This window comes from Bubalus kerabau, chromosome 2 (genome assembly GCF_029407905.1).
Source record: "Bubalus kerabau isolate K-KA32 ecotype Philippines breed swamp buffalo chromosome 2, PCC_UOA_SB_1v2, whole genome shotgun sequence".
Classification (NCBI taxonomy): Eukaryota; Metazoa; Chordata; class Mammalia; order Artiodactyla; family Bovidae; genus Bubalus; species Bubalus kerabau.
The window spans coordinates 166,941,928-167,086,106 of record NC_073625.1 but is presented as its reverse complement, the minus strand read 5'-3'; the positions used below and the strand labels follow the sequence as shown (position 1 = coordinate 167,086,106).

The following is a 144,179-nucleotide window of genomic DNA, read 5'->3' as shown; positions in this document are numbered from 1 at the left end:
GTCTTTCGAAGGAAATCTCAGATTCCATATTATTTTATCCACAATTTTATGTCTTTTGAGTCAATATTAAATAAGTACCAACTCACCACTAAACACTTACATTTTAACCCATTATGTTTCAAATTGTTTTTATTTTCCCTAGTACCTTGAGTTCTTTGTAGCCTCTTTCTTTCCCCTCTGTCTGCCAAAGTCTGTCATTCTGTTCCTGAATCCTAGTGTTAAGAGTTAAATACTTCTTACTGCTGAGGGAGATATCCATTATTTGTGTCTAAAAACAAAGTATCATTAAATTTGTTATTAAATGTAAGATATAATATTTTAAATTTTGTTTTTTTAATGCAATTAGTCCATTAATTGCATCCATCTTTTCAAATGTTGATTTACCCATTAGTTTGCCCCTTGAATAATTTTTGGTGGATTTATGTCATTGCCTTGCCCTGCCAGATTGCAGTTCTCTGAAGACCTCTGTTGTCTATTGTGGACTAATCCTAGGGTCTAATTTCAAGGTTCATTTGATGTTTTGGTGGGAAATGTGTGACTATGTCCTTTGAAAAACTTTGTGAGTTGCTAATGATCAGAGAAGGCAATGGCAACCCACTCCAGGAAAATCCCATGGACAGAGGAGCCTGGTAGGCTGCAGTCCATGGGGTTGCTAAGAGTTGGACACGACTGAGCGACTTCACTCTCATTTTTCACTTTCATGCATTGGAGAAGGAAATGGCAACCCACTCCAGTGTTCTTGCCTGGAGAATCCCAGGGACGGGGGAGCCTGGTGGGCTGCCGTCTATGGGGTTGCACAGAGTCGGACACGACTGAAGCAACTTAGCAGCAGCAGCAATGATCAGAGAGAAGAGGCATGACTGTTAAACTTTGATAAATTTATTAAGGACTCAAGATACTTTATATGTTAGAATGTTCTTCATAGTTTAAATTTGTTAGATTAAACATATGAATGCACAGCATATAATATATATATATGTGTGTGTACACACACACACACACACACACACAATTTGGGGGCTTCCCAGGTGGCACTAGTGGTAAAAAACCCACTTGCCCACACAGGAGATGTAAGAGATATGGGTTCAAAACCTGGGTCAGGAGGATCCCCTGGAGTAGGGCATGGCGACCCATTCCAATATTCTTGCCTGGAGAATCTCATGGACAGAGGAGCCAGGTGGGCTACAGTCCATAGGGTCGCAAAGAGTTGGGCATGACTGAAGCAACTTAGCAGGTGGGCATATACAATTTGATTATAGAAGTAATTGATTCCTCAAATAAGTTAGTTTTATTAGTTTGCATTCTATCTGGGAAACTTGAATAGAATACAAAGTATTACATTTTTATGCTTTTCTTTTTTTTTAATTTCTTTGATTTTTTTTTCAATAACTTACATTCAGATTTTCTTTTTGAGTGTTACATTGTTTTATTCTTTTCTTCATATGTTGGTAATCCCTGTCTGCATTCTTTCCCATTATTTAATCTTCACATAGATCCAACTTCAATATTTTCAAAGTGCATATATTATGCATGGTTTAAAAATGAGAGCTGTGCTGTGCTTAGTTGCTCAGTTGTGTCTGACTCTCATGGACTGTAGCCTGCCAGGCTCCTCTGTCCATGGGATTCTCTGGGGAAGAATACTGGAGTGGCTTGTCATGCCCTCCTCCAGGGGAACTTCCTGACCCAGGGATTGAACCCAGGTCTTCCACATTGCAGGCAGATTCTTTACTATCTGAGTCACTCAGACTTTATTTATTTCAAACTCAACCAAATGATTAAATGTATTTTTATTTTTAATTTTTTGGCTGCACCATGCAGCACAGGGATCTTAGTTTCTAACCAGGGATCAAACCTGCGCCCCTGCAGTGGAAGCATGGCATCCTAACCACTGGATCACCAGAAAATTCCATAAATGTATTTTTAAGGAGCATATACCTTTCATGTGTGTGCTCAGTTGCTCAGTCATGTCCGACTCTCTGTGAATCCATGGACTATAGCCCACCAGGCTCCTCTGTCCCTGGAATTTTCTAGGCAAGAATACTGGAGTGGGTAGCCATTCCCTTCTGCAGGAAGCTGACCTAGGATTGAACCTGTGTCTCTTGTGTTTCCTGCATTGGCAGGATTCTTTACTACTGAGCCACCTGGGAAGCCCATATACCTTTCATACTACGTTGAAAGTGCCTGAAGACCAGAATCTCAATCTTTTATATGTGTATCAGTAAATCAACATAAAGTTGGAATATGGTAGACTCTGTTGACTTAAATTGTAGATAGGAAAAATCATATTTTATTTTGTTTCATATACTAGCTGATCATAATATAAATAAAGACATATGTAAGTGTTATGGTCTTATGCACTATAAATATTTAGAATATTAGCAAAATTAATGGAATTTTAATAAAGCATAAAAAACGTTTAGCCAGAGCTCCACTATTCAATAAATCAAACTTCTTTCATTAATCTATTTTCCTTCCAAATTGCTACTTATTTATAAGGGCAAATAGCTTTTTTAAAAGAAATATTTTTTAAAGTTGAAGATAATTGATTTACAATGTTGCATTAGTTTTTAGTATATAACAAAGTGATATATATATATATATATTTTCAGATTCTTTTCCATTAGAGTTTATTACAAGATATTGAATATAGTTCCTGCGCTATACAGTAGGACCTTGTTGTTTATCTTTTTTTATACAAAGTAGTTTGTATCTGCTAATCCCAAACTCTTAATTTACTCTTCCCCCTCCTTTCCCTTTTGATAACTGCAAGTTTATCTTCTATGTAGGTGAGTCTGTTTCTGTTTTGTAAATAAGTTCATTTGTATCACTTTTTAAATTCCACATATAAGTGATGTCATATGATATTTCTCTTTCTCTGTCTGACTTACTTCACTTAATATGATAATCTCTAGGTCCATCCATGTTGTTGCAAATGGCTCATTTCATTCTTTTTGATAACTGAGTACTGGTCCATTGTGTGTGTGTGTATATATATATGGCACAATTTTATTCCCTCATGTATAGATGGATACTTAAGTTGCTTCCATGTCTTGGCTGTTGTAAATAGTGCTGCTGTGAACATTGGAGAGGACTTATCTTTTTGAATTTGAGTTTTCTCCAGATATACGTGAGGACAAATTACTGTTACACAGCTATAATTATTGGCATGGATGCTGCTGCTGCTGCTAAGTTGCTTTAGTCGTGTCCGATTCTGTGCGACCCCATAGACGGCAGCCCACCAGGCTCCTCTGTCCGTGGGATTCTCCAGGCAAGAATACTGGAGTGGGTTGCCATTTCCTTCTCCAATGCGTGCATGCATGCTAAGTCGCTTCAGTTGTGTCTGACTCTGTGTGACCCAATGGACAGTAGCCATCCAGGCTCTTCTCTCCATAGGATTCTCCAGGCAAGAATACTGGAGTGGGTTGCCATATACTTTGTTTTGAAAATCAACTTTATTAAAGTATAGGTCACATATAATAAAATGTACCTATTTTTGGTGTACATTTTGAAAAAGTTTCAAAAAGTTTTGACAAAATTATATACCTATGTGGCCGTATCTACAATCAGCATATAAAAAACTTTTCATCACTCTATCCCAATCAATCTCTTTATGGTCCTGGATCCAGGCAAACCCTGACATACTTTGTGTCACTGGAGATTAGCTTTGCTTTTTCTAGAGTTTCATACTATTGCAAACATATATATTCTTTTATATATGGCTTCATTTACTCAGCATAATGTTGTTGCTTGTATCAGTAATTCCTTTTTAGTGCTGTTCAGTATTCAATTGTATGAATATACAACAACTTATTTCTACATATACTTGTTGATGGACATTTGGGTTGTTTCCAGTTTGGGAATATGAATAAAGCTGCTATGAACATTAAGGTACACATCTTTGTCAGACACATGATTTTATTTTCTTTAAATAAATAATTAAAGAGTGGAATTGTTGGTTGGTATGGTAAATATAGGTTTTATTTTGTATAACTTACAGGATATACCATTTTAGTTTCTCAGCAGAAATAGAATACCATTCCTGGTGAGAAACGGAGCTGCTCTACGTCCTCGCGTGGCACGTGCATGCATGCTGAGTTGCTTCAGTCGTGTCTGACTCTTTGTGACCCCATACTGTAGCCCCCCAGGCTCCTCTGTTCATGGGATTCTCTGGACAAGAATATTGCTGTGGATTGCCATGCCCTTCTCCAGGGGATCTTCCTGATCCAGGGATTGAAACCTCCTCTCTTACCTCTACTTGTATTGGCGAGTGGGTTCTTTACCACTAGTGCCACTGGGGAGGTCCCAATGTGACACATAGTTATTTTTATTTTCTCATTTAATGTAATTTTGCAATGCTTTTTGGTCTTCATAGTTAATCTTTATATTTTGATTATATGTACATATATTTAATTGAAAAAATTGTTAAAAGGTAAAAATGCTATTCATTTTCTAGTTACTGATACAAGTATCCACTGTCTTACTGTACCTACAAATTTTCTGGCCAAGACTGGCCCTGGGTAAGATTTGGAAACAAGCAAAGGTTTTGCTTTTTCTTCTCTTGGAGTCCATCTCTGCTTCCTGCACCTCTTCATTCCAAGGTGAGTTTTCACTACAAGTCACACCTCTCTCTCTGGTTTTCATCACATTGGGACAAAAGCTTTTATACTTTAGACTCCTGAGTTTGTATTTAATGTGCTAATATCTTTAGTGGTAGAGATTTTCAGTCAAATATGTGGTGGTTTAGTCGCTAAGTCATGTCCAATTCTTGTGACCCTGTTGTCTGTAGCCCGTCAGGCTCCTCCGTCCATGGGATTTTTCAGGCAAGGATACTGGAGTGGGTTGCCATTTCCTTCTCCAGGGTATCCTCCAGACCCAGGAATTGAACCTGAGCCTCCTGCCTTGCACGAGTATTCTTTACTGGCTGACCTATGAGAGAAGCCTAGTCAAATATATAAATGCTCCTTAATCATGTATTGTTTGAAGACTTACCTCTTCTTCTATAAAGTTAGTTCTGACAGTACATTTGGTCATTTCTAGATTTTTTTCTGATTGTTGCAGGTATCTAAGTCTTATCCTGCAAAGAGTGCATGAGGCATCATGAGTGTGTGCATGTGTATAAACCAACTTGTGTTTTATTGCCCTGGAAAAATGTATCCTTCTTCAATATCTTCATAATATTCTTGTGTAGGATGAGCTGGGGAGGAGTATTATACTTTTCAAACTTTTATCAATACTCTAGTCCTTACATATCCTGTTACTTGCCTAGCTGGGTGGATAAAGTGTACGATTGAAGAGCTATGCTGCCAGAATGAGCTTTCATTCTCCCAGGTGGCTTGAATCAGATACTGCAATCCACAAATACTCAATCACAATTCTTAGTCACAGACTAGGTCACAGCCAAGCAATCAGCCTCAGGGGATGGTCATGTTCAAGTTCAGCTCATTAGTACCAACCTGGGCTAATGTCTTGTTTTTGTTCTCATAATTCTGTTAGGAAAGTGCAGGATTTAGACTGCTTTGAAAAATTTAATCCTGTTTCTCCAAGTTTTTGACTATGGAACAACAGCTAGAGAGGGATGGGCTTTGGAGTCAAAATGACTCATGTGTATATACTCCTTCTCTCCCTTCTTTTCTTCTTTTCTTGTTTATTTTCTCATTTGTATATTTATTATTGAAAAAGAGGATAAAAGAGCATGATACAATTTCAAACAAATTTAAGAGTATGTGATGGAAAGTAAGCAGTCTCTCTGTCTCAAAGTCTCTAAACTCCTTTACTGAAGGCAGTCACACTTAGCATTTTCTAATGTGTCCCTCCATAAAATTCCTGTTTATAATCAAGCACATATTTGTATTTAGCCCTTTAATTTAGATTCTGTTAGAAAGCTCAGATGTATCTGGCTTATTTTCACTTGAAATGTGTCTTGAATATTGTTTGAAAACAGTACCTATAGATCAGCCTCATCTTTCTAGAGACCATGTTTGCTATCTAGTATTATATGGTTTTGTACATACATTGATTATTGGTTCAATTACCTATTCTCTATGGAGGGAACTTATTTCCAGTTAAAAAATTCTTTTTGGTTATTAAGGATAATAGCCAAATACTGCAGTGAGTATTCATAGAGATTTATGGGGATAATTATTGGAGACATCCCTGAAGTAGACAGCTATGTCTAACATATAAGTTTTCATAGTAATTGCCAAATTGTCCTTCAATGAAGTTGCTTCAACATATCTTCCCACTAACAACCTTTGAAAATGCTTGATTTCAGACTGTTCACTATCAAACTTTTCCAACTTTGCCTACAGGTTCATTTTTCTTCAATAAATCAGAAGTACTCTCTCTTTTTTCCATTCTCCTGCCACCTTTAATTTTCTTATTTTTAATCATGGAATAAGGTTATGTATGGATGTGAGAGCTGGACTGTGAAGAAAGCTGAGCACCGAAGAATTGATGCTTTTAAACTGTGGTGCTGGAGAAGACTCCTGAGAGTCCCTTGGACAGCAAGGAGATCCAACCAGTCCATTCTAAAGGAGATCAGTCCTGGGTGTTCTTTGGAAGTAATGATGCTAAAGCTGAAACTCCAGTACTTTGGCCACCTCAGTGGAAGAGTTGACTCATTGGAAAAGACTCTGATGCTGGGAGGGACTAGGGGCAGGAGGAGAAGGGGACGACAGAGCATGAGATGGCTGGATGGCATCACTGACTCAACGGACTTGAGTTTGAGTGAACTCCGGGAGTTGGTGATGGACAGGGAGGCCTGGCATGCTGCGATTCATGGGGTCTCAAAGAGTCGGACACGACTGAGTGACTGAACTGAACTGAAGATGTTGATGGTTATAACTTATTAGAATTAAGCATCAATTCCAGATGTTGACTGTGTAGTCACTCCTCATAAGGAGGAAAGGGGTGTTTCTCTGGGCCTAGATTCAATTTCCATGCTTCAGTCCCTCTTTGCTTTAACTCTGCCCACATGCTGGTATGTGGCAGTGTTAATTGGGACATTCTGCTTTTTGAATCTCAGGTAGAATGTACATCCAACTCATTTACCACAAAATTAAAAAAAAAATGAAGGGAGTGAACGCAGTCATTAGAGTTGTTGTGAATAATTTGAGTTAAATGTAAATGCAGAAAAAAAATAGGAAAACTACTATTAAGTACATTTTGCCCTTCTCAATGGAATACAATACAGATTTACAATGTTAATTATTTCCGCCCTCTATCTATTTAAAAGCTGTGAGATTGAAATATGAATATGTCAGGTAAATAAATACTAATTTACTTTTAAAAATCTGTACTTTATTAAAATATCTTTATGCATATTTTAAAGTTAAGACCCTGCTATGTAGATGTAGAGTTAAAATTCCCATTTATTGTCCACTGAATGTGAGGGAAATTGGATTTGTCAGGAAGCTGATTGATATCTTGAAGTGTTTTGTTTTCAGTGACTGGCACTGCCGAGTTACAACCATCTATCATCTAACAGGTAATTAGTCAGATTTCTCATCATGAGCCTTCAATCCTGCTGTTTTATTATTGAAATACCACAAACCAGTAGGCAATCTGAATGCAGATAAAGTTCTCTGTCATGGTCTTAAGGACAAAGATAACATTTTGTGATTCAGCAGTAGTGAGTTTGAAGAAAAGTCACTGAAATGTAAGTTTGGGTCTTATAAGAAAATAAGCATAATAAAAAATTTAATTTGGTACCTGGCTTGTCCTCCAAACTGACAACTGAGAAAGTAGCTATTTATAAAGCCACCTAATGTTCCAATATGAACTTATTTCATTATAGCATTTTATAAGGAGAATATTGATAGCATAAAAAGTGGAATTAGGTAAATAAAGGAGGTTCTGAATAGCTTTCATCCATTTTCTAAAATATTTTGAGATGGTAAATAAAAATAATCTGTAATTAATAGTAGCTAATCATATGAATAGTCAAAGCTATGGTTTTTCCAGTAGTCATGTATGGATGTGAGAATTGGACTATAAAGAAAGCTGAGTATGGAAGAATTGATGCTTTTGAACTGTGTTATTGGAGAAGGCTCTCGAGAGTCCCTTGGACAACAAGGAGAGTCAACCAGTCCATCCTAAAGGAGATCAGTCCTGAGTGTTCATTGGAAGGACTGATGTTGAGGCTGAAACTCCAATACTTTGGCCACCTGATGCGAAGAGCTGACTCATTTGAAAAGACCCTGATGCTGGGAAAGATTGAAGTTGGGAGGAGCAGGGGACAACAGAGGGTGAGATGGTTGGATGGTATCACCGACTGAATGGACATGAATTTGGGTAAGCTCTGGGAGTTGGGGATGGAGAGGGAAGCCTGGCGTGCTACAGTCCATGGGGCTGCAAAGAATTGGACATGACTGAGCGACTGAACTGAACTGAACTGAATCATATGAAAACTTTACTTCTTTTCAAATATTAAAAAAAAACCCTGGAAATCCTAAAGATGAATTACTTGATCACACTTACATGTGTTTTGTGCTAAAATGGCTTGCTCCTGAAAATTGGTGCTGATACTTTTGAGGTTTGTAAATTTCAGGCAATTGATTCACATTATTGGTATCCCAACAAGATTGGTAACTTCATAACAATAAATATTATTTTCTTGACTTCATTCAAAATTTTTTATTATCTTTCAGAAAAATGTATCTCAAAATACTTCAGCTTTCAAAAAGTCACGGACACCATAGCCATTGCTTCTTAATGAGATATACATATGTCTCTTCTTTCAAACATTTTATGTGGGAATGAATATATTTACATGCTTTCTTAAACCCTGGTTAAATGAAAACTTTACTCCACAAAGTAATGTATATGCAGCACATACACATTAAAATTCACTAGATGAGGAATATTTTAATTGAATTACATAGTTACGGTTTCTGGTAAATAATAGATTTTATCAGAGAAAATTTTTACATAATTGATTTTGATTTTAAAATACAAATTAAACTCTAGTTCTGTGTGCAGATTAAACACATACTTTACAAACAGTATATAATGTGGGCATTAAACAATTCTCATGCAGTATGTAAACGCTGGGCTGGCAGAATCACAAGCTGGAATCAAGACTGCCGGTAGAAATATCAATGACCTCAGATATGCAGATGACATCACCCTTGTGGCAGAAAGTGAAGAGGAACTACAAAGCCTCTTGATGAAGGTGAAAGAGGAGAGTGAAAAAGTTGGCTTAAAGCTCAACATTCAGAAAATAAAGATCATGGCATCTGGTCCCATCACTTCATGGCAAATAGATGGGGAAACAGTGGAAACAGTGTCAGACTTTATTTTTGGGGGCTCCAAAATCACTGCAGATGGTGACTGCAGCCATGAAATTAAAAGACACTTACTCCTTGGAAGGAAAGTTATGACCAACCTAGATAGCATATTCAAAAGCAGAGATATTACTTTGCCAACAAAGGTCCGTCTAGTCAAGGCCATGGTTTTTCCAGTGATCATGTATGGATATGAGAATTGGACTGTGAAGAAAGCTGAGTGCTGAAGAATTGATGCTTTTGAACTGTGGTGTTGGAGAAGATTCTTGAGAGTCCCTTGGACTGCAAGGAGATCCAACCAGTCCATTCTGAAGGAGATCAGCCCTGGGATTTCTTTGGAAGGAATGATGCTGAAGCTGAAACTCCAATACTTTGGCCACCTGATTGGAAGAGTTGACTCATTGGAAAAGACTCTGATGCTGGGAGGGATTGGGGGCAGGAGGGGAAAGGGACGACAGAGGATGAGATGGCTGGATGGCATCACTGACTCGATGGACATGAGTCTGAGTGAACTCCGGGAGTTGGTGATGGACAGGGAAGCCTGGCGTGCTGCAATGCATGGAGTCGCAAAGAGTCGGACACGACTGAACGACTGAACTGAACTGCACTGAATAGCACATATTATCAAGATGTTTAGACTTGTTTAAAATATGGCACTATAATTTTTCTTATATTATCTTTATTAAAATTATTGCAATGTACGCATATCTTTGTATTTCCTTAAATAGCATAAGCTTTGGTTCTACATGAATATTTCATAAAAATCTTTTTATATGAAAACAAATATGAATTTATCATAAACCATGATTTCTTTTAGTATCTTCAGTTCAGTTCAGTCGCTCAGTCGTTTCTGAGTCTTTGCAACCCCGTGAATTGCAGCACACTAGGCCTCCCTGTCCATCACCAACTCCTGGAGTTCATCCAGACTCATGTCCATCGAGTAGGTGATGCCATCCAGCAATCTTATCCTCTGTAATCCCCTTCTCCTCCTGCCCCCGATCCTTCCCAGCATCAGAGTCTTTTCCAGTGAGTCAACTCTTCCAATCAGATGGCCAAAGTATTGGAGTTTCAGCTTTAGCATCAGTCCTTCCAAAGAACACCCAGGACTGATCTCCTTTAGAATGGACTGGTTGGATCTCCTTGCAGTCCAAGGGACTCTCAAGAATCTTCTGCAACACCACAGTTCAAAAGCATCAATTCTTCGGCACTCAGCTTTCTTCACAGTCCAACTCTCATATCCATACATGACCACTGGAAAAACCATAACCTTGACTAGACGGACCTTTTTTGGCAAAGTAATATCTCTGCTTTTGAATATGCTATCTAGGTTGGTCATAACTTTCCTTCCAAGGAGTAAGAGTCTTTTAATTTCATGGCTGCAGTCACCATCTGCAGTGATTTTGGAGCCCCCAAAAATAAAGTCTGACACTGTTTCCACTGTTTCCCCATCTATTTGCCATGAAGTGATGGGACCAGATGCCATGATCTTTATTTTCTGAATGTTGAGCTTTAAGCCAACTTTTTCACTCTCCTCTTTCACTTTCATCAAGAGGCTTTTTAGTTCCTCTTCACTTTCTGCCATAAGGGTGATGTCATCTGCATATCTGAGGTTATTGATATTTCTCCTGGCAATCTCCAGAATTTGGAATAATGTTAAAAAATTAAGAAGTTTAAGGGAGAGACTATCATCTGGTAATACCAATAAGCTAACACATATAGAGTTTATGCTGGGTATCAAGCATTGCTCTAAAGGATTTACATTTAAACCTTACAAAATCCTAGGAGGGAGGTAATATTTATTATCCCCAACTCTCAAATAGAAACACTGAAGCAGGAAGGAGAGTAAGTAGCTTGTTTGAGGTCACACAGGTGATGAATTGGCTGAGTTGTGGTTTGACCCTAGGCTGTCTATTTTTAACCACAGACAGATGAAAATAAGTTGCAGAATAACGTGATTGGCATGGTATAAAGGCCTCAGACACGGTTATTTGTTTCTTCATATGAAGTACATGAAAATAATTGCAAGGAAAGATCTGGATGTATACATGTCACATAGGAAAGAAAGGTTAGGGGTAGCTCAAGGAGACTTTAAATTCATTAGTAGTAATAGTTACCTCCTTTGGGAAATGTGGAACCACTTGGGTTATGCCTCTCAGTTTCTTGGTACCAAAATAGTGTTTATTCCTACTTTCTTTTTCAGTCTTGAACCTGAGTACATTCTTACTTGAAAAGGCTTCTTGGACATAGTTAGAAAAATAATACTTAAGGATATTGATTTAGATCAGACACTTAGGTCAATATGTCCCACACTTGTAATACAATTTTAGTAAAGGAAAATTTCATTAAAACAGTTTGTTATGGATGGGCTTTATCCCATATAAGGTAATGTGGCATCACTTGCTACCTACTCACAAATTTGGATTCGTAATACCTGCCTAAGATATAAAGAATTTTCACAAATTGAGTTTTGGATTTTATTCCAATATGCTCTGTTATGCTAGTATTTTAAGTATCTTGTGGAGGGAAATACTAATTCAATCAAGGGATACTGCTTAAAAAACTTGCCCATGCAAATATCCTTGATTATTAATTCATTGAATTATAAATAAAATATAAGTTAAATTAATTTTGACTTTGCATGCAGTTTCATCTTAAGGCCACATTCTGCCCTTTTGCAAACCAGCTGATGTCCCTGAAAAAGGTTTGCAGCTGCTTCCATAGGCAGTGCTGTAATGACTCACCTGCCAGAACTGCGCTGTGCTCCTTGTGAAAAGCCCCGTGGCAGGATATTGATTTCTTTAAAGGCTATTAACATCCTCAATGATGGGGGTGTAAAGGATAAAGCAGAGGAAGACGGGAAGAAGAAACCTTAGAAATGTTCAGATAAGTCTTCAAAATGGCAGTGCATCGAGAAGTTAATCTGCTAGTTACCTGACCTCTGCATCTTTACAGACTACAAACCTGATCTGAAAAAATGTTTTGTGCAAAGTTTCTATGAAATTTGACATCTGCTTCGGACTAGGACTACTAGACACTGTTTCTCACTGCTGTTTTCCTTCTAGTGAGATTTTTGTAGTAAAATGTCTCATTAATGTCCTCATATTTGGAAAAGGATGTGGTTAGAGCTTGTTTCAGCACATAGACGTTATACTGTATGGTTATCATCCCTCATTTCTAAATCGATTAATTAGATAAATATTTATCTAACATGGGCGTACAGCACTATCTTGATGCTGGGTATGCAAAGGTGGGTAAGTCCAGAGCCTACCACGAAGGCAATCTGGGCTGAGAGGAGAGAAATATAACACTGTTGTTCTTTGGCTGCTAAGTCGTGTTTGACTCTTTGTGACCCCATGGACTGTAGCCCTCCAGGCTCCTCTGTCTATGGGATTTCTCAGGCAAGAAAACTGGAGTGGATTGCCATTTCCTTCTCCAGGGGATCTACCTGACTCACCCAGGGATTGAACTCACGTTTCCTGCATTGAAGGTGGATTCTTCACCACTGAGCCACCTGGGAAGCCTGAGACATAACATATACAACCACATATTAAAATGTGAGAAACACTATCCTAGCTTATGAACAAAAAGAAAGAAACTCTAAAGGTAGAGATGACGAATTCTCCTTTGAGTGGGGAGCACAGTCAGAAGTTTTCAAAAAGGAAATAACATTTGAGCTAAGCTTTGAGTCCATGAAAGTTTGAAGCATGGGGATGATCAGAGCTGTGTATGAAGTCTACAGACACAGCCATCTGTGTAGGGAACATGGCTGTGATTAGTGTGTTGAGGAGGGATGAAGTGGTTCAGAATTTGAAGCGTGTAGCAATTGTAATGTTATAGTTAAGAAACCACGTAGAGCTGGATTTGGGCAGTGTAGGGGAAGGAAGACATGAATGGAAGATTTTGGAAGTGCATTTCTTGGGACATGGTGAGGAGTTAATGGTGGTGGTTGAAGAAGGACAGAAGATGAAGAAGGAAGAATCAAGAGTCAGTCTCAGGAACCTAGTATAGATTACCAGCAGATATATTCAAGGGAGAGATTATAGGTTCAGTTTTGTGCATGTAGAGTTTGGGTTTTCAGCAGATTATTCAAATGGAAATGTCATGCAGGATGTTCAGAAGATGGCTCTGGAGCTCAGGAAGGAGCAGCCAGTTCTGGAATTGTTTATATTAGGACTCATCAGTGTACAGGCGATGTTCCCCAGAAAGTAGCTCTTTTTGAGTCCTTATCTAAGCCTTATTTCCTGAGGCTTCATTCAGTAAATATCTTCTCGTAAGTAGAAAAGGAATAATAATAGTACCTGTACTATGAGTTTTTGATGAGAAGAGTGATGGCACAGTGTATAACGCATCATGCCTGAAACTTAGTAAGTGCTTAATCCATGTTAGTGATTATTGTGGTGGTTAGTTTTATTTGCTTAGTAGCAGGGACAGTAGAAGGCTGGGGGTGCTGAATATAATGCAGTCCTACAAGACATGTAGAGAGGATGGGCATGGGGAAATGGGAACATACATAAGGGGGATAGTTTTTTTTGAGATGGGTAAAATGATATATCCATAAGTTAATGTAGACAAGAGGAGATATTAAACATACAAAAGAGAGTGGAGAAAATCTTGGAGCTAGAATCAGGCAGTTTAGTGGACATGATCCTAGACGCTCACCTGGGGTCTAGTATTTATGGTTGGGGCTTGAAGGTTTAGAAACAGTTTCAGTGGGAAATGCGTTTCCCAGGTGGTACTAGTGGTAAAGAACCTGCCTGCTAATGCAGGAGATGTAAGAGACATGGATTCCATCCCTGTGTTGGGAAGATCCCCTGGAGATGGAAATGGCAACTCATTCCAGTATTCTTATTTGAAAATCCCATGGACAGAGGAGCCTGGCAGGCTACAGTCCATGGGTCACAAAGAGTTGGACATGACGTAACAGCTAAACAAGAACAAAATTTCTAGTTTGAAGGAATACCTCCAACAGCTCAAAAGAAACCTAAGTGGTAATTTTTGAGGTTTCTCAGGTGGTGCTAGTGGTAAAGGACCCGCCTGCCAGTCCTGGGGACCTAAGAGAATTGGGTTTGAATCCTGGGTCAGGAAGATCCCGTGGAGGTGGAAGTGGCAACCCACTCCAGTATTCTTGCCTGGAGAATCCCATGGGCAGAGGAACCTGGTGGGCTACAGTCCATAGGATCACAAAGAGTTGGACAAGACTGAAGTCACATAGCACATCAGTGGGAAATGAGAATAAAGGCTGTCTTTTGTTGATTAGTCTTTAAGGACTTACTGATTTTGCAGAACCTAGGTTTTCTTCTCCATTAATTAATACCTTGGTTCCTCCAAATTCACTGCAGATGGTGACTTCAGCCATGAAATTAAAATATGCTTGTTCCTTGGAGGGAAAGTTATGACCAACCTAGACAGCATATTAAAAAGCAAAGATGTTGCTTTGCCAACAAAGGTCCTTCTAGTCAAGGCTATGGTTTTTCCAGTAGTCATATATGGATGTGAGAGTTGGTCTATAAAGAAAGCTGAGTGTTGAAGAATTGCTGCTTTTGAACTGTGGTGTTGGAGAAAATTCTTGAGAGTCCCTTGGACAGCAAGGAGATCCAACCAGTCCATCCTAAAGGAGATCAGTCCTGGGTGTTCATTGGAAGGATTGATGTTGAAGCTGAAACTCCAATACTTTGGCCACCTGATGTGAAGAGCTGACTCATTTGAAAAGACCCCAATGCTGGGAAAGATTGAGGGCAGGAGGAGAAGGGGACAACAGAGGATGAGATGGTTGGATGGCATCACTGACTCGATAGATATGGGTTTGGGTAAACTCCAGGAGTTAGTGATGGACAGGGAGGCCTGGAGTGCTGCAGTACATGGGGTCACAAAGAGTCGGGCACAACTGAGCAACTGAACTGAACTAAAAAATTGTGTCAGGACAACAGGTGAAAACTGGATCACAGTCAATAAACCCAGTTTTTCACATTTGTGTCTTATTTGTGTCTGTTGTCCATTTTGCTTGGATTACCCCCTCTGTCATTAATCCCATTCTCTTCCTGGTGAAATTCTACCCATCCTTCAAAACCCAATTCAGCTGCCAAGGGCCAGAAGTAATGAATTCTCTTTGATTTCCCCAGCTGGCTCAATTAACCATGTCCTTCTGTATGCTTTTATAGCACAGATTTTATGTACCCCTGCTTTAGCCCTTATATCATGTTGTTTTATAACTTGTTTGTATATCTGCCCTTTTCATTATACTGTGAGCTCCCCAAATCCCGAGTATTGGTGTGTATACTTGACACCTGCTGCTACAATGCCAAGCCCATAGAAGTCATTCCATCCTAAACTCACATATTCCTTGGAATTATCATGTATGTCAGTTTCCTTATTAGATTATAAATGCATAGAGTCTTTGATTGCTTCTAGTTTATCTTTCTATCTGCTTTAATACTAGCACATTTTCTTGTAAGTTGTAGGTCCTGAGCTATGTTTATTGAATGGAAGACTGAAAATTCAGACACTTAAAAATACACTTAAGCTTCAGGTTATTAGTACATAATGCTAAAAACCTGTCCTTGAAGGACTATAGTATCTTAGAGAATCCTCTCCTTTTAAATGATTTCCAACCTAAATTTTCAGCCTTGGGTTAATTTTCCAAAGAGATTATTTTGTGAGTAATGGCGATTTAAATCTCATAATATGTTTAATTCTCGGACAAGCAAATCCTTTTAACATCAGTTGAATTTAAATGTGCAATTTTTTTCTTATTTCACTCTCTGAATATGAAATAGGGCAACCTTTGTCCTAGGAGAGATCCAGATTTCTGAGCTGGGGTTTATTGGTTATAGTGAGTGATCATGGAGAACTTTGCATGAAACCATCGAGGAATTATGATATTCATATACGAGGAACAGATGATGTTTGTGAACAACAGACATTATTAGTTGCTTTCCGCAAACTGTTTTCCAGAGAGAAGCCAGAAAAGCCCTGGCCTTCTGATGGGAGGGACAAAGAGCCTGGGGATGTGCTTGAACATTTGAGAGCTTCCAAATGTTCTCTGATGGTCTTTTCAGGGTTAGCCTTTTAGCTAGTCTGTTCTCTACTAGTTGTATTATTAAGAGAAAATGAAAAAAACCTGAGGCAGGGTTTTATTTTGAAGTAGTTACTGCCGGAATCTTCAAACTATTTAAACTAGTTGTTAAGTGACACTATTATTTGAAGTAATTGAGGCTGTCAAAGGCTGCAGCTGTCCCTTCCATAAGCAGTTACCACTCTGAGGTGTCAGAGACCAAGGGAATGGAGATTTTTATTATTGGTTTTATTTTTAGCTTGTGTCAGTCAGTCATGCTGACTGAGGGCTGACACTAAAGCCAGCCTATAATGAGATGTCATGATTTGATACTTTTATGCATTCACCTTGGGGCAGTCATTATACCAAGTGAACAGCTCACAGCATCTCTTCCTGTGGCTCCTACTGCCATCTCTGGCTCCCGCTGACCCTGCAGTCATTTTTCGCCCTCTCCTGCCAGCATCGTCTCTAGCCAGGGCTTTCCTACCTCACTTTTCTCTGCTATTGCTGATGGCTCCTGGCTCCTGGTGACTCTAATGTCTGAAGCTAAAGGCTGTTCTTTCATTGAAGTGTCGTTTCCCAGAGTGTAGCAGAGAGCTGTGCACAGACTACTGTGAAAAGGCACACCTGCCTTCTGCTCCCGCCTCCACTGGCAGAAAACAGAGCTGCAGCCCACTGTAGCTGGTCAGATGGGCACTCAGTCAACTGCTGTGTCCAGCTGTACGGCAATCTTTTAAGCATCATGATACTTTCAAGATTTTTTCAACTGCTATTTATTATTTTTCTGTATGAGTTCTAATCGAAATGATTTCTAGTTTCTTATTTTGTGCTTCGAAGGTTGGCAATAGAATATTTCTTATGAAAATCATTACAGTAAGAAAATAAGTGTGATGGTGCCAAAGGGTGTTTCCTTGTCCATCAGTAGCAGAATGAATAAATAGCTTTTGGTGATTACAAATAAGGTTGCTCTGGAAATTATTACCCCTGTCTTTTAGTGAATACATATGTATACATTTTTGTTGGCCATGTACCTTGAAGTAGAATTGTTGGGTCATAGGTAAATGCATATTATTTAAATGGATGCTTAATTTTTCATTTAACTTCCTACCATATATATTTTATTGATTACTTATTACATGGTCTTTAAAACTAGTTTTTAATAGTTATACAATATTTCATTAAGTGGTTATGATGCAGTTTACTTAATCTTTTTCTTTCTGGTTCACTAATTTGCTGGCGTATAATTTCACAACTCCTTAAAGAGTTTATAAAATCTTTGTTAATTTTGGGTATAAATATATTTACTTTACTTGTGAAATGTCTAAATGACATCCTAGAGATGGTAGTCGCAGTATACATATGCACTTATTTACCATCTGATTTAAACCAGGTGCTATATTTATGAGGATAACATAACTGTCTTAAACACTCAGAAACTTATCACCTTGTGGCTGGGTCAGAATCAATTTCTCTTTCCGTCTTACTGTTTCTCTCATCTCCTTTAAAGCACAATTCATAGAATACGTTACACTGCATTGTACTTAGATATTTTGCACGTAGCAACACATTTGAAGATTTTTTTCCTATCAGTACATGCAGATTTGCCTCTTTTTAAGGGGCTCATACCATTTTAATTAGTTGACTTATCAATTAGCATATTACTCCATTAAATAAATATGCAACAGCTAAGGTTGAGTAATCAGTATTAAACAACCAAGACATAATCTATAGATTTTGGTAGGCTTTTTCACTGTGGAAGAGGTTTTTTAGGCTGTAAACCGTGACTTAAATATTTAGTTCATCCTCACAAAATGGCAAAAAATAACTCTCTAATTTATTCTATTTTTCAGTAACTGGCACCTTCACTGTTTATTTCTTTCAACAAATAGGGGAACTAAAATTCTGGTGTATTATTCAATTAAACCAAAGAAACACAGCAAGTGGTATCCAAGCTGGGATTACAGTTCAGGGGCTCTCCTGGTTTCATGGACTGCTTATTAAGTCATGTTTCAATTAGTGCATCATTTCATATTCCCTGGTGTCTCATGCAAATGCAAAATGTTTAAGTTAAGGAGATTATGTTTTTAAGAACTCCAAATTGCATTTTAGCATAAATTCCAGGAAGCAGACTCACCTTCAGAATAAAAAAGGATTTTACAAGAAGAGGATCAGGCAGTTAGGTATCTAAGGTCAGAATGATTGCATTTTGTCCCCTTTTCTGAGAGTATTTGGAAATGTCTCTGAGGCCCAGATGCAGAGCTCATGGTATGAAAAATTCAACCGTGGACTTGAGTATGCTCAGATTTAGAAGCAATACGTTTTCTCTTTTTCCATCATTCTCTTTTGTGCTGGTTAGATGAATCTTTATGCATCCACAGATCTAAGTCAATGCAGTGTGCATAGCAGGGACCTCGTAAATACTTTATCAAATTGACTTTTGGTTTGGCTTATTTCTGCTTACAAGTTCATATTTTTAAGATTTTATCTGCTCAACATCCATTGGTGTATTTGCTGAAAACATTATAAAAGCATAATATCTCAAGATAAGTAAGGTGCTTAATATTTAAATCTATAGAAATATGTTAAATGCTTCATGACGGACATGACAGTGCATAGAGAAATGTTAGTATGACCTTACTAGAATTTGCAGAGCTACTGTTTAAACAAGTGAAAACAGAGACAGGTGGTAGGAAAGATTTTTTTTACTGCATCTACAAGCAATATATGTACATTGATATAGGCTTGTAAATCTGAAATGTGCACAGTGCACTAATGTTCAGTTTTATAATTTCTTTTTTTTTTGACAGAGTATTTTATTTTATTTTTATTTTTTTCATTTGTTTCTTTTTATTTTATTTTTTAACTTTACAATATTGTATTGGTTTTGCCATATATCAAAATGAATCCGCCACAGGTATACATGTGTTCCCCATCCTGAACCCTCCTCCCTCCCCATACCATCCCTCTGGGTCATCCCAGTGCACCAGCCCCAAGCATCCAGTACCGTGCATTGAACCTGGACTGGCGACTCGTTCCATATATGATGTTATACATGTTTCAATGCCATTCTCCTAAATCATCCCACCCTCTCCCTCTCCCACAGAGTCCATAAGACTGTTCTATACATCAGTGTCTCTTTTGCTGTCTCATATACAGGGTTATTGTTACCATCTTTCTAAATTCCATATACATGCTTTAGTATACTGTATTGGTGTTTTTCTTTCTGGCTTCACTCTGTATAATAGGCTCCAGTTTCATCCACCTCATTAGAACTGATTCAAATGTATTCTTTTTAATGGCTGAGTCATACTCCATTGTGTATATGTACCACAGCTTTCTTATCCATTCATCTGCTGATGGACATCTAGGTTGCTTCCATGTCCTGGCTATTATAAACAGTGCTGCGATGAACATTGGGGTACACGTGTCTCTTTCCCTTCTGGTTTCCTCAGTGTGTATGCCCAGCAGTGGGATTGCTGGATCCTAAGGCAGTTCTATTTCCAGTTTTTAAGGAATCTCCACACTGTTCTCCATAGTGGCTGTACTAGTTTGCATTCCCACCAACAGTGTAGGAGGGTTCCCTTTTCTCCACACCCTCTCCAGCATTTATTGCTTGTAGACTTTTGGATCACAGCCATTCTGACTGGCGTGAAATGGTACCTCATTGTGGTTATAATTTCTTTTAAAAATAATTATACTCTGCTGCTAAGGGCAGAAGCAAGCTAAAATCAGTTTTTTTGCTTTCCTAGTCACAGGATGCAAACCACCATATACACATACCCAATATTTACCATATATTAGAGAATAAGCCAATAGCTTTCATATACTGGATAAAACACATACACACACACTCAGAATCTTTTTCTTTTTAAAAACAATGACAACAACCAAGTAGTGTTGTTATTTCAACTTGTCAACCACTCGAATGCTTTATTAAAAACAAATCACTGTTTCATCAAACAAATGTATTTTTGCTACTATGAGTAATCTAGCAATCTGTTTTACTTTTGTTATAGAAGAAAACAACTTTATTTAAATTCTTGAGTCAACTCTGCAAATAGGCTACATAACAAAAAAAAACCCCTCATCATATTAATAACATCATAGAATTTTCTTGGTGAAATTTATCATTGCAACAGTGAATTTTAGCATATATTAAAGAACATCTTGAATAAGACTGAGACTCACTTCTGCCAAACAAATATTTCCTGATCAGAATTAATCACCTTATACTTTTCTAATTTCGGAGAAGGCAATGGCACCCCACTCCAGTACTCTTGCCTGGAAAATCCCATGGACGGAGGAGCCTGGAAGGCTGCAGTCCATGGGGTCGCTGAGGGTTGGACACGACTAAGCGACTTCACTTTCACTTTTCACTTTCATGCATTGGAGAAGGAAATGGCAACCCACTCCAGTGTTCGTGCCTGGAGAATCCCGGGGATGGGGGAGCCTGGTGGGCTGCCGTCTATAGGGTCGCACAGAGTCGGACACAACTGAATCCACTTAGCAGCATACTTTTCTAATTAATCAAGAGAAATATTTTAGAAAAGTGAAACAAGATACATATGTGATACTTACTCTTTTAGCTCTGATACTCTGTGCTGAATAAAATTTAGGTAAAGATACCACTTTCATTAAGGGCACAGAGAGTCACTGAGTGTGATAATATTGTGAATTTTAATATTTCACAATTTTGAAAGAAAGAGGTAAGTTACTGTTTTTGTACCTAAACATGCTTTTCATTAACAAACTATTTACAACATGATACATCTTTTTCCCACACTGGTGCAGTTACAATAAACATTTGTTTTAGTTACCGAGAACAGAACCCAGTGAGCTAGTTTCATCAGAACAAGATTTATTACAGAGCGTAAAATGGCTTGCTGAATCTTGGGAAGGACTCAAGAAACAGACTTTAGATTGAGCTTCGAGGAACACCTATAACAGCCATATTCCTAAACTGGGCTGCCAAGGGAGTTGCTGACATTGCCATGACCTTATTTAATTGGGAAGCTGCAATGGAACCACCCAGCTCCATGCTGCCTCTGATCCAGTTTCCACTGACAAAGTGGAGGTCTCATATTACTTCTCCCCCATTTACTTCAGACCCAGATTCTAGTCTTGCATGAATACATCTGATGAGAGAACGCAGTATCTGGAAAACTAATGGCAAGGGAGTCCCAGAAGTTAATTTTTTAACTTCTTAGCACAAAAAGGCACATTAGAAGGAAAGCAATTTACATGATATGCCATAGAAAAGAACAGTAACATACAGAGAACAGTAACATAAAGGAATGTGTAAGTTAAATAGCTATTAAAAGCTTAAATAATGGCAGGTGTAGTTCTTTAGTTTTAAAATTTCATATTTAGGATGTTGATTCGTATTCACAATTTTCTTTGCTCTTGAATAGACGCTCAAGTCCCCAATCCTCTTTTTTTTAAATTTTATTGGCATATAGTTGCTTTACAATGTTGTGTTAGTTTCTACTAACACAAAGTAAATCAGCTATACGTATACATATGTCCCCTCTTTTTTGGATTTCCTTCCCAATTAGGTCACCACAGAGCATTGACCCCATCCTCTTTTTGATTTTCAAAATGTCCCAGAGCTGGTTTTTCCATAACCACTCAGCATACTCACCCTCATGACTCATTAACACCAACCTTTAGTTTAATTTCCCGACACCTGGTATGTACAGCTGTACTTCCACACTCATCTGGTAACACCCACTTTGAAATGTTCTCTTTCTTTCTGTTTCTGGATGCACTTAATTCTTGTCCAGATCTCAAAGGTCAACACAAATTTTATTTCCTCAGTGCACACCTTGTCAATATCCATTTCACAACATAGTCTTTGGTTTTCTAAAGCATAAAATGATTAGGGAATGGTATGTTTTTTGTTTTATAAATGAATTAATCGAACCATAATTGACTTAACCTGCACATATTTAAAATGTACATTTTGGTGTTTCGATATATATGGTTATACCTTTGAAACCAAGATTTCCTCCTGCCCCCCTTTTTCCATTTTTTCTTATTTTGGTAAAATACACATAATATAAAACTTACTGTCATAACTTTCTTGTGTGTACAATTCAATCTTATTAGATACATTCATATTGTTGAGAAACAGTGATATTTTCTTAACTGTCCTTGTAATAGCAATAGCTCTATATATGTCACAAGTTATCCTGCTTTCTGTATTGGTATGATAGACTTCTTGGTCATCAGCAATAGAAATTGACTCTGGCTGTCTGGATGAAAATCAGGGATTCATAGAATCACAGAAAGGCTGAAAAATAGGCTGGAAAGTGAACAAAAACAAGGATTAGGCAACTTGAAATGAAACTCTCTCAGTCCTGTCTGACTGTGAGCCCAGCTACAGCCTCTGTCCATGGAATTCTCCAGGCAAGAATACTGGAGTGGGTAGCCTTTCCCTTCTCCAGGTGATCTTCCTAACCCAGGGATCAAACCCAAGTCTTCTATGTTGCAGGCAGATTCTTTACTGTCTGAGTGAAAGTTGCTTAGCCATGCCTGACTCTTTGCGACCCCATGGGCTACACAGTCCATGGAGTTCTCCAGGCCAGAATACTGGAGTGGGTAACCTTTCCCTTCTCCAGGTGGTCTTCCCAACCCAGGGATTGAACCCAGGTCTCCGTCATGGCAGGCGGATTCTTTACCAGCTGAGCCACAAGGGAAGCCCTCTTTACCATCTGAAGTGAAGTGAAGTCGCTCAGTCGTGTTTGACTCTTTGTGACCCTGTGGACTGTAGCCTACCAGGCTCCTCCATCCATGGGATTTTCCAAGCAAGAGTACTGGAGTGGGTTTCCATTTCCTTCCCCAGGGGATCTTCCCGACCTAGGGATTGAACCTGGGTCTACTGCATTGTAGGCAGACACTTTACCATTTGAGCCACCAGCAAATATTAAAAGAAGAATAGTCCTACCCATGCTCTCCGTATGCTGCAAGGAAATTTGAACTCCAGTAATGTCTATATGGTTAAGTTGCTTGTACAGGACTTGAAGTTCCTCATGTGAAGCTGTATTTCTGATTGGGGAACCTAAGTCAAGCACATGATTACTAGCAGGACAGGGGCAGGGAGAGGTCTGTTCTGCTTCCTTGGACTTCCATGGTGGGAGAGGTCACTACCTTAAAGACTACACACAATAGGGGGTACACCAGATGGGGGTTTTATCAACTGTTCATGCATCTCTTAACTCTCTTTGATGATTATCATCAAGGCCTAGGGTATCTCTCATTTTCCAATCATTGGAAAATTTCTAAACATATTATAGTTGTCTGTATACATTTTTTGAATCAATTTAAACAGCAAGATATTCTTGAGTTTCTTAGAGGTTATGTTCAACTAATGTTCATTAGTTCATTTAGAATAAATAAATAGAGAGGGGCAGTGACCTAAGATTGCTGAATGTCTCCTTTGTTCAGTCCCATTTATGGGTATGCTGCTGCTGCTAAGTCACTTCAGTCGTGTCCGACTCTGTGTGACCCCATAGACGGCAGCCCACCAGGCTCCCCCGTCCCTGGAATTCTCCAGGCAAGAACACTGGAGTGGGTTGCGATTTCCTTCTCCAGTGCATGAAAGTGAAAAGTGAAAGTGAAGTCGCTTGGTCGTGTCCGACTCCCAGCGACCCCATGGACTGCAGCCTACCAGGCTCCTCCGCCCATGGGATTTATGGGTATATTTACTCATAAATATACTCATGGTTCATATGAGTTCATGCTCAGGTTGTGTTCATGGTTTGAACAGGACCAACCATCAAGGACCTTTTGAATCAAATACATCCATGGATGTTTTGGACAGAAACAAAATATCCTACAAATATAAGGTCCTTTTGGCTTAGACCAAAAGTCTTATGGACATTTTGGACAAAAGATGGAGAAGCTCTATAAAATCAGCAAAAACAAGACCAGGAGCTGACTGTGGCTCAGATCATGAACTCCTTATTGCCAAATTCAGACTTAAATTGAAGAAAGTAGGGAAAATAACTAGACCATTCAGGTATGACCTAAATCAAATCCCTTATGACTATACAGTGGAAGTGAGAAATAGATTTAAGGGACTAGATCTGATAGAGTGCTTGATGAACTATGGAATGAGGTTCGTGACATTGTAAGAGGAGACAGGGATCAAGACCATCCCCATGGAAAAGAAATGCAAAAAAGCAAAATGGCTGTCTGAGGAGGCCTTACAAATAGCTGTGAAAAGAAGAGAAGCAAAAAGCAAAGGAGAAAAGGAAAGATATAAGCATCTGAATGCAGAGTTCCAAAGAATAGCAAGGAGAGATAAGAAAGCCTTCCTCAGCGATCAATGCAAAGAAATAGAGGAAAACAACAGAATGGGAAAGACTAGAGATCTCTTCAAGAAAATTAGAGATACCAAGGGAACATTTCATTGAAAGATGGGTTCTATAAAGGATAGAAATGGTATGGACCTGAGAGAAGCAGGAGATATTAAGAAGAGGTGGCAAGAATACACAGAAGAATTGTACAAAAAATATCTTCATGACCCAGATAATCACGATGGTGTGATCACTCACCTAGAGCCAGACATCCTGGAATGTGACATCAAGTGGGCCTTAGAAAGCATCACTGTGAACAAAGCTAGTGGAGGGGATGGAATTCCCGTTGAGCTATTTCAAATCCTAAAAGACGATGCTATAAAAGTGCTGCACTCAATATGCCAGCAAATTTGGAAAACTCAGCAGTGGCCACAGGACTGGAAAAGGTCAGTTTTCATTCCATTCCCAAAGAATTAATGCCAAAGAATGCTCAAACTACCACACAATTGCACTCATTTCACACTCTAGTAAAGTAATGCTCAAAATTCTCCAAGCCAGGCTTCAGCAATACGTGAACCGTGAACTTCCAGATGTTCAAGCGGGTTTTAGAAAAGGCAGAGAAACCAGAGATCAAATTGCCAACATCTGCTGAATCATGGAAAAAGCAAGAGAGTTCCAGAAAAACATCTATTTCTGCTTTATTGACTATGCCAAAGCCTTTGACTGTGTGGATCACAATAAACTGTGGAAAATTCTGAAAGAGATGAGAATACCAGACCACCTGACCTGCCTCTTGAGAAACTTATATGCAGGTGAGGAAGCAACAGTTAGAACTGGACATGGAACAACAGACTAGTTCCAAATAGGAAAAAGAGTACATCAAGGCTGTATATTGTCACCCTGCTTATTTAACTTATATGCAGAGTACATCATGAGAAACGCTGGGCTGGAAGAAGCACAAGCTGGAATCAAGATTGCCAGGAGAAATATCAATAACCTCAGATATGCAGATGACACCACCCTTATGGCAGAAAGTGAAGAGGAACTAAAAAGCCTCTTGATGAAAGTGAAAGAGGAGAGTGAAAAAGTTGGCTTAAAGCTCAACATTCAGAAAACGAAGATCATGGCATCTGGTCCCATCACTTCATGGCAAATAGATGGAGAAACAGTGGAAACAGTGTCAGACTTTATTTTTTGGGCTTCAAAATCACTGCAGATGATGATTGCAGCCATGAAATTAAAAGACGCTTACTCCTTGGAAGGAAAGTTATGACCAACCTAGATAGCATATTCAAAAGCAGAGACATTACTTTGCCAACAAAGGTCCATCTAGTCAAGGCTATGGTTTTTCCTGTGGTCATGTATGGATGTGAGAGTTGGACTGTGAAGAAGGCTGAGCACCGAAGAATTGATGCTTTTGAACTGTGGTGTTGGAGAAGACTCTTGAGAGTCCTTTGGACTGCAAGGAAATCCAACCAGTCCATCCTAAAGGAGATCAGTCCTGGGTGTTCATTGGAAGGACTGATGCTAAAGCTGAAACTCCAATACTTTGGCCACCTCATGCGAAGAGTTGATTCATTGGAAAAGACTCTGATGCTGGGAAGGATTGGGGGCAGGAGGAAAAGGGGATGACAGTGGATGAGATAGCTGGATGGCATCACCGACTCGATGGACATGAATTTGAGTAAACTCCGGGAGTTGGTGATGGACAGGAACGCCTGGCGTGCTGCGATTCATGGGGTCACAAAGAGTCGGACACGACTGAGTGACTGAACTGAACTGAAATATCAAGGACCTTTTGACATGGACCAAATATTTTATGATGTTTTGGATAGGACCAAATGTTTGCTAACCAAGTGTGTGCTATCTGTGAATAGAAATACTTATATTTCTTCCTTTCCAATTTGAATGTTTTTTATTTTTTGTCTTCCGAATTGCTCTGCTAGAATTTCTAGGACCATGTTGAATAGAGATGGTGAAAGCAACCATCTTTGCCTGGTTCGTGATCTCAAGGAAACACTTTTAGTGTTTCACCATTGAGTGTGATGCTAGCTACACAGATTTTTTTATAGTTTAGAATGTTCCATCTACTTCTATCTCTCCTGCCACTTTTTGACTATTTTGGGAGGTTCTAGTTTCTGTGGTCACTTTTTAGAAACTCAGGCTAGTCACATGTTAGTTCTTTGTTTTGTGCTTTCCAAAACTATCATCTTCATTTCTATCATTTCCATCTTTGTGTTCATATCCTCTTTATTCTAGGGGAATTTCTTAATTTTGTTCTATACATTACTGATTCCATTTTTTTTAATTTTATTTTATTTTTAAACTTTAGAATATTGTATTAGTTTTGCCAAATATCGAAATGAATCCACCACAGGTATACCTAATTACTGGTTCAGTTCTGTTTTTCTCCAATATGAATTTTTATTTCATCATTGATCTTTAATTTCTTTGTATTAAGTCCATAGTGGTCTTTTTCTTGGCTTGTTCTCTTACTATGATCTTTTGTTTCTTTTCATAAAGGTGACATCTTTTTGCACTTCATTTTACATTTACACAGTGACATACATGAGAATGTCAAGCAATTTTTAAAAATTTTGTCTTGAGTACTGTAATACAGCTATTTCCCTCTGTATCTCTTTATATTTGCAGCTGCTTTTAAATATATTTGTATTTTTTTTTTTGCTAATAACTGTCTTGCCTATTGACTTTAAACTTAATGCAGAAAGCCCGTGTCTAATTTCTTTCCCCTTCTATGTCCAGTGCCTCACACAGTACTGATAACATAGAACAAATTCAAAAAATATTTGTTGAACAGATGAGTAAATAGTTTCAGAATTTTCTCTAGCTTTCCTTTATTCATTGTGTTTCTCAGAGACATCAAGTTAAACTTGTATATGTATTTATCAATATGACAAGATCTAGCTACACTCAAGATTTTAAACATGGTTAGTCCTGGACCTATTCTTATCTATATGAATAGTAGTTGAATTTTTTTCAGATCGGAAGTCAGAAGGAAAATTCACAGTCTATTACCTTTTCAGAGGTAAAGAATCTGCCTGCAATGCAAGGACAGAGGAGATGCATATTCGATCCCTGGGTCTGGAAGATGCCCTGGAGAAGGAAATGGCAACCCACCCCAAGTATTCTTGCCTGGGAAATCCCATAGACAGAGGAGCCTGGTGGAGTACAGTCCATGGAATTGCAGAATTGGACATGACTGAGTGACTCAGCACACATATTCCCATTTCTAGCAAAAATTTTCCCTGTATAATTCTGCCCTCAAGGTACCTTCTTATACCTCTTCCATTTGATCTTAGTTCCCTACACTAATGGAATATATTTCAAAACTGCAAATCCCAGCATGCACTGCTTCCTGGCTTTCACTTGCAAAAGCTTACACACATCCCAAGAGACAACTTGCCGCTCCCCATCCTTTCAGATGGTGTATAAGTGGTGTGAAGTATAAATCTGGGGAGTGGGGATGAGGAAGAGTGTCTCTGTGTGTGGTACATAAAATAGGTTTCTGAATAATTAAAAATGAAACATCTTAAGCCTGTAAAGAAATATATACTTGATATCCAGGTTGCTACAAATTGTGGGTGTCTAAATTAGAGAATAATCAATATGTACAAGTATGAAAGTGTTGGTTGCTCAGTAATGTCCAACTCTTTGTGATCCCATTGATTATAGTCCACCAGACTCTCTGTCCATGGGATTTTCCAAGCAAGAATACTAGAGTGGGCAGCCATTCCTTTCTCCAGGAGAGCTTCCCAACCCAGAGATTGAACCTGGGCCTCCAGCATTGCAGGCAGATTCTTTACTGTTTGAGCATCAGAGAAGCCCAATCATCAATATATCTTCCTTTAAAAGGTAGTCTGTATTTCCTGAGATGAAGTCTAGATTGTTAAAAAACATCAGGACAGTTATATTCCTTTAACAATTCATAGTTCATGGGGTTTCACCCTAATTTTGATATGAGGTGTTTTTTATTCAGTCTCAATCTTAGTTGTGGTGTGGGATTTGGTGTTTTTTTTTTTTTTTCCTATATATTTTAGTGGGAAATAGGGAAACCTGTGTGGGTGACTGTTTTCTAGATGTCATTATAAATCGAAGATACCTGAATTCTGTTTTCAAATTGATAGCTGGGGACTACCTGAAAAAAGAGTAAATTCAGAGTCCTCCAAACCTTATTTGTGAATGAAATGTGGCAGTATCACCAGATAATGATCAATGAGAAACCTGCAGGCTCTCAGGAAGTGAAATGTGGAACCATAGGCCAGAATATAAGTGAAAAATTGTAAACATTTTCTTCATTCTGAGTCTGGCTAACTGTTAACATGACATCATTTTAGTAAAAGGTCCTAAAGGGTTTCTGCTAATTACTAACCTATATATCTCACTCTCCCTCATGGAAAGCCAATAACATCTGTAATTAAAGCTAGGTTTTCTGAACAAATATCTTTGAAATTGGTTATCTTTTCTTCAGTGGCTTTATGACTTACAGCACAAGATATGGTTTACTAACTTAAATCAAGTATGGACAAGGTATTAAAAACTATTCCTCTGCCAGGGCTCCGTCATTCTGGTCTCTGCCATGGTCACAGTCTACCTTGCCCCCCAACCAGCACTGGATGACATACCTGATACCACAGGGTGGGCCTTGATTTCTATCCACTGCCATTATTTATAGATACTTATAGATGCAGAAAGCATCTATAGTTGCTCTATATGACTTTATTGGAACTTTAGATATTGATTTCTCAGTTATCAGAGTTTGAATTTTGGGAGAAATTTGTTGCTAATATGGTAAAATGCATTTATGAATTGCAACTTGGCGTGAGGTTGGAAGACATGATATAGCTTGTTGAATGATCCTAAAATTTTAATTTAAGATCCCTTAGCTTGGGCTATACTAATTTTTTTAATTTTCAAATAGAATTTTGTTAAACATGTTGTGGTAAGTAGTGATTGAATGTGTGAAATAAAAAGCACCTCACCTTTAAGACGGAATCTCATTTTCTTGGAGAAGGAGCTACTTTTCATTTTTCTCAAGTCTTAGCATGTTTAGGGGACAAGGAGATATGGTCAGTTAGTACTGTTAATGGAAATGTTCTTGAGGCTTATAACCACTGACAAATCCCCTTGGGATATAGAGAGTGACATGAAGATGAGCCAACCAATATTGAACTCTTTTCCAGTGAAAACTAAATGATGGTGTGATACTGATTAATTTGTTTATCAGTCTGAAAGAGTGACTGTTTGATAGTTGTTTGCATGTTTGCAAGCTGAGCTCTGAGTGGGAGAATGTGATCTTTACTAGGCATCACTGTGAGCAACCCATATGCTGCTGAATTGCATACACAATACTTGCTCAGAAACCAGGTAGGGTCAGGGTGAAGAGTTAAGTGTGAATGCCACCATTTTACAAACCAAGTAAGAGGGGTAGAAACTGGCTGTGAAATTCCCTAGGGTACATCACAAATTAGGGACAGAATTAGAATGAAATTCATAAGCACTGAGGTTCCAGTCTGTTAGTCACTGAATCCTTCCTCTATTCAACCTTCAGTCATGGTTCTCCCTTTAGATTGAAAGACAGATTTACTTATGAAAGTTGGTGCATATAGTGTGACGGGAAATGAGCAGGAGCTAGAATCCAAGTGACGTTTCTAAATGTAACCATTGTGGACATGGCCAAATTTAGGCAGTATATACTTTATTCATTCCTTGAGATTTATCTTTCATTTTAAAGAGGTTGCATACTTTCGAAGAATTGGCATTATAGTAAGGCAAGAAAGAACAATTAAAGAATAATTGCTGATTATAAAAAAATCATTTAACTGAATTTACTTCTTTGAACACATACATATAATTTTTATTAAATGTATTCTAATTTATCAATCTTTAAACAATGCTTTGAAATTTAAAAAATGTAATTGTAATAATTATTGTGAAGATTGGAATTTAATGGTTAGAATTCTAAAGGACTGGCTACTAATTTCAGAGTAGTAGTACTCTGAAACTGAATATACAAAATATGACAAAAATTCATGGCCTGCCGTGCAGTTCTATAGAAGTTTAATAAGTATTTGTTGAATAAATGAATGTATATACATGTACATTAATAATGCTCTATTTTATTTATATGTGTGAACAACCATAATTGGCTTAATTGGCTAGGAAGAGACTAGAAATAAATACCAAAATCTTCAATGGAATTTCTTCATCTCATAATACTATGTAATAATAGTAACCATTTATTATATACCTGCTGTTGTACACAATGCCATACAGATGTAAATTCTCTTTATAACACCAGCCAAGAAAGATGAACAATTTCTCAAATTTACAGATGAGGCCTAGAGAGTTGAAGTGATTTTCACAGGCTCATATAACTAGTAAGCTGTTGAATTTGAACCTATTTATTTAATTCCAAAGTTGTTCCACTTTCAATCAGGGCAGGGGAATAATAAACTTTGGTTTCTGAATCTCTGTAATTTCACAAAAGATTAGATGCTATTAAAAGACTAATGGATGAAGTTAGTCTCCTACTAGCCCAATTCAGTGACCTATTGTAGTTAATTCTATAAATTTATTACTCTATAGATACCTAGCATAAATATCTTTTATAGAAGGAAATTTCTTTTTTAAAATTAACAATAAAATAAGAGTGCATGTTGTAGGTTGGAAATTTACCCTCTGCTAAACTGTTCTGGTCTACCTATCACTTTAAAACAGTTTTGACATATACTTTAAATTGCATAATTTAAAAGTGTACAATTTGGTAAGCATATGCATGTGAAGCTATCACCACAGTGTCCATCACCTCACTATCTTCATGCTGTAATGCAAAGTCCCCTCTCATCTTTTCTTCTCTTCCTCTTAACCCCCAGAAAACTACTGATCCATTTGCTTTCACTACAGATGATTTTGTAGTTTCCAGAGTTTTATATAAATGGAATTGTATATTCTTTTTTTTTTGTTTGGACTCTTTTTGCATAATTATTTAAAATTCCTCCTTTGTTTTGCATGTATCAAAAGTCCATTTCTTTTTACTGTTGAGTAGTATTCCCTGGTGAGGCTTCCCTGGTGGCTCAGATGGTAAAGAAACTGCCTGCCAATGCAGGAGATGTGGACTCAGTCCCTGGGTCAGGAAGATCCCCTGGAGGAGGACATGACAACCCACCCCATTGTTCTTGCCTGGAGAATCCTACGGACAGAGGAGCCTAGAGGGCTACAGTCCATGGGGTCACAAAGAGTCAGACATGGCTTAGTGACTAAACAAAAATAGCCAAGTATTCCATGATATGTATTTACCACAATGTATTTATCCATCCTCCTGTTGATAGATATTTAGGTAGCTTATAATGTTTGGCTGTTACAAATAAAGCTGTGGTGAACATTGCTCTACAGTTTGCTATATGGACATACACTTCGTTTTCTCTTAGTAAAATACCTAGGAGTGGAATGGCTGGATCATTTAAATTTTTGAGAAATTACCAAGCTGTTTAACAAAGTTTTACCATTCTACAGTCCCACCAGTAGAGCATGAGAGTTCCAGTTATCCGTACTCTCCTCTACCCGTGGAAATGTCAGACTCTTAATTTAAGCCATTCTGGTCTACCTACCATTTTAAAATGATATTAACAAGTTAAAGAATCTTCTCTTTTTGGTGGTGTAAATCTTCAAACTAGGGTAGTATTAGGCTAAAAATGTCAAAAGGATGGGCTTCCCTGGTGGCTCAGTGGTAAAGAATCTGCTAGAAATACAGAAGCCTTGGAGATGTGGGTTCAATCCCTGGAAAGATCCCCTGGAGGAGGGCATGGCAGCCCACTCCAGTATTCTTGCCTGGAGGATCCCATGGACAGAGGAGCCTGGTGGTCTACAGTTCATGGGGCCCTGAACAGTAGGACAGGATTGAAGTGACTTAGTATGCACATAGGCACGTTAAAAGGCTTTAGCCTTTTTTGATTTTAACAAATGATGCTAAAGCTGAAACTCCAGTACTTTGGCCACCTCATGCGAAGAGTTGACTCATTGGAAAAGACTCTGATGCTGGGAGGGATTGAGGGCAGGAGGAGAAGGGGACAACAGAGGATGAGATGGCTGGATGGCATCACCGACTCGATGGACGTGAGTCTGAGTGAATTCCGGGAGTTGGTGATGGACAGGGAGGCCTGGCGTGCTGCGATTCATGGGGTCTTAAAGAGTTGGATACGACTGAGCTACTGAACTGAACTGTATAACATATTCAATTTTTAAAACATTTGATGATGTCATGAACATTTTTATTTCATGGTTTTCTAATTAAAATGACAATTCCTACGTTAGAAAAAATGTTATTTATAGGTCCTTTTTATGGCTTTCATGAAGTTTTATAATTTTCACATGCTGGTCTTGTATATTTTTGGTATTCTAGTTTTAGTTACTCTGAAAGTTTTTTATTAATATAAATATAATTTTTAAAATAATATTTTACATATAATTTATTATACGTTAAAAAATATAGTTGATTATTTTAGTTCATTCAATCTCTTTGAAAAACCCATTTCTTTCAATAGTTTATCTATAGATTCACTTACATTTTATACACAGGCAACCATTTTGGTTGTAAATGACATTTTTCCCCATCTTTTCCAATCCTATAACCTCTGATTTATGTGGAAAATTCTGAAAGAGATGGGAATACCAGATCACCTGACCTGCCTCTTGAGAAACCTGTATGCAGGTCAGAAAGCAACAGTTAGAACTGGACATGGAACAACAGACTGGTTCCAAATAGGAAAAGGAGTACGTCAAGGTATATTGTCACCCTGCTTATTTAACTTATCTGCAGAGTACATCATCCGAAACGCTGGGCTAGAAGAAGCACAAGCTGGAATCAAGATTGCCAGGAGAAATATCAATAACCTCAGATATGCAGATGACACCACCCTTATGGCAGAAAGTGAAGAGGAACTAAAAAGCCTCTTGATGAAAGTGAAAGAGGAGAGTGAAAAAGTTGGCTTAAAGCTCAACATTCAGAAAACGAAGATCATGGCATCTGATCCCATCACTTCATGGCAAATAGATGGGGAAACAGTGGAAACAGTGTCAGACTTTATTTTTGGGGGCTCCAAAATAACTGCGGATGGTGATTGCAGCCATGAAATTAAAAGACACTTACTCCTTGGAAGGAAAGTTATGAACAACCTAGATAGCATATTCAAAAGCAGAGACATTACTTTGCCAACAAAGGTCCGTCTAGTCAAGGCTATGGTTTTTCCTGTGGTCATGTATGGATGTGAGAGTTGGACTGTGAAGAAAGCTGAGTGCCGAAGAATTGATGCTTTTGAACTGTGGTGTTGGAGAAGATTCTTGAGAGTCCCTTGGACTGCAAGGAGATCCAACCAGTCCATCCTGAAGGAGATCAGTCCTGGGTGTTCATTGGAAGGACTGATGCTAAAGCTGAAACTCCAATACTTTGGCCACTTCATGCAAAGTGTTAACTCATTGGAAAAGACTCTGATGCTGGGAAGGATTGGGGGCAGGAGGAGAAAGGGATGACAGAGGATAAGATGGCTGGATGGCATCACTGACTCGATGGACGTGAGTTTGGGTGAACTCCAGGAGTTGGTGATGGACAGGGAGGCCTGGTGTGCTGCAGTTCATGGGGTCGCAAGGAGTCGGACATGACTAAGTGACTGAACTGAACTGAACCTCTTATTTCTCTGTTAATAGTATATTACACTGAAATTAAATGCATCTTTGAACGAACTGATCATTAAGGTTCTTTCCCTAGTGTTCATTTTGGATCAAACAGGCAGATGATGTGGTGCCCTTTGAAGACATGAATTCTAGTTTGTGCTACTTACTGTTTGTGTAAACTTGAGCAGGTAATTGTTCAACTGAGTCTCAGTTTCCTCATATGAGAATACGGATAATGAAAACATTTGCAGTTTACTGAGATGCTGTTAAGAACAAATGAAAGATAAAATGTGAAAGCAATTATTGTAAATTGATATGCAGAGATTAAAATATATGTCCATTATGGAGGAGTTATTGCATCTGTCTCTTTGGAATTGTTTTAAGGGAGCTATTTTATCCATAAATAACTGTCTAAATAGTCATATGCTTGTTAAGAACTTCTCTTTTTATTTAGTGATTGATTTGAAGCCAATTAGAAGAAAATTTAGCTTGACAAATTAAATAATGAGAAAAATCATGTCAATTTGATGTTTCAGCAAAAAGGTGAACATTTTTGAAAAAGCAAATCACATTAACAAAGGTATTGTATATGGGGATGCTTTTGAGAAAGACTGCCTTGTCTTTATTTAGAAATTAGATCATATAAAAACCTAAAGTATCAAGTCTGGTCATTATAAAAGATATAGCTTGAACACAATAATCATCATTACACTTACATTTTGGTAGTCTGTAGGAGGTCTACTCATGACTATGTATGGCATTTTAAAGTAATTTTTTTATAATGAAAAATGTATGTGAGAAATCTGAATGGTGACATACTCTAGCTAAATGAACCAGTTAACACTGAATTACTCATAAAACTGGCCATCATGAAATTGTTCTGATCTTTGAAGTAAAACTTGCATTCTGATCAATGAACATTCACTCTTGTTGATCAAAGGCAAACCAGTTATCAAAAGAAGAAGGGAAAACTAGATCAAAAGGTGAAAAACACATGGGAATAAACCAAAAGAAAATATCTCTCATTCCTAGATCATTAGTTAATCATGTGTTTTTTAAAAAAAAAACATTTAAATATTTTAGTCATTGTAAGATACCGTGAATTATACTAGTTTTCACCCATTTAGACCCATGAACAGAATCTCTGGTGATCTATATATTAGACAATAATTTATAAATGTGACAAATAGAAAGCATACTTTGCAATTGTGGAAAAGAGGTAATCTTGCCACTGTGAATCTACCCAGAATTTATAATTTAGAGTATTTTCCAATTGCTATTATATGATCGTGTAACGTGGATGAAATAGTTGAGCATTAACTTTAAAATTTTGTCCATGACTCTAATGCCACGGTAGATACTATTCAAGCAAGCAGCACAGAGTTCTTACTTTGAGGGTGAAAAATCCTAACTTTTTCCTGAATTTGAGCTACTTCTGACCTATTAAAAGTGGGTATGTAAAAGTGTGTTGTGGGAGTAGAAGAGGAGAGAGGGGAGATCTGGAAGATGTCCTGACCAGAAAGTCTGATCACAGAGAAGGGTATAGCCGCCAGCTGTGTTTCAGTAAGTCTAAGATATGGAGAATGTTGTGCTGTCATGGCTTGCATGTTGTCCTTCAAGACTTCTAGATTAATGGGTAGATTGGAGATAGTTGTTGAAGAATTTCATCTGGGGAGAACCTCAAACAGAGCATCTCTATAAGCAAACTATGGAATTTTGTACTGTTGTTGTTCAGTCACTCTTTGTGACCCCATGGATGGCAGCATACCAGGCTTCCCTGTCCTTCACTATCTCCCAGAGTTTGCTCACACTCATGTCCATTGAGTTGGTTATACCATCCAACCATCTCATCCTCTGTCACCCCCTTCTCCTCCTGCCCTCAAACTTTCTCAGCATCAGGGTCTTTTCCAGTGAATCAGCTCTTTTCCAGTGAGTTGGCTCTTCATGTTAGGTGGCCAAAATATTGGAGCTTCAGCCTGTATATCTTCAACCTTTTCTATCATTTCCCCCAATTTCTGTAACTCAACTTTTTTCAGTCTTTAATCTGCCTTATTTCTACCATTAATTGGCTTGCCATCTCTTTCTATAATGGCTTACCAATGCCAACTCTCATTACTTTGATGATGCCTGAACAGAGTTTGGTATTTTCTTTTCTACTCTGAATTCTCATCTCTGTCTCTGTGCCTGATTCATACAATCATGAATTCATAGTTCCTGAATCGTTTCAGTTTTGCTGAGTTAAATCCCCAGCTCATTTCAGTCATGGGTCAACAACCATCCTGTCTTAAATCATGCTAACATTTTGAAAATCTGATATCTTAAACTAACAAATCCCCTAGTTGTAATATCCTCGATTTCATATCTTTCACTCCTTCAACTTCTGCTACCATCCTACACCTCTGAAATTGTTCATCCCCTTCATTATGCCTTCTGATCGTTTGACTTCTTAGTTGTCTATATATGTTTCCTGCTCTATGTCTTCGTTTATGTCCATCTTTCTGTGCAAAATACTATCCACCTATTGAAATACTCTTCAGCATCCAAAGATCATTCTGAGTGTTGTCTGCCTGAAGCATTCTCTGGTCTCTTTGGTTGCAATTACAAACCTTTACATTTATAAAGTACCTTCTATAATATTTTATTTTATGATCTCAACAATCTTGTGAGTTCTGCAGTTATTGCATCCATTTTACAGGTGGCAGACCTGGATCTATAGGTGAGGTTTTACCCTTTTTTGTTAAGTGCTCTTTCTGCTAACCTAGCCTGCCAGAAGCAAATCCTCAGAATTTGTTTGGTATATCATTTGCACCATTCAATAACACTTAACATATAGTGGCTTATTGTGTAGTTATTTTTATACATGTAGGAGCTCTTGTTTCTATTTTTTAAGTTCCACATAATGTCTTAATTTCCTTTAGAGTCCCAAAGCGGCTGCCCCAGTGCCTTAAACATGGAAGATGCTCAATATATATTTGTTGAATAGATGAACAAATTAATTAAAGGACATTACAAAAGATAGAGTGTTGGAAGCCAGAGCCAAGATACAGGGCAGCATGCTTTTACAATAGTATTTTGTAAGTAAAACAATTGAGGCTTAAAGAGGGCAAAAGGTTTCTTGGGGTCACATCACAAATTAGGAACAGAATTAAAAAGAAAACGCAGAGGCCCTGAGGTTCCACTCTGCTGCTTAGTCACTGAATCTTTCTTCTTTTCAGCTTTCAGTCATGGCTCTCTCTCTAGACTGAAAGAAAGATTCACTTATGGAAAATGGTGCATATAGTGTGACGGGGAATGAGAGACTGGCCCCATGACATTTCCATACCCTTAACAAGATCAGCTGTGTTTAGCATCTTTCTTTATCAGTTTTGTCCACTTCATGATCTTTCAGGTTTAAATGTGCTCCTTACTTCCATTGATTCCCATAAATATGGGGATGTTATGAAGATTAGTGATGCAAGACACATAATATCCTGCAAGGTCTACAGAAGAAAGGTATTACATAAATACAAAAACATGATTATTTCTGTCACTCACGACAAGACTAAGCTCACCAACACGTAGTTCACAGGCTGCTGAGCCATCAGCACATGATATACATTTTTTTCTGTATGTGGATTAAAGTGGAAAAGATTTCCCTTGGGGGTATTTGGACCATTTATTCCAATTAAGTTTTATTTTTTCTGAGGGGGAACAGTTAGTGGTGGTGGTGGTAGAGGATTAGAAGTGAAATTAATTTCGGGTTCAAATATGAACAGAGTGCCAAGCAAGAAAACCAATATAAAGAAATAAACGCAAAATTAATACCAACTTGTAAAGAATGTGGACTTGTTTGTCCCTTGCTTGCATTTCACGTGATACTGGGTTTATTCTAAAACAAAATACTATCAAACGCATTGAATTCAGTTGAACTTAGAAGAAGAACGTGAGTCTTCTGGTAGAGCTCTTTATAATCAATAGAGGCATGAAAAAATTTAGGTTTTATTATAAGAAACATTATTTTATGGGAAATAGTTTTATATGAAATCAATGTTATTATTTGATTTGTTGTGATTCACACTTCTGAATCTGCAAGGAATGTAATTACATGACTTAGTGGTCAGATAATAGTATTAAGTGGTGGAAAACAGGGTTTATCATTTTCTAGTTTTGTTTCATGTACATATTAGTATTTTTTCTTATCCAAAGTGGAAAAGGTGACCTTCCATAGTCTGATGACCTGGTTTGATGGCTCCATCAGGCAAATGACCTTAGAATTTACTGCCAAGAAGATTGCCTCAACATTAACTAAGAAAAGTGAAACTCATTATCTGACAAAGACATGCTCCTAAAATTAGAACAGTGACCACTAAATGTCTGAATATATCTGGTCCACATGGCCAATGATCTGGGCATGTATTTGCAGCTAACTAACTCTGGCATGTTCATGGGAAAGCTAAGCGGCTCAGAATCATCTAAAGCATTGGAAGTTTTATGGAGGTTTTTCTGCAGCCAATATGGGCAATTGGAAGAGTCTGCTTTGCACAGTTCCCAGGATGATAGTAAACTAATTCTATGGTGTGGAAATCTGGGATCTCAGGTGAACCCTTGTCTAAGTACTGAAGGTGAAGCCCAGTTGTTCCTGGGGATAGGGGGTCCTGGCTTTGCCTCCTCTCCTTGAGTTGGTAGACAGTTCTTGCATAGAAGGAGAATCTTAGATAGGCTTTTCAGGCATCATAAAAATTGTTAACAGTTTTATCTGCTCATCTGGAATGCAATGCCCCTTCTTATTTTTCTCCAGCAACTAATATCTCCTTCAAAAAATGTGTCAGATTATTATTTTTTGTGTGTGCCCGATTATTTTTATATTCTGCCTCTATTTCTTAACCGCATATTTCCTCTAAGAACCTGAGGCACAGGGAAGTGAAATGAGCTGTCCAAGATGAAATAGACTGTCAAATCTGGATTTCCTGGATTCCAGAGACTGTGATCCTTTTCATGTGCTACCATTCATCCAAAGTCTGAGTGTGAGATGTGATTTTTTGGTTCAAGAACCTGAACTCCATCAACTTCTTTGAATACTCATATGTTTTATCACTGGATCCAATTTGAAGCTAGAATGGCAGCAATAGTCATCTATATTAGCTTAGACTTGGTGGAATTACTCTCCCTGCCTCTAACTTTTATCAAAAGAGATCACAAAAAGTAGCAACAATAGACTTTCTTTCTCTCCAGTCCCAGATTAAATTTCACAGGATAATTTCTCTTGGAATTTAGAAACTGTTTGAATTTTCTTCTGTGAGGAATTAATGTGCTTTCTACTTTCAATTAATAAAAATTATACACCTTTACAAGTTTTTTTCACTGACTAAAGCTCAGAGTTAAACTGGATATTTTTTCATATCTAAGTAATATTTTTGGTGAAAATATTTAGTTTTTCTCTTCTTTTTGATTCTGTTTTTCTAATAAGTGTACTTGCATGTTCTTTGCTTCAGCCATCTTAATTCATATCAATAACTAAGAGTAAACATAAAGAGAATAGAACTTAATCCTTTTTCTACCTTTTCTCTTCTTATGCTCTCTTCAAGAGAAATTATAAGCTGTACAATGTATCCTTTTATAGAAGAGAATCTGAATTCTAGGTAAATATTCTAGAGAGAATGACCATGTTGAAGATAAAGAATCCAATAAACTCATCCATTGCATTTTGAGTATAGACTATGTCTTAGGTACTGTGGGATACTAGGCATGGGTGCATGCTAAATTGTTTGACTTGTGTCTGACTCTTTGCCACACTGTGAACTGTAGCCCACCAGGCTCCTCTGTCCATGGGATTCTCTAGGCAATCATACTGGAATGGATTGCCATGATCTCCCTCAAGGAATCTTCCTGAACCAGGGATTGAACCCATCTCTCCATCACTGGCAGGCAGGTTCTTTACCATTAATGTTACCTGGGAAGCCTGTGGGGTACTATAAACTTTAATATAAATGAAAACATAGCCTTTGACTTTTCCAGTTTGCAAACTAGAATGCAAAAGAATTGCCACAGTGTATAATTAAATTTATAAAAAAAATTAAAAGGACTTAAAGAAAATTTAAAATCTCTAGAATGTATTATGATAGTGACATTTTAAAACTTGAAACCATCCAAGATAATAATTTAAAGCTTTTAATTTTTGAAACTAAATGAGAATATCTCAGCAACATATTCTAATATGTGATTAACCTTGCATTCTAGTGTTCAGTTCTTTATACTGAGCTTTTTATCCACTGAGAAATTCATCAGTGTTGTTCCATAAGCAACATATTATGAACAGGCATGGATATTGCATGGATATTGTAGCCTGCGGATTTTGTATATTTTTTTGGTTTATTAACCTTACTTCCTCTATTCAAAAAACATGTGGGAATGCAAGCAAGAGTGACATTATTTTAAAGGTAATTCTTGAATCTGCTCTCGTTTATATGAAAAGTGAATTGTTTATAAACCCCAACCTAATTTTGAGTACAGTATATCAAGCGAATTTCTATGCTGCTGCTGCTGCTGCTGCTAAGTCACTTCAGTCATGTCTGACTCTGTGTGACCCCATAGACAGCAGCCCAACAGGCTCCCCCATCCCTGGGATTCTCCAGGCAAGAACACTGGAGTGGGTTGCCATTTCCTTCTCCAATGCATGAAAGTGAAAAGTGAAAGTGAAGTCCCTCAGTCGTGTCTGACTCCTAGAGAGCCCATGGACTGCAGCCTACCAGGCTCCTCCGTCCATGGGATTTGCCAGGCAAGAGTACTGGAGTGGGTTGCCATTGCCTTCTCCCAATTTCTGTGCTACACAGGGTCAAAATTATTACATTTTAATTTTGCTCCAAATTCAAATTCTGAAGTAAAAATTCTTTATTACTATGAGAAATACTTGATCACTGTCTCTCTTATGGGGGCTTCCTTGGTGGCTCAGTGGTAAAGAATCTTCCTTTCAATACAGGAGATGTGGATTAGATCCCTGGGTTGGCAAGATCCCCTGGAAAAGGAAATGGCAACCTACTCCAGTATTCTTGCTTGAGAAGTCCCATACATAGAGGAACCTGTCGGGCTGCAGTCCATGGATTTGCCAAAGAGTTGGTTTGTGTGTGTATGTGTATGTGTCTGTGATAAGAGCACTTAAGATCTACTCTTAGGAAATTTCAAGTATAGCATATATTTTTTTAATATGTATGGTGTGTATATGTTATTCCCAAATACAATCTAATATTATTAAGCATAGTCACTATGCTGTACATTAGATCCCTAGAACTTATTCATTTTATAACTGACATTTTTGTATCTTTTGATCAGTATCTCCCTATTTTCCCCACCTTCCAAACCATTATACTCTCTGGTTTTATGAATTTGATTTTTTGTAATATTTCATATATGTGATACCATACAGTATTTGTTTTACTCTGGCTAACTAACTTTACTTGGCATAATGTTCTGTGGGTTCATCTATCTTGTCACAAATGGTAGAATTTCCTTCTTTTGAATGCTAAATAATATTCATTGTGTGTATGTCTACATATATCACATTTCTTTGTCTTTTTATCTGTTAATGGAAGGTTGTTTCCATATTTTGGCTATTGTGATAAACAATAGCCAAATAAAATTTTGGCTATTGTGAAAGATATTGATTTCATTTTCTTTGGAGATATATATATATATATATGTATATATCTACACACACATACACACACATATATACACACACACCTTTTTATCTCTCTCTCTCTCTCTCTCTCTCTCCAATAGTGGCAATGGTGGATCATAAAAATGGAATTAAGCTATTTTTTAATTTTTGAGGAACTACTATTTGTTTTCCACATGGCTTTACTAGTTAACATTCCCACCAACAGTGTACAAAGGTTCCCTTTGTCCCACACCCTCACCAACACTTAATCTCTTATCTTTTTGATAGTAGCCATTTTACCCAGGTAAGGTTTTTATAGTGTTCATCTAAGCCACTAGATCCAGGAATCTGTATTCTGATAAGCTCCTAGGATGATTCTTTGGAGGAGGAAGTGGCAACCCATTCCAATATTCTTGCCTAGAGAATTCCATGGAGAGAAGCCTGGACCCTCACTCCATGGGGTCTCAAAATGTCGGACACAACTTAAGCGACTAAACAAAAACAGGGTGATCCTTATGGATCAAGGATGCATGGGAAACACTGAAATCAATGAGTTAATGCATGTATAAATTATTCTCCTTTTAGCAGAAAATTGGCTCCTATAATATTAAAATTAATATATTATTTTAAATTATTTTAAATATGAATTCACGGTTAACTCTAAATTTAGTATTTTGGACTCCATATTTAGCATTTTATAATTCAGAAAAGTCCGGAACCCTTTGAAAAGTCATAAAAATTGAATCATTTTACTTACTTTCATTTAAAAAAAAATATATGTCAAAAGGTATAGTCCATGTCTTTTGTGAAAGTGGATATTTTTATGATTATGCAAGATTCAATTAAAAGAGTATATACTTTTTACACAATCTTGGGGTGAAATATATCATTAATATATCATTTATATACAATACCATTAATATGATAATATATATATATAATATCATAAATATATCATTGTTCATTGTCTTGATGTTGACATCTATATGTTCAGAGTTAGTTGTCTTGATGTTGACATCTATATGTTCAGAGTTAGTTGGCTGCAGGACCAGAATATTTGGTTTATATCCATGGATCATGCAGGGAGATTTCAACGCAGCTGCTGAAAAAAATAAATGCAAAACAAGGGAGAGACTACAATTGAGCTGGCTACTTAGAAAAGAAAAAGAAAAGAAAACCAGATTCAGTAATTTTCTCTGTCTTTAGCTTAAGGGTGCACAAAGTGTTTACAATTACTTGTTTGGCAAACTGGAGTTTTGCATATTTCTCATGGTTCAGGAGGCAAAACCATATGCTACTTATAATAATGGACTTTTTTAGGGCACAAAGTTATCATATTCATGTCACAGGAAATGTTTACATAGGAGCAAAATATTCTAGAATCAGAATAAATCAGTACATTTTGGAGTTCAAACTTCCATATGCTTCCTTGGCATAATAAAGAAGAATTCTGATGCTGTATAATACACTTTAATTAAAAACAAAACTTTTCTACAAATCATGGAAGTTCCCAAATAGTGCAGACAGATGTATCATTTTGCTGTATCATAAACATTTATCATTTTTAAGTGGAAAAAGGAATAGAAGCTATAATGAAGATGTTGTGTACTTTTTTCTCTCTGAAAATATCAATTTATTCTGATCAATTAAAATAGGATTTGCTGTGGATTTGATTTTAAGAGTTGTGCCATGTCAGGCTGCATCAGGAGAAATTGAGCTATGTTGTCTAGGTGAGGATGGGGAACACATGTATACCTGTGGCGGATTCATTTTGATATTTGGCAAAACTAATACAGTTATGTAAAGTTTAAAAATAAAATAAAATTAAAAAAAAACCAAAACACCACCAAACCAATGTTCCTGAAAAAAAAAAAATAAAGCATTTAATTCTTTCAAAAATTATGAATTGGGGTTTTAGTTCTTAAGAAGACATTGCTCATTTTTCACGTTGGCAAGCTTGTGTTCTTTAGGTTTCTTTTTACCATAAATATGATTTATACCAATAGCTGATGATTTTGCTATTATTTAAAAGCTTACTTCGCAGTTATTTTAATGCTGTTCAATGAAGAAGGTTCAGCAGTAGTGCATATAACAAGATATTTTCAAAATAGGGTCCTGATTATGATAGGAAATAGTCAATATGCTTGTGAACGAATTCCGTTTTATGTGATGAATGATTTAATGTACTTGCTGATTCTTTGTGGAAAAAACTCATTTGAATTACTCAGAGATACCCAGAATAATGGAGTTAGTTATAATCATTTTTGCAAAATATATTCTTGCACAAAAGTGAAAGAAATAATAAAATCAATGTTTCTTTTTAGAGGTTTCAGCCTTACGTTACTAAAGGGACTGTTAAATGATTATTGAAATACTTCTTTTTGCAAATAAAGCATGATTGAGTTAAATCATCTGAACCTAAGATTTAGATTATCATCAGTTTTCCCAGACTGTTTAGATTAAAAAAACTCTTGGATTTTTTTTTTTTTTCATTTTGAAAATGTAAGTAGTCGAGCTGCTAATTTTATTTAAAAAGGATAAGAATCTTTATTTAGATCCTTGTTTTTAATAATAATTGCAAATAAGGTAAAAAAAAATCAATATTTCATATACTACCGCTCCCCCTCAATGATATCGTGTTTTCAAATAGAAAATACAGGATTTCAAACTGTATCTCCAAACTGTAGATGGAGGAGAGCACACAGCTTCCAGCTTCCAGGGTCTTATATTTTGAACTCAGTAGCAGTAAAACCATTTTCATGGTTGAAGGAGTACATAGGCTTGAATCTGTTTTCAAGGTAGCTAAGACCAAACATAATATAAAGTTGTTGTTTTTTTTTTTTTTTTTTTGTACTACACTTTGCATTGCACCTGGAAGTAAATAGCTAACTAGAATAGACTAATGATGTGCTCACTGTCGCCAAGAGCTGTGGAGTAAGTACCTCTCCCTCTCTGGGTTCTCCAGTGAACTCTTAAACCCTTGGCTTTTAATTCAGCAACACACTCTGAGGAGCATGTCCCCTGCTCTTTATTACATTCCAGGGGCAGCTCCATCAAACGGCATCACCATCGCTTAGCACAGCATTTACTCTCTCTAATAAAAAAACACTCCAGGTGCTATATTGAATGCATTATTACCAACAGAGGATTCCGAAATTTGGTTTATGCCCTCCTCTTGCAAGATTCAGGGCAGCCTGAGGTCCCAGATGTGCTTTATGAATGCCAACATGACAACTGAAAAAGATGGAGCTGTATGTACAAAGATGGTCAGCAGAGAGCAACGTTCCATATTGTTGGCTTAGGAAGCCATTTCAGGAGAAACAAAGACGGTTACTAAGCCTCTTTGTGAAAAAGGGTATCAAAGGCAAGATGGTTGATAAAGGGAAAAAGAGAGACAGCAATAGCGAGGGTGAGAGAGAAAGCAAGCCAGTGAGTGACAGAATACCAATAGGACCTACAGGATTGAGATAATTCCTTACATGTAGCAGTGACCTTCGAAAAGGACTAAGTACCTGATTCCATCCTAGAAAGAAGACCAAGCACTTAATAAAATATATAAATGAGGGATTCACAGTCCCTTCCAAGATTATTTAAGAAAGTATTAAATATTTAAGAAAATATTTTAATATTAGCATAAAATAATCAAATCCTGGTAAAATGGACAGTATATAAATTTTCAATGATAAATATTTATCTCAAAAATAGAATTTTGTGCACAAAATGATTCTTTGAAGTCAAAGACTAAAATCTAACTTGGTGCACAGTGATCTCTCACTTGCTTCCTCTTTGCCTCCTTTGCCAGTCTCCTTTTTAACATTCTCCTGTCTTCACATTTTTATGTTTCATTGCTAGTAAATAGCCCTATTATTCTCCACACCTACTCATTTTTTCCCCATTTCTGTGGCTTTGCATGTCATCTCTTCTGCATTTGGAACTTCAGTTTCTTTTTTGTCTGTCTAACGCAGGCCTTATATTAAGGTTCAGATCAAAGGGTGCCTCCTCTGGGAAGCCTTCCTTTCTGTCCTCACTTCTACCATTAATACTCACTGCATTTCTCCATTGCATTATTATTGCATTTTTTTGGATGTTTTTTTTCTCAACCACTCTCTCACTTGTTTACTTACAGAGACTGGACTGGATGTATCATAAAATTCCATGTTCCCAGAACTGAGTGCCTGTTCAGTAAATAATTTTGAAAAGAATGAATGACTGAAGTGACTTCATTAACTTGTATACCTACTGTTAGGGAAAGTCAACTCAGATAATTTTATGAAAGGAAATGTTTTGAGTCCCAGGTTTGCAATACTTGTGGGCTTCAATTCAAAGCCTTTAACTGCTGGATAGGCAAAGCCAGAGTTAGAAATATACTCTTAGTAGGTAGGAAAATATTGAAATGACTATTCTAACAGAACCATAAATGTTTGTACATACTGCAATGAGTCATTCAGAAACTGTGAATTGCATTTCAATTGATATCTCTTTAGAAATAAAGTAGCTTCTGTCATTCCTTCACGTATTTATTTTTGAGAAATTACAATAAGCCAACCCCTAGGTTAGGCTCTGTGGAAACAAGGCTGGATACAACACATGTTTTGTCTCTGAGGGTTCACAGTCTGGTCAGAGATAATACTATGGCTAGCAGACAATTCTATGGGGATGAAAGATTTTGAGTGATGAGAATTTAGCCTAGTACATGAAGAAAAATCCTCAAAGAGAAACAGACAACTTAAATCAAATCTTCAGACTAAAGCAGGATGGGAGAAGATGGCAAGCCGAAAGTTCCCAGGAACCCTCAAGGTGGGCAAGAGTTCAGATTGGGTGATTTATTTTTCTGGGAAGGATTTTCATGGAAGAAAGAAAAGGAAAATGGTGAGAGAGACTGCTTGAGACAGATTATGGTAGTGGAGGTAGAAGGGTTACACCTTTGTTCCCTATAAGCTTCTGACACTGTCCTGAACTAAGCCTCAGTTTCCTCACCTGTAAAGTGGGTATGGAGGAAGGATGATATAAAATCTCTAGGCAAAGTAAGAATCAGACAATAATGCAGTATATAAATGAAAAGTGCAAGTATTAGTCGCCCAGTCATGTCCGACTTTTTGCGACCCCATGGACTCTAGCCTGCCAGGCTCCTTTGTGGGATTCTCTGGGCAAGAATACTGGAGTGGCTATCCACTCCAGTGGATAGCCACTCCAGTATTCTGCAGGGGATCTTCCCAATCCAGGGATCAAACCCAAGTCTCCTGTACTGCAGGCAGATTCTTGACTGTCTGAGTCACCAGTTTTTAACAAATTAAGACATTTTAGCTTACTTTTATGCAGAGACTATAAATACTTTGGAGGTTGTTGGCTCTGAATAAGGTGCCCCTGACAGAAGACCCTCTGAGGCCCCCACCCCAAGCAGTGCTGACTGAGCTCAAGAGCACAGCATGGCCTTCTCTTCTTGCATCTGTAGTTCGAGGCCTTAACCTCTTCTCATTATTTTAATGATGTTTTTATGTTGAATTTAACTGTAAATCACATTAACAGAGTTTTGACTGGTATGTCAGAGGGCTTAAAAACTGAGTCAAAGTCATTCTAAGAGCTAAAGAATTTGTCAGGTCTGACATGTTTAGTTGAGATAATCCATCCAAGTGTGGAGATGTCGGAGAGATGGGGCAGGATGGTGTCTAATTTGCTCAGGATTTGAGGAGTGTAAATGAACTCACAGTAGAGCTTCTGCTCCGTATTAGCAACAGTTCAAAGGATAACTCGTGGCTTTTGTCAAGGATATTAAGCAAGGCTAAAATACCCCTATAAAGCAACTAATTGCATATTATGTTCAAGTTATTTTCTGAAGAATATGGTCACACCATAACATGGCATAATTTAGGAAGCATTAGTGAAATTCTGTGTGTCCCTTAGATTTCATTGACCTATTGCGGTGATGAAAGACAGACATTCATTTTTCTGTATTTGGAAATCATACCTTTAGAGGTCAGAAAACCCATTTGTGAGGTTTTTATTGTAAAACAGGTGTTTAAGCAAGAACAATGTAAAATATAAAAAATTATCTATTACTACTGGTAATATTTTGATATGTATAGTATTTTCATTCTTTTGAATAAATGCTATTAGTCAGGATATCTCAACTGCTGAAACAGATATCCTCTAAAATATCAGTGGCTTAACATGAGAGTTTATTTCTTACTCCAGAGGACATTGCCAGCAGTGGGGGTAGCAGTGCCGGGGTGCTGTGCTCCATGCAGTTGTTCAGGGCAGTGCTCGCATAAAAGCCTGCTACTGGGGATTCCTACCCATTGACCTCCAGCCAGGGGAGAAAGGGAGAGGATAGCAAGAGACGTGTTTATAATTTCAGACCAAAAATGGTGACCCACATTTCTGCTTACACAGAACAGTGTGCCCAGCCTGGAGGGAAAGCAGGTTTGATGTATGTATTATCTCTTTGCCATAGCAAATATGTATGTAAACATGCTGCATTCAGTTTACTCTACATTCTATATGTACAATATTGTTGATTTATTTGGTCATTATGTCTTAACTTCTTTTTGTTATTTATATCATCGTTGTTTCATGGTACTGCAATTTATTTTTCTTATTAAACATTTTACTTATTACCAGTTTTCATGAGTGAGTGCAATATTCTATTAACATTCTTACACTTTTGCTTACTAGCCAAGTTGCTTTCTTAAAAAAATCTCCAGAAGTAAAATTGCTCTATCAAAAGGTATGTCATTAAAAAAAAAAAAGACTTTTGACACTTTACCAAATTTTCTCCAGAAATTTATATTCCTACCATCAGTGAGTGTGCCAGTTGCTGACATTTTTCTCTAGAGCAATGTGGCTTGTAGATGGAAACTGAAAATTGTACTTACAGTGTCCTTTTTATTTTGGTGTGAATTAAAGAATTAATTCTGGAGAAGGAAATGGCAACCTACTCCAGTATTCTTGCCTGGATAGTTGCATGGACAGAGGAGATTGGGGGGCTACAGTTTATGGTATCACAGAGAGTTGGACATGACTGAGTGACTAACACACTAAAGAATCAATTATCGTGTACTTATTGAGCATCTTGACTGGCTTGTGCTATTGGGATCTCAAGAAAATTAAGTAGGGTTGTTTTTATCGGGAAACAGTACTCTACTCTATATATTTAACACAAAAATGGAGTTTTGGTTTCCTGCTTCTCCCTAATTCAGTGATGGATGCTTTGGGTTTTATTGCAGTTATCAAAAGAGGCAGGGAGAGTAAGGGTGTTTCTTAAAATTATGAAAGATGAGGCACTTATGCTATTTGTTGTTGTTCAGTCATTAAGTCGTGTCTGACTCTGCGACCCTGTGGACTGCAGCATGCCAGGCTTCCCTGTCCTTCACTATCTCCTGGAATTTGCACAAGTTTATGTCCATTGAGTTAACCATGCTGTCTAACCATCTCATCTTCTGCCAGCCCCCTTTTCTTTCTCTTTCAATCTTTCCCAACATCAGGGTCTTTTCCAATAAGTCAGCTCTTCATATCAGATGGCCAAAGTATTGGAGCTTCAGCATTAACCCTTCTAATGAATATTCAGGGTTGATTTCCTTTAGGGTTGATGATTTTATCTCCTTGCAGTCCAAGGGACTCTCAGGAGTCTTCTTCAGAAATACAATTCGAAAGCACCACTTTTTCAGTGGTCAGCCTTCTTAATGGTCCAACTTTCACATCTGTACACAACTACTGAAAAAACCATAATTTTGACTATGCTATAATAAATTCAAATGAAAAAATAAGGTATTGAACTTTATTCTTATTGTGATAATGAGTTCAAAATGATTTCTGAGTACAGATGGCCACAAGTCACAAAATTAGGTCAAGGCAACCCTAATAATCTAAGGAATGTCTAGAGAGGACCTCAGAATCGTGCCTCAGATTTGGCTTTATATATTTCTTGAAAAAATAGAATATGTAATTACATTACTGTTGTAATTAAGTTATGAATCCCCATGGCTAGTAGTAGCTACAGTTAAGGAGTTGGTAAAGAATCCACCTGCAATGCAGGAGACCCTGGTTTGATACCTGGGTCAGGAAGATCCCCTGGAGAAGGGATAAGCTACCCATGCCAGTATTTTTGGGATTACCTGCTCCAGTCCATGAAGCTGCAAAGAGTCAGACAGCACTGAGTGACTTTCACTTTCTTTCACATAAGCTTTCTATTTTCTCATTATTCTGATGATAATTTTCTAAGTAGTTAATGATCATTATGTGCTAATTTTAAAATATAATGTTTGGATATACTCTGAAACCACATAGGTTGGTTTTATTTCAGTGATAACTCTATCTTTTCTTTCATTATTTAAAATTATATTGGATTTAACTTTTATTTTTTTATTTTTTTTTCTTTTGAGCTAGGTTTTTTTTAAATTTTATTTTATTTTTAAACTTTACATAATTGTATTAGTTTTGCCAAATATCAGAATGAATCCGCCACAGGTATACATGAAAAATATGGAACGCTTCACGAATTTGCATGTCATCCTTGTGCAGGGGCCATGCTAATCTTCTCTGCATCGTTCCAATTTTAGTATATGTGCTGCCGAAGCAAGCACTGGATTTAACTTTTAAAATTATGGATTTCTCAGATTTAGATTTGTTGCTATGTTTCTGTGTATATTAAATGGGAATAATTTATTATGAAATTCATTAATTATATTCTTGTTTGTTTTCCTATTACAAGATATATAAATTTTTAGTGAAAGTAAGACTGTGTCTCCCTGAGATGAAGTGTCTATAGAAATGCTACTTCCATGAAATGGAAATATGGGCCTTGTTATTAGATAGGCGAGTTGTAAGTATGTAGATATATACCTCTGTGATATATAAACATTTCTATGAACAGATAAATTGATACATGTTGCTAGAAATCTGAAAGTTTTCAAATAAATACTCTAGTTTCTAAATACTCAGAATGGTCCTAACAAGGTTAAAAGAATGATAGAGTAGTTTTCAAACTAATAGGCATGTGAATTGGAGCTGAGATACTAGTTACAACTGTCCCTCCATACCTGTGGGGGTTTGGTTCCAGGAACCAACCTCTCAATAGATACCAACATCCACAGATGCTTACGTCACTTACATAGAACAGTGTAGTATTTGCATGTCATCTGCACATATTCTTCCATGTTCTTTAGGTCATCTCTAAATAACTTGTAATATCTAATACAATGTGAATGCTGTGTAAATAACTGAGGGCACATGGCAGACTCAAATTTTGCTTTTTGGAACTTTCTGGAATTTGTTTCCTGAATATTTTCTATCCCGAGTTGGAGAACCTGTGGGTACACAGGGCTAACTCTATAAATAACAACAGACAAATAAATCACAGGAAAAAGACATCCCATTCTTTATAAAATACCTAAGCCAAAATTCTCAATGCCTAAACTTGTCTCTCAATTGCTTGATAGCTTCAAAAACTTTTTTTTTTAAACTTATACTCACCTGAGGGCATTGACTCAACTAATTTATGGAGCACACATTGTATGTGAGATACATAATCCGTTTTCTTAGCCCTTCATAATCCACTGGAGAAGACAAATAGAGAACCACAATTCAAAATGATATGTTCTCTCATAGAAGGAAGTCCTGGGTTCTCTGAGACTGAATCTAGAATAGCCAAAAGGACTTCCTAAAGAAGTTTGGGCTTCTCTTGTGGCTAGGTAGTAAAGAAAACGCTGGCCATTGCAAGAAATGCAAGAGATGTGGGTTTGACGCCTAGATCGAGAATATACCCTGGAGTAGGAAATGGCAACCCACTCCAGTATTCTTGCCTGGAGAATCTCATGGACAGAGGAGCCTGGCAGGCCACAGTCCATGGTTCGCAAAGAGATGTACATAATTTAGCGACTGAACAACAACAAAAGGCTCTTCTGACCATTTGAAGGCAAAGACCTCCAGCTACTCAAGTTTCTGATTAAGGACTTTAAAAAGTATCTGAAGGTAGTCTGTAATGAACCATAGTGGTCCGTGTAGCTTATCATCTTTTGGCTTCAATTATTATTGATGTTACTATTCCAGACAATCCTATTTGCAAATCTTATTAAAGTATATACATCCTAACTTAGGAAAACTGTATACTGTGTAAATATTAATGATTATGATGATGTGTGAGAATCATCAACATTTAATCATTTATAGTCAATCCTATAATTTTACAAGTGATCACAATTAGGTCCAAATAGACTTGAAACTGCTCAGGTCAAGGGGGATTTGAAGGACTTGAATTGGACTGAGAGAACATCAAAAAGGACCAGAGAATCTGCAATTTAGGGTTGGAGTTGCCTGAGGTCAGGAGGCGGGAGGGTCTCTATAAAGGGCTCCCAACAGCTGGGTTGTAAAAGGTACAGTTTGGAGCAGTTGGAAGGGAGACTGGGAAGGCCTGAAACTGCAGAAGAATGAGGGTGAAATGAGATGTGATTTGCTCAGGACAATAAAAGAAAGGCAGGAACAGCTGCAGGGTTTGGATCTGAGATGCACGGCAAACTCAGTTTGCAGGCAAGGCTTAAACAAACGGCAATGGGAAATGTGTATATATGTATATATATCTGAAGACACAGAAAACAAATGCTTAGGAAAAACTACCATACTTAGAAAGTTCTGAGCAATGCACTGGAGGAATGAGGATTAAAAGCCAGAGAGAATTGAATTGACAGTTTTTTTTTTTAATTTTAATTTTTTAACACCAAAAAATTTTGTATTGGTATGACAGGTATTTTGATTATGCCTTCATGTTAGTAATATTCTGTAAATACCATGCTAAGAAATACTTAGAACTCTACCCTGGCCACCAAAATGTTCTAAGTGAATTTGGTATATTGTAAGTTCTTAATTGGGGCATTTAAACATTCTCCAGTCTATTGATACTTGGACTAATAGGAAATCAATTTAACTTGCTCTACAGTAGTTTAAAAATATTAAAACATTTCCATAATTTTGAGATATTTTTCATCATAATTTTAATAGGTACAGTAGTCAATTAATTTTTTCCTTCATTATTAACAATGAGCTTTTATGAAATTGCTGCTTGGTGCGAGAATTGTTTTCTATCTTTGGGTCATTAGATTTGCTGATTTGAATTTAAAGGGAAAATAATATTAATCCTCCCAAATATCTTCAAATTATGTAGCATTGCCATATTTTTTCTCTTCTTTTTTTCACTTCATAATATAGTCTGGCAAAAAGTAAGTGTGATCTTAATTGTTAGACTTGTTTATTCCAGGGAGGAACCAATGGAGCACTTACAGTAATTAACATATTTTCTCTGGTCTTCTCATTTTGTTAATGATATCTTATTGAAGGATGTGCAGTAATTACTGCCCACTGAGGTACATACGCTGAAACAAATTAATGGCCAATGACCAATAATGATTACACTTGTAATTACCTATTGTGAAGTATAAGCAGAAAAAAAATGACATTAAAAACAATGTTCTCTGAAGCTAAAATTAAACTGTATTGTTAAACTGTCCTCAAAATCACATTAACAACTCAACAGAGAAATGATATTTCATGACTTTATCATTATCCCCACCAGTTTCATGTAAGTTACAAGAGACATTTTTTTTTTTTTTTTTGCTGTTTTATATCCTGAAGAATAGTACATGTGTTTATTTTTAGGTATGATTTTGGGGTATTTGTGGCACATTTATCTTAACATGGGCAGCATAATTTTCAGTGATTTCAAAAAGTTAAAATATTTTTTTTATGCCAGAAAGCAATATTTCCTTCTTCATTCTCAAGGAGATTTTCTTTTTCTTCCCAATGACTTCTTTATACCTACCTATGTTTAAGAAATTCTGGGTCACTTGGCACTTTTAGCAAGATCAATACTTTTAATGCTCAAACTTCATTTATCTCATTGGTTTATCAAAATAAACATTAATTTTCCTGTAATGCTGCCCACTATAACTTGGGATAGAGGGTGGTGATAAACGTTCACACAATTTCCATATGATACAATTTGATTTTGTAAAGTTGAGTGGTTTGAAACTCCTTTTTCTTTAGACTGCCAACAACTTCAGCAATCTACTTTATACATGTGGAAAAAATAATGAATTTTAGCTAAGGGTTAGCATAATACAGTATTGCGGTTCTTCAGACTGAAATAGAGGAGATCAAGGATCTGTGTCACTAATGAGCTGGCAAGTCACTCATTGTCTCTGGGCCTTGATTATTTGACTTGAGTAATGGGAGCTTTGTGTAAGATCCTCTGCAAGGTCACTCATAGGTGTTGATGTGCTGTGGTAAGCTTTGTGATAAGGATCATAGGAGACTGGGAATTCTCTCTCTTATCTCTGGTTACATAGTTGTGTGGAAACATTAAAATTTTTAGATCATTTTTATTATTTGTAGTTCAGTTAACAAGTCAGATTTGTTTTAACCTTTGATTCTCAGTCCTTATCAAATACTTGGACATTGAACAGAATAATAAATTCTTGTTCACCTGTGTAGGAAAAATGACACTAACATCTAAACCTGGATAACTTGAAATGTATACATTTTCAAATAAACTTTAAAAATAATATTTAGGATGATATAATTTTTAGTTAAAATACTTAGTAAAGTGTAATGATTTTATTTATTATAATATCTTGTTCCTAATGAGAATTTGAGTTCCTGCAGGATCAGAATTATGTTTTTATGTATTTTCATACCTGTTAGCACATGTTAGTGTTCAAAAGATATTTGTTGAAAGAAGAAAAAAACATGGCTGTCAATATATCTTTGTTTTGGGACATTCTGTCTGTTGCTGTGTCGTTTTAAACTGTTTTCAGGGTAAAATGTCTTTTCTCCCTCAAATAGGAAGTTGACTTTCTTTGTGGCAACTTAAATGTTCTACAGTGAAACAATTAGGCTTTGTTCTTTGAGTTCAGGTTTATTATTTGGATATGGATATTACAATAGAATTATGATCTCAGTGTTATGAGTTGAATATCACATCCAAATTACTTTTTTACATATGAGGAAATTGGGCATAATGAGGATGGAAATTGCTAGATTATTATCTAAAAGCTCTGCCCCAGAGACTTTAGTCTATGTATTAAAGCTTATTAATGTCTTCTTTAGGATCCACTTGCAAAAGATGAGAAAAGTTATCCAGCTGTAAGATTTTTCAGGACCTCGTACTGCTTTTAATTTTTCCTTTCAGTTCATGGGAACTGGTCCTATACGCCTGGTTGAACTTGGTTTAGAATTTTGACAGTTTTTTATTTGCGTCCCATTTGGATGTTTTTCAAAATGTCCAGACTATTCACATTACATCTGAATAAGCACTACCTAATGGCTTAATTCAAATTGTCTGACATATCTCTAATTAGTATTATTAATGCTTACAGATTATTCTTAATAAAATAAAGCTTTCTGGTTTAATTTTAAAACAAAAATTGTAACAGAAAAAATTTAAATAAATATAATGTGGAAATTATCATAAGTTTTACAGAAAACTTTGTTTAAAAAAACTAGCTTTGATAGAAAACTCTTTGGGGTAAAATGAGAAACGACAGAGTAGGAAAATAACTGTCTTATGATACAATGCCTACTCTTATCTATTAATATGTTTGGACTTAGCAACATTGGCAAACTGAAGGTTATAGAGATGTATATACAGAATCCTTAGCTAGTCTTACTATCTTAGTAATTACCAGTAAATTTTAATTATGTCCAAATACAGTATATGCCTCACATCTGTAAGTATTTTGGCAATTTAAAAAAAGGCAGTTTGCTAAAATATTTAGATTTTTTTCTAGTTCCAACTTAATGGTGAATGAAAAACAACAGTTTCTGAGAAAATTATTTAAAAGAGTGGAAAAATAAAATACTCATTGTATGGCTCTATGTTTCTAGCCACGAAATCATAATATGCTTATGTTTATTTTGCTCAGTGTCATTTAAAAAAGTTATTTAAAAAGTAAATAAGGCAAGAACCTGAAATTTATTTGATTTTACAAGGCATGACTTTAAAAACGGGAGGTTACAGGCTCTTGTACTATGGGCTTGTCTCTCCAGCTAAGCTGCTTCATGATCTTCGGCTAGCATATTTATCATTCAGAGGCTCTTTTTCCTCATCTGACATTCTAATCTTTCCTTGTCTTGAGCAGCACTAAAGTCCTTTCGGAAACCTTTTGCCATGTGTATATTGATACTTATGGTTTTAGTTTATATATAATTTAGTTTGCATTTAGTTTGTATATATATGATATATAGCATTACAAATCCTCTTAAATTTATATGACTATCATTTTTCAAATATATATGTATTCATACCTTGCATAATAAAAAAAAATAATGCAAAAAAACAAATTGTTTTCCTTATTTTGTTCATATATTTAAAATCATTCCTACCACATCATTTTTTTTCAGTGATGTGTGTGTTGGAATTATGGTCATCGGGATATCACATTCATTATTTTTTTTGGAAACATTTCAACATCTCTATTCAAGGACTGATGGGATCGTGTTTACAGAGGCTTTTCAAGGCATCTGTTCTTAGCCACAGCTGAGAATGGGGCCCACCATGCAGACGGGAAGGATCCACCTAGAATTTGTTGAATTAAGTCCTTGCACCTGGATATAATTGTTGTGCCGCTGTGCTGGGGTTTTCTTAAGCTACTGGTAAAACAAATTAGCTCAATTTAAACTGGCATCCAGTAGAGAAGCAACAACTCACCTCATATAATGTTTTTCAAATAATTATTTTTGTATTGCCAGTTTTATCTCATGAATATTTTCCTGGGGGCTGGGTGAGAAAAAAATGAAGCTAAATCAGAGTCGTGGTAAAAATTCTGCTAATGTTGTAGCCTTTGGTATCATGGCAGTATAATTAAGATATGGGTAAATATGAAATTGTAACTTCAGTTTAGCTGGATTTTTCCCTCACTACACAAAACATAAATTCAGATATTTAGTTGTGATGTAGAGTTTAAGAAATATTCTCACATCCATATGCAAGTTTCATAAACCATTGCCATATTTCCTGGGCCTTAAATGACAACAATTTTTTCTAGATAGAGAAGATGCATGTGAGAATCGTGATAAACAAGAGACAAGATTAATTTGTGTTTGTCAGTAGAAGTCATGAAACTCATTTGGTTATACATTCTTGAGTCATTTATACTTGGCAACCAATTTCACAAGTTTTCTACAAATTTAATAAATTCAATACTTAAATGGCTGATAAGAATGTGGTTTGTGTCAGTAGATCTATGAGACTGATACATGCATGTATTTCTGTGTGCAGTTCATGGGCACCAGTTAGGGGTCAGGCAGCATTCTCAGCACTGAGAACACAGCAGGGAAGTGTGAGAAGTGCTGCCTTCCTGAAGTTTACCTTCTAGTTTGGGAGATAGCTCCTTAATCCCCCTCCAAAAAAGAAAGAAAAAGAAGGAAGTTTAGAATATAATTTCATTTAGTATTATTAAGTTCTATGAAGAATGTAATGGGGGTTAATTACAGAGTACCAAAAATGCTCAGTTAGGTTGTCTGAGAAAGTTTTCTCAGAGAAAGATTTCTTTGAGAAAATGTTTGTGTTGCTATGTATCAATACATATATTGATTGAGGGCAGAAGGAGAGGAGGGCATTCAAGGATGAGATGGGTAGATGGCATCACTTATGCAGTGAACATGAACTTTGGTTAACTCTGGGAGATGGTGGGGGACAGGGAGGCCTGGCATGCTGCAGTCCATGGGGTCGCAAAGAGCTGGACATGACTGGTGACTGAACAACAACATATGTATCAGTAAGCACATAGACTAGCTAATTACTATACATATTTATTTCTTAATATCCCTTCCAGTGTCTTACACAATGTCTAGCATAAGATGGGAGAAAAATACTCCATTTGATTTGAGATGGAAGACATCTAGCATTTAAAAGTCTGTGTACATGTGTGGGCTTCCCAGGTAGCTCAGTGGTAAAGAATCTACCTGTCAATACAGTCCATGGGGTCCCAAAAGAGTCAGACCTGACTTAGCGACTAAACAGCAACAGCAGCAACAGCAATGCACAAGTGTAGCTACTTAGATACGTGTGTGCTAAGTTGCTTCAGTTGTGTCTCTGCAACCTTCTCTCTCCTTGGGACTCTCCAGGCAAGATTACTGGCATGGATTGCCATGCCCTCCTCCAGGACATCTTCCCAACCCAGGGATTGAACCTATATCTCTTACATCTCCTGCAATAGCAGGCAGGTTCTTTACCACTAGTGCCACCTGGGAAGCCCAGCTATATAGATATAGATATCTTCCAAGTGTAACATACAGAACACAAAAGATCAATGTTATATATGATTTATTTCAAAGGTTTGAATGTAAACCCTTACAGAGCCTTTCTTAACTTTTTTTCTTCAACACTGTCTCTTTTTCCCCATCACAATCAGTTCAGTTCAGTTGCTCAGTCATGTCCGACTCTTTGCGACCCCATGGACTAAAGCACGCCAGGCTTCCCTGTCTATCACCAACTCCTGGAGCTTGCTCAAACTCATGTCCATTGAGTCGGTGATGCCATCCAACCATCTCATCCTCTGTTTTCCTCTTCTCCTCCTGCCTTCAATTTTTCCAAGCATCAGGGTCGTTTTTCAGTGAGTCAGTTCTTCACATCAAGTGGCTAAAGTATTGGAATTTCAGCTTCAGCATCAGTCCTTCCAATGAATATTCAGGACTGATTTGCTTTAGGATTGACTGATTGGACCTCTTTGCAGTCCAAGAGACTCTCAAGAGTCTTCTCCAACACCACATTTCAAAAGCATCAATTCTTAGGCACTCTGCTTTCTTTATGGTCCAACTCTCACATCCATACATGACTACTGGAAAAACCATAGTTTTGACTAGATGGACATTTGTTGGCAAAGTAATGTCTCTTCTTTTTAATATGCTGTCTAGATTTTCTTCAAAGGAGCAAGTGTCTTTTAATTTCTTGGCTGCAGTCACCATTTGTAGTGATTTTGGGGCCCCCCAAAATAAAATATTTCACTGTTTCCATGGTTTCCCCTTCTAATTGCCATGAAGTGATGGGGTCAGATGCTATGCTCTTAGTTTTTTGAATGTTGAGTTTTAAGCCAGCTTTTTTCACTCTCCTCTTTGACTTTCATCAAGAGGCTCATAAGTTCTTCACTTCCTGCCATAAGGGTGGTGTCATCTGCATATCTGAGGTTATTGATAGTTCTCCTGGCAATCTTCATCCAGTGCAGCATTTCACATGATGTACTGTGCCATATAAGTTAAATAAACAGGGTGACAATATACAGCCTTGACCTTCTCCTTTCCTGATTTGGAACCAGTCTGCTGTTCCATTTCTGATTCTAACTGTTGCTTCTTGACCTGCATACAGATTTCTCAGGAGGCAGGTCAGGTGGTCTGGTAATCCCATCTCTTTAAGAATTTTCCACAGTTTGTTGTGATCCACATAGTCAAAGGCTTTAGCATAGTCAATAAAGCAGAAGTAGATGCTTTTCTGTAACTCTCTTGCTTTCTATGATCCAACTGATGTTGGCAATTTGGTCTCTGGTTCCTCTGACTTTTCTAGATCCATCTTGAACATCTGGAAATTCTCAGTTCATGTACTGTTGAAGACTGGTTTGGAGAATTTTGAGCATTACTTTACTAGTGTGTGAGATGAGTGCAGTTGTGAAGTAGGTTGAACATTCTTTGGCATTGCTTTCTTTGGGATTGGAATGAAAACTTTTTCTAGTCCTGTGGCCACTGCTGAGTTTTCCAAATTTGCTGGCATATTGAGTGCAGCACTTTCACAGCATCATCTTTTAAGATTTAAAATAGCTGAACTGGAATTTCATCACCTCCACTAGCTTTGTTCCCAGTGATGCTTCCTAAGACCCACTTGACTTTGCATTCCAGGATGTCTGGCTCTAGGTGAGTGATCGTACCATCATGATTATCTGGGTCATGAAGATCTATTTTGAATAGTTTTTCTGTGTATTCTTGCTACCTCTTCTTAATATCTTCTGCTGCTGTTAGGTCCATACCATTTCTGTCCTTTATCGAGCCCATCTTTGCATGAAATGTTCCCTTGGTATCCAGAATTCTCTTGAAGAGATCTCTAGTCATTCTGTTGTTTCCCTCTATTTCTTTGCATTTATCTCTGAGGAAGGTTTTCTTATCTCTCCTTGCTATTCTTTGGAACTCTACATTTAGATGGGTATATCTTTCCTTTTCTCCTTTGCCTTTAGCTTCTCTTTTCTCGGCTATTTGTAAGGCCTCCTCAGACAACCATTTTGCCTTTTTGCATTTCTTTTTCTTGGGAATGATCTTGATCCCTGCCTCCTGTACAATGTTATGAACCTCCATCCATAGTTCTTCAAGCACTCTGTCTGTTAGATCTAATCCCTTGAATCTGTCACTTCTACTGTATAGTTGTAAGGGATTAGATTTAGGTCATACCTAAATGGTCTAGTGGTTTTCCGTACTTTCTTCAATTTAAGTCTGAATTTTGCAATAAAGAGTTCATGATCTGAGCCACAGTCAGCTCCCGGTCTTGTTTTTGCTGACTGTATAGAGATTGTCTATCTTTGGCTGCAAAGAATACAATCAAGCTGATTTCAGTATTGACCAGCTGGTGATGTCCATGTGTAGAGCCATCTCTCGTGTTGTTGGAAGAGGGTGTTTGCTATGACCACTGCGTTCTCTTGGCAAAACTCTGTTAGCCTTTGCCCTGCTTCATTTTGTACTCCAAGGACAAATTTGCCTATTACTCCAGGTGTCTCTTGACTTCTTACTTTGGCATTTCTGTCCCTGGAATGGATATCTTTTTTTGGGTGTGAGCTCCGAGAGTTTGCGATGGACAGGGAAGCCTGGTGTGCTACAGTCCATGGGGTCACAAAGAGTCGGACACAACTGAGAGACTGAACTGAACTGACCTAGAAAGTCTTGTAGGTCTTCATAGAATCATTCAACTTCAACTTCTTTGGCATTAGTGGTTGGGGCATAGACTTGGATTACTGTCTACTTGGATTACATTATGTCTACTACCGTGGGTAAGAATCCCTTAGAAGAAATGGAGTAGCCCTCATAGTCAACAAGATTCTGAAATACAGTAAGTACTTGGGTGCAATTTCAAAAATGACACAATGATCTCTGTTCATTTACAAAGCAACCATTCAGTATCACAGTAATCCAAGTCTATGCCCCAACCACTAATGCTGAAGAAGCTAAGTTGAACAGTTCTGTGACAACCTGTCATAATAACTTCTATCTATTTCTTTTCTAGCACACTTAACCCCACAATGCTGTTAGTTGTATACCAATGTCTTTTCTTTCATAATTTTACTCCTTCGTACAGATTTTCCTTCATATACCTTTTTATTTCCAGGGCCTTACACCACATCTGAAAACAAGTGCAATGTGTTTTAATTTAAAAGCTTAATAAAGAGATTTCAGTTAACATGCTCAGAGCTGATTCCATAGGAAAATTTCACTGACTTATTGATGATCTGAATGTAAAATTTTGTAAGTGGCAGAGCTGAATTCCAAATTCTAGCAACCCAGCTAGTTGACCTGTGCTTATTATTGGCAACAGACTTTATAGCCGAGTTTGATTCATAGTGACAATACTACTGCTGCTGATGGAAATAGCTACCATTTATGTAGCCCTTTCTAATGTCAGATATTGGACACTCCATCCATACTTTGTCCTCTAAAATCCTGACTCTGAACCTATGAAGCAGGTGTTATTGCCCTACTCTGCAGATAAGTAATTAAAACTCAGAGAAAATGAAAAACTGCCTCAAATAACAAGCTAATCATATATTAAAATAGATAATAATAATAATGTGTATTTCAAGTTATATTTATGAAATTTATGATGTATAATACAAATAGTATAAAGTTTCAAATAAAAATTTTATAAATTGGCTGCCATATATATATGTACATATACATATGTTTATGTTGTTAAATGGCAGTGGGATAATCTTTCCAATGCTTGGTGAGGAAAGCATGTGAAGGGGCAGGGATATGTATTTTGGTAAAGTTTGGGATGGTAAATATATGTGTGTGTGTTTACATATATTCTAATCATATGCATAGATATTTGCCTAGTTTGATACTATTAGTTTTGAACTGACTTGTTAGGATGCAATGTCTCCATCCTACTAAATGAAGTTTGGAAAATAAGGCAATTTTATATTTGTCTCTATACAGTACAGTGTCAGTTCAGTTCAGTTGCTCAGTCGTGTCTGACTGTTTGTGACCCCATGAATTGCAGCACGCCAGGCCTCCCTGTCCATCACCAACTCCCGGAGTTCACTCAAACTCATGTCCATCGAGTCGGTGATGCCATCCAACCATCTCATCCTCTGTTGTCCCCTTCTCCTCCTGCCCCCAATCCCTCCCAGCATCAGTCTTTTCCAGTGAGTCAACTCTTTGCATAAGGTGGCCAAAGTACTGGAGTTTCATTTTTAGCATCAGTCCTTCCAAAGAAATCCCAGGACTGATCTCCTTTAGAATGGACTGGTTGGATCTCCTTGCAGCCCAAGGGACTCTCAAGAGTCTTCTCCAACACCATAGTTCAAAAGCATCAGTTCTTCAGCACTCAGCTTTCTTCACAGTCCTACTCTCGCATCCATACACGACCACTGGAAAAACCATAGCATTGACTAGACAGACCTTTGTTGGCAAAGTAATATCTCTGCTTTTATATATGCTATCTAGGTTGGTCAAAACTTTCCTTCCAAGGAGTAAGCATCTTTTAATTTCATGGCTGCAATCACCATCTGCAGTGATTTTGGAGCCCAAAAAAATAAAGTCTGACACTGTTTCCACTGTTTCTCCATCTATTTCCCATGAAGTGATGGGACCAGATGCTATGATCTTAGTTTTCTGAATGTTGAGTTTTAAGTCAACTTTTTCACTCTCCTCTTCCACTTTCATCAAGAGAGTTTGTAGTTCCTCTTCACTTTCTGCCATAAGGGTGGTGTCATCTGCATATCTGAGGTTATTGATATTTCTCCCGGCAATTTTGATTCCAGCTTGTGCTTCTTCCAGCCCAGCGTTTCTAATGATGTACTCTTCATAGAAGTTAAATAAGCAGGGTGACAATATACAGCCTTGATGTACTCCTTTTCCTATTTGGAACCAGTTCCATGTCCAGTTCTAACTGTTGCTTCCTGACCTGCATATAGGTTTCTCAAGAGGCAGGTCAGGTGATCTGGTATTCCCATCTCTTTAAGGGAATGAAATGGATGAATTTAACTCAGATGACCATTATATATACTACTGTGGGCAGGAATCCCTTAGAAGAAATGGGAGTAGCTATCATGGTCAACAAAAGAGTCCAAAATGCAGTACTTGGATGCAATCTCAAAAATGACAGAATGATCTCTGTTCATTTCCAAGGCAAACCATTCAGTATCACAGTAATCCAAGTCTATGCCCCAACCAGTAACACTGAAGTAGCTGAAGTTGAACGATTCTATGAAGACCTACAAGACCTTTTAGAACTAACCAAAAAGATGTCCTTTTCATTATAGGGGACTGGAATGCAAAAGTAGGAAGTCAAGAAACACCTGGGGTAAAGGCAAATTTAGCCTTGAAATACGTAATGAAGCAGGGCAAAGGTTAATAGAGTTTTGCCAGGAGAACGCACTGGTCATAGCAAAAACCCTCTTCCAACAACACAAGAGAAGACTCTACACATGGACATCACCAGATGGTCAACACGGAAATCATATCAGTTGTATTCTTTGCAGCCAAAGTTGGAGAAGCTCTATACAGTCAGCAAAAACAAGACCAGGAGCTGACTGTGGCTCAGATCATGAACTCCTTATTGCCAAATACAGACTTAAACTGAAGAAAGTACGGAAAACCACTAGACCATTGAGGTATGACCTAAATCAAATTCCTTGTGATTATACAGTAGAAGTGAGAAATAGATTTAAGGGACTAGATCTGATAGATAGAGTGCCTGATGAACTATGGTCGGAGGTTTGTGACATTGTACAGGAGACAGAATCAAGACCATCCCTATGGAAAAGAAATGCAAAAAAAGCAAAATGGCTGTCTGGGGAGGCCATACAAATAGCTGTGAAAAGAAGAGAAGTGAAAAGCAAAGGAGATAAGAAAAGATATAAACATCTGAATGCGGAGCTCCAAAGAATAGCAAGGAGAGATAAGAAAGTCTTCCTCATCAATCAATGCAAAGAAATAGAGGAAAACAACAGAATGGAAAAGACTAGAGATCTCTTCAAGAAAATTAGAGATACCAAGGGAACATTTCATGCAAAGATGGGTTCGATAAAGGACAGAAATGGTATGGACCTAACAGAAGCAGAAGATATTAAGAAGAGGTGGCAAGAGAAGAATTGTACAAAAAAGATCTTCACGACCCAGATAATCACGATGGTGTGATCACTGACCTAGAGCCAGACATCCTGGAATGTGAAGTCAAGTGGGCCTTAGGAAGCATGACTATGAACAAAGCTAGTGGAGGTGATGAAATTCCAGTTGAGATATTTCAAATCCTGGAAGATGATGTTGTGAAAGTGCTGCCCTCAATATGCCAGTAAATTTGGAAACTCTGCAGTGGCCGCAGGACTGGAAAAGGTCAGTTTTCATTCCAATCCCAAAGAAAGGCAATGCCAAAGAATGCTCAAACTACCGCACAATTGTACTCATCTTACATGCTAGTAAAGTAATGCTCAAAATTCTGCAAGCCAGGCTTCAGAAATACGTGAACCGTGAACTTCCTGATGTTCAAGCTGGTTTTAGAAAAGGCAGAGGAACCAGAGATCAAATTGCCAACATCTGCTGGATCATGGAAAAAGCAAGAGAGTTCCAGAAAAACATCTATTTCTGCTTTATTGACTATGCCAAAGCCTTTGACTGTGTGGATTATAGTACAGTGTAGCACCTACTAAATGTTTGTTTCAAAAATGAAATATTGAAGCAATGCTATCACTAAGGTGATTCATGGAATAGAAGCACCTAAGATTTCTACTCCCATTAGCTTTAAAAACCAATTTCAACAATATTGGAAAACACATAATTGTCTGTTATTTTTTATTATAAACTTTTAATAAAAGTCCATGGAACTTTTTTATTACAGTAATTAATCTATTTCAGTATTATAGTTCTTAGTTAGGCAATATGGTATGGAAATTCAAAACTTGAGCAAATGACATACATGTAGAGAAATCTAGCAATATTTTTTTTTCTTAAAATCTAACATTGGCATGTGATCAATAAAGTAAGTAGTTATTGTTGTTTAGTCACTCAGCCATGTCCAACTCTTTGTGACCCTATGGATTGCAGCATGCCATGCTTCCCCATTCTTCACCATCTTCTGGAGTTCTCTCAGACTCATGTCCATTGAGTCGGTGATGCCATCCAACATCTCATCCTCTGTTGTCTCCTTGTCCCCCTTCCTTCAATCATTCTCAGCATTAGGGTCTTTTCCAGTGAGTCAGCTCTTTGCATTAGGTGGCCTAAGCAGCTAAATGAGGTGTTTTATAAACTTGATGCTTATGGTCATGGATATCCACACATTTATATATATTAACTTAGCAGTCATAATATTGACTAGCATATGTGTGTTGTTTTTTTTAAAACAGTACTTTAAAATTTTTTTATTTATTTTTGACTGTGTTGCATCTTTGTTGCTATATGAGGGCTTTCACTAGTTGTAGTTAACAAGCTTCTCATTGTGTGGTTTCTCTTGTTGTGGAGCACAGGCTTGAGGGCCCTGGCTTCATTAACGGTGGCACATGGGCTCAGTAGTTGTGGTGCTTGGGCTTAATTAGCCTGTGGCAGGTGGAATCTTCCTGGACCAGGGATCAAATCTGAGTCCCGTGCATTGGCCAGTGGGATTCTTAACCACTGCACCATCGAGGAAGTCCTGTGTGTGTTCTAATATATCATTCATTCATAATTACTCTCTAACTCAAAATGAGACTGCTATGCTGTAAAGTTAACTATAGTTAACCAACTATTACATGCTTTTCAATTTGTGGATTCTTTTGTTAATATAAACAAATATAGCAAAGAAGTACAGACAAATCATCAGTAACCTAAAAATTATCTTTACAACTAAGCCTTTTCAGAAATATAGAAATAGTGGTTCAAAATTAAGTAAAAGGATCTTTTTGTCTTTCTGTGGGATAATGGAGGTGAAGGTCAGTTCTCACTGCTGGTAGTTTATGTTTAATATGTCTCTCAGTAAATACAGAGAAATAACACTCACCCAAAATGCTGTCTAAGAATTTAAGCACACAAACTCTATTTCTATACAACTCAAAGTGAAGATATGGTCTGGATATAAATGTGGGTAATTTGATTAAACAATCTCATTTTTTACATGATTATACACTTCAGATATTAGAAAAACCAAAATATGATTCTCCACTTAATGATTTCAACTTCCAAAATTACTGAATACACAGTAAGAATAATCCAGTCCACAGTGTCTATTTGTTAGAAGTAGAAGATTTTGGGTAGAAGTTCCTTGTAGACTGTACACTGCTGCTGCTGCTGCTAAGTCGCTTCAGTCGTGTCCGACTCTGTGCAATCCCAGAGACGGCAGCCCACCAGGCTCCCCGATCCTTGGAATTCTCCAGGCAAGAACACTGGAGTGGGTTGCCATTTCCTTCTCCAATGCATGAAAGTGAAAAGTGAAAGTGAAGTCACTCAGTCGTGTCTGACTCTTAGCGACCCCATGGACTGCAGCCTACCAGGCGTGCGCTGGAAGTGTTCAATTCTAAGTTAAAGGCAGATACTTCATAAGAATGTTTTTATTCCCTTATTTTTTTCTTAGGAGACACTTGGTTCATTCTGTGGAATGAGAACCACCTTGGGAATAATCTCTCACAGAATGACATGCTGCTTCAGACATCCCAGTACAAGCAAGATTACCGTTCTAATGTTTTTCTTAAATTAATATTTAGGCCAAAATGTGACTGTGAAAGGATTTAAAATTTCCCAGCTTATCTCATCTACTCTTAGTGTTCCAAGGATAACTCTGAAGACAAATTAAATTGTGTTTTGTTGATAGTTTTGGAGAGAATTATTATAAAACTCTAGATGTAATCTGACTGTCATGAAAGATTTGTTTTATATGGACTGAATAATAGATTGCTAGTTTCATATAAAATTCTGTATTTTCCAGTTTTTGATGTCCCAAATTTAATTTTACTAAATGATACCCATGGAGTGGGTATGGTAAAGTGATATGGAGATAGGTAATTGAAAATGAAGATATGCACAATAAGCTAGGTGCTCCAGCCAAAAACTCAGGAGGCATTTTCAGTTTTTACCACTCTTTCCTTACTGTATCGAAGAAAGCAATGGCATCCCATTCCAGTACTGTTATCTGGAAAATCTCATGGATGGAGGTGCCTGGTAGGCCGCAGTCCATGGGGTCCCTAAGAGTCAGATACAACTGAGCAGCTTCACTTTCACTTTTCCCTTTCATGCATTGGAGAAGGAAATGGCAACCCCCTCCAGTGTTCTTGCCTGGAGAATCCCAGGGACGGGGGAGCCCAGTGGGCTGCCGTCTCTGGGGTCGCACAGAGACGGACACATCTGAAGCGACTTAGCAGCAGCAACAGCATTACTGCATATGTTTTACACTCTTCTTTCAAAGTGAGTACAGTATTGTGATTCTGTTGATTTTTTTCTCCGTCTCCACTTGCACCTGTTCCATCTTCTGTTTCCTGAACTACTGGGCTGGGTTCCCTGCCTCTGGTTTCCCACTTTAGACATAGACACCCTAAAATTCATTCTCCATGGATGAGCCAGAGGATTTTTTTCAAGTGTAAGTCAGATAATGTCACTCCTTCTCTAACAGCTTCCATAGCTGGTCCCAACTGAAAACAACGCAAATGTTTATCAACCAGTGAATGGATAAACAATTAGTACATCCTTACAGTGGAATTCTTTAGGCAAAAATGAACAACTGATACACACAATAGCAGGGATGAGGCTGAAGGGCATTATGCTGAGTGAAAGAAGCAGGAAACAAATGGCTACATAGTTCCATGTATATGAGACTTTGGAAAAACTATAGGAACAAAGATCAGATCAGTGGTGGCTAGTGGGGGAGAATACAAAAGAACTTTCTAGGGTGATGAAACTGATCTATTTCTTGACTGTGTTAATTACACAACTTTATTCTTTTGTCTGTAATCATCAAACAGTTATACATGAAAAGGGTGAATTTTATTATGTTTGTATGTGTGATAGTTTTATATATATAATGTATATATAGAGTATATATAACCAGCACATATATTAATGTAATAAAAACTTATAATAATTATATTCATCTTTATGATGATGATGACGACGATGATGATGATGGAGTGCCAATTTCATAGATGCAGTTAAGTACTATGTCCCCTGGAAAAAACAAGAGAATAAACCCATCCTTATAAAGTGCATCTCTTTAACTCTGAGAATTATACATGTGTACTATGGAATTTTTGAGGAGCTTCTATTCCAAATTAGATATATGTGAGGTAAATTCTGAAAGAGATGGGAATAACAGACCACCTGACCTGCCTCCTGAGAAACCTATTTGCAGGTCAGGAAGCAACAGTCAGAACTGGACATGGAACAACAGACTGGTTCCAAGTAGGAAAAGGAGGACATCAAGGCTGTACATTATCACCCTACTTATTTAACTTCTATGCAGAGTACATCATGAGAAACACTGAACTGGAAGAAGCACAAGCTGGAATCAAGATTGCTGGGAGAAATATCAATAACCTCAGATATGCAGATGACACCACCCTTATGGCAGAAAGTGAAGAGGAATTAAAAAGCCTCTTGATGAAAGTGAAAGAGGAGAGTGAAAAAGTTGGCTTAAAGCTCAACATTCAGAAAACTAAGATCATAGCATCTGGTCCCATCACTTCATGGGAAATAGATGGAGAAACAGTGGAAACAGTGTCAGACTTTATTTTTTTGGGCTCCAAAATCACTGCAGATGGTGATTGCAGCCATGAAATTAAAAGATGCTTACTCCCTGGAAGCAAAGTTTTGACCAACCTAGATAGCATATATAAAAGCAGAGATATTACTTTGCCAACAAAGGTCCGTCTAGTCAAGGCTATGGTTTTTCCTGTGGTCATGTATGGATGTGAGAGTTGGACTGTGAAGAAAGCTGAGTGCTGAAGAATTGATGCTTTTAACTGTGGTGTTGGAGAAGACTCTTGAGAGTCCCTTGGGCTGCAAGGAGATCCAACCAGTCCATTCTAAAGGAGATCGGTCCTGGGTGTTCTTTGGAAGGAATGATGCTAAAGGTGAAACTCCAGTACTTTGGCCACCTCATGCGAAGAGTTGACTCATTGGAAAAGACTCTGATGCTGGGAGGAATTGGGGGCAGGAGGAGAAGGGGACGATAGAGGATGAGATAGCTGGATGGCATCACCGACTCGATGGACATGAGTTTGAGTGAACTCCGGGAGTTGGTGATGGACAGGGAGGCCTGGCGTGCTGCAATTCATGGGGTCACAAAGAGTCAGACATGACTGAGCGACTGAACTGAACTGAGGTAAATTATGCAGGTCTTCCCTGCCAGCTCAATGGTAAAGAATCTGCATGCAATGTGGAAGAACCGGGTTCAATCCCTGAGTTGGCAAGACCCCTTGGAGAAGGGAATGGCAACCCACTCCAGTGTTCTTGCCTGGAAAATATCATGGACAGAGGAGTCAGTTATATTTCTATAACCATGACTTAAAAAAAAACCCAAAACTCTATGGCCTCCTTCTGTACTTAGAATACAAATCCACACACCTGACTCAGGCTTGTAAGGCATTTTGTAAAATTGCCCTTGCCTGCCCTTGACCTCATTTCTCTCCTTGCTGTGAATAGTTCTAGACCATTTATAGGGTTTTCTTAGACATTTGATGTTTAACTTTAAAAACAAGTAATTGATTAGCCTTTAAAAGTAACATTTAATTTTTCTTAATGATGATTTGAAGTATAAAATTATATATTGATAATCCTTTGCATAGTACCTATATTTTCTCATAAAAATAAAAAACCCAATCTACAAATACTTTTGTTATCATCATCGTATGTATCCTGATTTTCTCTATTTTTTTTTGATTCTCTCTTAGTTCATGGAAAGGGAAGAAAAGAGGCAATAATTTTATTGTTAATTTTTTATTAAAAATTAAAAGAAATTATTTGAGCCTACTGTGCAGCATACAGGATCTTAGTTTCTCAACCGTGGATTGAACCTGTGTCGCCTATTTTGGGAGCGTGGAGTCCTCACCATTGGACCACCAGGGAAATCCCAAGAGAAAAGGCAGTAATTTTAAATGTCTGAGATCATCTTCAACTTAGTGGCCAGGTACTTTCTGTCAATTAAACATAATCTAAGAAAAGATATATATATGAAATATTAATTAATTAAACAAATGATTTCTATACCATTATGTAATAGGATCCTCAAGGGGGCCGTTTTTCACTTTATAAAAATATGAAAATTGAATTTCATTGAATAATAATCTCTCCAATTTTATTACAAATATAAATTTAAATACGAATGTTTAAGTACATAAATTTCATATACACCCCTTCAGGTATGTTGAATGTGAAGTCAACACACAAACACACAGAGTGTAACATTAAAAGAGATAGAAACTGGGTGGAGAAAATACACATTACATCCACAGACACATTTTATTCATTTCTAAAAGTATGTATTTCTAATAATGGAATCATATAGGACTAAAAATTCAGTTCACATATTTAAATTAGATTTACAGAACTTCCATAAATGGGTTAAAATAGATTCACATAAATCACTAAAATGTCATCTTAAAAAAGCAAGTCGCATCTATTATCTGATAGTGCACCTCATCACATCAGTCACATTTAACGTATCATGCACCCCAGGAATATGTCAGGACTAGACAAAAATTTTCAGTTTATGTGAGAAATAGCAAAAATACTAGTTGACTCTGTAGTGGGATTAGGGGACTTTAATTTTATACATTTTAAATTGACTGTTTTCTTCCTGTTTTTCTATTTCCCCTTCCTCCTTTTCTTCCTTCCTTCCCACTTCTCATTCTTCTTAGCCTTCCTTTTTTTCCTATGCTCAGTTAAATAATATGGTTAATTGCAGGAAGTTTCCAGTTTATGGCTTTAGGATATTTCCAGTTAACTCTAAACTTTTGCTGTTCATTGTAAATACAGTCAACATACAGATTGCTTACTAGCCTAGCCTAAGGAAATTCTTTAATTTCCTTTTAAGCTTTCTGAGAATAGGGTGACATTATTCAGGAAACATCTTTTGCCACGATGCCACATCCATCACTTGACTAAGTGCTTGTTTTCAACTTTCTAAACCAGCAGGGTAACCTTCTGTTCCCAAGAGAGTGCCTAAAATGCACTGGGCAAAGCTCTGGCTCTTGAAATAGCTGTTCACTGTTACAGATGTTCAGGTGACTGACTGATGGTTTCCTTCCCACATAAGACAGCTCCTGGGAAGCTCGAGGATGTGACTTTAAACTAGAATGACTCTCTGGAGTCATATCATAGGTTTGATATGGCAAGGTCTTAAAGTATCCTTAGTCTGAAGTTCTTCCAGAAAGTCTGGTGAATTCTAAAACTTGCCTGGCAACCCAGGAAAGCACAAAGAGGGAAATAAATGTAAACAAGGGAGCTATCAAGGGGTTCTTTGGTGCTTCCTGGGTGTAATATATCATACTGGTGCAAAGCTCTAGCTCTGAGATTGAGATACTTGCTTATAATTCCTGGTTCCATCCCTGCTGGCTGCAGAAACACAGCCTAAGTTTCATATTATCTTATACTTTTCCAGTGGGCTTGTTCTGAGGATTAAGTTCAATTAATACAGTACCTAGCACCAAGTAAGGAGAAGGGGATGGCACCTGCCTACTCCAGTACTCTTGCCTGGAAAATCCCATGAACGGAGGAGCCTGGTAGGCTGCAATCCTTGGGGTTGCGAAGAGTCGGACACAACTGAGTGACTTCACTTTCACTTTTCACTTTCATGCGTTGGAGAAGGAAATGGCAACCCACTCTGGGGTTCTTGCCTGGAGAATCCCAGGGACTGGGGAGCCTGGTGGGCTGCCGTCTATGAGGTCGCACAGAGTCAGACACGACTGAAGCAACTTAAGAGCAGCAGCAGCAGCAGTACCAAGTAAACATGAACTAAATGTTATCTATTAATATTGTTGTAATTGCTTTTATTATTATCTTAAGCCTCAGAAGATAATTTGGCCATGGTTGAGAGACTGTCAGAGATTTTGTCCTTTTAGCAAACACGAGAATAACATATACAACAGCTGAGATCAAATATAGGTAGTGAGCTAAGTACATTGGTAAGTAGAGTTCAAAAGTGCGCTTGAGTACTGGAATTTAAATATTGAAGACCAGCTTATATAGAAGAAGGAAAACTTTGTGTCTTGAATCAGGTTACTTTGTCATTAATAGTTCAGTTTTATGCACAAAGATCTCATTTTCTTGGTTTTCTGTGTGTGTGTGTGTGTGTGTGCTAAGTTGCTTCAGTCATGTTCAACTCTTTGCAACCCTTTGGACCGTAGCCCACCAGGCTCCTCTGTCCATGGGGATTCTCCAGGCAAGAATACTGGAGTGGGTCACCATGCCCTCCTTCAGGGGATCTCCTCGACCCAGGGATTGAACCTGCATCTCTTATGTCTCCTGCATTGGCAGGCAGGTTCTTTACCACTAGTGCCATGTGGGAAGCTCCTTGATTTTCTAATTATAGATAATATTTAGGGTCACCAAAATATTACTTACAGGAGGAGGCAACTTAAGAAATAAGCAATCCATGTTATATTTTTCTAGTATAGCATTTTTGTGAGAAATTAGATTAAGATAATAAAAAGAAAATCTACTGTTAGAGCTCCTTTAGCATTTTGTAACACTCATTATACAAAATGCTAAAACCCCAAAAGTTTATTTTATTTATTGGTTTACTGCACATTGGAAAAGACCCTGTTGCTGGGAAAGATTTAAGGAGGGAGGAGAAGGGAACGATGGAGGATGAGATGGTTGGATGGTATCACCAATGCTACCCACATGAGTAGAGTAGGTGATGGACAGGGAAGCCTGATGTGCTGCAGTCCATGGGGTCACAAAGAGTCGGACATGACTGAGCAACTGAACTGAACTGAACTTACTGCACATACTTAGGTAAATTCTGTCCCAAGTCTGGGAAGCTAATTATTAAAAGTGCATCTTCTACCAAATAAATAGGTAAATACTATCATGTTTTAAGATAAAATCAGTGAAAAATATGAACCATTATCTTTATGGTATCTGGTTCCCAATATTCCTTTGTTTCTCATTAATATTTTTAATACTATTATTATTAGTGTAGCTGCATAGAAATGACACATTAGTGAATATCAGCGAACACTTGAGGAAGGTTAAGCAAAGTTAATTTATGTAAGAAAACTCCAGCTAGAAAAGAGGAAAGGCCTTTTTTGAAATTTAATAAATACATTATTAGCACAGGTCATTTTTGCCTGCTGTGTATTTGCAGACATCCAAATAATTGTATGCTCAATTGTTTCTTCTGTGTCTTAGCCAAGCTAAGCCACAAAGGACAAGCAGCTCAGAGATTGCTAGTACTCTCAGCTGTCCCACAGGAGAGCTGGGAGTAAGCCTGAGGAGTTTCCCAGAAGGCCTGTAAGCATGCAGCGGCAGCATTTTTGAGCAGAAACAGCCATGGGTAATGTTCGTTTTGGACTCATCTTTTGGCTTTGTGATCTTGGGAGAGTTATTGATCGTTCTTCATTTCTTCATATGCAAAACAAGAGGATAAATACCTACAGATTTTTTTTTTAATGAGAAACAGAGGAAAGAATGTTTGTGAAATATTTGCTATGTGTAAAATGCTCATTCCAGTTAACTCTCTCACAGTAGTTTGAAGTGTGCCATTGGTTTGATTCATGGTTCTCAGATAGGAATAATAGTGTTATGCCAAGAGTTGTTGGGAGGGAGTGACTACATATGAAACAGGTGGGGCAATTTTTGATGCATTTTAATTTCTATTGTTATCACAGAAGTGAAGTGAAAGTCGCTCAGTCCTGTCCGACTCTTTGCAACCTCATGGACTATACAGTCCATGAGGAATTCTCCAGGCCAGAATACTGGAGTGGGTGTCCGTTCCCTTCTCCACGATCTTCCCAATCCAGGGATAGAACTCAGGTCTCTGCATTGCAGGCAGATTCTTTATCAGCTCAGCCACAAGGGAATCCCAAAAATACTGGAGTGGGTAGCCTATCCTTTCTCCAGTGGACCGTCCCAACCCAGGGATTGAACCGGGGTCTCCTGCATTGCAGGCAGATTCTTTACCAGCTAAGCTACTAGGGATAGTCCATATAATTACTGTAAATTACACGAATAAGAAATAAGATTAATGAAAAAATGAAATCTAAAAGGAGAATAACCACATATTGTCCATGAATATGTAATATTTAAGTAAATATGTTAGGCAATGTTAAATTGTTCCAATTAAAGAAATATTAACTGGAAGAAGTGATTTTGTTCATTTAGTTTTGTATGTTCCTGGGATAGGCTCATAGGAGCGTGAAATGAGATGGCTTTAGAAAGCCTTTCTGGTTTTGACTGTAAGTAATGTTTTTAATCGGAGGGTGTTTTGCACCTGATGGAGTTTAACTTTTTTAGTAATTAGTGCATGCAGCATTGACTAGGTGACTTTTGAACATTCAGAGATATTTTTTATCTTAAAAAGATCGTGTTTAACAATTTCATGTAAAACATAGAAGCTTATATACTCTTTAAGATCAGATGAAAATGAATTATTTTATTCTGTTAGAAAAACTGAGCTGGTTCTTCCTAAATGTTAACAGGTGCAGTGAGGTCAACAAAGTTAATCACAATAAAAATATTCCTCTGGTCAAGTTTGACAAACACTAGGTTAATTAAAACTAAAGTTAAGTGAAGTAGCTTTAAAAGTAAAGTAAAGTAAAGTTAGGTAAAGTAAAGTGTCTATTGTAGCATTTCTCAGAATCTTTACTATATAATGTGTGTTGAGAATCTCTTAAGCATGCCGGTAATTGTTTGCTATGCTTGCTAATATTATTTCAGCTCTGAATCCTTCTCTTGAGGGGCTATTGTGAGGAATGTATTTTGGAAAGTGCTGGGCTAGAAGATTATTGTGTTTCTTGTCTTCATTTTTAAATGAGGGGAAACAAAGTTCATCCAAAGCATATGAGTTTAGAATTTTCTACCACATTCCTACCATGTTTGTTCATTTCCATTGGAGCATCCTTGTAAAGCTAGTTTATTAGACATTTTCTAGGATAAGGGCCTATAGCTCCTGGCTTCTCCCTTTCTTCCTTCTCATAGGCTAGAAAAATTCTGGTTTTGCTTCTACAAGTGTCTGATCCTGAGGATGGAGAGAAAAAAGTAGCATCTGTGATTTAAAGTTCTAGGAGAAAGAGACAACACTTCAAAGAAAAGTTGATGTTCACAAGAATAGCCTTGAAACTTTAAAATATTATCTCAAAGTAGAAAACTAGAAAATTAGAACCATCAGTAAAATCATGAAGGTGATAGCAATGAAAATTGTTTTATCATGAGTTTTATCTATCTTTCCCCAGGAAGTAGGGAACAATAGAAAAAAAATTTTAATTGAGCATATTTTATTTTGTTTTGTTGTTTTTGTTTTTCTTAGTCTTCCAACCTTGACATTATTGACATTTGTGGCTACATATCTCATTTTTCGGAGTGGGGGTACTGTCTTGTACACTGTAATATGGTTAAGAGCATCCCAGGCCTCTATCTACCAGATGCAAGTAGCACCTCATTCCCTACCTGTGACAATCAAAAGTATCTCCAGTCACTGCTGAATGTCTCCTGGGAGGCAAAGCCACCACCAGTTGACAATATTGGTCTACCTCTTTCCCATAGTTTTCCCCCATTTTGATACTAAATGATGGATATAGACAATTGAGGGCCTCGCTGGTGGCTCAGACAATAAAAGAATCTGCCTGCAATGCAGGAGACCTGGGTTCAATCCCTGGGTTGGAAAGATCCCCTGGAGAAGGGAATGGCAACCCACTCCAGTATTCTTGTCTGGAGAAATCCATGGATAGAGGAGCCTTGGTGGGGCTACAGTTCAGTGGGTCACTGTATATGTTCATGTGAATAATACAATAAAACTACAAATAGTTCAAGATTAATAACAATTCTGTAAATGTTTTCTGTCTTTTTTCTAAGTCTCAGTCTGGAAATATGGGATCACTTTCTAATCTCTTATTAGCTGATTTATTTTTTGTCTTTCTGTCCTACCTTACTACCATTTCCACTTAAAAGAATACTAACAAAATGTTTGATCTTCAGTTAATAAGGAAATTACTAAAGTTGTGACTTATGCTGTCTCCAGGTTGGTATATTTCTGGAATTATCAAACATTAATTATTTCAATGAAATAAGTTGCTGTCAGATAGGTTGGCTAAATCTATAAACTTAATGAAATGGGATGACATGCAGTGCCTTGCCTGTTTATATTTTGACATTCTTTTAGGCTTTAAATTTACATCTATTTTTCTGTTTCTCAATAGTTTCCACCTTTCATATTGTTGTTTGGGACTCTGTTATAAGAATAGAAGGGCTTCCCTGGTGGCTGAGATGGTAAAGAATCTGCCTGCAGTGTGGGAAACCTGGGTTCAATCCCTGAGTTGGGAAAATCCCCTGCCAAACTCAGGGATAGAACCCACGTTTCTCACATTGCAGACTGATGTGGGCATGTATTCTTGCCTGGAGAATCCCTATGGACAGAGGAGCCTCTAGTACTCCTGCTTGGAGAATACCCATGGACAGAGGAGCCTAGTGGCATACAGCCCATGGGGTCGTAAAGGGTCGGATACGACTGAGTGAGTAAGCACAGCACTGCACATAAGAATAGAAATGAAGCTGTCCATGATAGATTAGTATAGATACTGTATGTAAAATATGATTGTGGTTTTCTAGCACAACTACAACTAGAAATGTACATCATAAGGTTATTATTTTAATTATTATTTATGTTTATTTTTGTCTTGAGTGTCTTGAATATTCACTTCTGGGAAGGAACATGATAAATTTTAAAATTTAATTATACTGAATTTGAGTAACTCCCTAAATAAAGAAGAAAAAGAATAACCAAAAAGGAAAAAAAAGCTGTATGTTCTCATAACTATATAGATTCTCAAAGCTTGTATCCGTATATACTCAAGGAAAAATTTAACATTTTGATATATCTTCTGTTTAATTAATATCCAATTACATATTTTGCAGTTTTAAATGATCTAATTATAGGTAAAAAGACGAGTTCTAAAGACATCTATATCTTAATTGCAGGAACATTCTTTTCACTTCCCCAATTTTTTTTTTGAGTGCAGAATTTTTAAACTGATTCAAAATGCGTTTACCATCCAGTTGTTCTCAGTGCTTATATTAGCCTTAAGTAATGCAAAGCTTAAAGTCCATTTTTTCAGTTTTGAATTTTACATATGATTACATTTAAGTTAATCTTCTTTATTGGTTTTCTTTTTATAAAAAGGAACTCTGTTACCTCTGTCAGATTACATAAGAGGATTTCAGTGCCATTCTTGTACTAGAGAAACTACAGACACTTCTGTAGGCTATGTATTTATGCAGCCACAATGGACATAATCCTAGTTTTATGAAGAGTGAAGAAAATTGACTTAAAAATAAAAATACCTTCCTGAAATCACCTATATTCTATTTGGTCCAATTAAAAAAATAACTTGAAAGCATGTTGCAACATTTAAATCAGACGAGTCAGCATAATTCCTTGTCAAAGGTCAAAAAGATTGTGGTAAAAATCCAAACAGACTATCCACTGGGACCTGACAAGGCAGAGGAAGCAGACGATTCAAATACATTTCTTTCAGAATACCCATTTGCTCATCTTTGCTCAAGGGTCAAAACAGAAATTATTCTGGAATAGAAATGGTGGCTATATGACCTGTTGTTTAATGCGTGTTTCTAAACTGGTCTGTAATGACCACATTAATCTCAGCATATATTAAAAACCTATTTGCACAAGCTAGGTCCAAGTAAAAAAGAGAGCAGAGTACTTTACCTGCATCAACAAAACATTGCATAACAAGTATTTGTTTTTGTAGCTATTGTGGCTTTGGGAACAAGTAAACATAAACAGCAGGAAACACAAATACAGAGGCAGTGCGACTGGAGGTTGTCAGGGAGCAGGATGGTAGCTTTAGGAACTGAATTCGGCTTGAAATCAGCTTTGTCTCAGTATGCGTAAGAGGCTTTGGCGCGGTATCAGACCTCTGGGGCAACCACTCAGCGGGACAGGGATTATCCAGCGGTTTACTATAGCCTGTGCTTCCCAATTCATAGAAAACTTGCCTCCCTATCATACTCTTACATTAACTCACTAGGTACTGACTTTTCCATCTATTTTTTTTTTTCCTTCTGAGATTGTGGGTCTGTTGGCTAAAAAACAGTAGCAGATATTAATTTAGAATCTAAGAAAATATTTAAGAAATGTGATTGAGAAGATACCGAACATTTGACATCTGTAGCTAGTAATAAAGCATAACCATGGGTCATTTTGAAAGCTAACTCTCATTTTCTAAAATTGATGTTTCTTTTTCTATTGGTGGCCCTGCCAAAAATGTCCTAAACTTAAATGGGCAAAATTTAATATAACTGCTACTCACTCAAAGTTCCATTTGTATTTCTGTTTTAATAATGAGATGCATTCTTTTTTCCCCCTTTCCTTTTCTCTTTCTCTCTCTCTCTTTTTTCTTTTTTTTTTTCTTTCCTTGAGGCTTGACAGGGTTAATTCCAATTCCATTTAGCTGTGGGAAGAGATGCTGTGGTGGAAACCCCATGGTTATTCCAAACGCATGACCATCAAAGAGTCAGATTAGCTGAGTGAGAAGAGAGGAAGCTGTGCACTTCCTGTCTCTTAATAAAGCTAAGATTACAGAAGTATTTAATAACCATTGTGGGTTTTCATAGGAAATTTTACAAACACTTTTGGTAATTTGCTCAATCTACGGTTACTGTTGAAGATTGTTTTTGTTTAAGCTAGCTTAGATATCTAGAAAATGTTGTAAAATCAGGATCCTATTACGCATAGCACTGCTAAGTAATCAACTATAAAGACATTACAAGTTCTTTTTGGATATCTCATTTGCACTGAGAAGAGTGGGTTGCACCACGGCTAAAGAAGCAACAGCAATTGTTTTATAAGCATTGAGAAGGCAATAAAATGTGGATTCCTTATGTAGGTCCAAATGTAGCAGCTGGATTTGGCTTTATGAACCATGAAAAATAGTTCCCATCTGGAAGTTGATGTTGAATAAAGATGCAACAGCAAGACAGCATTTTACATGAAGCATTTTATACATATCGAGCACAATTGTTGGTCCTTTCCAGTTATAATTAGAAAATAATAATTGAGAATCAATAAGTTTAGTATCAAACACCCAAAACTTTCTTAGTCTGGGAGTGATGTTTGTTTTGTTCGTTAAAAATCAACTAGATGTCAGCAAAATTACTTTTGCATTTGTATAAAAAGTACTTGCTAGTTATACAATTTCAACTTAGAAGTTAAAAATTTCATTGGCAAGAATGAGATATTGATAATTGGTAATAAAAAATGGTAAATTCTTTACTAATTGAAAAATGTATGGTGATGTGTACAATTCACTCCTTCATTATGCAGATGTTATAAAATATTGATTTTCTCTTTGAATAAATTCATTATCGAGGCTTCAGTATAACCAAAACATGAGGTTACATATGAAGTGGACCTTCTGAGGTTATTTAACTGTCTCCTTGCTGTTGAGGAGGTATATTCTCGAATACCAAATAAACAAGTAACTATAAATCCAGATTTACAAGATTGGGACAATGCTTATCAGCATGTTTCTGTCTCCCTCTGAATTTATTATGTAAATTGATAAAAATTTTTGCTCATTGCCAACTCTTTTTAATAGGTGTTTTGCGTTTAGCAAGGACAGACATAATTTGCCCTGCTTTTGCAGTTGTTTGTCCATATCAAAATCGAGAGATTGAGTAAATAAGAATATTGACATTGTTTATAGTCTATAATGCATCATTTGATTTATGTTAGTTCAACTATGTAATATTTAAACTCAAAAATGCTCTTGTTTAGGTTTTTTTCACAATGATTCTTTCAAACAAAGATTTTTTCATGTTTATGATTTTTATTTTTCAAGGTTTCTTTATTTCATATCCATATGAGATAGACTTTTTACCTCTGCTGAACAATTTCTATAAAATTATATAGTAGATCTTGTAGGACCCAAGCATAGATATACAGATTGGTGTGACTTCAATATACAAACACTGCATGGGTTGGATATTGTAAAACAGAAAAAGATTTTAAATTACTAGCATCTCAATCTTTCTTTTTATCTTTTAAAAAAGTTGCATATTTGAGTTAATCATTTCAGATAAAACAAAGCCTGCTTTAATATATATGAAAATTAAATATTATAGCATGTTCTGAGGTGCAATGAACATTCAATAAAGGATGGAGACAAAATAGGAGATATGAGTCTAATAAAATGCATTAAAATTTGAGAAAATTTGACAGATAATACTTTCTTCAGCTTTCCATTTTCAATCATATACTTGTTTCTACATTCATCTATCAGTATCAAGAGAGACCAATAAATTTCAGTAAGTCATTTTTTCCCAAAGTAAATTTTCTTCAGGTAGAGGTGCACAAATTACATTCATTTGATTTAAAATTTTCATTTTTTGGGAGTTCTATGATAGCTTAGTAGTTAGGATTCCATGCTTTCACTGCTCTGGCTTGGGTTCAATCCCTAGTCAAGGAAGTTCCTGCAATCTGAGTAGCATGGCCAAATAAAATTATTTTCATATTTTTTGTCTATGAAAATATATAGAAAATAGAGAAAACTATTTTTAAGTCCTTAGTATAGTTCCCAGCCTTCAGGACTCAATAAATAGTGACTATTAAGACCAGATGATGGAGAATCTTTCTATTGCTCTGTAATGAAATTTGTTTGGTATGTTAATTATTAACATTTAATTATTATTTGATATAAGGTTAAAAGCAGTAATATTCAGAAAGTTAAAGAAAATTTGAAAAGTCTAAACACATTAATAATTAATGTGTATAATATGAATCATTTCTGTGAAATTAAAAAACAAACTGCTGGGGAGACTTTACATTCTCTTTTGATAACTATGTAAAATGAATTGTGAGCTAGCTTTCTGCTAAGCCCAAGACAACAGCTTAAAATTTATAAATGAAAAATTGTTATTTCAGACTATTTAAAAATTGTGTAAATACAATTTGCAAGATCAATAAATATCAGTAATTATAGAGAAATGTTTTTATTTCCTAATGTAATTAAGCATAAATTATTTTATAAATGGACATAGAAGAGTCTTTTCTTCATTTTTGTTTTACAGTCTGCTTTCCAGAACTGAATTACCTGTGCCTCTGAAGAGATGGCCCAAATATTACACAGCATTTTCTCTCCAAAACCAATCTTGAAGGTGCAGATAAACTTGTACTAGTCCATAAAGCTTTTCTTGATTCTTCCATGATAGCCCTTTCACTGTTGGGCTTGCTGAACTGGGACTGTCACAACAATTTGGAAAACTCCCCATCTGTCTAGCTACAATGTGTGACATAGGTGTATCTGTAGTTTTAATTTTGTATTTATAATCTTCTACTCTTTAGATAGTCACACAAGTACATAGTAACTCTCTTAAAAGTAAATATTGTATTTTCACAATTTGATGACTCATACTTCACAGTGCCAATTTGTATATAACAGGCATACAATAAATATTTATTGCTTCTCTATGCTTGACCAACCATTAAATCAACAATTCTCAACCAGGGATGGTCTTGCTTCTCCGTGGATATTTGGAATGTTTGGAGAGCTTGGAGACATTTTCTTTCCTTACGATGAGGGGCTGATATGTGTGTGTAGGCATGGAGGGTATCACTAGCATTGAGGGGGAAAGGCCAGGGATGCAATTGAACATCCTGTGGTGCATAGGATGACCAACTTGCCTCCCTGATATACTCTCACTCACTAGGTACTGTCTTTGCCATCAATTTTTTTCCTTCTAGGGTTTTAGGTCACTTAATGAAAAAGAGTAGACCCTAAGACAGCCCAAAGTTTCAATAGAGCCAAAGTTGAGAAAGAAACCCTGCATTATATCAAATTAGCTGAAACTCCAATACTTTGGCCACCTGATGTGAAGAACTGACTCATTTGAAAAGACCCTGATGCTGGGAAAGATTGAAGGTGGAAGGAGAAGGGGACAGAGGATGACATGGTTGGAAGGCATCACTGACTCAATGGACATGAGTTTGAGTAAACTCCGGGAATTGGTGATGGACAGGGAAGCCTGGCGTGCTGCAGTCCATGGGGTTGCAGAGTCAGACATGACTGAGCAACTGAACTGAATTGAACTGATGGCTACACATTTAAATAGCAAAAATTCAAATAGAATCTTTGCTGGGGAAACTATATATAAATTTTCCTTTGTTCAAAATTTTACCAAATTTTGCATAGAATGTGACATATTAGGCATTTTCTTATGTAAATTATGCTACTTTTTTTTCCTGAATATTTAAAGAGCACATATTTTATTATATAGGCTTTAAGATTTTGCCAAGTAGGTTCTTTTCTGGTTTGAAAGCAGAGACCTAGGGGGGAAGCCAATAGAAAAGTCATAGAAACTGTGTGTTTTACTGGGCAGAAAGAAAATAAAAATCAAGGCAGTTTCTTAATTTGCTTATTTTAGGAACTTGAATGATTTCAGTACTTTATGTTGAAATATTTTCCTGCTTTCTCTTCCCTCAGATTGAACTCTATACTTATCTTTATTCCTATCTTATCACTTTTACAAATAGGTAGCAAAGATTCCATTACATTCAGATGTGCTTGGGTCAGCTGTAAATTTCAGAAAGCCAGAGAGACTGGCATTTTTTGCCCCCACCCCGAGGGAATTACAGCATTTCATGGGAAGTGGGTGAGTGGGTGTTGTCAATAGAAATTGCAACATTTCTAATGACAGTGGAGAGTTGAGATCGCAAATTGTAAAACTGAATCCGGCATAAGGTTTTTACTCATTTTATTCTCAGGCCCAGTCATCCCTTCCTTTCTTCCTTACACCCCGAGTCTGTGCCAGAGCCCTGGGGAGAGGACCTGTCATTCTGGCCTCTTTGTCCTTCCAGCCTTTCCTAGGTTTCTGACACAAAACAACATTAGGTGGGGGATGAAGGAGGCCATAACAATATTCATCTTTTTATGAATATTGGTGTAGTGTGTATTTTCTTATTTGTCTTTGAAGATTTCTTCTAATTTGTGAAGTAGAAATATCAGGAATTACCTTGTAATTTTATCTTTTAAAAACCTTTCTTAGTTTCTGGAATATCTTTCATACTTCCATAAGTGTAATTACAGAGAAATTTTAATAATAGCAGTTTCTTACCAACAGCCAGCTACAAATTCTGAGCCAGTGTTAGCATATTTAAAAACATTCTCAGAATTTTTTTCTTAGAAAGTAAATCGTGAAAGCTGTGTTTTAGCAACCTAACTGTGTAATTTAAATTATGCGGTGGTTTTAAATTCCTAGGTCTATCTTGCGCTTTAGAAACATCAATATTACTTTGTTGGAGACTAAACTCTGTTATAAACAGACAGTTGACCCTTGGTATCTGCTGGGGATTGATTCCAAAACCCCCGCAGAAACCAAGATCCTTGGGCACTCCATCTTTTATATAATATGATATGAAGTCACTCAGTCGTGTCCGACTCTTTGCAACCCCGTGGACTGTAGCCCGCCGGGCTTCTCCGTCCATGGGATTTTCCAGGCAAGAATAATATGGTATAGTATTTGCATATAACTCACTGCACATTCTCCTGTACACTTTACTCTCTAAATTACTTTAAACACCTAATGAAATATAAATGATATGTAAGTATTTTCAGGCATGTGACAAATTCAGGTTTTGTTTTTTGAAACTTCCTATGGTAAGAAAAATATTTTTGATTTTCTCTTTGTTGAATCTATGGAAGGGAAACCATGGACATGAAAGTTAACTGTGTTATATTTAAACATAATAGACTTACTTTGTATTGAAGAATGTCATAGTTAAGATACTGTCAACAAAAAACTTTATAGATCCTGTTCTATAACACCATGATTTTGAAAATAACTTTCAGTTTCTCTGAGTAGCAATCTCAAGAGCCATCATGTAAGAAGTACATTTATTTAGGCTTCAAATTTTTTATGACAGATATCCACATTTATTTCTAAAACCCTGTTTAGTATTTAGCTTAGCTATCATCAATTTTCCCTTTCTGGTAAGTTTCTTTGTTTTTTTCTTTCTGAAATTTTTTCGTGAATTCTTTATTCTTAACAACCCCCACTCCTACTTGGAAAAATAAAATATGTTTGCAAAATTCTTTCAAATACCTTCTTTTTTTTCCTTCTGTTATAACTCTATGTATCCTACAAACACACATTAAGTTGTCTTTGAAAATATTTGTCTCCATTTTGAGCTTATTCTAAAAGGGAATGGCCAATGAATAACTGCAGTGGTGCTTTGAAGTGTGGTGGCTATCATTTATCATTCTAGGTGGAGAATGAGACTACTGTTAAATTATGAAAAGTAATCCCTTATTGCTCATAGACATGGAAATGACTCACTATTTTGCAAATCATCTGTCTTACTCCTAGAGGATCTGGTTTGGCCTAGTCAAACAAAAATGTGAGTGCAGAAAAAATAATGTGGACATCCTGAATGCCCCAATGGTACTAGACTTTCAAAAGGAGACAAAGTTTAAGTTGTAGATGCAGAAAGAGGTAGAGAGTATTTAAAATTATGGGGTTAGAGTGAAGGGAGACAAAACAAGGAGATATGGTTCCTTTAAGAAATTTAAAGACAAACAAGTAGAGAAAAGCTATAGATAATATATATGAAGCAAATTCTGCAGTTAATTTTCTTTTTTGTTTTGATTACCTGCAGGATCTTCCTGATGTCCCATTGTCTTTTCTTTCTTTCCATGTACAACTCTCCAACTGCACAATGAACTCCTAAGGGCACGGATTGAATTTCATTCTTTTTGTTCCCTGGACTGTATGAACTGAAGTAGCAAGTATATTCATTGGAATAATCAAGATACATGAAAAAATAGTGGAAATATAGTGCTTTTGCAGAGAAGGCAATGGCACCCCACTCCAGTACTCTTGTCTGGAAAATCCCATGGACGCAGGAACCTGGTAGGCTGCAGTCCATGGGGTCAATAAGAGTTGGACACGACTGAGTGACTTCACTTTCACTCTTCACTTTCATGCATTGGAGAAGAAAATGGCAACCCACTCCAGTGTTCTTGCCTGGAGAATCCCAGGGACAGGGGAGCCTAGTGGGCTGCCGTCTATGAGGTCGCACAGAGTCAGACACGACTGAAGCGATTTAGCAGCAGCAGCATAGTGATTTTGAAAAATCTTCATTTAATTTAAAAAATACTTTAAAAATCTTCAAAGCTACAGAAAACAGTATGAAAATAATGTAACAAGCATGCATGTAGCCAGCCTACTGATATAATAGTTGTTGACAGTTTGCCATGTTTGCTTCAGATCATTTTTAGAAGCAGCTAAAATTTCCTTTTTACTTTCTTTGATTTCTGTTGCTTCCTTTCCTCCTCATATGCAACCACTGTTCTGATATTGGTATGTTTACTCCAGTGTCATGCTTTTAATACATTTAAAAGTATAACCTGTAAACAAAATGGTGTATTGTTTTTCATGATTAAAATTTGCATAAATGATTTGGTACTCTCTGTGTCCTTCTACATCTGGTGACTTATGTATAAAATCCTAACTCATTGTTATTTTAATTTATATTTACATTTCTCTGATTTCTAGTGAGATTGAGCAAAGTAATACAGGTTTATTTGTCTGTGAGGTTTCTCTTCTGTAAATTGCCTATTCACACCCTTTGCCCATTTTCCTCCTAAAAAACCCATAAGTTACACACATGGCCACATTCTCTTCCTATCTCATTTGTCTATAAATGTTTATAGTGCCTTTGTGTAAAGGTATTTTAATTTTTTTTCTTTTTTCTCATTGTACTGAAGTGTAGTTGATTCACAAAGTTGTATTAGTTTCTGATGTACAGCAAAGTGATTAAGCTACACACACACACACACACACACACACACACACACACATACTTTTCCATCATGCTTTAATATAGGATATTGAATATAATTCCCTGTGCTATACACTAGGACTTTGTTGTTTATCCATTCTTATAGTTTATAATAGTTTGCGTCTGCTAACTCCAAACTCCCAATCCATCCCTCCCCATAGATATTTTAGTTTTAAAGCAGACAAATTTATTGATCTTTTCTAATATATTTTATTTAAAGAAACTTTAAAACATATCATGAGGTCATAAAACTTTTCACCATATTTTTTTATTTTCCAATGCAGGAGGTTCATAACCATTTGTCTTTTCCATCTGGAACTTATTTTGGTGTATAAAGTGTGTTAAGATTTCTTATTTTATTTTATTGCATATGGATAACCAATTTTTCTGGCCTTTATCCTTGAGTAGAATATCCTTTAATTCATTGCATTGTAATGCTATATGCCAAATTCCCAGATGGGGTTGTTTTTGACCTCTTGGTCTAATTTAATTCATCTATTGGGTTTTGTGTGCACAAATGCCACATCATTTTAATTAATGTTGTATTGTTATATTACATCTCAGTATGTATTAGAGTGAGTTCTACCTTTTTGTATTGGCCATTCTTGGTTGTTTGCTTTTCATATGAATTTTAGGATTTCCTGATGGCTTAGCTGGTAAAGAACTCGCTTGCAATGCAGGAGACCTGTGTTCAATCCCTAGGTTGGGAAGATCTCCTAGAGAAGGGAATGGTTACCCACTCCAGTGTTCTGACCTGAAGAATTCCATGTCCATGGGGTTGCAAAGAGTTGGACAGACTGAGAGACTTTCACTTTCTGAAGTTAAAACTTAGTGTCTTGATGGGATTTGCATTGAATCCCTAAATCATTTATGGAGAATAACATCTTCATGCTATTGAATCTCTTCAACGCTGAACATTGTATATCTCTCCAGTTTTTAAAGGCTTTCTAATGTGCTTCCTTGGGGCTTCCCTGGTGGCTCGAATGGTAAAGAATCTGTCGGCAATGCAGGCTGCTGCTGCTGCTGCTAAGTCGCTTCAGTCGTGTCCGACTCTGTGCGACCCCAGAGACGGCAGCCCACCAGGCTCCCCCGTCCCTGGGATTCTCCAGGCAAGAAGACCCAGGTTTATTCCCTGGGTCAGAAAGATCCCCTGGAGAAGGGAGTGGCTACCCACTCCATTATTCTTGTGTGGAGAATCCTATGGACAGAGGAGCTGGTGGGCTACAGTCCATGGGGCCACAAAGATTCAGACATGACTGAGCAACTAACATTTTCACTTTTCTTTCCTTAAAATTTGATAATTTTTTCTGTACAGGCCTCATTCTTCTTTTGTTAGATTTTTTCTTGACAACATTATGGATTATGCCAGTCTTGTTAGTAGAATTTTCCCTTAGTGCAGAGTAGATAGGGGTTAAGAAGTCCGGATTCCCAATCCAAATGCCTGAGTTCAAATCGTGGTTCTACTACCTACTGTGTGTGTCTCCATTTATTTAGCTCTAATTTGGGAATGATAATAGCACTTTTTAAAATACAGTTGTTGTGAAGAGTGATTGAGATAATACAAGCCTAGAATATAGTACTTAACATATTTGAATTATTAGAACTACTCCAAATTTTATTACTCCTGCTCTTTAGTTTTTGCTATTATAAAAGACATTATTAATTTTTGTATGTTGTTCTGTAGTTACTTTTGCATTTTCCAAATGGAAGATTATATCAGATGTGAATAATGACTCTTTAATTTTTCTTTCAATCTCACAGCCCTTATTTCTTCTCTTATTATGTTAGCTAGGAGAAGGCAATGGCACCCCACTCCAGTACTCTTGTCTGGAAAATCCCATGGACGCAGGAGCCTGGTAGGGTGCAGTCCATGGAGTCGCTGAGGGTCGGACACGACTGAGCGACTTCACTTTCATTTTCACTTTTCACTTTCATGCATTGGAGAAGGAAATGGCAACCCACTCCAGTGTTCTTGCCTGGAGAATCCCAGGGACGGCGGAGCCTGGTGTCGCACAGAGTCGGACATGACTGAAGCGACTTAGCAGCAGCAGCAGCAGGACCTCTAATATAATGTGGGCTTCCCTGGTGGCTCAGTGATAAAGAATCTGTTTGCCAGTGCAGGAGACATGGTTTCGATCCCTGGGTCAGGAAGATCCTCTGGAGAAGGGCAGGGCAACCCACTCCAGTGTTCTTGCCTGTAGAATCCCCATGTACAGAGGAGCCTGGTGGGCTACAGTCCATGGGGTCACAGAAGAGTCGGGCATAACTTGGTGACTAAACCACAGCAACTAATATAATGCTGCATATAAGCAAACTGCTCCTTCAATTAAACAAATTAGACTTCAGAGAACATTTATGTGAGTTATCTCTTGTGCCAATGATTAATTATCATGTAGATTATGGTATTGTACTATTTCTGCTTATTTTAGTTTTGCAAATAAAACAAAACTTGGAATTACATATCAAACTTTTTCCTTCTGTATATCATGTTATTCTTTTATTATATCATGTCATTCCTCATTCATCTTCCCAGATCCCACCCATATTTAAGATCTAGGCTAAATGATACCTTCTCTGTGATACCTGTGGCTTCTTCTAACTGGAAATAACATCTCCAGTCATTATCCTTTAATATTTCATCAGAATCTTTTTTATTTGTATTTTAACTTACATTGTGAGTTTTCTTTTTTTTTTAATTTCCTTTTTATTGAAAGACAATTGTTTTACAATGTTGTGGTGGTTTCTGCTGCACAACAATGCAAATCACCTGTAATTATATATATCACCTCCCTCTTGAGCCTCCTTTTTGCCTCCCGCCCCCACTCCTCTAGAACATTACAGAGTGCTTGGCTGGGCTCTCTGTGTTATACAACTTCTCATCAGCTATATATTTCACACATGGTAGTATATATGAGTCTATGCTACTTTCTCCATTTGTCCCATTCTCTCCTTCCCCCATTGTGGATTTTCTACATGTTTTGTCATCTGTATTCTGACCCTAAAATTTTTAAGTATTTTTATTTATTTATTTGGCTGTGACAGGTCTTATTTGTGGCACATGGAATCTTTAACTGCAACATGTGGGATCTAGTTCCCTGATCAGGTATTGAGCCTGGGCCCCCTGCATTGGGAGCATGGAGTCTTAACCACGTGACCACCAGTGAAGTCCCTGATCCTAAGATTTTTGAGGTCAGGGTCAGCCTCTGTTTAGTTTTGAATTTTTTTCCTGCTACTACTAGCAAAATTCACACTCAACAATAAATAAATAAATGAAAGAACAAATAGTATCTGGAACTGAATATTCAAAATACCTTAAAGCCTGTAAGGGAAGAAGCATAGAACCAGAAACATATCTGTATTCTTTTCTGGTAGCTTGCTATCATTCTTTAAAAAAATGTGCATGGCCATGAGTATATATACATATAATTAATATTCTGCAACGAAGTGAGGCTTTGACTACCACTGTGATTTTTGATTAATTAACTCTTCTAGAACATGTTACAGAACAGAACGATAGTACAAGAGCACCCTCATGGGGACAACCAGGATACACAAATAAATTGTCATTCATCTGTTTAATAGAAAACTTAATCATCTTTTCCACTTCTCTCCAGCTAAATCTGGGCCATTTCAGGAATGCTCTTTGGAGAAATATTTTTCAAGAAATAAACTGACTCAAGTGTTTGTAAATATGATATTTGTATATTTCTTCCTATTTTTAACAAGTTTTTTCTTTTTTAATTAAGGGTACCCTACTGGAAAATACTTTGTCGTGATCCCTATCATTCAGTCTTTGAATTTTCTGTAGTTGCTTCATCTTAGAAGGATTTTGCTTCTTTGGAATCTCTTAAGTTCTTTGCATCCAGACAAGGTGTCATAGCAAATAGAAAATGTCTGGCATAAATGGCAGACTGTTTCATCTTTGAGAAAAAAATAGAACCCCAAGATTTTTTGTTGTTGTCATTGTTTTGTAGATTAATTTTTATTGGAATATAGTTGCTTTACAATGTTGTGTTACTTTCTACTGTACAGCAAAGTGAATCAGCTCTCTGTACCCATATAGACCCTCTTTTTGGATTTCCTTCCTGTGAGAACCCACTGGTTTTATTTATGGACCACACAGCAGCTTTATACAAAAAAAATGTTCTCAATATGTATATATAAAATGTCCTAAAAATAATTTCCCAAGTTCTTAATTTATGCTATCTCTGGTTTTCAAAACTTGATTTCAACTTTATTTCTCAAAATATATCTGCACAGGTCTGCAGGTTTCTGCAGACCAGCATCTGCTCCGGAGGCCAGGTTCCAGTTTGCATTGACTTTCAGGAGCTTCCTTCAGGCACACACCTGGAGGCAATCATCTGCAGATGCCATTCTGTAAGCAGATGTATATGGGTAGGACAGCAGCACTTTATAACATTAGAACAGCTGGGAGGAATGGAAAATAAATGTGTTCTGCTTTCCTTTGTGTCATATAAAACTCCCTAAGAGTATTCTCACCTGGAAACTATTTTCTTTCTCTTCTGGTCTTGGCTTGTTTGGATGGGAAAAGAAACTTGCCTTATCAACCTTCCAGGTTAAGAGGAAGTTTGTTCTTCATTGACATCAATCACCTTGGTTGAGAATGTTGCTTGGCAAGCATTCTTAAAATTGCTTAAAATGTTTTGTTTTCCAGGAAGTGAGCCTCTTGAAGGGATTACCTCTGACTCTATCATTTCTCCACTCTATGGTGCCTAGTACAAGTTTAAATGCACAGAGACACTCATAAATAATTGTGATCCAATATATTTCTCAGGTTCAGGGGAAAATCTAATATGCATGATTTTACTTATTTAAAAAAAATGTCATCAGATTTGGTTTACTGATGAGATTTAGCTTGAAAAAAGTACTAATTTGATGATACACTTGAGAAACATATTAAATTTTCTTAACTTTAAGATTTTTAAGTGAAGTGACATATTGACCAGATGAGAAAATCAAATAATAAAGAATACATATATGTAAATTGAACCACTGTGATATCCTCCTTATACTGTGATATATGTCAGTTGTTTTTAATAAAACTCGAAAAACTAATTTTAACTTAAAAAAAAAGAATACATAATAAAAAGGTACTTGTTTTCTGCCCCACACTTCCCTGGCTTCAATCTCATTCCCTAGAGGAAACAATTTTAATTGCTTCTGTTTAAGCTCTTCTTTTATTTAGCTCTATTAATATCAAATAATGTGCAAGTACCTATGATTTCTTGATTTATCAGCTTGCAATATCAATTGTCTCCCCATATGAGAAATGAGAATTAGATACCAACCCTATCTTCCTTCTCTCCCTGGCCCAATTTTATTATTTTTAATTCTTCTAAACATTCCTTATAACAGTGTTTTGGGGACATAGATATTTGTTTTTCTTGGGTAAATACCTAGGAGTGAAATTGCTGGGTTTTATGGTAATTGTGCACCTAATTATTATTTTTTGCTTCTCTTGACTTTTTGCTCTTTTTAAGTTAAGAAGTACAGTAAAATGGACCTTTCTTTTTGTACAGTACTGTGATAACCAGCAAATGTATACAATCACATAACCATCATCATAAGCAATATATGGTTCTACCACTCCCCCAAATTTTCTTATACCAAGTTATAGTCAACCCACCCCCCCACTCTGGCCCTGATGATTTCTTTCTGGTTACCTCTTCTGTCATATTCTCTCTTCCAGAATGTCATATAAATGGAGCTATATGTATGTAGCCCTTTGAGTTTGACTTCTTTCATATTGTATAGTGCCTTTGAGATCTGCCCATGGTGTTGTATGTTTTTAGTAGATTGTTCCTTTTTATTCCTGAGTGGTATTCCATTGTAGGAATATAGCTCAGTTTGTTTAACCATTGTGCAACCGAAGAATATTTGGGTTGTTTCAGTTTTTGGTGATTGTGAATAGAATTGGTATAAACATTCATGTTCAGGTTTTTAAATAAATGCAGGTTTTCATTTCATCTGAGAAAATATGAGTGGCATTGCTAGGTCATAAGGTAAGTGTCTACTTAACTTTATAAGAAACTGCCAAATGTTTTCCAGAGGAGTTGTACCATTTTGTATTTCCATAGCAATATAGGAGAGTGTTGGTTGCACCCTAAATGGAATCCTCATTATTGAATTAGCCATAATACTCAATAACTAATTCTGTTTTCACTACTTCGATTAGTTTATATCAGTGGTCCATGGGTCTAGCATAACTTCTACTACAGAAACCTCTGTTTAGTAGATATCAGAGACAAGATGGATCTTGAATAAGGAAAAAATAACCCAGATATTTAATTTAAGTGATAGTTCTGCTATTTACCAGGGCTTCCCTGGTGGCTTACACAGTAAATAATCAGTCTACAAGGCAGGAGACCTGGGTTCAATCCTTGGGTCAGGAAGATCCCCCGAAGAAAGGAAAGGCACCCCACTCCAGTATTCTTGCCTGGGAAATCCCATGGACAGAGGAGCCTGCTGGGCTATAGTACATGGGTTTGCAAAGAGTTGGAAGCGACTAGCTCCTTCTTTCTTTCTTTCTACCATGTATTAACTCTTTGATCATGCCTAACATATTTGACCTTTTCCAGTCCTGTGGCCATTGCTGAGTTTTCCAAATTTGCTGGCATATTGAGTGCAGCACTTTCACAGCGTCACCTTCCAGGATTTGAAATAGCTCAACTGGAATTCCATCACCTCCATTAGCTTTGTTCTTAGTGATGCTTTCTAAGGCCCACTTGACTTCACATTCCAGGATGTCTGGCTCTAGGTCAGTGATCACACCATCGTGATTATCTGGGTTGTGAAGATCTTTTTTGAATAGTTTTTCTGTGTATTCTTGACACCTCTTCTTAATATCTTCTGCTTCTGTTAGTTCCATACCATTTCTGTCCTTTATCGAGCCCATCGTTGCATGAAATGTTCCCTTGGTATCTCTAATTTTCTTGAAGAGATCTCTAGTCTTTCCCATTCTGTTGTTTTCATTTCTTTGCATTGATTGTTGAGGAAGGCTTTCTTACCTCTCCTTACTATTCTTTGGAACTCTGCATTCAGATGCTTATATCTTTCCTTTTCTCCTTTGCTTTTCGCTTCTCTTCTTTTCATAGCTATATGTAAGGCCTCCTCAGACAGCCATGTTGCTTTTTTACATTTCTTTTCCATGGGGATGGTCTTGATCCCTGTCTCCTGTACAATGTCACGAACCTCCATCCATAGTTCATCAGGCACTCTGTCTATCACATCTAGTTCCTTAAATCTATTTCTCACTTCCACTGTATAAGAGATTTGATCTAGGTCATACCTGAATGGTCTAGTGGTTTTCCCCACTTTCTTCAATTTAAGTCTGAATTTGGCAATAAGGAGTTCATGATCTGAGCCACAGTCAGCTCCCAGTCTTCTTTTTGCTGACTGTATAGAGCTTCTCCATCTATGGCTGCAAAGAATATAATCGATCTGATTTCAGTATTGACCATCTAGTGATGTCCATGTGTAGAGTCTTCTTTTGTATTGTTGGAAGAGTCTTTTTTATGGCCAGTGCGTTCTCTTGGCAAAACTCTATTAGCCCTTGCCCTGCTTCATTCTGTATTCCAAGGCCAAATTTGCCTGTTACTCCAGGTGTTTCTTGACTTCCTACTTTTGCATTCCAGTCTGCTATAATGAAAAGGACATCTTTTGTGGGTGTTAGTTCTAAAAGGTCTTGTAGGTCTTCATAGAACCATTCAACTTCAGCTTCTTCAGCATTACTGGTTGGGCATAGACTTGGATTACTGTGATATTGAATGGTTTGCCTTGGAAACGAATAGAGATCATTCTGTCGTTTTGAGGTTGCATTCAAGTACTGCATTTCGGACTCTTTTGTTGACCATGATGGGCTACTCCATTTCTTCTAAGGGATTCCTGTCCACAGATAAGATCAGATCAGATCAGTCACTCAGTCGTGATCGACTCTTTGTGACCCCATGAATCGCAGCACGCCAGGCCTCCCTGTCCATCACCAACTCCCTGAGTTCACTGAGACTCACATCCATCAAGTCAGTGATGCCATCCAGCCATTTCATCCTCTGTCATCCCCTTCTCCTCCTGCCCCCAATCCCTCCCAGCATCAGAGTCTTTTCCAATGAGTCAACTCTTCGCATGAGGTGGCCAAAGTACTGGAGTTTCAGCTTTAGCATCATTCCTTCCAAAGAAATCCCAGGGCTGATCTCCTTCAGAATGGACTGGTTGAATCTCCTTGAAGTCCAAGGGACTCTCAAGAGTCTTCTCCAACACCACAGTTCAAAAGCATCAATTCTTCGGTGCTCAGCCTTCTTCACAGTACAACTCTCACATCCATACATGACCACTGGAAAAACCATAGCCTTGACTAGACGAACCTTTGTTGGCAAAGTAATGTCTCTGCTTTTGAACATGCTCTCTAGGTTGGTCATAACTGTCCTTCCAAGGAGTAAGCGTCTTTTAATTTCATGGCTGCAGTCACCATCTGCAGTGATTTTGGAGCCCCCAAAAATAAAGTCTGACACTGTTTCCACTGTTTCCCTATCATTTCCCAGTAGTAGATATAATGATCATCTGAGTTAAATTCACCCATTCCAGTCCATTTTAGTTTGCTGATTCCTAGAATGTCAACATTCACTCTTGCCATCTCCTGTTTGACCACTTCCAATTTGCCTTGATTCATGGACCTGACATTCCAGGTTCCTATGCAATATTTCTCTCTACAGCATTGCACCTTGCTTCTATCACCAGTCACATCCACAACTGAGTATTGTTTTTGCTTTGGCTCCGTCCCTTCATTCTTTCTGGAGTTATTTCTCCACTGATCTCCAGTAGCATGTTGGGCACCTACTGACCTGGGGAGTTCTCCTTTCAGTATCCTATCATTTTGCCTTTTCATGCTATTCATGGGGTTCTCAAGGCAAGAATACTGAAGTGATTTGTCATTCCCTTCTCCAGTGGACCATATTCTGTCAGCCTTCTCCAACCATGAGCTTCCAGATGTTCAAGCTGGTTTTAGAAAAGGCAGAGGAACCAAAGATCAAATTGCCAACATCTGCTGGATCATCGAAAAAGCAAGAGAGTTCCAAAAAAACATCTATTTCTGCTTTATTGACTATGCCAAAACCTTTCACTGTGTGGATCACAATAAACTGTGGAAAATTCTGAAAGAGATGGGAATACCAGACCACCTGACTTGCCTCTTGAGAAACCCTGTATGCAGGTCAGGAAGCAACAGTTAGAACTGGACATGGAACAACAGACTGGTTCCAAATAGGAAAAGGAGTACATCAAGGCTGTATATTGTCACCCTGCTTATTTAACTTATATGCAGAGTACATCATGAGAAATGCTGGACTGGAAGAAGCACAAGCTGGAATCAAGATTGCCAGGAGAAATATCAGTAACCTCAGCTATGCAGATGACACCACCCTTATGGCAGAAAGTGAAGAGGAATTAAAAAGCCTCTTGATGAAAGTGAAAGAGGAGAGTGAAAAAGTTGGCTTAAAGCTCAACATTCAGAAAATGAAGATCATGGCATCTGGTCCCATCACTTCATGGCAAATAGATGGGGAAACAGTGGAAACAGTGTCAGACTTTATTTTTTGGGCTTCAAAATCACTGCAGATGGTGATTGCAGCCATGAATTTAAAAGACACTTACTCCTTGGGAGGAAAGTTATGACCAACCTAGATAGCATATTGAAAAGCAGAGACAATACTTTGCCAACAAAGGTTCGTCTAGTCAAGGCTATGGTTTTTCCAGTGGTCATGTATGGATGTGAGAGTTGGACTGTGAAGAAATCTGAGTGCCAAAGAATTGATGCTTTTGAACTGTGGTGTTGGAGAAGACTCTTGAGAGTCCCTTGGACTGCAAGGAGATACAACCAGTCCATCCTAATGGAGATAAGTTCTGTGTGTTCATTGGAAGGACTGATGCTAAAGCTGAAACTCCAATACTTTGGTCACCTCATGCGAAGAGTTGACTCATTGGAAAAGACCCTGATGTTGGGAGGGATTGGGGCAGGAGGAGAAGGGGATGACAGAGGATGAGATGGCTGGATGGCATCACCGACTCTATGGATGTGAGTTTGAGTGAACTCCAGGAGTTGCTGATGGACAGGGAGGCCTGGCATGCTTTGATTCATGGGGTTGCAGAGAGTTAGACACGACTGAGTGACTGAACTTAACATATTTGAAACTCAGCATCATGAGTTTTTAAATGAGGATCATAGTATTCTTCCATTCAACAACTATTTGCAGATGATATGTCATGTTCCTTCCCCCTTCTCTAGATGCTGGGGATGCAACAGTGCACGCAACACAGCTCCTGTTTCAAGGAATTTAATGGGAAGTAGGGGCTTCCCCGGTGGGGAAGTAAAATCTTTAATTCAGTAAAGAATTCTTCAGACAGTAAACAATCTGCCTGTAATACAGGAGCCCCAAGTTCAGTTGCTGGGTTGGGAAGATCTCCTGGAGAAGGGAATGGCAACCCACTCCAGTATTCTTGCCTGGAAAATCCCATGGACAGAGGAGCCTGGCAGCTACAGTCCAGGGAGTCACAAAGAGTCGGGTGTGACTGAGTGACTAACACTTCACTTCACAGTGTATATTAAGTGCTATGTTGAAGACAAGAACCATTTACCATGGCAGCATAGTAAAGGATCAACTCATAACATTGTGGGGAAGATTAAATTTAATATTGTTTATAGAGAAACTGGCATAATACCTAGCACATAGTTGATAGTACCATTGGCTCTGGACAGTTCTAAATTTCTTCTTTAAAATTCCATTCAGAGCTTCTGACACGTATCTGAATGATTTATGATGCAGTTGTGTACTTGGAGGGTAGAGTCACATTTTGGATGTATCAGAACTCATTTAATGGCCAGGCTTGGTAAGAGAGAGATATCTGGAAAGAAAATACTTCCAAGTCAGTGAAACTAAATTGTACTTAAGTAACACTCCTTATTCCTCAGATTTGAGGGAACAAGCCCATATGGATGCAAATATTGTGCATATCTGTCAAGATTAGTCTACCAGTCACTTGATTCCTTATTGAAAGAGGGACTATACTGTGTTGTATCCCCCAGTGCCTAGAGCAGGAGTGAAACTGTGACATACACTCAGATAATATGTATTGAGTAGAAGAATATTACGGTTCTCATTTAAAAACTCATGACACTGATTTTCAAATGGGTTAGGCAAAATCAGAGAGTTTGTAAATGGTAGAACCATCATTGAAATGAAATATATGATTTTCCTGATTTAAAATCTAGTTTGTCTCTCTGATTTTCTGCTAAATAAAATGTTCCTATGCTGAGCAACTAGGGAAGAACTGGAGGTGGTTGCCATATCAAATGAAGTAGTGGAGATAGAAATCAGGGACCCAGCTCAGTGGATTCAGAAACAAAATTAAGTCTGACATGTATGATGATAGCAGTTGGCATTTGCAATAACTTTATGTGGCATTATGTGGTATTATATATTCATTAATTAGTCTACATAATACTTCATTATGTGAGTCTTCATTACTGAATTTAAAGTACCCCAGAAACAACACTGAATTAGCAATTAAACTCAGTCACATGAATAAACAGACCCAGTACAGCATTCTATAAAGTCAAAATGAACATTCAGTTCTTGGAAGTAAGAACTCAGAAATCAAGCTTTTTTCATACTATTAAAAAAAAAAAAAAGACTATTCTTTGCTTATATCTCTAGGGCATCATTTCTCATGAAGCAGCCAGACAATTCAGTGAAAAGTCCAAGTTAATTGATTTTTATATTTAAGTTGATTTTAGTTATGTAATCAATTTTTAAAGTTTATTTCTGTCTTGAGGGAAATTACTTATGCACAATTTTATTATCCAACTTATTTTCCATGTAAGATTTCTCTTCCTGGCAATGAAAAAAAGTAGAATCCTTAATATACACTCCTCAATTGTACTTTAGCTTTCCAAATTGAGAGTATAATAAATCCAATCAAGTTAGATATTTATCTCAATATAAGTATGTAGACAAGGCCAACAAAAAGAAGGTATGGATTTTAAACACTACATTTTAACAGAATATATACAATAAGTGAATCTTTTTTCCTCTCTTTTCATAAGGGAGGTGAACAGGAGGCAAACTTTGAAATAGCATTTGCTTTGTTTCAGAAAGAGATGTCTGCTAAAACAGGCATGTTCTAGTTAAAATGGGATTTTGGAAACTGAGAAGACTATTCTACATGTTTTTTCCCCCCTGTAACAAAGGATCCCCAGGAGGCAATTGAGCCCAGGGTTAGAGCCTTAAGGTACTGACACAAACAACAATAGCAGGCGAATGGGATTTTCCTCTGTGAATTCTGATTTTCTCAGGGCTTTCCAGAAGCAGTATCTTTGGAAATGTAGAGAAGAGGCTGAGAGTCTGGCTTCTGTCTGATGTAGGAAGAGGGAGCGTAACAACAGAAGTTGTGCAGGGCTCTGCCCCAGGGGGATGCACTCACTTTGTTCACTTCTTGGATGAGGCAGAATTATTTTTAAATGGTTGAAGCTAAAACAGATGAAGTTAGTAGTTAAAAAAACCTAACTATAAATAGTTGTTACCATTTAAAAGGTATATAAAAAATTCTATGTATTAGTTAAGTAGAAGACATCCAGGAACTATCAGGACCTGATCTGGAGAGTGACTGTGTATGTGCGTGCTAGGTTGCTTCAGTCGTGTGCGACTCTTTGCAACCCTAAGGACTACTGTAGCCCGTCAGGCTCGTCTATCCATGGGATTCTCCGGGCAAGAATACTGGAGTGGGTTACCATGCCCTCCTCCAGGGGATCCTCCTGATCCAGGGATCTAACCTGCATCTCCTATGTCTCCTGCATTGGTAGGCTTGTTCTTTACCACTAGTGCCACCTGGGAAGCCTCAGAGAATGACTGGTACATTGTTATTTCAGGTCTTGAAGCAAGAGAACATCTGTGCTAGGGAGGAAAGAGGTTTTTAGAATTCCCAGAAGTGCACATAGCTAGGTGAGGGGGAGCACTGCTGAAGATTGCCCAGATGGCATGAAGAGAATATATATCTTTTTGGTGTCTCTGGCTCCAGCTTGAGATAGATGAAAAGACATCAGTGTGGCTTTGGAGACACTGTCATGTTGGCTATAATAGTACTCATGAAAGCAAGAAACTTACACAAGAGTTAACTCTATGACATTGTAAATGAAAATGTAGTTAAAGTCCTCTAAAGAAATACGGAGGGAGATGCTTCAATTGTGAAATACTTCAAAAAAAAAACAACCAACAACTTGAAAATAGAGTCACACATTTCTTCTCTTTAAAAATTGCCTGTCAAGTTAGTGGTGAAGAAGTGTAAATGAAATAAGCTAATTTGTAAGTAACTGGTTCAAAACAGAGTTTGTAGAGCAGTCAGATGCAACTATGGTCTAGCCATATGTTTCACTGGCAATACAGTTGTGTTATTCCATTAAGGGCAGATTTGTGTGCCATTTCTGTAGTATATTTAAAAAATTAAATATCAGAATTGCCTAGGCAAAATGTGCACCAAAAAGTTCATTTTAGGACTTCAGGCGAAGAAATGCAGATGGATAGTATGCATATGAAAAGATGATTAACTTTTTTATAAAAGAAAAAAATAAAATTAATAAAAAATGTTGACCATTAGTTCTAGAGAAGAACATTAAGATAAATATTTTAAAGATCTGGGATTGACAAGGATAAAGCAAAATATGAAAAAAACAAATATTGGATATTAACACATATATATGGAATCTAGAAAGATGGTACTAATGAACCTATTTTCAAGGCAGCAGTGGAGACACAAACATAGAGAACAGACTTATGGACATAGGGTGGGTAGGTAAGAAGGAGAGGATGGGACGAATAGAGGGAGTAGCATGGAAACATACACTACCATATGTAAAACAGATAGTGGGAATTGCTGTATGACTCAGGAAACTCAAATTGGAGCTCTGTGATAACCTAGAGGAGTGGATGGGGTGGGAGTTGGGATGGAGGTTCAAAGGGAGGGAATATATGTATATACATGTTGATGTATGGCAGAAACCAACCCAACATTGTAATTAGCCTGTGTACTCTCCAGAGCAGCCGAGTGCATAAATTAGTGCAATCTTTCTGACAATCTGTATAAAATTTAACTTTTGTGCACAATTTGATCTAGCAAATTCACTTGTTGAAATTTATTCTCAGGAAATGACCAGACATGTATACAAAGATGATTTAACAGCAACACCATAGTTGGTGAAAAATAACGAATATCCATTAATAGTCAAATAAATTGTTGTGTATTCATGTACCAGAAAGCTTTGATTACTAAAAATGGTATTTTATATTTATATTTATTGATGAGAAAAACCCTCTACAAAATGTTTTTGTGTGAGTTATGTGTATTAAATGCAGCATTTAGATTAAGCCAATTAAAATTACATTTATATGTATTGCTGGATGTTTAGGATCATGTTCCCCAAAATGTTGGGTGAATCTTCTTTGGTAATGGGATTATAGGTAATGTTTAATATCTTTGTCATACTTTTCTGTTTGAACTGTATAATGATATATATTTTAAAATCCAGAAAACTTATTTTAATTTTGTAAAATAAAACCTTCTTAAATTATATATATATATATATATATATATACTTTATTTTCTACATTAACAAAATTAAATTTCAACAAAATTAAGACACTTCACTTCCTCTCACTACATCTGTCCCCCCTCCAACCTATACTCCCTAGCTGTCAGTGTTTCCATGGGAATGTTGATTAGGCAAGCTATTTGATTTATAAAATTTGTATAGGATTTAAAAAATTACATCCAACTCTCAAGTGATGTAAAAGGTAAGTTAAGTTGCAAACATTGCTACTTGTATGGCATTTGTTCAGGTAATGATTTAAGTACAGATAGTGTTGTATGGGAAACTAATAGACTACAACTAGAATTTTTTTTTTTTGCTTTAGCTTTTATGAAATTTAGTTTATTGCTTTGTTTCATTTCCTAAAGTAACAGATACAATTATGTTTTCATTACTACAATGTCCTCCCTCAGTAAAGATCTATTCATATTGAAAGCAAAGTACTTTATTTTTCAAATTGTTTACTCATACTTTTATCTTGGGAATTTATTTTTCATAAACAAAAGGGTAAATACTTTGAGTTATTGATGTATTGAATTTAGTTTTTGAAGGATCCTTATATGATAAATAAAGTTATAAACAGAGGTTGTCTCTGACTGAGTGCTTAAGTTTTAAAACAGGGATCATAGTAATAAATTACAGGAAACTATGAACAAGTTGTAGCAAAATGAAAGTTGTGAATTTCCCTCATTTTGAGCTCAAGATCTTTCAGTAGTTGTATCTCTGCAAGCTTCAAAATTAAACACTTGTTTATTATCTTGTGGGAAAAAAAGAAATGCCTAAACATAGCAGAAAGTAGCATCATAATTCTCAAATTCTTTCCTTAAATTATTTCATCGTGTGACTAAATGAAACCTACAATGCAGTGTAACAGTAGCTATCATTCAACATGAATGCAATTCACTTCTAAGTTGTAAATTATAAAAATTTTCATGAGTAGACAAAGAATTCTGAGTTCAGCCATGCTAGATAAATTTCTTTTTTAGGAAAAAAGAAACAAAGATATATTTAATTAACTCTTAGATCTCTCTTTATCTTTTTTTATTTTGCTGCTGCTGCTGCTCCTGCTAAGTCGCTTTAGTTGTGTCCATCTCTGTGCGACACCATAGACGGCAGCCCACCAGGTTCCCCTGTCCCTGGGATTCTCCAAGCAAGAATACTGGATTGGGTTACCATTTCCTTCTCCAATGCATCAAAGTGAAAATGAAGTCGCTCAGTCGTGTCCGACTCTGACAGACCCCGTGGATTGCAGCCTACCAGGCTCCTCCATCCATGGGATTTTCCAGGCAAGAGTACTGGAGTGGGGTGCTTTTTTATTTTACTGCTAAATTTATTGAGAAATTCTACTCCAAAATGAAAATTAGTCAGTTTAAGGTAGTTGCCCATGAGGAAATAAAACTTTTGCATAGTAGCTTGTGAAAAAATTTAGAAAGTTTTAATATACCTTACTCTATTTATACCATAGTACTTCTTTCTATTAATAAACAGATTGCATTATTTAGGATATATCCTTGGTGTAAAGACAGTGAGCTTTGCATGAAAATAAGGTAACATAGAAACTTGAATGGTGGGACTAAAACAACAGGCCTTTATAAACAAAGACCTTGAGTTGGAAGGAAGTTTACTGTCATATGAGTGGAATGATATAAACATGTAAGAACTTCAGTACTTTCTTAATCAGTGATTCCTCTTATTGGCATTTGTTAGTTAATTAGCAAAAATTTTTTAATGATTTGTAAAAACTCAGTTGATTAATTGACATGTAATTTGAATGGGCTAAATTAACAAAAGTTGAAATTGGGTCAAGCTTCTTGTCTAAGGAATGACTTTCTTTTAGTTACAGTCGCTTTTAGAGAATAAACTATCAGGGCTCTTTTGATCTCTGTCTCTCTTTTCCTCTTTATTCCTTTTTCTTTTTTTTTTTTTTTTTAATAAAATAGCTTACTGTAGAAACTTATAAACGGTTTTACTTTATGTGCTATTTCCATAGATCATAATATAACTTATAAAGTGAAAGTGTGAAAGTGTTAATTGCTCAGTCCTGTCCAACTCTTTGAGACCCCATGGACTGAGGCTTACCAGACTCCTCTGTCCATGGAATTCTCTAGGCAAGAATATTGGAGTGGGTTGCCATTCCCTTCTCCATGGGTCTTATTGACCTAGAGATTGAACCCGAGTCTCTTGCATTGAAGGTGAATTCTTAACTTCTGAGCCACCATGGAAGTCTTTATAAAGTAAAATGAATTGTGATTACACTTTAGCTAAAATCACAATATTAACCATAGAATCATAACTGCTAATTAATTCCATGCTAAGTATATATATCTTATTATCTTTTAAAGTGAAGGGGAAAATATGATTCTGTAAAACTTTTATTAAGCAACTATTGATTTCAATTATATACAGAATATTCTTGTGAACTTAAAAACAAAATTTATTTGGCTGTGCTGGGTCTTAGTTGCTAGTTGCAGTATGCAGGATCTCTTATTTGCAGCATGCAGGATCATTCAGGATCTTTAACTGCAGCATGTGGGATCTATTTCCCTAATCAGGGATTGAACCTGGGCCCCTTGCATTGGGAGCTTGGAATCTTAGCCACTGGACCACCAGGGACGTCCTCTTCATGTGAGCTTTTGATTTCATTGTAGTTTCTTTGAAATGTAAAGGAAAAGTTCTTGCTTCAGTTGGAAAACTATATGTTCTCAGTTGAAGCTTGATTTTACTTGGAAACAAAGACTGAAGGTTTTTATGATGGAAATGTAATGATAATGATATATTTCAAACTTATTTAATGTGGATACATAACTGAAAAACAGACCATTATTTGAAGCCACTAAGTATTCTGTCTGGAGGCTTTGGATGCTATTCTTTGTGGTTTTCTTGACAATAGTATTGAACTTTTTGGAATAAATCAAGCTACCAGAAAGACTTATGATCCACTTTTATAATCTTTTTTTCATTGAGTTTCCCTTTAGTTTTACAGATGACAAGAACAATAGGTATGCCAATCCAATAGTTTTATGGCTTCACATGTGTCTGATTATCTTCAATTTTGTGTTGGTCATTGTATTTGAAAATCTATTTGTAGAAAATAGTTCTGGTTTATATCTTCCTCCAAAAAGGATTTTCTTTGCTTTTTCTTGGCATTTGGGAGTACTAGGATGGAAGAGCCTCGTAGGCTGCAGTCCTTGGGGTCGCTAAGAGTTGGACAAGACTGAGGACTTCACTTTCACTTTTCACTTTCATGCACTGGAGAAGGAAATGGCTACCCACTCCAGTGTTCTTGCCTGGAGAATCCCAGGGACGGGGGAGCCTGGTGGGCTGCCGTCTATGGGGTCGCAGAGAGTTGGACATGACTGAAGCGACTTAGCAGCAGCAGCAGCAGCACACGATCACCTTAATTCAAATTCAGAGTTTGGTATATTCTGCAACGCAGAAATTACTTGAAGCTAGGCAGCAATCCATTGTAGAACTAACTTATTTCCAATGCAGTTATTAAAGTGCAACTCTTTGAGTTCCAGCCTAAGTGTGAGTTAGTTTATCAAAATATCTACCTTTTGTGAGCCCTAAACTCTAACTATTGTGTCTAGTTCTCAGTGTCACCAAAAAGCAGCTTAGCTAATTTCATACCTTTTAGGAATGACAAGTACTTTACAGGTAAAGACAATCCAAGGACCAGAATTACTTCTCTGAATCTAGGGCTGGTCATTGCCTAATATATTGTTAGCTATTTAATGTTTTTAAAAGATTTATAAAATATGAGATCTAGTTTTTAAGTTATTTTTAGTGAAATAGTGATTCCAAATTACTTAACCATTAACAGAAGCAGAAGTTCCATATTTCTTTTAAATGTAAATATTCCATTGTGCATTTTCTCCTTGGCCGTTTTTCCCTATAAAATTATTGTTACACACGCACACACACACACACACACACACACATATAAAACCAGGAATAGAATTTCTGAATCATAAGATATAGTATCTGTAACTGGAGTAGATAGCAGTAAACAGTTTTCCAGTGTGGTATACTATCAATACTTTATATTCCCATTATAATATATGAGAATTCCCAGACATTGCAAATTCTTTTAGTATTAAAGACTTAAAACATTTTGTCAATATGGTGGAATAATTGTATTTCATTTAATTTTAATGGGTGTTTCCAATTTTTAATTTGATTAAACCCCTTTGCACATTTTTATTTTCCATTTGAGTTTTTTTCTTTTGACGGGTGCCTGTTAATTCTTGCTCATTTAAAAAAAATTGTATTTTCTTATTGTTATGTAGGATTTTAGGCCTTTTTCTTTTAATTGTGATATAAATATCTCCTCCTACTCTGAACTCTTTTTCACTATTTTAGTCTGAGGAAATGCTGGTAGCTGAGCAACTCAATAAAGTGTTCCATATATGTGTTAGATCATCATCATCATCACTATTAGTAGGAACATTTTATGATATAATCACTCTGTGCCATAACTATATCTTCCTGTGAATGCTCAGTTGCTCAGTCATGTCCAACTCTTTGCAACCTCATGGACTGTACCCCTCCAGGCTCCTCTGTCCATGGAATTTTCCAGGGAAGAATATTGGAGTGGGTTGCCATTTCCTTCTCCAGGGGATCTTCCTGACTCCTGGAATTGACCAGGGATTGAACCTTGTCTCCTGTGTCTTCTGCATTGGTAGGCAGATTCTTTGCTATTGTGCCACCCAGGAAGACCATATCTATATCTTCACTGTTTCTCAAAAAGTTTGATAATTTTTTGGTAATTTTTTGATAGAGGTTTTATTTTATTTATTTTTTTTTAATTTTATTTTATTTTTAAACTTTACATAACTGTATTAGATTTGCCAAATATCAAAATTAATCCACCACAGGTATACATGTGTTCCCCATCCTGAACCCTCCTCCCTCCTCCCTCCCCATTCCATCCCTCTGGGTCGTCCCAGTGCACCAGCCCCAAGCATCCAGTATTGTGCATCGAACCTGGACTGGCAACTCATTTCATACATGATATTTTACATGTTTCAATGCCATTCTCCCCAATCTTCCCACCCTCTCCCTCTCCCACAGAGTCCATAAGACTGTTCTATACATCAGTGTCTCTTTTGCTGTCTCGTACACAGGGTTATTGTTACCATCTTTCTAAATTCCATATATATGCGTTAGTATACTGTATTGGTGTTTTTCTTTCTGGCTTACTTCACTCTGTATAATAGGCTCCAGTTTCATCCACCTCATTAGAACTGATTCAAATGTATTCTTTTTAATGGCTGAATAATACTCCATTGTGTATATGTACCATAGCTTTCTTATCCATTCATCTGCTGATGGACATCTAGGTTGCTTCTAGATGTCCATCAGCAGATGAATGGATAAGAAAGCTATGGTACATTGATAGAGGTTTTATAATAATTTTTATTTAATTTATTCCTAGATATCTGATATTTTTATTGTTTTAAATGGAATCATTTGTACATTTTATTCTATATCTGTTCCTGGTAGATAAAATTGAATTTACTTCCTATTTGATTAAAATCTAACAACTTTACTAAACTCTTTAATTAATGCTAATAATTAACTTATAGAATATTTTGGATTTTCTATATGCTAATTTTTATCATCTGTTAACATTTTTTTTTTCTTTTTAAGACTGACCTGACTATTTTCTTTCCTTTTTGTACTGTGGGCTAGGGTCTCCTTTAAAATGTTGGATAGATATTCTGATTGCAGATATTTTAACTTTTACCCTCAACTCAAAGGGAAAATTTCCAAAGCTTCACCATTTAATATAATGTTCACTATGTTTTATTTCTTTTTCTGTAAATATCCCTTACCAGGCTAAGAAAGCTCACCTTTGTTCCTAGAATTTGTGGCACAAATTCTTATCATCAATGGGCTTTACATTCTATCAGTGCTTTCTCTACATCTACTGAGCTTATGTTTATCTCCTTTTATTTGTTGATGTAGTAGTGAATTACATTATTTGATTTTTTTTTAAAGTGTTAAGCCAACACTTCATTATAGGATAAAGTCAGTTGGTCATAATATATTATTCTGTTTGAATATTGATAGATTTGGTTTAATAACTTAAAAAACATTTTTGTATTCAAAGTAAGATTTGAAAATGGCTTTTAATTTTCTTTTCTCATGCTGCCCTTCAGGTTTGTTATCAAGTTGATTATAAAAAGAACTGGAATATAACATGTTTCTCTAATCTCTGAAAGAATTTGTCTAAGTCTACATCTTAGTCTGCCTGAATTTCCATAACAAATACCATAGACTGGGTGGCTTAAACAACAGACATTAATTTTCTCACCATTTCTGAGGCTGAGCATCTGAGATCAGAGTGCAGTGTTGAAATAGGGTGAAGTCTGCTTTTCTGGCTTGCAGATGGCCACCTTCTCACTGTGTCCTCACATCAGAAAGAGAAAGAGGAGAGAGCAAGAGAGAGAGAAAGACCAAGAGAGAGCTCTCTGGTGAATAAACTCATCATAATCCAGAGTATACAATCCCATCATTAGGGCTTAACCCTCATTACTTCATCTAAACCTAATCACCACCCTAAGGTCCCATCTCTAGACTCTATCACATTGGGGGTGCAGCTTCAACATACAAAATTTGAGGGGACATGACTCAGTCCAGAGCAATCTGGAACTGTTCCTTTAGTGACTGCATGGTAAACTTACTCATAAAGTTATCTGGACCTGTAGTTTTTTTTTTTTTTCTTTGTGGGAAGAGTTTATTTATACTTGATTCAAATTCTTTAAAGCATTATTTAGGTTTTGTATCTCTTCTTGAGCCAAATGTTGTTCAAGATGTACTTTTCTTTTCTGTTTCCCAGGTGGCATTACTGGTAAAGAACCCATCAGCCAACGCAGGAGATGTAAAAATGCGGGTTCTATCCCTAGGTTAGGAAGATCCCCTGGAGGAGGGCATGGCAACCCACTCCAGTATTATTGCCTGGAGAATCCCAGGGACAGAGGAGCCTGGAGGGCTACAGTCCATACATTCCCAAAAAGTCGGACACGACTGAAGTGACAGCACACACACACACTTTTCTAGGAACTTAAGCATTTGTTCACATATCTCCTTTTGACCTGTTTCATGTCTTCAGTATCTGCAGTGATTATTGCTGTTCATTCCTATTAGTCTTTCTCTCCTTTGCTTCTTCCCTCCCCCACCCCCTCCATCTCTCTCTCCTTTCTTGGTTAATCTTACTACAAGATTTATCTTTTAAACATACATCTTTAGCTTTTTTGGTCCTCTTTATTTTATATTTTTAAAACATTTCACTAAATTTTGCATTTATCTCCATTTTCTTCCTCCACATATTTTTGGTTTTACTTTTCGATATCTTTTCTAACAACTTTAGACATATGTTTAACAATTACTTATCAATTTTCAACATTTGTCTTTCTATTTGATGTGTTTCCTCCTAATAATATTATTTAACACGTTGCTTTATATTCATCCTGTAAACTTTGCTACTGCATAGTATTTATTTATATAGTTCAAAATATTTTTAATTTGTTTTATGATATTTCTTTGACTCATGTGGTATTTAGAATACATGATTTAATTTCTGAAAATTTGGGAAATTTTCTAGTTACTAGTTTCTGAATGATTTTTGATATAAATGCATTGTAGTTAGGTAACATATTTTATGTGTTTTAGATTCATTTAAAAGGTATTATAAAGTAAGAATCACATATAAAAAAGTACATGACAAGTTGTATAGCTTAACAAATTATTATAATGTTAATGTTCATGTTACTACCATACAGGGTAAGCTATAAAACAATGCTAAAACACCAGAAATTACCTTGTGCGCTTTTCCAACTTTCTCTGTGGTTCTAGTCCTTTGATATTTTTGTGTACATTTTATCACAGTATACAGTCACTTTCCTTGGAGAAGGAAATGGCAACCCACTCCAGTATTCTTGCCTAGGAAATCCCATGGACAGAGGAGCCTGGTGGGATACAGTCTATGGAGCTACTAAACCATCAACCTTACCACCACTGTCTATTTTCTGAATGTTTTGTGTGTGCTTGAAAAACATGTATTCTACAATTGCAGGGTATAATAGGTCAGTTTTGTTAATTGTGTTTTAAATGTCTATAGCCTTACTTATTTTTCTATTAATTTTATCAACAACTCAAAGAGGTATATTACAGTCTCCCACTATAATTGTGGATTTGTCTCTTATTTTGGTACTGTGAGTATTTGCTTTTTTTGAGGCTATGTAATTAGATGCACACAAAATTTAGAAATACTATTATTTTCTTTTGGAAGTTTTCATTAAATCTTTCTTGTCTTTGATATTCTCATCTATTCTTCTGTGTTTTTATCTCTATTTTCAGCCTTCCATATATTTTTCCTTACAAATCTTCCAGTTTTCTACTTTTTACTATTTTAATGATGTTTGGTTTGCTGCCAAATATGACCACTGAGCATATTTTAAAATTTTTACATTTTTATAGTATTGAATTTTAATAATTATTTTATATACTATGTTTTTACTATATTTCTTTTATGATACTTTTTATTCCTTTAAATTATATTTGATTTTTCAAACTTGCTTTGTCACTTTTTGTAGCTTGCTATACTCTGGAGATATTTTATGTATAGTAAGCGTAGTCATATTGTAATGTTTGTGATAACATCACTATGCAAATACTCGTATTCTCCTTCGTTCTTACTCATTTTATTTTCCTTTCCATGTGTGTCTGGTTATTTTCAATTCTCGTTGCTTGAAATATTATTTTTGAGATTCTGCAAAGCATAGTCTCTAGGTACTTATTTTTGTGTGAGACAATTTGCTTATATGTACTCCAGTAAATAATAACAGTCTAAGGTCACCTTAAACTGAACAAATTTGCAAAAAAACCACAGATGACATTGTGGGTGATAGATTTATTAACCACCATGACATCAGTTCAGTTCAGTTCAGTTGTTCAGTTATGTCCAACTCTTTGCAACCCCATGAATCACAGCACACCAGGCCTCCCTGTCCATCACCAACTCCCGGAGATCACTCAAACTCATGTCCATCGAGTCGGTGATGCCATCCAACCATTTCATCCTCTGTCGTCCCCTTCTCTTCCTGCCCCCAATCTCTCCCAGCATCAGGGTCCTTTCCAATAGTCAACTCTTTGCATGAAGTGGCCAAAGTATTGGAGTTTCAGCTTTAGCATCAGTCCTTCCAATGAACACTCAGGACTGATCTCCTTTAGGATGGACTGGTTGGATCTGCTTGCAGTCCAAGGGACTTCTCAAGAGTCTCAAGAGTCTTCTCAAGTCTTCTCAAGAGTCTCAAGAGACTTCTCAAGTCTCAAGAGGCTTATCCAATACCACAGTTCAAAAGCATCAATTCTTCGGCACTCAGCTTTCTTCACAGTCCAATTCTCACATCCATACATGACCACTGGAAAAACCATAGCCTTAACTAGATGGACCTTTGTTGGCAAAGTAATATCTCTGCTTTTATATATGCTATCTAGGTTGGTCATAACTTTCCTTCCAAGGAGTAAGCGTCTTTTAATTTCATGGCTGCAATCACCATCTGCAGTAATTTTGGAGTCCAAAAAAATAAAGTCTGACACTATTTCCACTGTTTCCCCACCTATTTCCCATGAAGTGATGGGACCAGATGCCATGATCTTAGTTTTCTGAATGTTGAACTTTACGCCAACTTTTTCACTCTCTTCTTTCAGTTTCATCAAGAGGCTTTTGAGTTCCTCTTCACTTTCTGCCATAAGGGTGGTGTCATCTGCATATCTGAGGTTATTGATATTTCTCCTGTCAATCTTGATCCCAGCTTGTGCTTCTTCCAGCCCAGTGTTTTGCATGATGTACTCTGCAGATAAGTTAAATAAGCAGGGTGACAATATATAGCCTTGACGTACTCCATTTCCTATTTGGAACCAGTCTGTTGTTCCATGTCCAGTTCTAACTGTTACTTCCTGACCTGTATACAGGTTTCTCAAGAGGCAGGTCAGGTGGTCTGGTATTCCCATCTCTTTCAGAATTTTCTACAATTTATTGTGATCCACACAGTGAAAGATTTTGGCATAGTCAATAAAACAGAAATAGATGTTTTTTCTGGAACTCTCTTGCTTTTTCGATGATCCAGCAGATGTTGGCAATTTGATCTCTGGTTCCTCTGTGTTTTCTAAAACCAGCTTGAACATCTGGAAGTTCACGGTTCACGTATTGCTGAAGCCTGGGTTGGAGAATTTTGAGCATTAGTTTACTAGCGTGTGAGATGAGTGTAATTGTGCAGTAGCTTGAGCATTCTTTGGCATTGCCTTTCTTTGGGATTGGAATGAAAACTGACTTTTCCAGTCCTGTGGCCACTGCTGAGTTTTCCAAATTTGCTGGCATATTGAATGCAGCACTTTCACAGCATCATCTTCCAGGATTTGCAGTAGCTCAACTGGAATTCCATCACCTCCACTAGCTTTGTTTGTAGTGAAGCTTTCTAAGGCCCACTTGACTTCACATTCCAGGATGTCTGGCTCTAGGTCAGTGATCACACCATCGTGATTATCTGGGTCGTGAAGATCTTTTTTGTACTTCTGTGTATTCTTGCCACCTCTTCTTAGTATCTTCTGCTTCTGTTAGGTCCATACCATTTCTGTCCTTTATCGAGCCCATCGTTGCATGAAATGTTCCCTTAGTATCTCTAATTTTCTTGAAGAGATCTGTAGTCTTTCCCATTCTGTTGTTTTGCTCTATTTCTTTGCATTGATCACTGAAGATGGCTTTCTTATGTCTCCTTGCTATTCGTTGGAACTCTGCATTCAAATGGGTATATCTTTCCTTTTCTCCTTTGCTTTTTGCTTCTCTTCTTTTCACAGCTATTTGTAAGGCCTCCCAGACAGCCATTTTGCTTTTTTGCATTTCTTTTCCATGGGGGTGGTCTTAATCCCTATCTCCTGTACAAAGTCAGGAACTTCCATCTATAGTTCATCAGGCACTCTATCTATCACATCTAGTCCCTTAAATCTATTTCTCACTTCTGCGGTATAATCATAAGGTATTTGATTTAAGTCATACCTGAATGGTCTATTGGTTTTACCTATTTTCTTCAATTTAAGTCTGAATTTGGCAATAAGGAGTTCATGATCTGAGCCACAGTCAGCTCCTGGTCTTATTTTAGCTGACTGTATAGAGCTTCTCCATCTTTGGCTGCAGAGAATATAATCAATCTGATTTCGGTGTTGACCATCTGGTAAGGTCTACGTTTAGAGTCTTCTCTTGTGTTGTTGGAAGAGGGTATTTGCTGTGACCAGTGAATTCTCTTGGCAAAACTCTGTTAGCCTTTGCCCTGCTTCATTCCGTATTCCAAGGCCAAATTTGCCTGTTACCCCAGGTGTTTCTTGACTTCCGACTTTTGCATTCCAGTCCCCTACATAGTTCACCCTTAAAAATAATTTTGATTAATGAAATGATGATTGACAGGAGTTTTGTGGTAAACAGAGTTTCTTCCCATCAGGGAAAGCCTCATTCCCCATCAGGCGGAAGAAAAGTAAAACATTCATTACAGAAATAGTGATAATCATAATAGCTCTATGTATTGAGCAATTGCTCTATGCCAGTTAGTGTTAAACACAATATAGAATATATTATTTAATTCTTAACCTATTTAATCTACATTTTACTGTTAAAAAAATGGGCTCCATAAGGTCAAGCAACTAGCCTAAGGCACAAGTGGCTAATAAATACAGTTGGAATTCATCCTCTGGTTCCTCAAGAACATACGGGCAGAGAAAAAAGGTCCATAGTATCATCTTTGGCATTTTCCCAAAAAGTACATTATAGTATGTTAGTATAGAAACAGTGGTTGGCAAAGGAAATACCTAAGCATTACCTTGCCTCCTGGGTTACTTAGACAGTTAATTCATTTTATCCAGTCTTGAAAAAATCCTCATGGTGCACAAAGCTATTTTTATGGGTGAAAGGTCATAAAATACTTCTGAATACTTCTGGATTAAAAAAAAAGGAAAATACTCTTTTCTAGTTGATTAATGTTGCTGCTGACTGTAGGATTATTGATAGGATTTGAACTTGATACAAGTGCCATTTTTATATTTTCCTAAAGAAGAAAAAAGAGCAACTGAGAAAGAAAAATAAAATTATTTTTTTGGCTTGTAAGTGAAGTTTGGAATAGTTGATTCTCAGTTTTAATGGCAGGGTATAAGGACAAATAAACAACTCAGCCTAAAAATATGAAAAATCAGGTAAGATATATGGTTTGTTAAAGGTATTGGCATTTTGTGAATCATAGTCTGTCTCACTGTTTCTTTTTTGAAAGGCACTAATACAGTTGTTTTGAAATCCTGAAAAAGTTTATTTATGTTATTGCATCACCTTGTATTGCTACCACTTTAGTATACTTTTTATGAATTTTTTATTGTTGTTTACCTGGATAATTTATGACACTGCATTCAGAATTATCTTTACAGTTGTAAATCTGATCACAGAATTCCCGTGCTTAAAATCCTTTAGCAACTTTTCTTTACCTACAAGATAAGACAGAAATGCTACAGCTAGTATACAGCATGTTTCATTTTTAGCCTCTAGCTAACTCTTGTCTAACTTAAATTTCCTCCTTACTTCCTCTGCTCTCAAATTATTTGCTGTTCCTCACATGGGCTATGCTCTTGTTACACACACTGTTCTACCTCTCTGTAATGCTCCTTTCCCCCAGATTTCCAGGCACCTTTCTTCATTTACATCTAAGTTCACTTATTACTAGTAGTTCAGATGGTAAAGAATCCACCTGCAATGCAGGAGACCTGGGTTTGATACCTGGGTTGGGAAGATCCCCTGGAGAAGGGAATGACTACTCACTGCAGTATTCTTGCCTGGAGAATTCTGTAGACAGAGAAGCCCAGTGGGCTATAGTCCATGGGGTCCCAAAGAGTTGGACATGGCTGAGCAACTAACACTTTCATACTCCCCCCCGCCCCCCTCTGTCTCTACCTCTTCGAAGCTCTTAGACTTATCCCACCAGAAAGTGGCTATATTCTGTTTGTTAAGCCCCCTGGGATCTTACCCTGGCTTCTACATCAGTGCTTCTCCATTGTATTGTAATGATTTATAATTTTGTTACTACTGTCCCAGTAAGCCTTAAAATATATTTTAAACAAAAGCAAAATATATATTTTTTGGATAAACAAAGGGGCATGGATGTACCTAATTCATAAAGTTATTGTAAAGCAATGTGAAACGATGGATAGGAAATCCTTCATAAGCTATCAAACACTAGAATTGCTATTTACATATTTATTTTCTGCCCAAATGCTCAGCATGCAAGCCAGGTCAGGCCACACCTAAAGACATTTTTTTAAAGTGATGGAATCATGAGAATCTTATTGCTTTTGGAATATCCTTAGATATTGTTAGCATGCTCTTTTTTAAAAAATATAATAGTTTAAGGAACTTGAATTTTATTTAGGAGTCAGTGAAGGACTCACTGAAAGTATTTGAACAGGGAGGTAGGATTTTGTTTGAACAAAGAACCTGAAGACTACAAAAAAATCATTCTCATTATTCTTTTGCAAAAATTTCTTATTCTTCCTGATTGGCTTCAGAGTCTACTTTTTAAAAAAATTTTAATTGAAGGATAATTGGTTTACAATGTTGTGTTATTTTCTGCCATACAACAATGTGAATCAGCCATAAGTTTACATATGTCCCTTCCCTCTTGAACCTCCCTCCCACCCACCTAGAAACATTTGAAGGGGGTTGAAAATGATGTGTTTTTGTGACTGAGATTGTAAGGTGTGCAAAGACTACAAGCATAATTAGTGATTTAAAGAACATTATCTGATATCAGAAAGCTTATTACCTATATTGTAAGATAAGACATAAAACCTCCAAGTCTTTAGATAACAAACAATGCTTATGAATGGGTGAGCCTTTGGTTCTAGAGGAGTTAGAGTGTGGTGTGGAAAGGCCATTATGAGAAAGCTGAGTTTGAACTAAATTTTAGGGGAGATTGAAATGTGAAGGGTCATGACCTTTTCATTGAGGAAGGGGATGTACCAAGGCTAAGGAAGGAGCTGCAGTGCTCTTCTATATTAAATTTGTTCTCCTATGAGTGCAGCATCTTCTTGGGATAATCTCTTTTATGGATTTCTCTGGCATGGATCACATGATAAAATTCTGTACAGTCTTCAAGGTCTAGCTCAAACATTACTAGAAAAATCCAGTAGAAGTATTCCTTTTTCTCTCTGAATTTCCAAGAGTGTATCTTTTAGAACCAAGTTCAACTTTGTGTAACAGAAACCCTGCTTCCCTCTTAATAGCTTAAGCAATAGAGATATTTACTTTTTTATGACTCCACAAGCATCAAAGACTCAGCCTCTTTTTCATTTTTCTGTTCCTCCTGGCTTCCGTTTTGGAGTTCTCATCCTCCAAGGTGGCTGCTGGAGCTGTAACCATCTTGTTTCAGTTTCAGACAGCAGGAAACATGAAGGGAACTGTAAAAGGAACATACCTCTCTAAAGAGTTTGTAAAAGAATCCAACTCAACTTTGGCTTTCATTTTATGAACCAAAGCATTCCATGGCCACATCAGCAGCAAGCAAAGTTAGTAACAAAGCCATAGCTAACTTCTAGGGTGCCTAAGAATGTTGAGAGCCAGAAGAAAACTGATCTCTTGTACTAAGAGGAAGAGGAACATGGATATTGTATGAGTAGCTGTCAATCTCTGTCAAAAGCTTGTTGTTTTTATTTTTATTTTTTAAAATTTGTGTTGGAGTATAGTTGCTTTACAATGTTGTGTTAGTTTCCGCTGTACAGCAAAGCAAATCAGCTGTATGTATACATACATCCCCTCATTTTTTGATTGCCTTCCCATTTAGGTCACCACAGAGCACTGAGTAGAGTTCCCTGTGCTGTATGGCTGTTGTTGTCCAGTCACTCAGCATGTCTGACTCTTTGTGACCCATGAACTGTAGCACCCAAGACTTCCCTGTCCTTAACCATCTCCTGGAGCTTGCTCAAACTCATGGCTATTGAGTCAGTGATGCCATCCAACCATCTCATCCTCTGTCCCCTTCTCCTGCCTTCAATCTTTCCCAGCATCAGGGTCTTTTCTAATGACTCAGCTGTTCACATCAGGTGGCCAAAGTATTGGAGCTTCAGCATCAGCGTCAGTCCTTCCAATTAATATTCAGGATTGATTTCCTTTAGGATTGAATGGTTTGATCTCCTTGCGGTCCAAGGGACTCTCAAGAATCTTCTCGAACATCACAGTTCGAAAGCATAAATTCTTCAGCACTCAGCCTTCTTTATGGTCCAACTCTCACATCCATACATGACTACTGGAAGAACCATAGCTTTGACTTGGCAGACCTTTGTTGGCAAAGTCTCTGCTTTTTAATATGCTGTCTAGGTTGGTCACAACTTTTCTTCCAAGGAGCAAGCATCTTTTAATTTCATGGCTTCAGTCACCATCTGTAGTGATTTTCAAGCCCAAGAAAATAAAGTCTCTCACTGTGTACATTGTTTCCCCATCTATTTGCCATGAAGTGATGGGACCAGATACCATGAACTTAGTTTTCTGAATGTTGAGTTTTAAGACAACTTTTTTTACTCTCTTCTTTCACTTTCATCAAGAGGCTCTTTAGTTCCTCTTCTGTTTCTGCCATATGGGTGGTGTCATCTGCATATCTGAGGTTATTGATATTTCTCCTGGCAATCTTGATTCCAGCTTCTGCTTCATCCAGCCTGGCATTTCTCATGATGTACTGTGCATATAAGTTAAATAAGCAAGGTGACAATATACAGCCTTGATGTATTCTTTCCCAATTTAGAACCAGTCCATTGTTTCATGTCTGATTCTAACTGTTGCTTCTTGACCTGCACACAAGTTTCTCAGGAGGCAGGTAAGGTGATCTGGTATTCCCCATCTCTTGAAGAATTTTCCACAGTTTGTTGTGATCCACATAGTCAAAGACTTTAGTGTAGTCAATGAAGCAGAAGTAGATGTTTTTCTGGAATTCTCTTGCTTCTATGATACTGCGCTGTATGGTAGGTTCTCATTAATTATCTATTTTATACCTAGTAGCATATATATGTCAATTCCAGTCTCACAATTCATCCCTCTATCCCCCTTCCCCTGTCGTCATCCATATATTTGTTCTATGTCTGGTTCATATGTTGTTTTCATGTTTCTTGAAATATTTATCATTATTTTCTTTTCATGCCAATTATTTGGGACAATGTTTATTTCCCCCCACCAAACCTTAATTCTTTGAGGGCAAGGGCCATAGTTCGTAAATAGTTAATGGTAATTAGTCAAATCTGTGAAGATAGAGAACTGGATGGAATCAGAGGGTATATGCAGTGAAGATACTTGGAGATAAGAAAGTTACTAACTAGATTATAAAAGTAAGAAGTAAATAAAAGTGCCATTATTAAAAGTTATACATATTTACTTCAATTTCTATGAAGGATACTTAAGGAAATAGACCTCTCAGTATACTTTGAAATTAATGTTAATGCAGTGACGACTAACAGCCTCATTTTTTCTCCAAGAAGAATAAATGGCTATGATATTGAACTATCCAAAGTGATAGTGGGAAATAAAAAATTTCCTAGGCAAAATTTGGTTATAGAAAGTCTATACAGGGACTTCCCTGGGTGTCTGGTTGTTAAGAAACTGCCTTCCAATGTGGGTAACGTGGGTTCTATCCCTGATTGGGCAACTAACCCTGACTAGAGAAGCTGCCATGTCCTGCAAGTAGGGAGAAAGTAACAAAGACCCAGCACAGCCAAAATTTAAAAAAGGAAAGAAAGGAAGAAAGTCTACACAAAGAAATAACCTTTTGACGTGGGACATTTCTTTCCAAAAGAAAGAGTGGAGGGCAAAGGATTTTTTCAGATTCCATGTGTAAGTGATATCATATATTTACCTTTCTTTGTCTGCCTTACTTCACTCTGTATGATAATCTCTGGGACCATCCATGTTGCTGCAAATGGCAATATTTAACTTGTTTTTATGACTGGGTAATATTCAGTTGTGTGTGTGTGTGTGTATATATATATATATATATATATATATATATATCATATCTTCTTTATCTATTCATCTTTTGATGGACACTTAGGTTACTTCCCTGTCTTGGCTATTGTAAATAATATCATATGAACACTGGGGTGCATGTATCTTTTCGAATGAGAATTTTCATCTTTTCTGAATATATGGGGATTTCTGGATCATGTGGAAATTCTATTCTTAGTTTTTCAAAGCAACCTCCATATTATTTTCCATAGTGGCTTCACCAATTTACATTCTTACTAACAGTGTTAAGAGAGAAACCCCTTAAACTCTTAAAAAACAAATGAGGACCTTAAAAAGCTTTTGTTTATGTGGATCTTACCTATAAATATTTATAATGTTAGAAATTAGTACTGCATTTAGTCTATGGGATATTTTGTTTAGGTTGAAGTATATCCAGAAAATCTGGCTTCACATGGATATGTCATTGGAAAAAGGAGGACTTCTTGGACCCCTTGGAAAGTCCCTAATGATGCCCTGGGGGTCCTTAGACCACACTGAGAACTCTTGAAATGAAATAATAGGTAGCTACAAAGTGTTAAAAACTAACAAAAGAAACAGGTTCCCTTTTATTGTAGAGAGAAATACAAAATCTGTATAAATACATTATTATTTGTATTGAAGACTTGGTTGCATCAGTTATGAAGCATATTTTATTATGCACGCTTGCTAATTCGCTTTAGTTATGTCCAGCTCTTTGCAACCCTATGGACCATAGCCCATCAGGCTCCTTTCTCTGGGATTCTTCAGGCAAGAATACTGGAGTGGGGCCATGCTCTCCTCCAGGAGATCTTCCCAGCCCAGGGATAGAACCTGCATCTCCTGTGGCTCCTGCATTGCAGGCAAATTCTTTACCATTGTGCTATGGGGGAAGTCGATATTTTATTATACTAGCATCTATATACTTCTGTTTAAAATGGGAATCCAGAATGCAAGTCTTGCTTGCACAATTCTGATAAAGAGAGTTCTGTCCAGTAGCATCTATAAATCTGTTAAACCTCTATTGCCTGCTTCTTTTTATAAAAGAAAATGTCTTTACTTAAAAGCCATTTCATATATAAATGAGATAATGAACATGAAAGGGTTTAATCCGCCCCCCCCACCCCCCCACCACCCCCCGCCACTTCTCACAGCCACTCTGGATAAGGCCCTCAAGGAAGAAAAATAACCTTTTGAAAAAAGGTTTTTCTTCTTATTAAAAATATATGTAAACACAAACTCACACATCCACACCCAAAAATGTCTTAGGAAAAATACATTTTCTGTTTCTCTGACCTGGTAGTCTGTTGAAGGAAGATATGCAGGTTTGGGCCTGTTTTCACTCTTAATTATGATTCAGTGTTGTTTTTGCAGTTGAAGGAGGCTCAATATGGCATAAAACAGAGTCTGGCAGAGGACACAAATTTTCATGAATTCTTTGGAATATTCTTGAGGCTTTTGGATATGGATGGTAACCTGCTAATTTTATGTCTAGGCCACCACCGTTTTGAAGGGACATGTGCTTTGCTTAGATCTGTTGAATTACATTCTATACAGTATGGATGAGACAACATGGAAATCTTTTTCTCCCTTCCTTTAATTAGTTCCTGCCTTTCTTTATGAAGTCACACCAATGTCACACATAGTTTACTAGTCTCCTATTTCTGCTATGTCAGACTAACACAAAGTCATAATTTAGTGGCTTACAACAATACAAATTTATTCCATGAATTAGAAGTCTAACATGGATTTCAGTGGGTTAATACGAATGTGTCAGTGTGGCTGCCTTCCTCTATGGAGATTCAATTTTGTTGCTTTTTTCAGCTTTTGGTGGCCATCTACATTGCTTGGTTCATGCCCCCTTTCTTCATTTTCAAAGTCAGCAATGTAGCATCACTCTAAACTTTCTCCTGTCATCATATCTTTTTCTGACCTCAGCTGGAAAAGGTTTTCTGTTTTCAAAGACTCGTGATTAGACAGAGTTCACCCAAATAATTCAGGGTAATCCCTCCATTTCAATATCTGTACCCTAAATTACTTCTGCGAAGTCCCTTTTGCCATATGAGGTGGCACACAGGGTCCAGGGACTGGGGCATGGACATCTTTGGGGCCACTATTCTGCCTAACACACTGAAATAAATCTCAGTGGTTTTGCTAGCCCCCATTTTTAAGACATCAAAGCAAGAAAGAGAAGCTAAAGAGGGGAAGAAATCTATGGAAAAATCATATTGATGTCATCAGTTATGAGTTGGAAAACACATATTTAAAAGTATCTCATATATTAGGTTAAATCTTCAGGATTCATAATCAGTTTTGTTTGTTACATAGTCAGTTTTACTCTAAGAAAGACAAATATCTCCACTTCACAGTCAGCTCATATACCATTTGATTCACTGGTTGCTATGGAGATCACCCATTTTAAGTAAATATTAGACAGTACATAGATGTGCATAAGGTGATATAATGTGAATGGGCATGCATACTGAGGTCTATTTCTTATTCCTTAAAAAGGTGTCTTTTCCTTTTATTGATTTTTTTTTAAGCTTAACTCTTGCCTCATTTTCTTTAGCTTTGTAGACGTTTTCAGACATTAGACTGATACAAACATTTTATTTACACATTAAAATGGCTCTAAAAAAATGGAAACTCCAATTTCATGAACTTGTTCAAATTGTGAAATCACTATAGAGACAACATTCTTGGATAAATTTTAGGTAGGTTACCTTAAGTTAATTAACATTTTTAAAGACTGAATTTAACCTGAAAAATATGTATTTTATTTTTTTCATATTTATTGAAGTATAGTTGACAAATATAGTTGTAGTATATTACATGACATCATCCAACATGAGGATGATTTGATATACATTACACTGAAATCCTTACCACAATCAATCTACCATATATCACCTCACTTGGTTACCTTTTTTAAAAAAATGAGAATGCTTAAGATCTTCTCTCTTAGCAGACTTCAAATATAGAATACAGTATTATTAACTATTAACTACAGCCACCAAGCTGTACATTAGATCCTCAGAACTTATTCATTTATAACTGAAAGTGTGTACACTGTGGCCAATATGCTCTCATTTTTCCCCACCCCCACACTCTGGTAACTATGGTATTTCTCCACGTAGTATTTGTTTTTCTTTGTCTGACATTTCACATAGCACAGTGTCTTCAGGGTTCATCCACGTTGTTGCAGATGGCAGGATTTTCCTCTCTTTTTAAATGAATTTTAAAGATTATATACTTAATTTAATATTTGTTGTTATTTTTGCTTCAGCTGCTAGGTCATGTCCAACTCTTTTGCGACCCCTTGGACTACAGCCCTCCAGCCTCCTCTGTTTATGGGATTTTCCAGGCTAGAATACTGGAGTGGCAATACTGGGTTGCTATTTCCTTCTCTAGGGGATCTTCTTGACCTAGGGATTGAACCTGCATCTTCTGCTTTGGCAGGTGGATTCTTTACTGTTGTGCTACAGGGAAGCTCTTAATTTAATATATCTAAGTATTATAAGTAGTTCATAAATCTAAAAAATACAATATTAATTTGCTAGCTGGATTGGGGCTAACCATCCATAAGTTGGAAAACCATCGTTGTTTTATAGGTATGTTAGAGTAATTTATTGTTAGAGCAGAAATCTCCTGATCGTTGTCATATACATTGAAGAATGTGAGTAGGAGCAATTTATCTAGGTTCTCTGAGTAAGATTTTATTTGCTAAATAAAAATGCAAGTTAAACTGGCATGGATAAAAATACCTCTCACATGTCTGTGAAAAGGGAAAGGATGATGCTGAACTGAAATTCAGCTAGATTACAGAACTTTAATATTGCAGGACTCTGTTTCTCTGTTACAGATTCTTTTCTCTGTGTCAACTCAGATCTCTTGTCCTGCAGACTGGTTTTCTCTTTTAAGATATATGGTTACTGGATATTCCTAAGTCTTGTCACCTCTGGCACACACCCATCCCAAAGAACTGATCCTCTTAGTTTTAATTCAGGAAAAACCCAAGGAAAGAATTTGATTGTCTCAGCTTGGGTCAGGTTCTCTATTAACTAAGAAACAAACAAAGGTTAAAAAAAAAACTTTGGGGAGAGGCTAAAGAGAAGAGTAGATTCAGAGAGAAACGATTGAGTTGCTTTAAACCTGTTGGTTTTGGAGATCATCTAATTGATAATATTCAGTTTATTATCAGTAAGAGGTGGATGATAGCTAGTTAGCTAACTGATAGGTAACTCTAAGGAGAGATGATTATAGAAGTGATAGTGATTGGATACATGGAAGGAGGTAGATAACTTAGGGAATGCACAGCACTAACAATGAACAAGACTCCTTTCAGAGTCACAGAAAGCAGATGATTAAAGGAAGCTTTTGGCTGTAATGCTCTTCCCATATAGACCTGCATGGTTGTGAAGATTATCATATGTGGAAAAGTATATAGACATAAATGAATAAGTAAAAAAAAAATCCACTAATGTAACCTTCATTCAAGTACAAAATTGAACTTTTGAGTGTTCAGAAGCTTCTTATGTGTCCCTTCTTGATCATACAAACTACAGGGCACCATTATTTTAACACTTTAAACAGTCAGTCTTTTTTTAAATTTCAAGATTTATACACAGAAATCTAGATCAAGATAAAAGAGTAGGAAAATCCTGAGCTCTCTTCCTCCCATGAACACACCAAAACTACAACTGCAGATAGAACAACTGTCTCTGAAAATGACCTGATGACTAGCAAAACATTTTCTACAACGAAAGATAAAGAAAAGGTTACATCAAAATAAGTAGGGGCAGAGATGTGGTTTAGTCGGAATTCACACCCCAGGTGCTGCAGCCCTTAAGCAGGAAGGATATCACAACCATGGAAGTCCCGTTGAAGAGCAAGGGGTTCAAGCCCCAGGTTTGATTCCCCAGACTAGGGAACCTGAGCTGGAAGATGAGCCACCTCAATGTTACATTGTCTTTGAAGACCAGAAGGGCTTACATCCAAGAGAGCTGGAGACCTGTATGAAACTGAGGCTCCTTTCTTAAAGGACTTGAACACAAATCACTCTCTGAGTTCCAGTGGAGTGGCAACAGTTTGATAAACACCTGGTTCATATGGGGAGATTCACTGACAAACTTCAGTGTTTGTACCAGAGGGTCAGGTATCTGTTGAAATTTTATGCAGGGATGGAACCATTTTGACTCTTAACTCCTTTTTCACCTAGCTGGTCCAGCATTGGCAGTCAACATTTCTGTCACTCTCCATCCACTAAGCTAACACTGGGTGCACCACCCCAGTGTTACCCTGAACACCTATTGCACCCAACCCACTCATCCTAGTTGGCCCTTTCAAAGCAGCTCCCACCCACGTCACTTGGAAAGTGGCTCTGGCTGACACTGGTGCCCTTCCAAAGTGGGTCGCACTCCTGAAGGTCAACACAGCAAACTATTGCACTCAGCTGACACAATTAGACTTTTCAGCAAGCTGGGCTTGTGGTCAGTTCCTTGCATTAGCCTGCTTACAAGAATCCTGGCCTAATCACAACAGGAGAGCACACAGAGACCACATAGGGGATACTCCAGAAGCACAAGGCTCTGGCCCCATCTTCCACACAGATGACTGGAAGACGTAGATGATATACCTAATACATAGAGACAAATACAGATAAAACCTCAGAAAAATAGCTTAATAAAATGCATATAAACAATTTACCAGATAGAGTTCAAAGGAATAGTTAAGGTCCTCACTGAAGATATAAAAGAATAGATGAACTCAGTGAGAACTTAAAGATAGAAAATATAAAAAAGTACAGATCAGAGCTAGAGAATACAATAATTGAAATAATAATAATAAAAAAAACTAGAAGGAATCAGCTGAGATTAGAGGGTGCAGAAGAACAAATCAGCAATCTGGAGAAAAGGACAGTGGAAATCACCTAATCAGAACAATAAAAAACAACAAAAAAAAAAAAATTAAAAAAATGAGAATAGTTAAAAAGACCTCTAGAACAACAACACTAAACATAGTAGCATGCACAACGTAGGGGTCCCAGAAGGAGAAGAGAGAGAAAAATGGACAGAAAATCTATGTGAAAAAATAATGGCTGAAAACTTCCCCAAAATGGAGAAGAGAAGAGACATAGAAGCTCAGGACATAGAAGAGACACCCAAGCAAAATGAATCTCCCAGAAAGAAACATTATAATTAAAATATCAAAAATTAAAAATGAAGAGAGAATCTTAAAAGCAGTAAGAGAAAACAAATCACTATGTATAACAGAATCACTGTAAGATTATTACCTGATTTTTCAGCAGAAACTTTATAGATCAGAAAGGACTGGCATGATATATTCAAAGTGCTGGGGGAAAAACTTACAACCAAGAATATTCTACTTGGCAAGGTTACCATTCAGAATTGAAGGAGAGAGAAAGAACTACTCAAAAAAATAAAAAGCTACAGGATTTCACTACCACTAAATCAGCCTTACAAGAACCTTTAAGGGGACTTATTTAAATGGAATAGAAAAAGCTTTCTTTTTTTCATGTAGGCCATAACTAGAAAATTATGATTTAAAAATTTCACTGGTAAAAATAAACATATATCAAGGGTGGTGGATCAGCCACCTATAAATCTAGCATAAAGTTTAAAAGACAAAGTAGTAAAATCATTTATAGCTAAAAGAGTTGAGCAAAACAAAATTAAAACTTGGAAAATACAGCATCAAAAACATAAAATTTTGGGGGTAGTACAAATGTGCACAATGTGCTCAAAGATACATGACCATCAACTTAAAATAGATTGCTAAATACATGTTTTTATAAAGGAACCTCACGATAACTGGAAACCAAAAATCTATAACATATACACAGAAACTGAAGAGAAAGGAATCCAAATGTGACACTAAGAAAGTCATTAAATCACAAGGGAAAGTAACAAGAGAAGAAAGGAACAGAGAACTACAAAAACAACCTGAGAATAATAAATAAAATGGCATTAAGTACATATCAATCAATACTTTAAATGTAAATAAATAAATGCTCCAATCAAAAGGCATAAGGCAGCTGAATGGATAAAGCAAGACCCATATATATGCTGTCTACAGAAGTATCATTTTAAGATTAAGGACATGCATGAACTGAAATTGAAGAGAAACAAAAAGATATTCCATGGAAACAAAAAGAAGGATAGGTAGAAAACTGATACAACAATACTCATATCAGACAACATAGACTTTATTTATTTATTTTAGTTAAAAATTTTTATTTTTGTTTCATTTTGTCTTACTTCATTTATTCTTTAAAAATTTGTCACAGTCATCAGGTAATGTTTTCAAAACATCATAACAGACACCTGAGATTCCCAGACCATTCTCTGAAGATTCTAGTTCAGTAGACTGGAGCCAGGCCTGAGAACTTACATTTAGGGTTTTCATACAATTCTTTTTTTTTTTTTAATATAAATTTATTTTTTTTAATTGGGGGCTAATTACTTTACAATATAGTATTGATTTTGCCATACATTGACATGAATCCACCACAGGTGTACATGTGTTCCCCATCCTGAACCCTTCCTCCCACCTCCCTCCCCATCCCATCCCTCTGGCTCATCCCAGTGCACCAGCCCTGAGTACCCTGTCTCATGCATTGAACCTGGACTGGCGATTCGTTTCACATATGGTAATATACATGTTTCAATGCCATTCTCCCAAATCATCCCACCCTTGCCCTCTCCCACAGAGTCCAAAAGACTGTTCTATACATCTGTGTCTCTTTTGCTGTCTCACATACAGGGTTATCATTACCATCTTTCTAAATTCCATATATATGCGTTAGTATACTGTATTGGTGTTTTTCTTTCTGGCTTACTTCACTCTGTATAATAGGCTCCAGTTTAACCCACCTCATTAGAACTGATTCAAATGTGTTCTTTTTAACGGCTGGGTAATATTCCATTATGTATATGTACAACAGCTTTCTTATCCATGCATCTCCTGATGGACATCTAGGTTGCTTCCATGTCTTGGCTATTATAAACAGTGATGCAATGAACATTGGGGTACAGGTATCTCTTTCAATTCTGGTTTCCTTGGTGTGTATGCCCAGAAGTGGAATTGCTGGGTCATATGGCAGTTCTATTTCCAGTTTTTTAAGGAAGCTCCACACTGTTCTCCATAGTGGCTGTACTAGTTTGCATTCCCACCAACAGTGTAAGAGGGTTCCCTTTTCTCCACACCCTCTCCAGCATTTATTGCTCATAGACTTTTGGATAGCAACCATTCTAACTGGAGTGAAATGGTGCCTCACTGTGGTTTTGGTTTACATTTCTCTAATAATGAGTGATGTTGAGCATCTTTTCTTGTGTTTGTTAGCCATCTGTATGTCTTCTTTGGAGAAATGTCTATTTAGTTCTTTGGCCCATTTTTTGATTGGGTCATTTATTTTTCTGGAATTGAGCTGCAGGAGTTGCTTGTATATTTTTGAGATTAATTCTTTGTCCGTTGCTTAGTTTGCTATTATTTTCTCCCATTCTGAAAGCTGTTTTTTCACCTTGCTTATAATTTCTTTTGTTGAGCAAAAGCTTTTAATTTTAATTAGGTCCCATTTATTTATTTTTGCTTTTATTTCCAATATTCTGGGAGGTGGGTCATAGAGGATCGTGCTGTGATTTATGTCACAGAGTGTTTTGCCTATGTTTTCCTCTAGGAGTTTTATAGTTTCTGGTCTTAAGTTTAGATCTTTAATCCATTTTGAGTTTACTTTTGTGTATGGTGTTAGAAAGTGTTCTAGTTTCATTCTTTTACAAGTGGTTGACCAGTTTTCCCAGCACCACTTGTTAAAGAGATTGTCTTCTTCCTATTGTATATTCTTGCCTCCTTTTTCAAAGATAAGGTGTCCATAGGTGCATGGATTTATATCTGGGCTTTCTATTTGTTCCATTGATCTATATTTCTGTCTTTGTGCCAGTGCCATACTGTCTTGATGACTGTGGCTTTGTAGTAGAGTTGAAGTCAGGCAGGTTGATGCCTCCAGTTCTATTCTTCTTTCTCAAGATTGCTTTGGCTATTCGAGGTTTTTTGTATTTCCATACAAATTGTGAAATTATTTGTTCTAGTTCTGTGAAAAATACTGTTGGTAGCTTGATAGGGATTGCATTGAATCATAGATTGCTTTGAGTAGTATACTCATTTTCACTATATTGATTCTTCAAATCCATGAACATGGTATATTTCTCCATCTATTTTTATGCCCTCTTTAATTTCTTTCACCAGTGTTTTATAGTTTTCTACATATAGATCTTTTGTTTCTTTAGGTAGATATATTCCTAAGTATTTTATTCTTTTCATTGCAATGGTCAATGGAATTGTTTCCTTAATTTCTCTTTCTGTTTTCTTATTGTTAGTGTATAGGAATGCAAGGGATTTCTGTGTGTTGATTTTATGTCCTGCAACTTTACTATATTTATTGAATAGCTCTAGTAATTTTCTGGTGGAGTCTTTAGAGTTTTCTATGTAGAGGATCATGTCATCTGCAAACAGTGAGAGTTTTACTTCTTATTTTCCAATCTGGATTCCTTTTATTTCTTTTTCTGCTCTTATTGCTGTGGCCAAAACTCCCAAAACTATGTTGAATAGTAGTGGTGAGAGTGGGCACTCTTGTCTTGTTCCTGACTTTAGGGAAAATGCTTTCAATTTTTCACCATTGAGGATAATGTTTTCTGTGGGTTTGTCTTATATAGCTTTTATTATGTTGAGGTATGTTCCTTCTATTCCTGCTTTCTGGAGGATTTTTTTTTTTTTATCATAAATGGATGTTGAATTTTGTCAAAGGCTTTGTCTGCATCTATTGAGATAATCATATGGTTTTTATTTTTCAACTTGTTACTGTGGTGTATTACATTGATTGATTTGTGGATATTGAAGAATCCTTGCATCCCTGGGATAAAGCCCACTTGGTCATGATGTATGATCTTTTTAATATGTTGTTGGATATTTTTTGCAAGAATTTTGTTAAGGATTTTTGCATCTATGTTCATCAGTGATATTGGCCTGTAGTTTTCTTTTTTTGTGGCATCTTTGTCAGGTTTTGGTATTAGGGTGATGGTGGCCTCATAGAATGAGTTTGGAAGTTTACCTTCCTCTGCAATTTTCTGGAAGAGTTTGAGTAGGATAGGTGTTAGCTCCTCTCTAAATTTTTGGTAGAATTCAGCCGTGAAGCTGTCTGGTCCTGGGCTTTTGTTTGCTGGAAGATTTCTGATTACAGTTCCAATTTCTGTGCTTGTGATGGGTCTGTTAAGATTTTCTGTTTCTTCCTGGTTCAGTTTAGGAAAGTTGTACTTTTCTAAGAATTTGTCCATTTCTTCCAAGTTGTCCATTTTATTGGCATATAGTTGCTGATAGTAGTCTCTTATGATCCTTTGTATGTCTGTGTTGTCTGTCGTGATCTCTCCATTTTCATTTCTAATTTTGTTGATTTTATTCTTCTCCCTTTGTTTCTTGATGAGTCTGGCTAATGGTTTGTCAATTTTATTTATCTTTTCAAAGAACCAGCTTTTGGCTTTGTTGATTTTTGCTATGGTCTCTTTTGTTTCTTTTGCATTTATTTCTGCCCTAACTTTTAAAATTTCTTTCTTCTACTAGCCCTGGGGTCCTTCATTTCTTCCTTTGCTAGTTGGTTTAGGTGTAGAGTTTGGTTATTTATTTGACTTTTTTCTTGTTTATTGAGGTAAGCCTGTATTGTTATGAACCTTCCCCTTAGCACTGATTTTACAGTGTCCCATGGGTTTGAGTTGTTGTGTTTTCATTTTCATTCACTTCTATGCATATTTTGATTTCTTTTTTGATTTATTCTGTGATTTGTTGGGTATTCAGCAGCATATTGTTCAGCCGCCATATGTTGGAATTTTTAAGTTTTTCTCCTGTAATTGACATCTAATCTTACTGCATTGTGGTCAGAAAAGATGCCTGGAATGGTTTCAATTTTTTTGAATTTACCAAGGCTAGATTTAAGGCCCAGGATGTGATCTATCCTGGAGAAGGTTCCATGTGCACTTGAGAAAAAGGTAAAATTCATTGTTTTGGAGTGAAATGTCCTAGAGATATCAATTAGGTTTAACTAGTCTATTGTATCATTTAAAGTTTGTGTTTCCTTGTTAATTTTCTGTTTATTTGATCTATCCATAGGTGTGAGTGGGATATTAAAGTCTCCCACTATTATTGTGTTATTGTTAATTTCCCCTTTCATACTTGTTAACATTTGTCTTACATATTGTGGTGCTCCCATATTGGGTGCATATATATTTATAATTGTTATATCTTCTTCTTGGATTGATCCTTTGATCATTATGTAGTGTCCTTCTTTGTCTCTTTTCACAGCCTTTGTTTTAAAGCCTATTTTATCTGATATGAATATTGCTACTCCTATTTTCTTTTGATCTCTATTTGTATGGAATATCTTTTTCCAGCCCTTCACTTTCAGTCTGTATGTGTCCCTTGTTTTGAGGTGGGCTGGAAAATCCTGTGGATGGAGGAGCCTGGTAGGCTGCAGTCCATGGGGTTGCTAAGAGTCGGACACGACTGAGCGACTTCACTTTCGCTTTTCACTTTCATGCATTGGAGAAGGAAATGGCAACCCACTCCAGTGTTCTTGCCTGGAGAATCCCAGGGACTGGGGGTTCCTGGTGGGCTGCCATCTATGGGGTCGCACAGAGTCAGACACGACTGCAGCAACTTAGCAGCATGTTGTATACAACATATATAGGGGTCTTGTTTTTGTATCCATTCAGCCAGTCTTTGTCTTTTGGTTGGGGAATTCAACCCATTTACATTTAAGGTAATTATTGATAAGTATGATCCCATTGCCATTTACTTTATTTTTGGGTTCTAGTTTATATACCTTTTCTGTGTTTCCTGTCTAGAGAAGATCCTTTAGCATTTGTTGGAGAGCTGGTTTGGTGGTACTGAATTCTCTCAGCTTTTGCTTGTCTGTAAAGCTTTTGATTTCTCCTTCATATTTGAATGAGATCCTTGCTGAGTACAGTAATCTGGGGTGTAGGTTTTTTTTCTTTCATCACTTTAAGTATATCATGCCATTCCCTTCTGGCCTGAAGAGTTTCTATTGAAAGATCAGCTATTTTCCTTATGGGAATCCCCTTGTGTGTTATTTGTTGTTTTTCCCTTGCTGCTTTTAATATTTATTCTTTATGTTTGATCTTTGTTAATTTGATTAATATGTGTCTTGGGGTGTTTTGCCTTGGGTTTATCCTGTTTGGGACTCTCTGGGTTTCTTGGACTTGGGTGATTATTTCCATCCCCATTTTAGGGAAGTTTTCGACTATTATCTCCTCAAGTATTTTCTCATGGTCTTTCTTTTGTCTTATTCTTCTGGGACTCCTATGATTCGAATGATGGGGCATTAAACATTGTCCCAGAGGTCTCTGAGGTTATCCTCATTTCTTTTAAATCTTTTTTCTTTTTTCCTCTCTTTTTCATTTATTTCTACCACTCTATCTTCTACCTCACTTAGCCTGTCTTCTGCCTCCCTTATTCTACTGTTGTTTCCCTCCAGAGTGTTTTTGATCTCATTTATTGCATTATTCATTATATACTGACTCTTTTTTATTTCTTCTAGGTCTTTGTTAAACATTTCTTGCATCTTCTCAATCCTTGTCTCCAGAGGCTATTTATCTGTAACTCCGTTTTGTTTTCAGGATTTTGGATCATTTTCACTATCATTATTTGGAATTCTTTATCAGGTAGATTCCCTATATCTTCCTCTTTTGTTTGATTTGGTGGGCAGTTATCCTGTTCCTTTATCTTCTGAGTATTTCTCTTCATTTTCATCTTGCTTATATTGCTGTGTTTGGGGTGGTCTTTCTGTATTATGGCAGTTTGTGATTCCTGTTTATTGTGGAGGTTCCTCTCTGTGGGTGGGGTTGGATGGGTGGCTTGTCAAGGTTTCCTGGTTAGGGAAGCTTGTGTCGGTGTTCTAGTGGGTGGAGCTGGATTTCTTCCCTCTGGAGTGCAATGAAGTGTCCAGTAATGAGTTTTGAGCTGTCAGTGGGTTTGGAGTGACTTTGGGCAGCCTGTATATTGAAGCTCAGGGCTATGTTCTTGTGTCACTGGAGAATTTGCATGGTATGTCTTGCTCTGGAACTTGTTGGCCCTTGGGTGGTACTTAGTTTCAGTGTAGATATGGAGGCGTTTGATGAGCTCCTATAGATTAATATTCCCTGGATTCAGGAGTTCTCTGGTGTTCTCAGGATTTGGACTCAAGTCTCCTGCCTCTGGTTTTCACTATTATTCTTACAGTAGTCTCAAGATTTCTCCATGTATACAGTACTGATGATAAAACATCTATGTTAATGATGAAAAGTTTCTCCACAGTGAGGGACACCCAGAGAGGTACACAGAGTTACATGGAGAAGAGAAGAGGGAGGAGAGAGATAGAGGTGAACAGGAGGAGAAGAGGGGAGATCAAAGGGGGAGAGAGCAAGCTAGCCAGTAATCACTTCCCTATGTGCTCTCCACAGCCTGGATCCCTCAGAGATGTTCAGGGAGTTACACAGAGAAGAGAAGAGGGAGGACAGAGACAGAGGTGGCCAGGAGGATAAAAGGCGGAATCAAAAGGAGATAGACAGATCTAGCCAGTAATCAGTTCCCTAAGTGTTCTCCACAGCCCAGAACACACAAAGAGATTCCCAGAGTTGGGTAAAGAAGAGAAGGGGGAGGAAGGAGATAGAAGCCACTTGGTGGAGAAAAAGGAGAGTCCACAGGGGAGAGAACAATCAAGCCAGTAATCTTGCTCCCAAGTAAAAATGGGTACTGAAGATCAGGTTCTTAAAGGTACAAAATTGATAACAAATACCAAAAAGCAAAGATGAAAAATCTAGAGTAGAGGTTAGATTCTCAAAAATACAATATTAAAGAAAAAAACAAAGTCACAAGAATTATAAAATATATACATGAAGTTTGCTTAAAAATAGGGTCTTTTTTTTTTCAAAGTAATCTGTTCAGTTCAGTCACTCAGTCATGTCCGACTCTCTGTGACCCTATGATTCACAGCATGCCAGGCCTCCCTGTCCATCACCAACTCCCAGAGTTCACCCAAACTCATGTGCATTGAGTTGGTGATGCCATCCAGCCATCTCACCCCCTGTCATCCCCTTCTCCTCCTGCCCCCCATCTCTCAGCATCAGGGTCTTTTCCAATGAGTCAACTCTTCGCATGAGGTGGCCAAAGTATTGAAGTTTCAGCATCAGTCTTTCCAATGAACACTCAAGACTGATCTCCTTTAGGATGGACTGGTTGGATCTCCTTGCAGCCCAAGGGACTCTCAAGAGTCTTCTCCAACACCACAGTTGAAAAGAATCAATTCTTTGGCACTCAGCTTTCTTCACAGTCCAACTCTCACATCCATACATGACCAATGGAAAAATATAGCCTTGACTAGACAGACCTTTGTTGGCAAAGCGATATCTCTGCTTTTTAATATGCTGTCTAGGTTGATCATAACTTTCCTTCCAAGGAGTAAGCATCTTTTAATTTCATGACTGCAATCACCATCTGCAGTGATTTTGGAGCCCCCGAAAATAAAGTCAACCACTGTTTCCACTGTTTCCCCACTTATTTGCCACGAAGTGATGGGACCAGATGCCATGCTCTTCATTTTCTGAATGTTGAGCTTTAAGCCAACTTTTTCACTCTCCTCTTTCACTTTAATCAAAAGGCTTTTTGTTCCTTTTCACTTTCTGCTATAAGAGTGATGTCATCTGCATATCTGAGGTTATTCATATTTCTCCCGGCAATCTTGATTCCAGCTTGTGCTTCTTCCAGGCCAGCGTTTCTCATGATGTACTCTGCATATATGTTAAATAAGCAGGGTGACAATATACAGCCTTGATGTACTCCTTTTCCTATTTGGAACCAGTCTGTTGTTCCATGTCCATTTCTAACTGTTGCTTCCTGTCCTGCATATAGGTTTCTCAAGAGGCAGGTGAGGTGGTCTGGTATTCTTATCTTTCAGAATTTTCCACAGTTTATTGTGATCCACACAGTCCAAGGCTTTGGCATAATCAATAAAGCAGAAATAGATGTTTTTCTGGAACTCTCTTCCTTTTTCCATGATCCAGCAGATGTTGGCAATTTGATCTCTAGTTCCTCTGCTTTTTCTAAAACAAGTTTGAACATCTGGAAGTTCACAGTTCAAGTAGTGCTGAAGCCTGGCTTGGAGAATTTTGAGCATTACTTTACTAGTGTGTGAGATGAGTGTAATTGTGCGGTAGTTTGAGCATTCTTTGGCATTGCCTTTCTTTGGAATTGGAATGAAAACTGACCTTTTCCAGTCTTGTGGCCACTGGAGAGTTTTCAAAATTTGCTGGCATATTGAGTGCAGCAGTTTCACAGCATCATCTTTCAGGATTTTGTGTCTGACTCTTTGTGACACCATGGACTGAATTCTCTAGGCTAGAATACTGGAGTGGATAGCGTTACCCTTCTCCAGGGTATCTTCCCAACCCAGGAATTGAACCCAGGTATCCTGCATTGCAGATGGATTCTTTACCAGCTGAGCCACAAGGGAAGCCCTGCAAAACAATAATAATGTATAAAAATGAAAATTAAAGGAGTAATAGAGGACTTAAAAATAAAAAATTGTAAGAAATTTAAAAAATGATAATATTAAAAATATATCTAGGGCTTTCTCTAGTGTTTTTGTGGACTGTGTGGGGTCAGTTCATTTTCAGATAGTTCCTTGATCTGGCTTATACTTCTCAAGATCTATAGGCCCCTTCCTATTTAGTCAGTGCTAACTGCAGGGTTTTAATATATTGAACCTGTCACTTCCAAAGTGGTTCCCTCTGTTTATTTTAGCTTCTTCTGTTTGCTGGGCTCTTCAGTGTCTAATTTCCGCCCTTACACCAAGGCAATGGTTGTCACTTTTTTAGGCTCACTCATCCAGTCGTGCTGTGGGGAGGGAGAAACACTGCAAACAAATATCACTGGCATGTGTGCGGAGTGCTTGCAGCGTCTCTGCCACACTGGGTTTGCCCCTGCTCACGGCGTGTGTGTTTTCCCAGTCTACACTGTTCAGGCTTTAGGTTGCTCTGCTGGGAACTCTCTGAGGCAGGCCCTGGGTTGCATGCATTTTCCAGGTCTAAGCTACTCAGGTTCAGGTTCTCGGGTACTCCACAAAGGCACAGACTTGGTTGGGCCTCTGTTTTGTGCCCTTCCCAGATCTGAGCAGCTCAGGTGACCAGGTGCTTGGCGAGCGCAGTTGCCCCCAGTTGAAGGCTGTGTCTTATCGCCTCCTCCATTTCAGCTGCTCAGTTTTCTGGGTGTACAACCGATGCGCCTTCTCAGGTGTGGTGTGCGTCTCTTCTGGGGAGCTGATCTCTGGCTGCAACCCTCCCAGCGAATGTCAACCATCCAGAATCCCAGGAAGTCTTGGTTAGCAATGAAGCCTGCTTGCTGTTTGGTAGATGATGCCTCTCTGGGGCCGCGATTGCCCACTTCTGGCTCTGGCTGCCCTTGCCTTCCTGTCTCCGGTGTGGGATGGGCTGGTCTGCAGCCAGCTAGCTCTGCTCAGTCCTTTGTTCTGTGAGCGGGCCTGGTGACCTCTTAGGTTTGGGCTTTTCATGGGATAGCTGTCCCACAGTCTGGGTTGCTATCTCAAGTTAGTTCCCTCGGATTGCGCTTGGGGGCATTCATGCCCGGTCCTTACCCTAAGCGATGCAGCCTACACCTCCCTGTCCAGTCCCTACTTGCTAGTGGTGGATGCGAGCATCTGTGCTGCTTCTCCACTGGGAGTTGCCGTTAGGCACGTAATCTGTGCGTTTTAATTATTTATTTATTTTTCCTCCTGGTTATGTTGCCCTCTGAGGTTCCATGGCTCGCCACAGATTCACTGGTGAGAGTGTTTCCTGGTGTTTGGAAACTTCTCTTTTTTTAAAGACTCCTTTCCCAGGACGGATCTCCGTCCCTACCTCTTTTGCCTCTCTTTTTATCTTTTATATTTTTTTCTACCTCCTTTCAAAATCAATGGGCTGCCTTTCTGGGTGCCTTATGTCCTCTGCCAACTTTCAGAAGTTGTTTTGTGGAATTTTCTCAGCGTTCAAATGTTTTTCCAATGAATTTGTGGGGGAGAAAGTGGTCTCCCTGTCCTATTCCTCCACCATCTTAGGCCACATAATTCTTAATATTAGCTAGCAACAAAATAGAGTTTAAAGTAAAAATTGTAAAATGAGAAAAAGAAGGACATCAGATTATTAAAAAATAGGTCAATTCAACAAGAGAATATATAAATTATAAATATCTTTGTAACCAACAAAAGAGCATCTAAATGTATAAAGCAAATATTAACAAACATAAAAGGAAGCACAATATTAGTAGGAAAGTTAATATCCCTCTTACATCAACTGATAGATTTTATAGACAGAAAATCAGTTAGGAAACATTAGCCTTAAATGACACATCAGACCAGACACACTTATTAGACATATACCAAACACTCTCCCCAAAAGGAACACAATACACATTCTTTTCAAGTGCCTATGGAACAAATCATAGACTAGATTACATATTAGGCCACAAAACAAGTTTCTTTAAGTTTAAGAAGATTGAAATAATTTCAAGCATGTTTTCTGACCACAATTGTATAAACCTAGAAGCCAACCACAAGACAACTCAAAAAACATAAACATGTGCAGGCTAAACAACAAGCTTCTAAACAGTCAATGGGTTAATGAAAAAGTCAAAGAGAAATAAAAAATATCTTGAGACAAGTAAAAATAGAAATATAACTTCTCCAAATCTGTGGTTCTGCAGTGGAGAAAAGACAATCTGTTTAGTAAATATTGAAAAAACTGGACAGTTACTTGCAAAAGAATGAAGCTGGAATACTTTCTTATATACAAACACAAAGTCAAAATGAATTAGACTTAAATGTAAGTACTGAAACTGTATACTCCCAGAAGAAATCTTAGGCAATATACTCTTTGACATCAGTCTTGGCAATACTTTTGTTTCCACAGGGAAGAGCAGCAAAGCAAAAATAAATGGGACTGCCTCAAAAATTAATTTGAAAAGATACATACACCTGTGGGTTCATTGCAGCATTATTTACAATAGCCAAGATATGAACGCAACCTCAATGACATCAACAGACAAATGGATTAAGAAAATGTGGTATGTATGTATATGTGTGTGTGTGTGTTGTGTGTGTATATATATATATGAATATTAGTCAGCCATAAAAAAAGAGTGAAAAGAATGAAGTCCTTTTTAACAACATGGATGGACCTAGAGGGTTTATACTCAGTGAACTGTCAGACAGACAAAGACAAATAACATACGACTTCACTTACATGTTGAATCTAAAAATCACAACAAAGAATACAAAACAGAAACAGACTCAGATATGGAGATAAACTAGTGGTCTCTAGAGGGGAAGAGAGGGAGTTGGGTGAAATACATAAAGGGGATTAAGAACTACAAACTTCTAGTTATAAAATAAATCATGAAGATGTAATGGACAGCATAGGCTATATAGTCAATAGTATTGTAATAACTTTGTATGGTAGCAGAAGTTACTAGATTTATTTTGGTAATTAATTTGGAATATATATAAATGTAGAATTATTATGTTGTACACCTGAAAGTAATACAATATTGTCTGTAAGCTATACTTCTATAAAAGCAAAAGGAAAAAGTTATACATTAATCATAGACAAATATTCTAGCTTTGTTTTTCTGTTTTCAAACCATATGTGAATGTAATCATGCTATTCTTTGGTGCTTTGCATCTTTTATCCAGCCTTATGTTTATAAGATTCATGTGTATTGTTGTGAGTAAATTTAAATTGTTTATTTTCATTGCTTTGCAATGTAGTGTTCCTTTTCACCATACCACTCTTAATGGACTTGAGTTGTTTTTAGTTTACATACCTTTCTTCACTGTAGACATCATTCTGGAATTGCTGTGTTACAATATACAGAGTGATTTTTTTACTTGACTATATGATACCTATGTGTTTGCCAGTGTTTGTGTCAATTGTACTCATGATAATTTCTATTGCTCCCCATTCTTGTTTACATTTGTCATGGTTTGGATTGTAATTTTTGAAATAATCTGATTTAAAAAATTATTTTTGAAATAATCTCATTTAAAAAATTATTTTTGAAATAATCTCATTTAAAAAATTATTTTTGAAATTTAATGTTTTCCATTATGGTTTTAATTAGTATTTTCCTTTTTCTAAATAAATTGTTTTGTTTATAAGGCATTCATATATTTTATTTTATGAAGTAGACATTGAGGTCATTTCCCCATTTTCTGTCTTGTTTTCCCTTTTCTTCATTTTGTTTGTAGTTCTTTTTATATTACTGAAACTATTATTTTGCCTGTTACATTTGTTGCAGATATCATCACCTGTGGGTTGCCTTTTTACTCTCTTAACAGTGTTTTTGAGAAACAGAATTTGTTAATTTTAATGAAGTGCAATTGATCACTTTTTGCTTTTCTCCTTACTTCTATTTTTTGATTAATTTTTTTTCTGAGTGAGTATGTTTTGCTTAAAAAGTCTCTATCCCAATGTTGTAATGACTTTGTATGGTAACAGATGGTAATTAGACTTGTCATGATGATCATTTTGTAATGTATAAAGCATTGTATCACTGCACTGTGTGATACACCTGAAATGAACATTATAAGCCAATTATCTCTTCTATATGAAGTCTATAATCTGAAAAGGTGAACAATAAAGCTTCCAGGAGCTAAATAAGTAAAATTTCTTTATGACTAGGAGATAGAAAGATTTCTTAAATAAGAGACAAAATGTCTGTGACCTGAGTTGATTCTTATTTTGTGTAAAATGTAAGGTCAGGATTCACTTTTTTTTTTTTTTAATGTAAGTGAGTGAAAATTCTTCAGTTGTGTCTGATTCTTTTCGACCCCCTGGACTGTAGCCTGCCAGGCTCCTCTGTCTATGGAATTCTCCAGAACACTGGAGTGGTTATCCATTCCCTTCTTCGGAACTGTGATAGTGCAATTTATTGAATTTGATTCTTTTCCCATAGCTGTGCATGCTACCTTTGTCATGAAAATTTCATTCTGTTTTATTGGCCTATTGTCTAATTTATGCCGATTAAACACCCTTTTAGTTGAGAACTGACGGAGTAAGTGCTTCCACCTTCTTTCTCTTCAAGAGTGTCTTAGCTATATATCTATATTTTTGCATTTCCTTAAACATTTTTGATTTATCCCTGGTGACTAAGATAGTAAAGAATCTGTTTGGAATACAGAAGACCCACTTTGGATCCCTGAGTTGGGAAGATCCCCTGAAGAAGGGAATGGCTTACCTGTCCAGTATTCTTGCCCAGAGAATTCCATGGACAGGGGAGTCTGGCGGGCTACAGTCCATGGGGTTGCAAAGTGTCAGCCACGACTGGGTGACTAACACTTTCATAAAAACTTTAGAATTAGCTTGTCAAGTTACACAAAATATCCTATTGATATTTGATTGGGATTGTATTAAATCTGTACAAAAATATTGGCAGAATTAACATAGTTTCTATATTGAGTCTTCTAATATATAAACATAGATATGCATCCATTTTTGTATTTTTTTAAAATGTTTCTAGAAACATTTTATAATTTTTTCTTATACATGTTTCATTGGACTTATTCCTAAGCAGTCAATTTTTTGATGCTATTGTCAATGGATTTTTAAAAAGTGTATTTTTTGCTTTTGTAGATGTATAAAAATACATTTAATTTAGGTAGTAATTTTTTATTCAGAAAACTTATGAAATCTCATTATTTACAGTAATTGATGTGTCTGTTCTGTTTTCTATGTAAATGATCATATATCTTAGAACAATGACAGTCTTATTTGTGGCCCATTTTCTAGGCTTTTAGTATCCAGAGTGTGTTCAGGTGCTCACTCGTGTCTGACTCTTTGTTACCCCATGGAGTATAGCCCACTAGGCTCCTCTGTCCATGGGATTTTCAGGCAAGAATACTGGATTGGGTTGCCATTTCCTTCTCCAGGGGATCTTCCCAACCCAGGGATCGAACCCAGCTCTCCCACATTGCAGGCAGATGCTTTAACCTCTGAGCTACCTGGGAAGCCCAAGGTAGTAATTTTTTATTCAGCAAACTTATGAAATCTCATTATTTACAGTAATTGATGTGTCTGTTCTGTTTTCTATGTAAATGATCATATATCTTAGAACAATGACAGTCTTATTTGTGGTCCTAATTTTTTTTCAATAGTTGGTCTTATTGTACTGATTATGACATAATTAAAAGGTTTAATATAGGTGTGAGTAGAGAACATTTTTGTGATTTTCCCCAACTCAAAGTGAAAATTTTAGTGTTTCATCACTTATTATGATGCTTGCTGTAGGTTTTTTATAGATACTCCTTTTTAGTATTTCAAAGTTCCCTTCTGTGTTGACCAGTTGTTTTTGTTTTTTTAAAACCATTAACAAATAATAAATTTTACCAATGTGCTTTCTACATTAATGAGATGGTTGTGTAATTTTTATTTATTAATCCATGTAGTAAATTGTATTGAATCTCTGTTGTTCAGTCGTTCAGTTGTGTCTGACTCTGTGACCCTATGGACTACAGCACACCAGGCTTCCCTGTCCTTTATTATCTCCTGGAATTTGCTCAGACTCATGTCCATTGAGGCAATAATACAGTCCAATCATCTCATCCTCTGTTGCCTCCTTTTCCTGCTTTCAGTCTTTCAGCATCAGAGTCTTTTCCAATGAGTCCGCTCTTCACACCAGGTGGCCAAAGTATTGTAGCTTCAGCTTCAGCATCAGTCCTTCCAAAGAATATTCAGGGCTGATTTCCTTTAGAATTGACTGATATTATTTTAATGTTTTTTCTTTCATCATTATCATATATGTCAGATGATATACTAGGTACTGGGAATATAAAGATGAAGAAGCTTTGTTCCAGCCCAGGTATTCTTGTTCTAGTGGAGGACATAATGAACAGTGTATAATTATACAAGGTCACAGATGCTATGGGAGAAGAAAGGGAGGAGCTGATTCTGTGCCAGAGAACGGATTGGGTCAAGGATAGTACCTGGAGAGGAACCATTTCATGATGGACTTTGAAGGCTGGAGACCCAGACAAAAGCGGAAAATGTCATTCAAGAGAGATTGCATAGGCAATGGTATACTCAGAAAACAGTAAGGACTTCAGGGGTGTGGGAAAATACAAGAGATAGGTTTAAAAGACATTTTGCAGGTTGAATTGGTATAACTTATTGTTCATTTGAATCTAAGGACTGACAAAGGCAATGTAAGGATATTGCCAAAGATGACCCTGTGTTTTGGTCTTCTGGTTTAGCTAATCAGTGGAGGGCTTATTTAGTTCTGAGCATAGTGAGCTTTTGAGATGAGTCTGTCAAATTTACCTAAAGATACTGGCTGGGCTACTAAAACTCTAGTTTGAGATTTAGGGTGTGGCTTCTAGTAGAGATTTGGGCTGCTTCATATGGTCTTGGGGTGTCACTAGTTACTTGCTGTCATAAAGAGAGCATTTAAGTCTGATCTATCAGTCAAAGAGCATGACAGAATGCATTTACTCTACATTAATTTTAGGTTTTAAAGAATAGGTGCTCTTTTTTACTGTAGGAATTTTATTGAAGAGAAATCTGAAAGACAGAGAAATTGTAATATATGTATTCTCCCTTAAGTATAATTTAAATTGAGAGAAGGAATTTACAGTAAAGTTCTTTTTTTTTTTGAGATTTAGGTTTGTTTTATTAGAGAGAATTATTTTGACAATAGAAAATTCATAAAAGCAGAGATCCCCTCCGACCCCCACCAGCCAAGGAAGTTTTCTGACTCCTTGCCTAGTTGTGTTTTCTGTATATATATATTTTAAAAACCTTTTGTTTTATATTGGGGTATAACAGATTAACAATGTTGTGATAGTTTCAGGTGAACAGCAAAGGGACTCAGACATACATGTACATGTATCCATTCTCCCCAAAACTCTCCCATTCAGGCTGCCACATAACCCTGAGCAGAGTTCCCTGTGCTATACAGTAGGACCTTGTAACTTGTCCATTTTAAAAATAACTCTCTAGTTGTCTCATTTCCCCAGTCTTCCCCGTTGGCAACCATAATACAGTAAAGTTCTTCAGAAGGAAGGGGTAGAATAATCAAGACATCACCCTGTGTATTCTTTTACCACGCTTGTACTTCTTCAAAACTTCAGTGGGAATTTAAAAAACAGGCAGATTGAGGGTAATGGTAATTGGTGATTTCCCTGATTGTTGGAGGATAAAAAAGAATCACTTGCAGTCAAGACACATAAAAAGAGATAGCCTTGTTAACTACAAGGGGCTTGGTATTATCCATACTGTTTATTAAAACTTTAATTATTTGCTCAATATCACTTATATGGAAATTTCTTATTGATTAAAATTTCTGATGTCAAGTTTACAAGCAGTTGTGTGTTTCAGAAAGGTGTAATGGGGGCTTCTGTGGTCCTGATAATGTTCTGTACTTGATCATAACTGATTTCACTTTGCAAGTTTCATTAAGCTATACACTGAAAATCTATGGATATTTGGGATATGCTTTATGCATCAATACAATTTTTGCTCTAAAAGTTATAGTACATAATGTGCTTATTTCTTATGTTTTTTTTTTTTAACAAGTACATGCTCTGCAGTGAAATAACTTGATTAGAAATCTTATATATTTTTACTTGTTTTTGTCTGTTGGATTTGCATATGTTTTCAGGTAGTCACATAAAAATTACATTACACCAAGAAAACCAGTTTGAAAAACACAGAATGTGCTCTATGTGTGTCAGGTGATTTAAGGTTTTCCAAACAGGGTTCAGAGATTCCATTTATGTACCCAAACTGCAAACTAAAACTTAGATAAATGCTTCCCTGAGGTGAAGTTAACTTGCCTGGGACAGAAGACTTTTTAAGGATGCCAGTTTGCCCACTGTATGGCCAAGTGTTTATTCAGCTGAGGCTTGGATGAAAGCCACCACATCAATGTCACAGTCTCAGCACATGTGAGGAAAATACATGTGATACATAGCAAATTAGGTGTCATGCTCTTGGACGGGTGGAATGGGATTGATTTGCCACTTTTAGCAATGCTCTTTTACTGTCAGCTGTGGCTTTGAGTAAAGCATTAGAGATTCTTGTCACAGATGTTTCTTTCATAAACTGTTGTGGGAGAATGACATTCTGCAAAAATGGTTTACTACTCTTCTTTCTTCTCTTGGGGAAACAAAGTACGCTCACCATCCTCGCCAAATGGACTCAAGGAGCGTTCTTCATTTCTCCCACAATGGCATGAAGGTTCATGACATTTACGAAGTTGATTTTAGAACTTAGTTGGCAAATGTGGTGTGTAGAGGTATTTGCTCAAAGTGTGCGCCATTGAGTGTAAGACTCATTATGGGGGAGGGTAGAAACCAGCCCATTATTTGGTGTTTAAAACTGAAATTTAAAAATGTTTGTACAATTTTTATTTAATGGTTCACAACTGATTAAAGTAATTAATCTTTTTAGCATATTATACTCCACACAAACTACTAAACTGTGAGAAGTTAAGAATTCTGTATAGGTCAGCCATTGTTTATAAGATGATGAAATTTATGGTTAATATTTGTATGAAAAAAGCATGATTAAAACTATTTGATGATAATTTTAAACTTAAGGGACAAGGGTTGCTTATCCATGGAGAATTTTAATTCATAACTTCCACTTGGTACAATTTTCATTGAGAATTTGGTGAGTAAATGTAAGCATTCTGTACCTAAGTATCTTCCTGCTGAACACAAATACAGTTGCTATGGCAACTGCAACATCACATGGAATCTAAGAGAGAGAAAGAATATTTTACAAAAAGTGTGTTATCCATGTGTCATATTAATTTTTCTACTCTATACCATGTACAAGTGAGAATATTTTCCTCTGAAGCTATGTTGTTATCCAGTGTTAAATTATTCATAAAGTTTTTTTTAAATGTTCCAGATTTCCTACAGAAGTTTTTTCTCTTTTTTAAATATAAATGCATACCAATTGGGGTATGCAAAATATCACTTGCCAATTTAAATAATGAAGGTTAAAATAGGGCAATTGCCTGTTTTTTAAAAAATAAGTTGATTATCTTTTAAAATTGATATGAAAAAATAATGTACGATACTGTTTTCAAGTGTCGGGAAAGCAAACCATAATAAAGCAGGTCATACTTGATGGTTGAAACACTTGCTTGTCTTCCACCAGGTTGCAAATATGAAGTCTTACATGTTTGTTTTGAAAGACTCCCATCCTTTTTGCTGACAGGGAACTTAAATTTTTGATTAATTGAGTGTAAATGAATGAGAAACAGATGGTGAAAATATAATTTTTGATACAGATGAGTTTAAAGTTATACTTTCCTAAATTGTGTTTTTTTTTTTCTCAAACACCTAGCAATTTATTCATTCTGAGGTCTGGATGGAGTCCTCTGTGAAGCAGAAACATGTCATGGAGCTTTTCTGTATAATTACCTCCTAAATCTATGTTTCAAAGTATCTGTTCTTATTGCACTCTGGAGTCTGTTTTATGGTGGAAAGGTTTAAGAGTGTTTTTCCTAAAATCATCTTTACAACTCTTACTTATGTGAAACCGGCTGTGTTCTCTAGAAGTTTTCCTGGGTAACAAGTTAACTGAACTATGATGGGGTGTGTGTGTGTGTGTGTGTGTGTGTGTGTGTGTGTGTGTGTGTTAAGTTACTTCAGTCATGTCCGACTCCTTGTGACCCCATGAACTGTAGCCTGCCTGCAGGGCTCTTTTGTCCATGGGATTCTCCAGGAAAGAATACTGGAGTGGGTTGCCTTGTCCTCCTCCAGGGGATCTTTCCTACCCAGGGGTCGAACCTGAGTCTCTTACGTCTCCTGGTTTGGCAGGCAGGTTCTTTACCACTAGCGTCTCTACTGGGAAGCCCTGAACTAGGGTGGAAGAAGCCTCAATTTTTTTTTTTTTTTAAATTTCGTACTCTTCCTTTGTGAATTTCAGATTCAAATGGCTTATGACCTTAATTTAAAACCTGAAAGTCACTGAAAAGAGACTGAGAGAGGTATTTGGAGTGACTCCTCTCTTCCTTTAAGAAATACTGTAATATTTTACTTAATAGATATTTAAATTAGAATGATTGGAGCCAAGAAAAACTTTTTGGGGGGCAATGTCAATAACATATAGTGAGGGCTATTTTTGATGAAAAGTGTCTCACAAAGTTAGAAAAAATTGAAAAAAATAAAAGCTTGTATAGTATTTATAAAACAT

At 37.0% G+C, this 144,179-nt stretch overlaps 1 long non-coding RNA gene and 1 other non-coding gene across 3 annotated transcripts; both read right to left on the bottom strand.

Moving 5' to 3' along the window:
- Nucleotides 1-50,427: 50,427 nt before the first annotated feature.
- Nucleotides 50,428-50,534, bottom strand: LOC129645078 (U6 spliceosomal RNA). The gene has a single exon (XR_008711169.1). It is a non-coding gene; the product is annotated as a U6 spliceosomal RNA (small nuclear RNA).
- A 17,652-nt stretch (nucleotides 50,535-68,186) lies between these two features.
- Nucleotides 68,187-107,312, bottom strand: LOC129644063 (uncharacterized). 2 transcript variants are annotated; one of them, XR_008710721.1, is made up of 4 exons: nucleotides 107,134-107,312; nucleotides 84,974-85,097; nucleotides 70,121-70,301; nucleotides 68,187-68,316 (listed from the first exon to the last, which is right to left on the bottom strand). It is a non-coding gene; the product is annotated as an uncharacterized LOC129644063 (long non-coding RNA). The 2 variants fall into 2 exon arrangements; XR_008710722.1 differs by lacking the exon at nucleotides 84,974-85,097.
- Between the last annotated feature and the right edge of the window lie 36,867 nt (nucleotides 107,313-144,179).